A 129,914-nucleotide genomic window follows, 5' to 3' on the forward strand; every position below is an offset into this window, starting at 1 on the left:
CTCTGGGCCTCAGTTACCCCATCTGTAAAATGGGGATTAAGACTGTGAGCCCCCTGTGGGACAACCTGATTCCCCTGTGCCTCCCCCAGCGCTTAGAACAGTGCTCTGCACATAGTAAGCGCTTAACAAATACCAACATTATTATTATTATTAAATGGGGATTAACCGGGAGCCTCCAGTGGGACCCCCTGATGCCCCTGTATCTCCCCTAGCGCTTAGAACAGTCCTGTGCACCTAGTTAGCGCTTAACAAAGACCAACATTATTATTATTATTATTAAATGGGGATTAACCGGGAGCCTCCAGTGGGACCCCCTGATGCCCCTGTATCTCCCCCAGCGCTTAGAACAGTCCTGTGCACCTAGTTAGCGCTTAACAAAGACCAACATTATTATTATTATTATTATTAAATGGGGATTAACCGGGAGCCTCCAGTGGGACCCCCTGATGCCCCTGTATCTCCCCCAGCGCTTAGAACAGTCCTGGGCACCTAGTCAGCGCTTAACAAAGACCAACATTATTATTATTATTATTATTATTAAATGGGGATTAACCGGGAGCCTCCAGTGGGACCCCCTGATGCCCCTGTATCTCCCGCAGCGCTTAACTAAAGACCACCATTATTATCCCCATTCGCCTGAAGGGAGGCCTGAGGGGCCTCGGCTGAGGCGGGGGGGAGGATGGGTGGAGGGGAAGGGGCACGCGCCGGGGGGTGGAGGGGAAGGGTCACGCGCCGGGGGGTGGAGGGGAAGGGGCACGCGCCGGGGGGCGGGGGGGAGGGGCACGCGCCGGGCCTCGCGGCCACCGGAAGCGGAAGTGGGCGGCGGCGGCGGGGCCTCCTCCCTCAGCGGCCATGGCGGAGGAGGCCGAGGGGCGGCGGCGGCTCCTCTCCGCCAGACGTGAGGGCGACGGGCCGGGGGGGGGGGGAAGGGCCCGGGAGGGGGAGGAGGACAGGGAGGGAGGGAAGGGGGGCCGAACTGTCCATTCCAAGCGCTTAGTCCAGTGCTCTGCACATAGTCAGCGCACCTAGGGCAGCCCCGGGGTCAAAGGTCACCCTCCCCGTCTCTCTCTGTCTCCCGCCGGTGCAGACGAGGCGGCCGTGGAGCCCGCCGAGGAGGCCACCGAGCCGGCGGAGCCCGACATCACGGACCTCTGCAGGGACATGTTCGCCAAGATGGCCACCTACCTCAGCGGCGAGCTCGCAGGTGGGGCCGCCGCCCCTCCTCCCGTCCCATTTACTGAGCCCCGACCCTCTCCGCTTCGCATCATGATAATGGCTGTGGGGAGCGCTTGGTGCACAGCACTGTTCTGAGCGCCGGAGGTAATAATAATAATGACGTTGGTATTTGGTAAGCGCTTACTATGTGCAGAGCACTGTTCTAAGCGCTGGCGGAGATACAGCGTCATCAGGGGGTCCCACGTGGGGCTCACAATGTTCATCCCCATTTTCCAGATGCGGTCACTGAGTCCCAGAGAAGGGAAGTGACTTGCCCGAGGTCCCACAGCAGCCAAGTGGCAGAGTCAGGATTCGAACTCATGACCCCCGACCCCCAAGCCGGGCACTTTCCACTCAGCCATGCTGCTTCTGGGCCTCAGTGACCTAATCTGTTCAGTGTGGGTGAAGACTGTGAGCCCCACGTGGGACAACCTGATTTCCCTCTATCTCCCCCAGCACTTAGAACTCTGCTTGGCATAGAGTAAGCACTTAACAAATACCAACATTATTATGATTATTATTATTAAAGCGCAATTCGGCAACGGGTAGAGACAATCCCTGCCCAAGAGGCCAGCTTCATCTCGACTCCACTGGCGTGTTGGGCTGTTGAGCTTCAAGCCTCTTCTGAATCCTGGCCTTGTGGACTCACTCAAAGACCCACAGCGCTTATGTTTATAACTGCAGTTTTCTTTATCTGCATTGCTGTCTGTCTTCCCCACTCTAGGCTGTGAATTTGTTGTGGGCAGGGAATGTCTCTCTTTATTGTTGCATTGTACTTTTCCATGCGCTTAGTACAGAGCTTTGCAGTTCAGCGCTTTAGAACAGTGCTTGGCACATAGTAAGCGCTTAACAAATGCCATTACAAAAAAGTAAGCGTTTAATAAATACAACTGAATCAATGGACTGGTGGAGTTTATTTTGCGTTAAGAACTTACCCTGTGTCCAACACTGTGGAGAGCTGTGGGGTAAATAGAATACAATCAGAACAGACGTAGGTCCTACCCACATGGTGCTTAAGGGGGAGGGAGAACAGGTATTGAATCCCTATTTTACAGATGAGGAAACTGAGGCCCAGGGAAGTTAAGAGACCTGCCCACATTCACACAGCAAGCAAGGGGCAGAGCTGGTTTTGAAACCCAGGTCTCCTGGCTCCCAGCTAGTCAGTCGATTGTATTTATTGAGTGTTTACTAGGTGCAGAGCACTGTGCTGAGCACTTGGGAGAAAACAACAGACCCATTCCCTGCCCATAACGAGCTACAGTTCTGTGCTGTTTCTTCCCAGGGCACTCTGCAAGATTGTCAGCTTGCCTGTAATACCGAATACTAAGGAGGATTATTATTTTTATTACTATTGAACTAAGTGTTGGGGTGGTTACGAACAAATTGGGTTAGGCATAGTCCCTGACCCACATGGGGCTCGCTGTCTTAATCCCCGTTTTACAGATAACGGGCACTGGGAAGAAAGTGATCCCACAGCAGACAAGGGGCGAGTCAGGTCCTGCTGACTCCCAGGCCCGTGCTCTAGCCGCTGGGCCACACTGCTTCCCTCCCCCTCGTCTCCCCTCCCCTCCCCTCCCTGGCAAGCAGCTTGTCCAGATTGGCTGCCATTCAGTCCATCCTCAAATCCCCAAAACCTCTGACCTGCCTCACAAATGTAAAAGCCAAAGAAAAGGAATGATCGCTCTTCGTTTTCCAGCCACCAGTGAAGACTACAAACTTCTGGAGAATATGAACAAACTGACCAGCTTGAAGTATTTGGAAATGAAAGACATTGCCATCAACATCAGTCGAAACCTGAAGGACTTAAACCAGAAATGTAAGCATTTCCAGTAACCTCTTTACAGGTGATCTTTAAGGTCCGACCGGGAGAGGCAGCGGGTCAAGGAACCTAGCGAGACTTGCGAATCCTGATCGTGAAATGGCAGGATCGAGCCCCAGCCGTCATTCGCGGGGGCTGGCTCCACATATCCTTGCTCTACCGGGTGTCTCTGGGCGGTCGATCAGTCAGTCGGTCCATGATAGCCTCTTTCTTAGCTGCTCGAGGCCTCGCTCTCCCTACCTGGAAAATGGGGATAGTTCTGATCCCCCGTTAAGACATAAGAGAAGCAGCATGGCATAGTGGATAGAGCACGGGCCTGGGAGTCAGAAAGTCATGGTTCTAATCCCGGCTCCGCCACTTAAGTGCTGTATAACCTCGGGCAAGTCGCTTAACTTCCCTTTGCGTCAGTCACCTCGTCTGTAAAATGGGCATTAAGACTGTGGGCCCCATGTGGGACAGGGACTGTGTCCAACCTGATTACCTCGTATCTACCCACCCGATGCCTGCTTTATAGGTGAGGTAATTGAGGCACCGCTAAGGATACGGATCTAAAGGGCGTCGGGATGGGAGGGTACCTTCGTGCTTTGGGGTGGGAAAGCAAGCAGTTTTCCTCTGGGCACCTCAGAGATCGCCTGGCTCACGAGGGTCAGGGAACGTGTCGACCCACTCTGTTATATCATACTCTCCCAATCGCTTAGTAAAGCGCTCTGCCGACAGTGAGCGCTCAATGCATATGATCGATTGGCGGGCTCTCCGGAAAGAGGGAAGTCACTCCCCATATTGGACCAGCTCCACGCTGGCACCTTTTCAGACAGTGGATGGTTGGTTTCGGCCGGTCGGCCCGGCGGACTCCTGACGTCAGCCGAGTTGACGGGTCAACCGCTCAGCCCTCGGAGGGATTTTCAGCCCGCCGAGCTGAGCCCCGTGCAGGGCGGGCTGAGCCCCGGGCAGAAGGACTAAGAACCGGATCCCGCGTGCAGCGGGATTGTCCGCATCCCCCCGTGGCCCGGCACGACCGAAACGTGTCCGGATCGGGTCTCGTGCCCTCCCGAGAGACGAGCGAGTCAGCGGAGACGCCCGGTGAAGCCGGGTCGGAGGGGGACGGGGGCGGGCGGGGGGAACGGGGAGGCTCGTGATCGGAGAGGCCGAGCTGGGTGGTCGCGCTTGTCTTTGAAGATGCCGCACTGCAGCCTCACCTGGATCAGATCAACGCCATCGAGGAGCAGGTGGCCTCTCTGGAGCAGGCAGCCTACAAGCTGGATGCGTATTCAAAGAAACTGGGTAACTATTGTCATCTAGTGATCCCCGGTTTCCCAAGGGGCCCGGCCCCGATGGCTATCGGCCTGGATTTCCTCCCCTCGATCGGTCGCTCTGCAGAGCAAGCTTTGGGGGCGGGGGGCGGGGCAGAGGGCGGGCAGAGAGGGGCGACCTGAGGAATTGGAGAACCAGCGAGCCGTTGCGGGCCCTAAGTGAGTCTTTTGGGGAGGCACTGTTTTAAGGAAAATCCAGGTGAGCTAAGCTTTTGGTGCTCTCCTTTTATTCTTAGCTAGTAGCATGAGAAGTAGCGTGGCCTAGTGGAGAGAGCACGGGCCTGAGAGTCAGAAGGACCTGGGTTCCAGTACAAGCTCCGCCACTTGTCTGCTCTGTGACCTTGGGCAAATCATTTCGCTTCTCTGGGCCTCAGTCACCTCTTCTGTAAAACGGGGATTAAGCCTGTGAGCCCCATGTGGGACTTGGGCTGTGTCCAACCTGATTAGCTTCTCTGCCCCAGCACGTATTACAGAACTTGGCCCATAGTATGTGTTTAACAGATACCATAAAAAAAGTGAGACTATTGGTAAGGAGTTTCTGTTTGGTGCAGAAGTGGGTGGGCAACCATCCCTGCCCAACTCACTTCTCCATCCACTGGTTTCTGGCCCAGAAATGGAGGGCCACCATTTCAGAGGAGCGATCTTGGTTGGTAGCTGTAGACAGGGAGCTGGAGAGGGGATCCAGGATTTGGGTTCTAATACGGAGCCCTTACGAGGGCGGGAGCGGGCTCGACCGCGGAGGGTTTGGGCCGATCCTGGCAGGGGGAGAGCGGAGGAATCCGTACGTAGCCGGGCTTGGGGTGGAGGCTCTGCCCCTGGGAGAGACAGGCCCTTCTCTGTTCTCCTGGAGGACAGGTGGCCGGGGCTCTTCCCTCATGGGGAGCACTCCAAGCCCGCTCTGTGAGGTCAAATTCTGGCTCTTGTGTCCGGATGCAGCTAATATAGCCAAGGGAACTGTCGTTTGCCTACCACAGTCCAGAGAAGCAGGGAGGGAAACCCTCCCTCCCTCTTGTTGGAACTCAGCCTGTCCCTGGTATCTCTTGAGCGCTCACTGCGTGCTGAGCGCTGTACTGAGCACCTGGAAGTTTCCAGTGGGGCAAGTGGAGAAAACTCCTGTCCTCAAAGAGCTGACTAGTAGGAGGTCAAGTGGTTTTGGGTGGCCGGCCCCTAGACCCCTTGGGGCCCCATCCGCATTTCCGCCCCTGGTATCTGTTGGATGCTGTTTTGGGGTCGGTGGTCCGGGGGTTCCCAGCGCCACAGGACCTCAGGCCTCGGAAGGGCCTGCGGGCTGAGCTGGAACGTTCGGAAACACTCAGCTCTTCAGAAGTTCAAAAGCTCTAGCGGGCGGGGGTGTAGACAGAGCGGGGCTCTCCCCCGGGAAGTGACGACGACAAACCCAGTTTGACGAAAGAAAAATCCCTAGACTTGTGTCCCTCGTTAGAGATTTCTGACTGAAGTGATCTCCCCCTGCAGAAGCCAAATACAAGAAACTCGAGAAGCGATGAAACACCTTAGGGGACCGCGACTCTCTTTCCCGGTGGGCCAGGATGTTGTGGAAAAACAGAAGCTCGGGACGGATTGATTGGCGCAACCCGGTAAAAGGGCCGAAAGCCACTGCCCTCCGGAGAAGCCCCAGCCCGACGGACGGACTTAGCGGCTCCGGGTCCTCCTCCGAGACTCTGGGGCCTCTGCCCACCCCACCCCCGGGTCTCGTGCTCCTCTCTTTGGTCCTCGGGAAGGACTCAGCCAGAGCTCAACTTGGGTCCCACCGACCCCCGGTACCCGAGGGGGTGGCGTGGGCTGTTTCCCCGACACTCTGGGCATCCAGTCTTCCCACCAACGCAGAGACTCTCTTCTAGTTATTTTGCGTGCAGCTCGGCTTTGGTGTGTCCTAATCTGTCTATGCCCGTAACGGTGCTACCCTGTTGCCGGTGATCCCAGATCAGACGTGTGACTGTGACCGGCTTGGGTCTTCTAATAAAATGTTGCTCTGCTCCTTGGTGACCGGAAGCAATTAGTGGTATTTATTGAGTGCTTACTATGCGCAGAGCTCTGTACTAAGTGCTTGGTAGAGTACGGCGCAACGGAGTTCCCTGCCTACAGCGAGGTTTCGGTCAAATAGCTCGGCATTTTACAAGTGACCGATATTTCTTGGGTCACGAGAGGGGGGGTTATCCATCTTATGGATCAGTCCCAACTGTCTCCATCTACAGATTTCACTGCCCTGGAATATCTTCCCGTCACAGACAGATACTGCTTCTCCCTGCAGTCCAGACCCTCTCTCACGCTTGTATTGGTTTCACATAGTGTTTATCTCACTGTTCCCCTCCCCCTCTCCGTTGCCGCACCATTGGTTGGGGCGGGGGAAAGGGCGACTTCCTTATTTCAGTTTTCTGAAGAAGTAAGATATTCCAGACCTCTCCTTCCGGGCCCGGCAGGGACAGGGCTTAAAGAAAGGGCCACTGTTGGAGTTTATGTGCCCCGAGGAAGTTTAAATTGATGGAGTCGCACCCGCCGCCCTCTCCGGGATCCCTCTCCCGACTGCGGCCTCTTGGTGTTGGGGCCCGTTCTGGAGGGAGGGGAGAAAGGCCTTGTCTCAAGTACCGACAAGCCCCATTGTAGAATTTTGAAAAGTTGGCTGATAGGCATTTCTCAGCCTGTCCCCGACAAGGCCGCCTGCAGGGAGATTTTTTTCTCTCCTAGCAGAGGGTCTCGATGGCCTGGGAATCTTCTCCTCAACTCTTGTAGCCCATGGGACCCTAGGGCTTATAGCAACCAAAACGAGGCCATCTGAGGTGAGATGGAGTGGGAGGACGGGGAAGGGGAGCAGTGAGAGCCGGGGGTCAAGGAGAGACGACAAGCGGCCTGTGGTAAACAGGTACCTTTTTCCACCCTCCCTTCCCTCAGCGGGAAACCTGGGGACAACAGGAAGTCCTCAGGAAAAGTGGGTAGCGGTGGAGCTTAAGGGACTTATTCAGAAGTAGTTGAGTGGGATCAAGCCTGTGAGAAAAACAGTAGGAAAACCTGATTTTTTTTAAAGTCCCAGGGAGCCCAGAAGACAAGCGTTAGAACCCCGGAGGTAGGGCAGAAGAGGGAGTTGGGGAGAGATAGGACCATTTAACCCTAGGTGGAGGGCTTGACCAGGGGGTCGGATTTGGGCAGGAAAATCCCCCAAATTTGGGGATCCGGTCTCCTCTATTTCAGTTTTTTGAGGATTATCACGATTTGAAGACCCAAGTGAAGGCTTTTGACTTATTAAAGGTCAAACGTTGTTGTCTGAAGTGCACACACCATTTTAGCCAATGGGTAGCTATCGATCCTATATTTCTCTAGCCCCTGCTGTGTGCAGAGCATTATATGATGCCAGGGAGGGTACAATAGAGTTAGTAGACTCATTCTCTGTCTTCAGGGGACTGTGGGAGGTGGGCGAGACACACTAAAATAATCTAAATGTAGGAACAAGGGAAATGGATATTTAGGATGGTGCTTAAGTAATAGGGATCGTGCCACGAACCACAACTGATGTGAGTCCACAACTGTGTGGTTGATAATAATCACATGATTTAAGCGCTTACTATGTGCCAAGCACCGTTTTAAGCACTGGGGTAGAGACAAGGTAATGAGGTTGTCCCGCGTGGGGCTCACAGTCTTAATCCTCATTTTACAGATGAGGTATCAGGCACAGATAAGTTGTGACGTGTATCTACCCCAGCACTTGTTACAGTGCCTAGCACACAGTGACCGCTTAAATACCATAAAAAAGGTGCTAGGGTACTAACTGGGATAGTGGAGAAATTAACCGAGAGATTTCGAAGAAAGGCCGTTGAAAATGCTGCATGAGATAAGTGGCCTAGTGGCTATGAAGGAGGAAGCAGTTTTAGCCAAAAGGGAGGGTGACGTGTGTCATCGAGTGTGATGGGAAACTTGACTGTAGGCTCTAGACTCCAAGCTTGCTGTGGGCAGGGAATGTGTCTATCGGAGTGCACTCCCCCAAGCGCTTAGCCCAATGCTCTGCACACAGAAGCGGTCAGTAAACACAGTTGAAGGGAGGTAAATGGAGGAGGGGATTTGGCAGGGAAGAGGAGGAGTTCTGTTTGGCACACATTGAGTCTGGGGGATCAGCGAGGCATTCATGTAGATCTGCCTTGGAGGCAGGAGAAATGCAAGACAATAGAGGGATGAAAGTGGGGGGCCAGCAAGGTAGATGTGGGACTCAGCTGGGAAGGGCTGGTAAATTAAAACCATGGAAACCCCAATGAATCTGCACAAAAACGAAGCACAGCAGTTCCACTTATGTCTTATCACTTATGGGACAGTGATGTCCCATCACCTAATGCTTGGGGTGGCCAAAAATTAGAGACATCGTTGTCGTTGACTGGTAATTTACCACCCTAAAGATGCAGCGTGGCTCGGTGGCAAGAGCCCAGGCTTGGGAGTAGAGGTCATGGGTTCGAATCCCTGCTCTGCCACTTGTCAGCTGTGTGACTGTGGTCAAGTCACTTCACTTCACTGTGCCTCAGTGACCTCATCTGTCAATTGGGGATGAAGACTGCGAGCCTCACGTGGGACAACCTGATTCCCCTGTATCTCCCCCAGCGCTTAGTGCTCTGCACATAGTAAGCGCTTAACAAATACCAACATTAATTAAAATGGGGATTAAAACCGTGAGCCCCACGTGGGACAACCTGATCACCTTGTATCCCCCAGCGCTTAGAACAGTGCCTAGAGCACACTGAGCGCTTAAATACCATAAAAAAGGGTGCTAGGGTACTAGCATTGGGGGGGTGTAACCGGGATAGTGGAGAAATGAATCGAGGGATTTTGAAAGGCCGTTGAAAATGCTGCGAGAGAGAAGTGGCCTAATGGCTATGAAGGAGGAAGCAGTTTTAGCCTAAAGGGAGGGTGACTTAGCACGTAGTCAGCGCTTAACAAATACCACCGTTTATTTTTTATTTAAATTGCACCAGGTGGAGGAAAGCAGCAGCTGCCCCATGGCCACAGGGGGGCGTGCCGAGTTTACAAGTGGACTGTGCCATGTGAGGGTCGGGGGGGGAGCAGACGATGACTTTTTCTCCATCTCTCTGCCCTCCGGCCGCTGGCCACCCTAAAATATTTCTGATTTCATCACTCTGCAGCTAGTTCTCCCTACAGCATCTCCGAACTAAGGGGGCGGGTAGGCGGGACCGGCGCCCCTCCCGTCCCGGCCGAACCCTCCCTTTGGTCCCGCCCCCCGGGGCGCGGCTGAGCGTTCGGGAATGTCCGGGCTTGTTCCTCGGCCCTTTCCGTAGGTCCGTCGGCGCAGGCGCGGAGGCCGTTTCGGTCGCCGGCGCCCGAGCCCTTACCGCGCTTGCGCAAAAGCCTTTGGGTCCCGGAGCTGGCTCGGGAAGGACCGACCCGCTCATGGCTCAGCGACCCCTGCGAGTGTAAGTGACCCGGAAGCGGAAACCAGGGGTCGGGGGGTGGCGGGGACCCCCCCCTCCGGGTTGGCTCGGCCTTCCCCAGCGCTTAGTACAGCGTCCTGCACGCCGAGAGCGCTCAGTAAATAGCCCCGACTGACCCGGGGTCAGGGCTCAGGTTTTAACCCCAAGGGACACGAGTAGTGTAGAGGCCTAAGTGGTTAGTACACTGCTCTGCACGTAGTAAGCGCTCAGTAAATACTATTGAATGAATGGTATCTGTTAGGCGCCCACTACGTAATAATAATAATGACGTTGGTCCCTGTTAAGCGCTTACTACGTGCCAGGCACCCTGCTAAGCGCTGGGGTAGATGCAAGTTAATCAGGTTCGTTCATTCAGTAGTATTTATTGAGCGCTGATTATGTGCAGAGCACTGGACTAAGCGCTTGGAATGGACAATTCGGCAACAAAGGCCATTTCTGCCCCTTGGCGGGCTCACAGTCTAAATGGGGGAGACAGACGGACAAAAACAGGACAATTTAATCACGTTAAATAGAGTCAAGGGGATGGGCACCTCATTAACAAAATAAATAGGGTAATAAAAATATATACAAATGAGTACAGTGCTGAGGGGAGGGGAAGGGAGAGAGGGAGGGAGGAGCAGAGGGAAAGGGGGCTTAGCTGAGGGGAGGTGAAGGGGGAGCAGAGAGGGAGCAGAGGGAGTGGGGCTCAGTCTCCATCCCCATTTTACAGACGAGGTGACTGAGGCACAGAGAAGGGAAGCGGCTTGCTCAAGGTCGCAACAGACAAGTGGTAGAGCTGGGATTAGAACCCGCAACCTCCGACTCCCAAACTCTTGCCGCTAGGCCGTGCTGCTTCTATTGTAGAGGCCTAAATAATCATTTTCATGGTATCCGTTAGGCGGTTACTGTGAGCCAGGCCCCCTACTAGCGTTGGAAGGGATACAAGCCAATCAGGTGAGACACAATCCCTGCCCCGCATGAGGCTCGTAATCTTAATCCCCATTTTGCTGATGAGAGAATTGAGGCCTGGAGTAGGGAAGTGACTTGCCCAGGGCCACACAGCAGACAATAATGTTGTTAAACACTTACTAGGTGCAGAGCACTGTTCTAAGCGCTGGGAGAGATATAGGGTAATCAGGTTGTCTGTCCCATGTGAGGCTCACAGTTAATCCCCATTTTACAGATGAGGTAACTGAGGCACAGGGGAGTGAAGTGACTTGCCCACAGTCACCCAGCCGACAACTGGCAGAGCCAGGATTCGAACCCATGACCTCTGACTCCCAAGCCCAGGCTCTTCCCACTGAGCCACGCTGAGGAGCCAGAGTAGGAAGGCCCGTAGTTATTTTTCCACAATAGGGTGCATGGGTTAAAAAGCAAAATAAGTGGATCTTTACGGTTCCCTAATGATTTTTTAAAATTATATTTTCTCCAACGGCTGTGGGAAACAGCAGCCAGACTTGACTCCAGTGTACACAAGGACTCACCCGCCTGAACAGGCTTCAATCAATGGAATTTATCAAATGCTTATTACAGAATAAGTGGATCCATTTCCTGCCCATATCGAGCTTACCTTCTAGAGACGAGCTTACTTGATTTCCCCTGTCCAATCAGTAAATCTGCTGCGTGAGCTTGAGCAAGTCACTTAACTTCTCTGTGCCTAGTTACCTCATCTGTAAAGTGGGGATTAAGGTTGTTAGCCCTGTGTGAAGGACTGTGTCCAGCCCGATCTGCTTGTATCTTACTGAGTGCGTACCATGGTGCAGAGCACTTTATTAAGCACTCGGGAGAGCACAGTACAACAGAATTAGTAGACATAATCCTTACTTATAATGAGTGTACAGTCTAGAGGAGTGTTAGATGATCCCTGCCTTCAAGGAACTTCGAATCCAGTGGGGAAGAACAGGGCACTAAAATGTATTTTATATGTAGCCAAATTAAAACGTAATGTGTAAAGGCTAGAATAGTCCCATAATCAATGGCCGGTGGGAATTTGTGATGCGGAAACTTGGAACTTGGCAATACGTTTCCTGAAAATCAACTCTAAATTTGACTTTTTTTCAGAAGATAGTCTAGGAAAGACCTAGGGTGGAAATAGACCGTATTTATTTTGGCCTGTAGTATGTGTTCCCTAAACACCTATTCACTTAGCTCCTCGATAGAACCGTTCGGCATCATATCTTGTATTTATAGTGGGCTTTTATTTTCCTGCTGCACTTTCACATCAGATGATCAATTGACCCATTTTCATCCTCACCACATCCCTGTGTGATAGGGAGAAGCAGATTTTCTCCCTGTTTGACAGGCGAGGAAAAGGATAAGAGAAAGGCTAAGCGACTTGTGAAAGGTCACAGCAGGGTGGGGTTAAAACTGGGACTAGAATCCATTCAGTCGTATTTATTGAGAGCTTACTGTGTGCAGAGCACTGTAGTAAGTGCTTGGAATATACAATTCGGGAACAGATAGAGACAATCCTTGCCCAACGACATGCTCACAGTCTAAAAGGGGGAGACAGACAAACAAAACAAAACAAGGTCTCCCAACTCCCAGCCCCAAGGTCTCAGCAGAGGTTCTCTGAAAAGAAATGTCACTTTCTGGCTTGTAAGAAGCTGCTAGAGATGAGAGTAAAAATCAATGAAATGGCATGTTTTCTTTTATACTGAAATTTAAACTAATAGATTTGTAAAAGAAAAATAAAAAAAAAATCCAGTTCTGTGGAAACTTACTTGCTGAATTACTTTTCACTTCATTTTAAAAAATCACTTTCCCTTCCTAGATTGGCCTGTGGAGATGTGGAAGGAAAATTCGATGCGTTGTTCAACAGAGTACGAGCCATTCAGAAGAAAAGTGGAGACTTTGATGTGAGTTTTCATTTGACAGCAAATTTTACTGGTATTGTGAGTCAGTAAACAGTTTTGCCCTGTTAATTAAGGTTGTTGCCGCACTCATTTAGCTTGCTAGTATGTCTGGCACCCTGTTCCTCTTCAGCCGATCAATTTTATGGGATGGAGGAGCTGCGTAGCCTAGCGGAAAGACCGTAGGACTCCATCACTTTCCTGCTGTGTGACCTTGAGCAAGACACCTAACTTCTCTGGGCCTCATTTTTCCCTATCTGCAAAACAGGGATTCAGTACCTGTTCTCCCTCCCGCTAAGACTGTGAGCCCTATGTGTCCAATCTGAATCTACCCCAACAGTAAGCACAGTGCTTGGCATATAGAAAGTACTTAACAAATACCTGATGCTGTTCTCAGTATTTGGGTGCCTGCTACTCTGAGTATGCAAGGCAGATAGGGGTGTATGCAGCCAATGGGCGGGAAATGTGTCTCCTAACCCTGTTGTATTGTACTCTCCTAAGTGCTTAGTACAGTGTTCTGCACATAGGAAGTGCTCGGTGAATACCATCGATTGATTTTTGGCACCTAGGACCTTCTTAGAACCAACCTGCTAATCCTACACCCAAGTGCCGTCATGCAGCAGGCGGTAGCTTTGATACCGCTTACCACAGACATTGTGTCTCAGTTAACATAGGTCCCCGGCCCACAGGGAACTTACGCTCTAAATGGGGGAGGTGAGACACCTAGAAAAATGACTGGAATCAGAACAGCACTTCCCTGAGCCTCAGTCCTCTCATCTGTAAAAGGGAGATTAAGCTTGGGAGCCCTTAGGGGGACATGGACTGTGTGGAACCTGATTAGCTTATATCTATCCCAGCGCTTAGTAGTGAGCTCTTAACAAATACCATAATTTTTTTTTAAAAAACTATTTGGGGGACTCAGAATAAGTGGGATCGCCGATAGGATGGCAGTTCAATCGCTTGCTACTGCTTCCATCTTTTGCCTTTGAGCGGACCGTTCCTATCCTGTCTAACTTTGTCCTCGACCTTGATTCTGACCTGTTTTCTAACCTCATTTTAGCTGCTGTTGTGTGTAGGCAGCTTCTTTGGCTCCAGCTCAGATGCCGAATGGGAGGCCTACAGGAAAGGCGTCAAGAAAGGTATGCGAGCAGTCGCTGTTGTTTCGTGCTTGGATACCAATGGCAGAGTCAGCCGGGCAGAAAAGAGAATCAGACCCTGTCTCTGCTGCACGTGGGTTTATTACCCAACCCATCAGTGGCATCTTTCGAGCGCTTACCGTGTGCCGAGCACTCGACTGAGTGTTTTGGAGAGGACAGTAGAGTTGGGAGGCATGATTCCTGCCCTCAGGGAGCTTACAGACTGGCGGTGGAGATGGATGTTTAAGTAAATTGTAGTTTGGATTTGTTGGGCTGAGGGTTGGGTGAAAATCAAAGTGCTTAAGGGTTATAGGCTTGGAGAGCCTGCCTGATGCAGAAGGGCGGGTGAAATCCAGTGGCTTGAATCCCTTGGTTGGGAGTTTCTTTTTGTTGAGGAGGTAGAAGAGAAACTACTGGAAGTTCTCGGGGAGTGGGGGAACTTAGACTGAGCGGTTTTGTGGAGGAATGGTCCAGGCAGCCGAGTGAAACGTCACCTCCTTTTCCCTCTAGACTGTGAGCTCGTTGTGGACAGCGCGTAGCTCTCCCAACTCAGTTGTATTGTACTCTCCCAAATGTTTAGTACAGGGCTCTGCACACAGTAGGTGCTCAGTAAATACCATTGATTGGTTGACTGGCCTCAGCCCCAGAAAAGATGGCGTATCTGCCAGTTGTAGACAGAACCCAACTGGCCTAAGGTCTCTCTTCTTCAGCGTGCTTTCACATCGTGTCCCTATCCGTAACCCCAAAGGGCCCGAGATCGACTCTTTCAAAGTGATTTTTCCTTCTCCGGGTTCATTTTGGAGGCAGGGAAGTGTTTAAGGGTGTCCATGTGCTCCGATGGGAATGCCAGGTGTGTCTGAACCCAGGGCGGGAGGGAGGGACCGGGAGGAGAGGGAAACCCAGGGGAGACCTGGGGATTTTCTCTCTTGCCGTGGTTATCGTTCTCCTGAAGGAGAAGAGATCTCTTTCTCCCGCGTCCTCTTTGGAATCCAATCCCGGAAGATAGCAGTGTCTTTGGTGTCTGTGTCTCCTCTTCCCCAAAGCTCCCATCCAGACTTATGTGCTTGGTGCCAATAACCAGGAAGCAGCCAAATATTTCCCCGATGTCGATGGATGTGACCTAGCAGAGAACATAACTTACTTGGGTATGTATTCGAGACCGTGGAGATTGGCAGGACCGGAGGGGGGTTGGGGTGGGAAATGAGAAAGAAAAAGCCCTCTGGATGTCAGGTAATTGACATTTTAAGAACTAAATCCTGTCGGTTCCACCTTCACGACATTGTTAAAATCTGCCCTTTCCTCTCCCTCCAAAGTGCTACCACCTTGGTACCATCATTTATCCTATCCGCCTTGATTACTATATCAGCCTCCTGGCTGACCTCCCAACCTCCTGTCTCTTCCCCACTCCAGTCTATACTACACTCTGCCTGCCCTGATCATTTTTCTACAAAAACGTTCAGGACGTGTCTCCCCACTCTTCAAAAAACTCCAGTGGTTGCCCATCCACCTCTGCATCAAACAAAAACTCCTCACCCTTGGCTTCAAAGCACTCGATCACCTTGCCCCCTCCCACCTCACCTCGCTATTCTCCTACTGTAGACTAGCCCACACAATTCAGTCTTCCAACGCTAACCTTCTCACTGTGCCTCGATCTCATTTATCTCGCCGCCAGCGCCTCGCCCACGTCCTGCCTCTGCCCTGGAACGCCCTCCTTCTTCAAATCCGACACAATTTCTCTCCCTCCTTTCAAAGCCTTGTCTAAGGCCCATCTCCTCCAAGAGGCCTTCCCTGACTAAGCCCTCCTTTCCTCTCCCACACCCTTTTGCTTCGCTCCAATTTGCTACTTTTATTCATCCCCCCCAGCCAGCCCCATAAGCACTTGCATACCTATCCATAATATATTGATTTATATTAGTGTCTGTCTTCCCCTCTAAACTGTAAGCTCGTTGTGGGCAGGGAATATGTTGTCGTCTTATATTGTACTCACCCAAGCGCTCAGTACAGTGTTCTGCACAAAGTAAACGCTCAATAAATACGATTGAATGAATGAATAAAGCCAAAGAAGACTGCATATGGTACCAATGCTACCATAAACCACCCAGTCTCTTGAACCTCCCACTCACTCCTTCGGCCCGAGAGGAGAGGGGAACCTGTCCCCCGCCCCCACCTCTTCCCATCAGTTGAGGATCCTGCCTCTGAAGCAACAGAGCCACCGAGCCCCGTTCACCCATTGCTCTGGGGAATGACCGTTCTTGTGGTGTCTCGGGAAACTGTTCTCCCCCGTAGCCTCCCCTTTGATCCTGCCTAACATCTGGCCGGGGGGGGCGGGTTTCCCTCAACGTAGGTCGTAAAGGTGTTTTCACGGGAGCTTCCGGATTGCAGGTTGCCTACCTCAGCGGAACAGAATCCTCGGCTGAGCCCGGCCCGTCTTACAGTTTTAGTGCCAAGGATGTGACGGCCCTGAAAGCGTCTCTCTTGTCGACGTCCCAGTTTAAAGGGGTGGACATCCTGCTGACATCGCCGTGGCCCAAGGATGTGGGGAACTATGGGAATTCTCCTGTGAGTCCATCGTGCACATGCTCTCTCTTTCTCTTTTTTTTTTTCTTTATCCATTTGGAATTTTCAAGGGCAAATTCTGTGGCCAGTTAGGAATGGACTCAGACCTGGGTTTTTCCAAGGTCTATACTGGATGTCTCTCTTTATTCTGGAGAGGGGGAAAAAAATCAGGTTTAGAGGATTCTGTGATCTTTCAAAAACAAATGATCATTTCAGGTTGGAGAAGAGGGTAGACTGTATGAAGTTGGCAAAAGTGGAATGATAGTTTTAGGAACTCTCCCAAGCCAAACCCTTATCCACCTCTTGCCAAAGACTCTTGACTGCTCTGCCTCTTAAATCTCCAAAGTCTATAGAAAGCCAAACGTGATTTCATAGTTTGACGGCTCTTGGGGGATTTCCCAAACAATTATTCAGGGGCACTTGTGGCCCGGCTCACACACTCTTTCCCCCTCCCCCAGTACCCACCGAGTTTATTTATAATCAATCAACGGTACTTTGTGAGCACTTAACGATGTGCAGGGGACTGTTGTAAACCCTTAGGAGAGTCCCAGACAACAGAGCTTGTAGACACGTTTACCTTCCCACGAGGAACTTAGTCACATCCGTTTGTGGTGGTGGGAGCCTTATGGTTCCAGAGGAGAGGGTGGTCCCGCGTCGGAGAGAGCTCAGTAAAGAGCAGAGGACAGCGAGGTTCTTGATGTTAACGGCAAGATGGTTCACTGACTGAGGCCCTGCCCTCTGGGAATTTTCATTCTATCTGATTTAGCGAGCCACTCCGCTTTATTGATACTTAGATACCAGACCCGCTAACGCCATGCTTTATCAGCTGGTGGTACTGGGCCACTGGTGGTATTCCCTCAGGTCGGGTCTACCGCCCCATCACACCAGCTGAGGGAGAAACTGTGGAGATGAGGAAAACCACCGGTTTCTTGGGGCCCTTTGGGGTCAAAAGGGATCAAAACTGGGTTCACGTTACAGGCTTCACCTAGAACACAAGATCTAAATGAGAAGCAGCCTGGTCTAGTGGTTAGGGCCCGGGCCTGGGAGTAAGAGGACCTGCATTCTAATCCCATGTGCATGCTGTGTGATCTTGGGCAAGTCACTTAACTTCCTTGGGTTACCTCATCTGTAAAATGGGGATGAAGTCTGTGAGCGCCATGTGGGACAGGGACTGTGTTCAACCTGATCAGCTTGTATCTCCTCCAGCGCTTAATACAGTGCAGTACATTCTTAACAAATGCCGTGCAAAAAAGCAAAAGAAAAATCCCTTTCACACACTTACTGTCTCTCACTCGGGTATGCAGGATTGCTTTGATTTTAGGGCTCCCAAACTGAAAGATAAGAAGCAGCACCCTTAGCACTTGATTCTAGTCGCTTCTCTTCCCGATTTGCCATCTTCTCCCTTGGCCAATATAAAAGAGGATCCTGAGACATAATTGCACCATCGGTCTGGAAACTTTCAGTACAGATCAATTAATGGTATTTATTGAGTGCTTACTCTGAGTGGAGCGCTGTACTAAGCACTAGAGAGACTATAATATGAAAGAATCGGTAGACATGATCCCTGCCCACAGTGAGCTTCCAGATCCCGTGGCCCAAACTTTGGTGCTCAAGAGGACAAGCAGGATTTTCTCGTCTGTAGGACTCAACGTCCGCCAGGTCACCCTGGAAGTAAAATGTCGGCTTCCGTTTTCCAGGGAGAAGTGGATACCAAAAAATGCGGGTCGGCCTTGGTGTCCAGTCTTGCCACGAGCCTCAAGCCGAGATACCACTTCGCCGCCCTGGAAAAGATCTATTATGAGAGACTTCCTTATCGGTGAGTCGGGACCATAGAGCATTTTGCCAGTTTATTGGTTCTGTAGGGAGTTGAATATGTAGTGTTTCCATATTTTTCGCATGTTGGTCCGATAGCCCCACACCTCATCGTCTCCTAGAAAAGTCAAGATTATTCAGTTTTCAGCATTCAGATAGGCACCCCCTTTTTTTTCTTAAACGTTTTCAGCACTGACTCGGGACTGTGTTCTCTCTGGCTCGGTGCCTACTCTGGGAGGCACTTTTTTATGGTATTTCTGAAGTGTTTACTATGAGCTAGGCACTGTACTAAACACTGGGGTAGATACAAGCTACTCAGGTTGGACTCAGTCCTTGTCTCACGTAGGGCTCACGGCCTTAATCCTCATTTTGCAGATGAGGTAACTGAGGCCCAGAGAAGTTAAGTGATTTGGCCAAGGTCACACAGCAGGCGGGTGGTGGAATTAGAACTCAGGTCCTTCTAACTCCCAGCTTGGTGATCTGTCCACGAGGCCATGCTGGTTTTCTGTGCTCCTGTGCCCAACTCCCTCTCAGCTGGAGTCCCGGGGACCCGAAACCTCAGTGGGACTGCCCCATGATAGCATCACTGTGGGGTGTCGTGCCTGCCGGCAGAAATCCCGTAACACTGGGAAAGGGCATGAGGAAGCGTTAGGAAAATGTGGCCGAGAAGCTGCGTGACCTAGTCAATAGAGTACGTGGGCTTGGGAGTCGGTGCCTCAGTTCCCTTATTTGTAAAATGGGGATTAAGATTGTGAGTCCCATGTGGGGCATAGACCGTGTCCAACCCGATTAGCTCGTATCTACCCCGGCGCTTAGTACAGTAACTCACAGTAAGCGCTTAGCAAATCCCATAAAAACAAAAAAAGCAATGGTTCGTTCAGATCCGGCCCTCAGAAGTGCGCTTGGCATCACGGAACCATCCCGTTTTTGAAAGGAGCCAAGCTAACGGGAGAGAGGGACCCCACCTTTTTGACCGATTCTTTTCCCCCCCGAGTGTGGGACGAGATGCCAGTCGGCGGGGAGCTGACTGGCCACTGGGCCGTTGTCCTGTCTCTCTCATAGCAACCATGTAGTCCTACAAGAAAACGCCCAGCACGTCACCCGCTTCATCGCTCTGGCGAGCGTCGGAAACCCAGACAAGAAAAAGGTAGGAATCCGCTCCCTTCTCTCTCCGTCACGTCGGCTCCACGTGGGGCGGGGATTGCGTCCGACCGGATTAGCTCCTATTTTTCCCCCGGTGCTTGGCACAGAGTGAGTGCTTGACAGGCACTGCGGTCGTCTTTTGACCCCTGAAACTCTGTATCCCAACTGACAGCTCTGGGATGCTCGAGGTTCTCCTCTGAGCCACTGTGAGTTCGAAGACCTCCCAGTACCAATCAGCTCAACCCTCCCGTTGCCTGTCCTCGCGAATTCAGCAGATCAATTCTAATTTAGTTGACCGTGGCCGCTTCTGTTGGTGATTATAATTGTTCTCTCTGATCTACACTGAGGTCCCATGAACTAGATATGACGGAATTCTACTTTCTGTGTCTTCAAAGTATCTTTATGCCTTCAATCTTCTTCCAATGAGCCTAATGGATGGGGCCGAACTGGTGAAACAGCCACAGGATGTCACGGAAAACCCGTACAGGAAATCCGGGAAGGAGACGGCCCGAGGAAAGCAGACCCCGCTCTCTCAGGTAAGGTGACCTCACGCGACCTCGCTCCTGGGAAGCACGCCTAGCTTGGGTGTCCTATTTTTATAATATATTTTTATGCAGTGGGGTATGATTATAAAAATAATACTTAAACCGTGAGCCCCGTGCTGGAAAGGGACAACGTCTGCCCTGAGTAACATGTATCTACCCCAGGGCTTAGAACAGTGCTTGCCACTTAGCAAGTGCTTCACAAATACAATAATGATAGTACTTATTAAGCACCTACTGTGTGCCAGGTATGTTCAGTACTAAACGCTGGGGTAGAGACAAGATGATCAGATGGAACACGGTCCCTGTCCCAGACGGGGCTCACGGTCTAAATAGGAGGGAGTAGAATTTTACAGATGAGGAAACTGAGACCTAGAGAGGTAGAATGACTAGCCCAAGCTCACTCAACAGACAAACGGGAGGGCCAGAATTAGAAACCACGTCCTCTGACTCCCAGGCCCGAGCCCGAGAAGTGTCTCTTCATGATGAGAGAGGGGAGTTGAGCTAGGAGAAAATCCATGTGGCCAGAAGAAATGGGTGTTTGACCTTCTGGGTGCTGGCAAGATCACTTTTCTGTGCACGTTTGTGTCTTTGCAGGAAGAACCGGCTTGCCAGTTCTTTTTCGACTTAAGCAAACAGCAGGGAAAGAAGCGCCCGTCCTCGGGAGAGGGGAACCACTCTCGTCCCAAGCAACTCCGCCCACCCCGTAAGTTCTGGGGCACCCTGGGACCTTGTGGATCGTCGCCCCACCTGGGTTAATTTGACGTTCGGGGAGGGGGAAGATGAGCCCAGATCTGCCCTCGTGGGTCCAGACCCGATCAGGAATCTCCCTGGAGCGAACGGCTCTGGGACCTCGCAGTCACCCCACAGTTGCTCCTTCAGGCCCCCTCACCCTGCCCAGACGAGGCTCTGATGCGAGGAAGGAAAGGCTCTGGAACGAAGAGGGTCCGGGGGTGGTCGGCCTCCCCGGTCTTCATCCGGGAACCTCTGACGGCGGTGTTTCGGGTCTGTCTACTTGTTTTCCCAATGCAGCTCAGCCGCCAGGACCCTGCTGGTTCTGTCTCGCCAGTCCCGACGTAGAGAAGCATTTGGTGGTCAGCATTGGCACCCACGTGAGTCCCTTCTCCCGGGGAGCTCGTGTTCCGGGGGACGTCGGCCCTTGCTCGATCGGTGGTCATTTTTGAGCCCTTACTGTCGCAGAGCACTGTACCAAACGCTTGGAAGAATACAATACAACAGAGTCGGTATACACATACCGTGCCCACAGTGAATTTACCGCTAGAGGACCTTAACCGACTGAGTCCTCCTTTCTCATACTCCCCGTCCCTTCTGTGTCACCTCTGGATCCTTGCCTCCAAACAGTTGATATTCATCCCGCCGTCAGCTCCGCAGCAGCTAAGTATATATCGCCTAGAGGCAAGAGTCCTGGCTTGGGAGTCAGAGGACGTGGGTTCCAATCCTGCCTCCGCCACTCGTCTGCTGCGTGACCCCGCCTTAACTTCTCTTTACCTCAGTTACCTCATCTGTAAAATGGGGAATAAGACTGGGAGCCGACTGTGTCCAGACTGATTACCTCATATGTACCCCAGTGCTCGGCACATAGTAAGGCTTAACAAATACCATAATAATTATCATTATTATTATCCCTAATTTATTTTAATGCCCATATCTAGCTGTGATGTCTAAGCCACTTGTGGGGAGGGAGCGTGTCTACCAACTCTGTTGTTATCGAACTCTCTCAAGTCCCCAGTAAGCGCTCAATAAATAACATCGATCGACCAGCTGCCGGAGATGCCCGAGCACATGGTCGGACGATGAGGGGTGGCTGTGGCCGACCTCTGGTTCGCTCTTCTCGTCTCCCTTTCTCGGCCCGCCCTCTTGCTTCTAGACGTAAGGTCGTCGTGGGCGGGGGATGTGTTCCTTGTTTCGTCGTATTCTTCCGAGTGCTTAGCACGGTGCTCTGTATGCAGTAAGCACTCAGTAAATACGAATGAATGAGTGAACTCTTCCAGGCCGAGCCGGCCCCCTCCCGTCCTGGGGAATGGTAGACACCGACAAGACCCCGGGCGTCCGGGCTCTCGAAACTAGCGCCGTGTTCTCGGCCCTCTGTCCCGTCCCAGTGCTACCTGGCCCTGGCCAAAGGCGGCTTGACCAGCGACCACGTCCTCATCTTGCCCATCGGACACTTCCAGTCGGTGGTGGACCTTTCGGCGGAGGTGGTGGAGGAGCTGGAGAAGTACAAGGCGGCGGTGCGGAAGTTCTTTCAGAGCAGAGGGAAGCGGTGTGTGCTGTTTGAGCGGAATTACAGGAGCCATCACCTCCAGCTGCAGGTGCCGCCCAACCCCGCTCTTTTCCCACCATGGTGGCGGCGCCCCCTTTGTGGCTGATTTGTTAAAGTTTCAAATGGGCCCCGGGGCAACCACACAGAAGGCAGAGGAGCCGGAGAGCCTGGTGGCGGTGAGCTCTCTTCCATCAGGAACTCCTTGGCTTCCACAGGAAGCAGAAGCTGTCTTCTCATGAGTTTAAGTCCTTACGGGCAGGCCGTCCTGTCCGAGATGAGGAAGACTTGTGCTGAGGGGTGTCCTGCTCACCCCCGTGATGGCGTCTGCTACCCCTCGGGGACCCTGCCGACGCTCGCCGGTCTCCCGCCACGGGCCCAAACCCGCTGTTTCTGCTCTCCTCAGATAGTTCCTGTGCCGCTGGACCTCTGTACAACTGAGGACATCAAGGAAGCCTTCATCGTACAAGCTCAGGAGCAGCAGATTGAACTCCTGGAAATCCCAGAACACTCGGACATTAAGCAGGTAAGGCGGGCCGTGTTTCCTCGCTGCAGTACAGGGATTCAGTCCCTGCTCTCCCTCCTTCTTAGACTGTGAGCCCCATATTAGACACCCCCACTCTCCACTCCACCCAGCCTAGCCAGCCCCTCGAGAATTCAGGTTCATATGCCATGCCCCGAATGACGGAAATACCATTGTTTACTTGGGGTCTGAGAGCTTACAGCTTCATCTTACGGCTCAGGGAACGGGTTGGGGAACTGGGGGGCCCAGAGAGGTTCTGGACCAGGACATGTTAGTTCAGGTCTTACGCGACCAGCTCTTAAACTCCCAACGTCCCGAGCCAGAGAGCCTTGAATAATAATAATAATGTTGGTATTTGTTAAGCGTTTACTATGTGCAGAGCACTGTTCTAAGCGCTGGGGTAGATGCAGAGTCATCAGGTTGTCCCACTTGAGGCTCACAGTCTTCATCCCCATTTTACAGATGAGGTCACTGAGGCTCAGAGAAGTGAAGTGACTTGCCCAGCTGACAAGTGACAGAGCCGGGATTCGAACCCATGTCCTCTGACTCCCAAGCCCGGACTCTTTCCACTGAGCCATGCTGCTTCTCTAATAGAACTGAGGGAGAGCAGTGGGGGTCCGGAGCCGGCGGGGGCAGGCAGTTGGGGCGGGAAGGGGCTGCTGGGAGGTGTTTCGTCTCTAGGACTCTTTTGTATTTTAACCTGACAGAGCTTCTCTCCTAGATTGTGCAGCCTGGCGTGCCCTACTTTTATGTGGAACTGGACACAGGAGAGAAGCTTTTCCATAGAATCAAGAAAAATTTCCCTTTACAATTCGGAAGGTTCGTGTCTCTTCTGCATCCTAAGTAACTTGTGGGTATTTATGGAGAGTTGAAGCCTTTTTTTCTTTCCCCTGAACACCCACTCTGGGCAAAATGAAACTGAAAGGGAAGTCTCTCCCCATGTAAACATCTGTGTTCTCTTCAGACAGGTGGACTGTTGAGAAAAAGAGCCGCAACTGTAAAGGCTGTACTGCTCATTTCTCACCTTTAAATTTTAATTGATCAGAGAAATAAAATCCTAAAGGCAGGCATGGCCGCAGGTAGATGAAATCATTTGACTGCACATCGATCGGTCAAGCTGGTATTTAATCGAGCACCGTATTGAGCAGTTGGGAAAGTACAGAACAATAGAGTTGGTAGCCACGGTGCCTGCCTGTAAGGAGTTTACAGCCTAGAAAGGGAGGTGGACGTTGAAGGAAATTATTTTTTTTTATTCCATCAGCTTCTCTTCAGTCACGTAGGGAGGCCTGAAAATCAGGACATGAGCAGTGCCTTAACGGATCAGGCCAGTGGTCTGTTCATCTCCCTATTCCGTCTGCGGCAACGGGCCTCTGACGACTAATGGTATCTGTTAAGTGCTTACTATGTGCCAAGCACTGTACTAAGCTCTGGGGTAGGTACACTTTGGACAAAGGCCTTGGGTGAACTGGGTGATTGTAGCCCTCCTTGGCAGCCAGGCAGAGTTGATACAAAACGCGAAACTGGTACGGCTCCTCCTGTAGAAAGGCAAGAGAGAGAATAACTTCGGGTTCGACTTCTTAGTAGTCCGCATTTTCAAATTGAAACCCAAAACCTCACCATCTCCTGCTCTCGTTTTGGGTGTGACTCCCGTAGGTGGGCCCTGCCCAACCGATCAGTCGTATTTATCGAGCGCTTACTGCACGCAGAGCACTTCTGTCTCCGGTGCCCCCATTGCCGTGGCTAGAACGCCATCAGAGGAGAGCCCGGGAGACGGGTGTTTGGCTGCGTTTCAGCCGACCCGCCGATCTGGGGAACGGGAGGAGCGAGCTAGTGTCCGGGCCCGTTCTGCGACCGAGCCCCGTGATGCCGAACTCCGGCCTCTTGGTGTCCTTCGCAGGGAGGTGTTGGCCAGCGAAGCCATCCTCAACATCCCCGACAAGTCCGACTGGAGGCAGTGCCGGCTCGGCCGTGAAGAGGAGGTGGCACAGTCTCGGCTCTTCAGGGGGGACTTCCAGCCCTTCGACTTCGCCCTGGATGACTGAGGGACTGACTGGGGCTGAAGAGGCTTCTCCCCTCCCCGCATCCCCCCTTTGTAAACCTAGTCAGCCTGGAGACGCCCAGGAAAGGGGTAGTTGGACTTTTAAGGTCACGCCTGTCTCCCAGAAGCGTTCCTGGCACGTTGCCTCAGAGCCGTGGCTGGGATACCCCGGAGTTCTTCGGTACCACGTGCCCCTCCTCTCTCCCTCTCCCTGTGGGAGGAGGCGGTGGCCATTTGCGGGTAGTGGAAGAGCCGGAAGATCTCTCCCCCTGCTTCTGGCCGAGGAGAGTTTGGCAATGAGGCGCGCGGGACTAAAGCGCAAACTTGGAGGCAGAAACCCGTTTTAGCTGACAACCCGCCCTTGTCCCATCTCCGGGTACCAGCAGCTCCACCCTCAACATTTCATAAGTTTTTAACCACAAGAATAAACTCCCATTTATTTTATTATTATTATTATTATTTTTTACACACGGTCACTGCTTGCTTTTTTGCCCGAATAAGTGAAGTTTTGCATTGCTTTGGAAAGTCGGGCATTTCTTTGTGATGATCCCGCGAGTCGTCGTTAGTAGCATGAAGACCTTTGAATATTTGCAGAATGCTTATGTGATTTTTCACTGGACGCCTCGGCCGGCCGCTGCTTGGAGGCCAGTCAAGGATTGAAATGCTTTTCTGTTTCAAGTTCCATCTGGGACTCCCTCCGCCCCTGCCTACCGCGACTGGCCTTGGTTCAGTCTCTTTCAGGAACAGAGGAAATAATAATGATGATGATGATGATGATTGTGGTAATTTGTAAAGCACTTACCATGGGACAGCCACTATAATGAGCACTGCGGTGGATACAAGCAAATTGGGTGGCCGCCTGGCCCATATGGGGCTCACAGTCTTCATCCCCATTTTACAGATGAGGTAACTGAAGCACAGAAAAGTGAAGTGACTTCCCCCAGGTCCCACAGCAGGCAAGTGGCGGAACTGAGATTAGAACCCAGGTCCTTCTGACTCCCGGGCCAGTGCTCTATCCACTAGGCAAGTGAGCTGGCTTCTAGCTCTGCCCTTGTGATGAGGTTTGGGCTCCAATCCAAGTTGAAAGAATGCTTTCATAAATACTGTTGATGGATTCAAATACTGTTGATTGATTCATGGTTGCCCCACCCCCCGTCACAAGAGGGGAAAGGGAGGCAGGTTTATTCAAGCCTAGGGAAGAGGGCCCCTTGAAGACTGCATGGAGCTTGGACTCCTGTCCAAATCCGAGCAGGATAATGGACAACTGGGGCAGGATGAGGATTTAAAGCACAATTTAGATTTGGAGGGGGTAGGCCCGGATGGAAGAGCAGGGTTAGGTCAGTTCCTTCCTCGAGAGTTTCCTCGGACAATCGAGGGAGTCACCGTGTTACCGAGGAAGTGTGTGAATGGAGCGGAGGCAGGTTTGCAAGGTGAAGATGACAAAATTAGGGAGTTCCAACTGGTAGTTTAATGCTCTGGAAATAACCGGGATCTCGTTGACATTTTCCTTGCTGCACATGGCTCTGTGAGGAGATCTCTGTTTCATATCATTTGATATATGTCCTTGGAATGGCCTTCTCCCCGGGCCCCCGTGTCCTGGGCCAGAAACTTGTGGGCCGGGGCCAACTTCCTGCTGCCTCATGGGCCTCTCCGCCCTTCTTTCCCACCCCAGGTGGGTCCAGGGCTATGCAGGGCAGATCAGGAAACAATCCTGCTCATTTGAGCCCGCTTAGGTGGGATGTGGTCCATCAATCGATCGAGTTGAGAGCACAGTGCGTGCAAAGCACTATACTAAGCGATTGGGAGAGTGCAATGGAACAGCTGATAGGCCTGTTCCCTGCCCACAATGAGCTTGCAGTCTAGAGGAGGAGACAGACGTTAATATAAATTATGGCTATGTATGTAAATGCTGCAGGGCTGAAGAAGGGGTGAGTAAAGGGAGCAGATCTAATCAATCAGTCCTAGGGAGAGGAGCTTCAGGCTGAAGCGTGTGACCTATTGGATAGAACACGGGTATGGGACTCTGAGGGACCTCAGTTTCTAGCTCCTGCTCTGTCACATTTGGCTGTATGACCTTGGGTGAGTCACTTTACTTCTCTGGGCCTCAGGTACCTCATCTGTAAAATGGGGATCGAGACTGAGCCCCTTGTGGGTTAGGGAGTTTGTCCACCCTCGTTCGCTTGAATCCACCCTAATGCTTAGTACGTTGCCTGGCACATAGGAAGGGTTTAAGAAATTTTACAGATGAGGACACCGAGGCCCAGGGAAGTAAAGTGACTTGCCCGAGGTCACAACAGCATGACCTTCTGACTCCCAGGCCCGTGCCCTACCCACTATGCCATGCTGTTTCTCTTCAGTTCCTGGCACATAGTAAGCACTTAAATGCCATAATGATGATGATGATAATTGTTGTTCCCTGGCTTAGTGGCAAGAGCCCGGGCTTGGGCATCAGAGGTTGTGGGTTCTAATCCTGCTTCTGCCACTTAGCTGTCTGACTTTGGGCAAAGCACTTCCTTTCTCTGCGCCTCAGTTCCCTCATCTGTAAAAGGGGGATGAAGACCGTGAAGCCCCACATGGGACCACCTGATGACCTTGTATGCCTCCCTCCCCCCCCCAGCGCCCCAGTGCTTAGAAGAGTGCAGCGTGGCTCAGTGGAAAGAGCACGGGCTTTGGAGTCACAGGTCATGGGTTCGAATCCCGGCTCTGCCACTTGTCAGCTGTGTGACTTTGGGCAAGTCACTTAACTTCTCGGTGTCTGTTACCTCATCTGTAAAATGGGGATTAAGACTGTGAGCCCCACGGGGGACGACCTGATTCCCCTGTGTCTACCCCAGCGCTTAGAACAGTGCTCGGCACATAGTAAGCGCTTAACAAATACCAACTTCATCACATAGTAAGCGCTTAACCAATGTCATCGTTATTATTGTTCTGACTCCCAGGCCCATGCTTTACCCACTATACCAAACTGCTTCTGTACCCTTCCTGGCACACAGTAAGCACTTAAATGCCATAACAATAATAATACTAATTGTTCCTTGGCTTGGTGGCAAGAGCCCGGGCTTGGGCGTCAGAGGTAATGGGTTCTAATTCCCCGCTCCGCCCCTTGTCGGCTGAGTTTGGAGAAGCCACTTTTCTTTTCTGCGCCTCAGTCCCCTCCTCTGTAAAAGGGAGATGAAGACCGTGAAGTGAAACCCCACGAGGGACCACCCGAGGACATTGTATCCCCCCTAGGCCAGGGCTGACCAAGGGCCACGATTCCCAGCGTGGGGAGCCTCGGGCCCGAGGCGGCGGGGCCGAGGGGCGGGGCCCCGGAAGTGACGTCAGGCGCGGCGGGAGTCTCGCGGGAGCGGCGCCCGGAACCGGCCGCGGAGGCCCAGCCCGACCAGGAGACGCTGAGCAGCCTGAGGAGGAGGAGGAGGAGACGCTGAGGAGGCCGAGGAGACACTGAAGAGGTTGAGGAGACACTGAGGCGGCTGAGGAGAGGCTGAGGAGGCACAGGAGAGGCTGAGGCGGCTGAGGAGACACTGAGGAGGTCGAGGGGAGGCTGAGGAGACACTGAGGAGGCCGAGAGGAGGCTGAGGAGGCACAGGAGAGGCTGAGGCGGCTGAGGAGACACTGAGGAGGTCGAGAGGAGGCTGAGGCGGCTGAGGAGACACTGAGGAGGCCGAGAGGAGGCTGAGGAGAGGCTGAGGCGACTGAGGAGGCTGAGGAGACACTAAGGAGGCCGAGGAGAGGCTGAGGAGGCCGAGAGGAGGCTGAGGAGAGGCTGAGGCGACTGAGGAGGCCGAGAGGAGGCTGAGGAGACACTAAGGAGGCCGAGGAGAGGCTGAGGCGGCTGAGGAGACACTGAGGCGGCTGAGGCGGCTGAAGGGAGACTGAGGCGGCTGAGGAGACACTGAGGAGGTTGAGGAGACACTGAGGAGGCCGAGGAGAGGCTGAGGCGGTTGAGGAGAGACTGAAGAGTCTGAGGAGGTTGAGGAGGCCGAGGCGGCTGAGGAGACACTGAAGAGGTTGAGGCGGCCGAGGAGAGCCTGAGGAGGCTGAGGCGGTTGAGGAGAGGCTGAGGCGGTTGAGGAGAGGCTGAGGCGGCTGAGGAGACGTTGAGGAGGCTGAGGAGACACTGAGGCGGCTGAGGGGAGTCTGAGGCGGCTGAAGAGAGACTGAGGAGGCCGAGGCGGCGGCTGAGGAGACACTGAAGAGGTTGAGGAGGCCGAGGCGGCTGAGGAGACACTGAAGAGGTTGAGGAGGCCGAGGCGGCTGAGGAAAGACTGAGGAGACACTGAGGAGGTTGAGGAGACACTGAGGCGGCCGAGGAGACACTGAGGCGGTTGAGGAGACACTGAGGCGGCTGAGGAGACACTGAGGAGGCCGAGGAGAGGCTGAGGCGGTTGAGGAGAGACTGAAGAGTCTGAGGAGGTTGAGGAGGCCGAGGCGGCTGAGGAGACACTGAAGAGGTTGAGGCGGCCGAGGAGAGCCTGAGGAGGCTGAGGCGGTTGAGGAGAGGCTGAGGCGGTTGAGGAGAGGCTGAGGCGGCTGAGGAGACACTGAGGCGGCTGAGGGGAGACTGAGGCGGCTGAAGAGAGACTGAGGAGGCCGAGGCGGCGGCTGAGGAGACACTGAAGAGGTTGAGGAGGCCGAGGCGGCTGAGGAAAGACTGAGGAGACACTGAGGAGGCCGAGGCGGCTGAGGAGACACTGAGGCGACTGTGGAGACACTGGGGAGGTTGAGGGGAGGTTGAGGAGAGATTGAGGCGGCTGAGGAGACACTGAGGCGGCTGAGGAGAGATTGAGGCCACTGAGGAGGCCGAGGAGAGACCGAGGCGGCTGAAGAGGCCGGGGAGGCTGAAGAGACCGAGGAGGCCGAGGAGAGACTGAGGCGACTGAGTCTGAGGAGGCCGAGGCGGCCTCTGTCCCCATGGAGCGGCCCCCGGGGCTGCGGCCGCCCGTCAGCGGCCCGTGGGAGATGCGGGAACGGCTGGGCACCGGCGGCTTCGGAAACGTCAGCCTCTACCAGCACCGGGTGAGCCGGCGGGACCGGACCCGGCGGGGGGGGGGCCGGGGCGGCGGGGACCGGGGCCGACCTGCCCCTCCATCCTGTGGGCCTGTGGGCCGAGCCCCCCCGGGGTGCGGGATGCCGGCCCCAGCTCCAGGACGGGACAGGCCCGTCCCCAAAGGGGCGGAGGGCGGGCCTGCGGGGCTCCCTTCCGCCGCACCACCAAGATCCTCCGGGACCGGGACGGTGACGGGGCCTCCTTCAGCGCTTACTAGGGGCCGAGCGCTGCGCTAAGCGCTGGGGGGATACAGGGTCATCGGGCCGCCCCACCTGGGCCTCACGGGCTTCATCCCCATTTTGCGGAGGAGGGCACGGAGGCCCAGAGAATAATCATAATGTTGGGATTTAATAATCATGTTGGGATTTGTTAAGCGCTTACTATGTGCAGAGCACCGTTCTAAGCGCTGGGGTAGACAGGGGAATCAGGTTGTCCCACGTGGGGCTCACAGTCTTCATCCCCATTTTACAGATGAGGGAACAGAGGCACAGAGAGGTTAAGTGACCTGCCCCCAGGCACACAGCTGACAATTGGCAGAGCGGGGATTCGTACCCATGACCTCTGACTCCAAAGCCCGTGCTCTTTCCACTGAGCCACGCTGATTTGTTAAGCGCCTACTAGGTGCCGAGCACTGTTCCAAGCGCTGGGGTAGATACAGGGTCATCAGGTTGTCCCACGTTAGGCTCACGGTCTTCATCCCCATTTTACAGAGGAGGGAACGGAGGCACAGAGAATAATAATAATGTTGGTATTTGTTAAGTGTTTACTACGTGCATAGCACTGTTTAAAGCACCGGGGTTGATACAGGGCTATCAGGTTGTCCTACGTGAGGCTCATGGTCTTCATCCCCATTTTACGGAGGAGGGAACGGAGGCACAGAGAATAGTAATGTTGGTATTTGTTAAGCACTTACTACATGCATAGCACTGTTTAAAGCACCGGGGTTGATACAGGGTTATCAGGTTGTCCCACGTGAGGCTCATGGTCTTCATCCCCATTTTACAGAGGAGGGAACGGAGGCAGCTAAAGCCTCATTTTCCCCTTTTCCCTCTGCTCCTCCACCTCTCCCTTCCCATCCCCACAGCACTGTACCCGTCCGCTCAACTGTATATATTTTCGTTACCCTATTTATTTTGTTAATGAATTGTACATCGCCTTGATTCTATTTAGTTGCCATTGTTTTTACGAGATGTTCTTCCCCTTGACGCTGTTTAGTGCCATTGTTCTTGTCCGTCCGTCTCCCCCGATTAGACTGTAAGCCCGTCAAACGGCAGGGACTGTCTCTATCTGTTGCCGACTTGTTCATCCCAAGCGCTTAGTACAGTGCTCTGCACCTAGTAAGCGCTCAATAAATACTATTGAATAATAATAATGTTGGTATATGTTAAGCGCTTACTAGGTGCAGAGCACTGTTCCAAGCACTGGGGGAGATACAGGGTCATCAGGTTGTCCCATGTGAGGCTCATGGTCTTCATCTCCATTTTTCAGATGAGGGAACGGAGGCACAGAGAATAATAGTAATGTTGGCATCTTTTAAGTGCTTACTAGGTGCAGAGCACTGTTCCAAACGCTGAGAAGAGATACCGTGTAACCAAGTTGTCCCTCATGAGGCTAACAGTCTTAATCCCCATTTGCCAGATGAAGTCACTGAGGCCCAGAGAAGTGAAGTGACTTGCTGACAAGTGGCAGAGCCAGGACTCGAACCCATGACCTCTGACTCCCCAGCGCGGGCTCTTTCCACTGAGCCACGCTGCTTCTCTTAACAGATGAGGGAATGGAGGCACAGAGAATAATAATGTTGTTATTTTCTTAGCACGTGCCGAGCACTATTCTAAGAGCTGGAGTAGATACAGGTTCATCAGTTTGTCCCACTTGGGGCTCACAGCCTGCATCCTCACTGTACAGGTGAGGTAACTGAGGCACAGAGAAGTGAAGTGACTTGCCCAAGGTCACACAGCCAGGCAAGTGGTGGAGCCGGGATTAGAACCCGCCTCCTTTGACTCCCAAACCCGGACTCTTTCCACTAAATCACGCTGCTTCCAGCCAGCAGTCGTGGTTGACCTTAGGCCGGGGGGTTGGACCAGTTCATCCCCCCAGAGTCTTCTCGGTTCTAGGACTGTTAGTAATAATAATGGTATTTAAGTGCTTACTTTGTGCCAGGCACTGTTCTAAGCGCTGGGATAGATACAAGGAAAATGGGTTGGACATCGTCCCTATCCGACACGGGACTCAAAATCTTAATCCCCATTTTGCAGATGAAGGAACTGAGGCACAGAGAAGTTGAGTGACTTCACCAAAGTCTCACAGCAGACAAGTGGCGGAGCTGGGATTCGAATCCATGACTTTCCGACGCCCAGGCTCTAGCCACTACGCCATGGTGCTTCTCACTGCTTCGTTCAATGCCTCAAGGAATCAGTGCTTGACTTTTTCTGGTGTCTCCCCCAGGCGTCTGGTGGCTTGAGTCTGTAACTCCTCGACGAGAGGGATCGTGTCTGCCCACTCTACTTTTATTGAGTCGTATTTATTGAGTGCCTGTGTGCAGAGCACTGTACTGAGTGCTAGGGAGAGTAGAGTATGAAGGAGTTGGTAGACATGTTCCCTGCCCCCAGCGAACTAACAGTCTTAGAGAAGCAGCATGGCTTAGTGGAAAGAGCATGGGCTTTGGAGTCCGAGGTCATGGGTTCGAATCCCAGATCTGCCACTTGTCAGCTGTGTGACTGTGAGCAAGTCACTTAACTTCTCTGTGCCTCAGTTACCTCATCTGTAAAATGGGGATTAAGACTGTGAGCCTCACGTGGGACACCCTCATTACCCTGTATTTCCCCAGCGCTTAGAACGGTGCTCTGCACATAGTAAGCGCTTAACAAATACCAACATTATTATTATTAGAGTTTCCTTCTCCCCTGGAGTGTAGAAAAGCGATCTGTAGGCAAGTGGGGGTTCAATAAATACCATCTTCTGGTGGCCTAGCGCAACCACCGGTGGTCTGGAAGGATTGTCAGTCTGTCATTTCCCCACGTACAGGTTCACGGGACTCCCGGTTTTCCAGTGGAGCGGAAAGACCCCAGAACCGTTTGCTGGTCCCGGACTCCTAGTCTCAGGGATGAGGAGAAAACCAGAGTTTGGTGAATTAAAACCAGGCTGGACTCCCAGGGAAAGCTTAGCGGTAGAGCTTTGGAGGGCCGACCTCAGCTCCTTTTTCACGCCCCCGTCAAGTATGGATAAGTGCGGCCGAGCTGAAGTGGGTCTAGGCAGTAAAAATATCTTTGCCGGTCTGGATCAAGCAGCTGAAGTTGGGCCGAACCCAGTCAGAGTTCAAAGTTCACAGTTCAGTTGATCAATCAATGGCTTATAGTGAGCACCTGTTGTTGATGGAGTATGAAACGATGTACTAAGCGCTTGGGGAAAATACCAGTCCAGATGCAAGTTCCCTGTCCTCAAGGAGTTTAGAATCTGAGAGACAGGCAGGCAGAAATTTTTCACAAATACTACAAGAGGGAGGGCGATTAAAAATAGTTTAGGAAGTAGTGCAGATAGATCAGGGTGAAATCGCTGAATAAATAACTGCATCTACAAATAAAAATACACATATGTACGCAAGGGCTGAGGCTGGAAATAAAACAGTACGGTCGCCACATTGTGTGAGATCTGGGCCTTTTGATGATTTATCTTGTCATGTCATTGAATTGGGGAGGGGTGGAATCTTTGTGAGAAAGTAAGGAGCACTTCACTCCATCAGTGGTATTTATTCAGTCCTTACGGTGTGCAGTGCACTTTACTAAGTGCTTAGGAGAATACACTACAGCAAAGTTGTTAAGACATGTTCCCTGCTCACAGGTGGTTTTCAGTCTAGAGGGGGAGAGAGACATCAAATTAAATTACAGATAGGGGAAACGTCAGGGTTTAAGGATGTGTACATAAGTGCTGGAGGGCTGAGGGTGAGGTAAATATCAAGTGCTTAAAGGGTACAGATCCCAGCGTGTAGGCATTGCAGAAGGGAAGGTGAGTTAGGGAAATGAGGACTTCATCGGGGAAGGCTTTTTGGAAGAGACGTGATTTTAATAAGGCTTCGAAGGTAGGGGAGAGTGGAGGTCTGTCAGCTGTGAAGGGGAAGGGGGGAGTATCAGGCTAGAGGGAGGATGTGGGCAACGGGTCAGCAGTGAGGTAGATGAGATGGAGACAGAGTGAGTAGGTTGGTATTAAAGGAGCAAAATGTATGGGCTGCACTGTAGAAGATCAGCAAGATAAGATTGGATGGGGAGAACCTATTACCTTAAAGCTGGTAAGGAATTTCTGTTCGAGCAGGTGGATGGGCAACCACTGGAGGTCCTTGAGGAGTGGGGAGACGAAGACTGAATTTTTTTTCCTAGGGAAATGATCCCGGGAGCCGAGTGAAGTGTGGACTAGAGTGAGGAGACTGATGCAGTGGGCCAGGTGGGATGTGACAATCAGTAGCATTTATTGAGCGCTTACTTTGGGCAGAGCAGCCGTGTGCTAAGCACTAGGGAGAGTACAATGCAGCACAGTTGGTAGACACGTTCTTTGCCCACAAGGACCTTCCGGTCTATGGGGGGAGACAGATATTAATATAAATAAATTACAGATATATGTTTAGGTGCTGTGGGGCTGAGAGTGCAGTGACTGTCAAGTGCTGAAGGGGTACAAGTCCAAGTACAGAGGCGAAGCCGAAAGGAGAGGGAATTGGGGAGAAAGGAGAGCTTAATCGGGACAAGTTCTGGGCTCAGTGTGGTAGTTTGGATGGAGAGAAAAGGGCAGATTCCGGAGCTGTGAGGGTAGAATTGACAGGATTTGGTGAGGAACCTGGTTCACCGAAGTTCACATAGCTCAGAGTGCGACCATGTGCGGAACTGTTGTTATCGTGCCGTGATCATACATGATGGTGTTTCATGCAGTTGAAGTTCGTTTGTCCGTAACCGCTTTTCCAACGTTCTCCCAACTTGCTCTTCTATGGTCCAAGCATAATCCGCACATGAGAGAGGCAAGATGACCAGCCTGTCGTTACCAGAGTCTACCCTCTAGACTGTAAGCTCATTACAGGCAAGGAACATGTCTGCTAATTCTGTTGTATTGCACTCTCCCAAGGGCTTTCTGAATGACCTAGGTAATAATTATTATTATTATTGGTGTGGTATTTGTTAACCACTTACTACGTGCCAGGCACTATTCTAAGTGCTTCTGTAGGTACAAGCTAATCAGGTTGGACCCAGTCCCTGTCCCACATGGGGCTCGCAGTCTCAGTGCCCATTTTCCAGATGAAGTAACTGAGGCCCAGAGAAGTGAAGTGACTTGCCCAAGGCCACACAACAGGCAGACAAGTGGCGAAGTCAGGATTAAAACCCATGACCTTCGGGCTCCCAAGCCCATGCCCTCTCCACTACACCGTGCTGCTTCTCAGTGTAGATGGACAGACCGTTCCTCTTAGCATTTTGTTGTCAGCGTCTGACACAGAATCCCCCGGGCTCTAAGGCCAGCGATGGCTCTTCTTGGGCTCTTATATAGCGTCGTCCTTCCTAATTGAAGAAGGGGCCACTGATGGTGAAGTTCACCAATGAGTGGCTGAAAAGGCCGGTGAGGACCCCACAGTCCTGGTCTCATTGTGTACCTCAAAAGTAATCCCTTAGTGGGTCGTCGTGACAGATGCCTTCAGCCCCTGGTGCTATTTTTGCTTTTGTCTTTTGGTCTTATGTTCTTAATGGTACTACATTTGAAAGAAAGAGGATGATGATGATGATGATGGTATTTGTTAAGCGCTTACTATAAGCCAAGCACTGTTCTAAGCGCTGGGGGAGATACCAGGTAATGAGGTTGTCCCACGTGGGGCTCACAGTCTTAATCCCCATTTTGCAGATGAGGTAAGTGAGGCGCAGAGAAGTGAAGCGACTTGCCCAGAGTCACACAGCTGATAAGTGGCGGAGCCGGGATTAGAACCCCCAACCTCAGACTCCTAAGCACGGGCTCCTTCCACTAAGACACGCTGCTTTTCTGCCCAGATCTAATGGCGTAGTGAATAGAGCACGGGCCTGGGAGTCAGAAGGTCATGGGTTCTAATCCCAGTTCCGCCACTTGTCTGCTATGTGACCTTGGGCAAATCACTTTACTTCCCTGGGCCTCAGTTACCTCATCTCAGTAACATGGGAACTGAGGCGGTGAAGCCCCCTGTGGGACAGGGACCACGTCCAACCCAATTGGCTCGTGTCCACCCCAGTGCCAAGTACAGTGCCTGGCACATAGTAAGCGCTTAACAAATGCCACAGTTATTATTAAATCAGTCGGTCACTCTCCGAGGCATGGTTCGGTGTAGTTGAAGGCCAGTTGGGAGCCACGGGTTTGCGATCCATACGAGTTACTCGTCGTAAGAGCCGTGGGAGCTGTGGGACGAGAAGTGGTTTAGGCTGAAGCCTAATGACAGAAAATCCCCGTTGACTGTAAGCACGCTTGGGAATGGATGTTAGCGGAGGGCGCAGTCGGACAAATACTTAACCCTCTTTCCGTCTTCCCCTCCCCTGCCCCCGTTTTCTGCAGGACCTCGGCGATAAGATAGCGATTAAAGCTTGCCGCCAGGAGCTAAGTGCGAAGAACAAAGACCGGTGGTGCCATGAAATCCAGATCATGAAGAAGTGAGTCGTGGGGGACTTCCATTCCCACAGTCAATGGGTAGCCACAGATTAATCAACCAGTGGTATTTATTGAGCACCAACTATGTGCAGTGCATTATACTGAGCACTTGAGAAAGTACAACAGAGTTGGTAGACACGTTTCCCACCTTTTTGGAGCTTACAGTCGAGAGGATCTGCCGTCTCTGGGGAAATGTTGGCAATAGAGTCAGGGGGAGATTATGATTCCTCGTCCCCCTGCAGTCCTCCCCCTCGCCGAATTCATATGAGGGAAAAACGGTCAATTTCTGTGGACTGTGCTTGTCATATTCTAGCCACGGTCAGAGCGAGTTGAGGTTTTATGAAAAAAACATCGGACAAGTCAGCGAAAACACTAGTATGTGACCAACAAGCAATTCCACACTGGGTGCGTGGAAGCATAACCTTCTGGTGGGCCAATGCCTCGTTATTGTCTTGCTCTTCCTGAATTTTCCCTTTAAGGAGAGAGCCACCCCTACCCGGTCTGTCCGTTGCTGTTTGACACGATGTTGCGTTGGGTTTGGGAACGCTCCGATCAGTCAGTCGTATGTCTCGAGAGCTTGGGAGAATCCACTACAACAGAGTCGAATGATGCGTTCCCTGCCGAGAACGCTTGTCCTCTCCCTATTCAGGAAGGTTCAGTGACGGTGAGCTAGTTTCTGGGGCGGCCATCCATTTTCCTAGGTCGTTCTGTGTGCTCTCTGGCCATAGGAGGCGGGGTGGTATTGCAGCTTGATAGATGTTTCGTTCGACGTGAAGCTTTATTGGACACTGTCACACCACACTGTCAGTTTGCCAAAATCCAGCAGTCAGTGGGGTATGTATACGTTACGGGCAGGAAATGGGTCTGCTAATTCTATTGAATTATACTTTCCCGAGCGCTTAGAACAGGGCTCTGTACACAGTAAGTGCTCAATAAATATCATTGGTTGATTGATGTATTGAGTACTTACTGTACGGTGGGAGTGGGGGAATCACTGTACTGGGCACTTGGAAGAGTGCAGTACAATAGAGTTGGCAGATGAGATCCATGCCCACAAGGAACATTTTTAGTCTAGAGGGAAAGATAGGCAGTAAAACAAATTTCAGATAGGAGCAATGGGAGAGTATAAGGCAGTGGACAGCTGGGGCCAGGTGTGGGATGACTGTCAAGGGATGAGGTAACTGCAGCAGGGTGACGCAGAAGGGAGTGGGAGAAGAGGAAAGGAGGGCTCAGTCAGGGAAGGTCTCGTGGAGGAGATGTGCCTTCAATAAGACTTTGAAGTGGGGGGAGAGTAATTGTCGGATATGAGGAGGGAGGGTGTTCTAAGCCGGAGGCAGGACGTGGGCGAGAGGTCGACGGCGAGATAGACGAGATCGAGGTACAGCAAGAAGGTTAGCATTAGAAGAGCTAAGTGTGCAGGCTGGGTTGTACTAGGAGAGTAAATTGTGGTAATCTGTCATATATAAAGGGGGAGGGAGTTCAGGATGGAGGGAGGATGTGGGCAAGGAGACGGCGGCGAGATAAGTGAGATCAGGTTACAGTGAGCAAGTTGGCGTTAGACGAGTGAAGTGTGCGAGCAGCAGGTTGTAATAGGACTATCGGTGAGGTTAGGTAGGAAACGGGGGAGCCGATCCAGAGCCCTCAAATTGTTGGTATGGAGTTTCGGACGCAGCGATGGATGGGTAACCACAGGAGGTTCTTGAGAAATGGGAGTCGAGGACTAAACGTTTTTTCAGAAAAAGGATCCAGGCAGCGGAGTGAAGTATGGATTGGAGTGGGGAGAGACAGGAGGAAGGGTGGTGAGCAGGGAGGCTGTTGCAGCAGTCTGGGCAGGAAATAAGTGCTTAGATCAGGCTGGCGCATTGGATTCCATTTTCCACATCTTTGTCTATCCCTGCATCGTTGGACATTGTACTTCTTAGGTAGCAGAATTTGTTGAGTACACTCAGTTCTGAATTGTGATTGCAGAAAAGTGGCATTGCCGAGATTAGAACCCGGATCCTTCCGACTCCCAGACCTGTGCTCTATCCATTAGGTCACCCGTTTTCTGTGTTATCAGTGAAACTCGTCAGCCTCATCTCTTCAAAGCTCAAATCCCGTTTCAGCCATAACTCAGTCACTGTTAGATCTTTTTTAAGAAATTTTTAATGGTGTTTGTTAAGCGCTTACTGTATGCCAGATGCTCTACTGAGTGCTGAGGTAGATATAAAGCTAGTCAGGTTGGACTCAGTCCATGTCCCACATGGGGCTCACAATCTTAATCCCCATTTTACAGATGAAGTAAGTGAGGTGCAGAGAAGTTAAGCGACTTGCCCAGAGTCACAGAGCAGACACGTGGTGGAGCTGGGATTAGAATCCAGGTCCTTCTGACTTCTAGGCCCATGATCTAGCCAGTGGGCCACGCTGCTTCTCTATACAATTTTGGTTTAAGTGATTCAGATAGGCATTTGTTTCCAACCCCCAAATGGTTGAGGGGTTTGTAAATTTGCCACTGGATTATATGGTGAGTTACCGAGAGTTAGAGGTGTAGGCTGTCCTTGGTTTGCGTGACTAATTTATACAGGTTGCAGTCTGACTCCTTGGTAAAAGTAAATCCCTCAAAACTGCAGCCTGAGAATCCCTGAACCGTCGAGGGTAATCGCTCCACTTCTCCTTCCCCGGTTTCTCAATCACAACATTAGCGTTTTCTCACAGCTACTTTAATGATCTATGATTCCTTCTTGGCGTGTATAAGGACATCGAATATATCAGAGGAACAGTTAAGACGGATAATGCGGATGAATTAATGCCTTGATCTTAGTGTCTGCTATGGTCCTAGACCTACTGGGTGGTTGGTTGCATGTAAGTGATGCAAGAAGTGTAGCTTTATACTCTCGCAAGTGCTTAGTACAGTGCTCTGCATGTAGCACTCAGTAAATTCCTTGGATTGATTTGTGGGCCCTACGTGGGGCTAACTGAGCGTGCTCCACTCCCTCCCCCTAGAAGTCAGATCAGACCCAGTGAAAGCAAAGACAGGGGTAGAGTTTGGCAAGTCTTGGCCCATACGGGGCCAAGAAGCAGCGTGAAGCTGCCGAGAAGCAGTGTGGCTCAGTGGAAAGAGCCCGGGCTTGAGTATCAGGGGGCATGGGTTTGAATCCCGCCTCTGTCACTTGTCTGCTGTGTGACTTTGGGTGAGTCACTTCCCTTCTCTGTGCCTCAGTTACCTCATCTGGAAAATGGGGACTAAGACCGTGAGGCCTACGTGGGACAAACTGATAACCTTGTAGCTACCCCAGTGCTTAGAACAGTGCTTGGCACATAGTAAGTGCTTAACAAATGCTGTCATATATAAACAGGGCTGTAGAGAGAGAGTGTGTGTATAAAAGTTTTCACCTCATACCCCTAGTTTTCTATTGTTCTTTTAAGCACCCGCAGTTATCTAGACACGGTTCCTATTTTCCCAAAGCCAACAGACACGAGCCAGGCCAGGTGCAGGTCATCATGAGAGCTGGGCACGCAAGTTCCCCAGGGCCAGTGCAAAGTCTTGCTGGGCCCCGGACAGGGGAGGTGGGGTCCAGCTGGCGAGGGGAGGGGAGGAAAGGTCGTGAGGGTGGTGAGCCCCGGGCTGCGGCCCCGTAAGTCCTGGTTAAGAGGGCTGCGCCCTCCCCCTCGCTGTCCTACACTTTCCCTGGGGGCGGGCTGCTCGCCACTCCAGAATCTTCCACCTCAGGTCATCGACACGAGTTCCTGGGACGTTCGAGCTAGTAGGTCTCCCACCCACCTTCCCGTGACACGACATTGGTCAAACCCTCATTTGAGTTTGGGGTCCAGCTTCGATCTCCAGATCTAAACACCTGTTCCCCCAAACTTTAAGACTGGGGGGTATACCTGGAGTTGGTACCCTAGGAGGAGTTTTCCCCAAAACTAGTAACAATGATTATTAGTATTTGTTAAAAGCTTGCTATTAAGCAAGCACCCTACCAAACACTGGTGTGGATACACGATAATCTTGTCAGGCACAGTCCCTGCCCCTCACAGGGCTCATAGTCTAAGAGAGAGGGAGAGCAGGTTTTTAATCTACATTTTACAAAGGAGGAAACTAAGGCACAAAGAAGTGAAATGATTTGCCCAAGGTCATGTAGCAGGCAAGGGGCAGAAACCGGGCTTAGAATCCAGGTCCTCTGATTCCCAGTTCCGTAGTCTCACCACCAAGCCATGCTGTCTATTTAAAGGGGGAATCGGTCCTGCTTGTACAGTTGTGAGGAAGGGTGATTGTTTAGCCTGGAGAAGAGAAAGCTGAGAGCTGTCCTCCGATTCATGTTTCCCTTCCATAGAGGGGAGTTTCTCACTGGAATTGTTTCTTCATCTTCAGACTGAACCACCCTAACGTTGTAACGGCCTGTGACGTTCCTGAGGAGATGAACTTTCTAGTTAACGATGTCCCCCTCCTTGCGATGGAGTACTGCTCAGGAGGGGACCTGAGAAAGGTAATGTTGGGGCCCGGCCAGGCCCCAAATGCGAATCCTTGGTTGGCCCTGTTCCCCTGACCCTGGAGGCCCAAGGAGCCAGGTGGACCTGAGCAACCACACAACGAGGCAGAGCTGTTCCATCCTGCAAGGCCTGTGGTCTGGTGGGGAGGGTGGGGAAGGGAGTCAGGGAGAGGGGTGGTGGCCTCCAGACCTCACCTGGGCCATCCTGGGTCAGAGCAGGAGTCCCAGGCGTTGCCATGGTTGCCTGCTTGGGGCCTTATACCGGCCCGAGCACACTGAAGGATTGGCTGCCGCTTCACTTTGGAAGGCAGATTGAGACGTGGATGAGGCAGTTTGCCCAATTCCCTTTCCCGGTGGCCGTGCAGAGACCACACAGCTCAGGAAATGCTGGTGGCGTGGGAAGGGGTGAACACTGGGAAAGGGATGCGAGTTGCCCGGAAATGGAACGGACAGGTAAGATCGCTGTGGGCAGGGAATGTGTTTGACAACTCTGTTGTTTGTACTCTCCCAAGGGCTTAGGGTTCTGCATATAGTAAGCGGTCAGTAAATCCCGTGGATTAATTGAGAGGTTAATAGTATCCACTTTCCCCTCCCCCCTATTGCTGACTACTAGTAGTAGCAGCCATAGTATTTATTGAGCACTGACTGTGTGCAAGAGCACTGTCCTAAGCGCTAGGAGAGAATTCACAGGTGAGAGTTGGCCCCATCCCCTGCTCACCCAGGAACTCACAATCTAAAAACAGGGTGGAGGCTCCACAGTAGCTGTGAGGTTCGAAGAGTTTCCGAAGTGAAAATCTCTTTTTCTCGCAGTACATGGATTTACTTATTTTTAGCAGCTGTTTTGAAATGTAACGTATTAAGACGTCCCTTCCCTCCTCCCCCGCCCCCTTAGAAGCTCAGCATCTCTATTCTGGTCAGATTCACTCTCGCTGTTAAAAGTTTCCTTTTGGAAAGGGGCTCGTTGATGGTCCGGGGGGGGGAAATTCTGCCCAAGGGTTGGGCAGAAAAACAGACCTAATGTTTTTCTTTCAGCTCCTTAACAAGACAGAAAATTGCTGTGGACTTAAAGAGAGCCAAATACTTTCTCTACTCAGCGATATAGGTAAGTAATCTGAGGCCTTTAAAATTTACTTGATCAAATAATTGTTGTTTTCATGTGGCATATTACCTAATGATTACAGAGGATGTAGTATGCCGCTTTGGTGCTCAGGGTATACCGATGTAAAGCACGAGTACCAGTTTCTCACAGCTTAAAAGATATAATAATGTTGGTATTTGTTAAGCGCTTACTATGTGCAGAGCACTGTTCTAAGCCCTGGGGTAGATGCAGGGTAATCAGGTTGTCCCACGTGAGGCTCACGGTTAATCCCCATTTTACAGATGAGGGACCTGAGGCACAGAGAAGTCAAGTGACTTGCCCACAGTCACACAGCTGACAAATGGCAGAGCCGGGATTCGAATCCAGGTCCTCTGACTCCCAAGACTGACTGACAGTCAAACAGCGAAGCCAAGTTCAATTCAGTTGTTTCTTCCCAGAAGGGTCCAGCAGATGGAAAAAAGTTCAAACGATTGCCTCTGTTGACACAAAATAAGTTCTATTCAGAATGGCTGTATTTTAGCACTTAAGAAATATTCAATCGTATTTATTGAGCATTTACTCTGTGCAAAGCACCGTACTGAGTGCTTGGGAGAGTATGGACACATTTCTTGCCCTCTGGCCCTGTTCTCCCGGCGCTTAAATTTGCTCCCTGCTACAAGTGAGTCATTTTGGGAGGAGCACTGCTCTTTTAGACAACTGAGGAGTTGTTCAGCAGAGTCAGGGTTTAGGCGTCAATGCGCTGAACTGGTGGGATGAAAGAATCAGTTGGCCATATTTATTGAGCACTTACTCTGTGCAGAGCGCTCTACTAAGCCCTTAGGAGAGTACAATGCAACAGAATTAGCAGACACGTTCCCTGCCCATAGCGAGCTTAAGGTCTAGAGGGGGAGACAGACATTAATATGAAAGAATTAAAGGTCCTCCCAAAGTGTTTAATTAATGTACTTTGAGGGGCAGTGTTTTAGGCCCTGGGGAATTGGGCTCATTGATATTATTTAGCTGGCTTTCTGAAGGAATTTCAGCTTCTCTTCCACAACTACTCTGGCTTAGGAGTTTGTAGCTCTTGATTATGAGATCTCACAGACAGGTGAGGCAGACTCACTTCTATCCCTTGGCTTTAAACAATCAATCAGCCGTCTTCCCCCCCCCCCCCCCAGCATTCTTGCTCCTCTTCTACCACACCCCAGCTCTCATGCCTCGCCCCCTCAAACCAGCATATTCATTGTGCCTCGTTCTTGTCTGTCTCTCTGCCGACCTCTTGTTCACACCTCCCTTCTGTCCAGAAATCCCTTTCCCTGCCTGCAAACCACAGCTCACCACCTTCAGAGCCTTTCTGAAACGACGTCTCCTCAAAGAAACCTTCCCTGACTGATCTCTCCTCTCCCCCACCCAATTTTTCTCGCCTGCTAGCGCTTCCGTGACCCTAAAGCGCTTGGGTACTCAACCCCCCCCCCCCCACACCACACCAGAGTCCAGATACCTGTCTTTAAACCATGTTGCTTTCCCCTCCATGTAATATTTGAGTATCTCTCTCCCTTGCTAGATTGTAAGGTCCTTAAGGGCAGGGATTAGGTCCATTAACTTGATTGTGCCCTCCCAAGCACTTAAGCACAGTGTTCTGCATAAGGGAAGTGCTCTGTGAATACTCTGGATTGATAGATTGAGCAGCCGTCAGACTTGCTGGGGTTTGAGTGATAAATTTTTACAGGCTGTAAATTCAACCGTTTTCTCTAGGGTCTGGGATTCAGTATTTGCATGAAAACAGAATTATCCACCGAGATCTAAAGCCTGAAAACATCGTCCTCCAGAACGTTGATGGGAAGGTAGGTGAAATTTTAAAGTAGCATTACCTTCCTGTTGTCCACAGTGCAGGAGGAAGTAGCGACGAGCTTCCAGGTCTAGTAAGTGGCTTTATAGTCACGCCCCTTGCTTTCTTCTTGGCTGAGTGAGACTGAATTGGCATATTTTTCCAGGCCACCTTGAGAGAGAGAGAGAGTGTGTGTGTTTGTGAGTGTGCATGAGTGTACACACGCCCCCTTTCACGTACTCTCTTCCTCTCAGCTTCCGGTGCGGACCTAGGTCCTTGGGACTTCATCCTCTTACTTGCCTTCCTGTTAACATTTTAAATTCTGATCCTGAGTTTTCAGACACAGAGATTTTTTAAGGACATAAAATCCACTTCCAATAAATTGTTCAGTGTTCTTCAACACAGGTGTTGGTTGAGCTGCTGTTTTTCACTCTCCATTTCAAGGAAAGGGGCCTCTGTAGGAATGGAAATCTTTCGACGGTTCTGGGGGTATTGTACCTTTCTAGTGTGTTCTTTTTCCAGTCCCAAAGATCAGGTAAAGGACCCTTATCGGCATCATCGACCAGAGTGCTTATTGCACTAGGTACTGTACCCGTGAAAGACCTAAGGAAGAGTATTCAGAGTTAACAATTGTGATATTTGTTTATTGCTTACTATGTGTCAGGCACTGTACTAAGCGCTGGAGTTGGTACAAACAAATCAGGTTAGACACAGTCCCTGTCCCACATGGGGCTCACAGTCTTAACCCCCATTTTACAGATGAGGTAACAGAGGCCCAGAGAAGTGAAGTAACTAGCCCAGGGTCACACAGCAGATAAGTGGCAGAGCGAGAATTAGAACCCAGGTCCTTCTGACTCCCAGGTCTGTGTTCTATCCACTAGGCCACGCTGCTTCTCTAAGGTAACTGGGGATCCTGGTGCCTTCAGATAAGACTAAGTACCTTGAATTGGATGCAGTGCAAGGTTGGTTGGCAGGCAGTGGAGAGACAGAAGAGACAAGGCTTGAGTGCTTCCAATCAATCAGTGGTATTTATCGAGCACTCACTTTATGCAGAACACTGTACGAAGTGCATAGGAGAGTACAATACAAGAGATTGGTTTCACATCCCTTTCCCACCAGCTACTGCCTCTGTTTTTTCCCCACATCTACAGCCTACGCGCTTTTCAACCAAGTAGAATCCTAGTTTAGGGTTCATTTAGTTGACCAGGCTTAAAATGCTTTGTGATCATTTGAAGATTTATCCTTGTTTTGGGTTAAACACCCCCCGCCCCCAACACACAATACGATCCATTTAGTTTTATTGAAGAAAATTGTTTAAGTTTTCAAGTTGTCCAAAATGAATGTGTATGTTTCTTTCAGGTAATTCACAAAATAATCGACTTGGGATATGCCAAAGACCTTGATCAAGGAAGTCTGTGTACATCTTTTGTGGGGACTCTGCAATATCTGGTGAGGCTTTTTAAGTTCCTTTAAGTTTGGGATTTCTTTGAACAATGTCCCTTCTCTAATATTTCCGGAGGGCCCAAGGGTCGAGAAATAATCCTCTCTTTTTCTCGAAGGCCCCTGAACTATTTGAGAATAAGCCTTACACAGCCACCGTGGATTATTGGAGCTTTGGAACAATGGTGTTTGAAGGAATTGTGGGCTACAGACCTTTTCTGCATCACCTGCAGCCATTTATGTGGTAAGAGATTGAAAACTCCAGCCTAAAAGGCGGCTTCTCTGGGCTTGTCGATCATGTGCAGTCAGGCCAGGAATGGAAGGTGAGGCTGGGGTCCCGGGGCAGGAGCTGGCTGTGGTGGGCCTGGGCCACCCCCAGTAACAGATGGAGGAGCTTGATTCTATTTAGTTGCCTCGATTCTATTTAGTTGCCATTGTTTTTATGAGATGTTCTTCCCCTGGACTCTGTTTATTGCCATTGTTCTCGTCTGTCCGTCTCCCCCATTAGACTGTAAGCCCGTCAAACGGCAGGGACTGTCTCTATCTGTTGCCGACTTGTTCATCCCAAGCGCTTAGTAAAGTGCTCTGCACATAGTAAGCACTCAATAAATACTATTGAATGAATATGAAAAGCTTGAGGCAGGGCTGGAATCAGAGAAGGAGGCAGCTCGGGAAAGTGGGTCTACCTAAAATGAACCCATAGTGGTTGGCCTTTGTCTGTGGTGAAGGTTTATGTCATTTTCTCTTCGCTTCAGCTGGGCCGTTGGCTTGTTGTACGATTTGGGGCAACTCGCTAAACTTCTCTTGGCCTCGGTTTCCTCATCTGTAAATTGGGGGCAGGACTCTGGCTCTCTCTTCACCTCTTCAGTTGTGAGCCCCCAGTGGTACAATGGATAAGGAGAATGTTTTGACGGTGGTGGAGCGTTGCTAGTGCATAGTGGCGTGCGAGATTGTAAGTGTTAAGAAGCAGCGTGGCTTAGAGGAAAACACACGGATCTGGGAGTTAGAGGACCTGGGTTCTAATCCTGGCTCTGCTGTGTGACACTGTGCAAGTCACTTAACTTTTCCGTGCCTCAGTTACCTCTTCTGTAAAATGGGGAGTAAAGTTGTGAGCCCCATGTGGGACAGGGACTGTGTCCAACCTGATTATCTTGTATCTACTGCAGGGCTTAGTACAGTGTCTGTCACCTAAAAAGTGCTTAATACGTGCCTTAATAAAGGCTCTGAAATAATGACGTTGATGGTGGTTGGCACTTACTATGTGCTGGGGGAGATATAAGGTAATGAGGTTGTCCCACATGGGCTCAAAGTCTTAATCCCTGTTTTACAGATGAGGTAACCGAGGCTCAGAGAAGTTAAGTGACTTGCCCAAAGTCAAACAGCTGTTAAGTGGTGGAGCTGGGATTAGAACCCAGGTCCTTCTGACTCCCAAGCCCGGGCTTTTTCCACTATGCCACGCTGCTTCCTTGAATCACTTCGTATTCTCGCCACCCTCAGTCCCATAGCACTTGAGTATATTTCGGGAATTTAGTTTCATGGCTTTATTCCCCTAGAGACTGAGCCCCACATGGGCAGGGAAGTCACCTGCAACTCTGTTGCATTATGGGCTTCCAGGCGCTTAGTACAGAGCTCTGCACACAGTAAGTGCTCAGTAAATGCCACCGATTGATTAAATCCGGTCCTTTCGCCAGCGGTGCCTTGCTACGGCCGGCTCATCAAGTGGAAAATCACTTAGACACCGGTGGCTTGATTTAGACTGTGAGGCCCACGCAGGACAGGGACTGGGTCCGACCCGATTATCTTTTATCTATCCCAGCGCTTATAACGGTGCCTGGCACATAGTAAATGCTTAATAATTACAATAATAATTATTATCGTTTTTGCAGGCATGAGAAAATTAAGAAGAAAGATCCCAAGCACATATTTGCCAGTGAAGAGATGTCGGGAGAAGTGCGGTTCAGTAGCCATTTACCTCAGCCCAACAGCCTCTGCCGGTAAGTGTGCCGTCCGTGTCATATAGAACATTTGAACGTCTCCAGTCGAGCTGGAAGGCCAGGACAGCTCCCAGAGCTTCTGGAGCCGAGAAACTGCGGCTTCGCTTAGCCAGTAACATGGAGACTGAGCGGCTACCGCATGTGGCCAGTTCTGAGCGGGGACCCCTTAGATTTCCTGGAAACTCCTTGGCTAAACTTCTGATACATCCATAAGTATTTCAAACGAATGGTTAGCTTCCCAGACAAAGCTTCCAGATTCAGACAAAAACCTGATGCCACAATTCCATTAAAGAAATCATGCCCAGGGATTTTTTTTCTTTCCTTTTTTCAATTTTTGACTACCGATGAACTCTGAACACTTCTTCAGGTGTTTCTAGGCTTGTAACCCATTTTGTGTGAGAGCTTCTTGAAGGTTCTTGTGGCCGGGGATTCTGTCCTTAAACTCCTGTCTTATTTTCTCGAGTGTTTACTGTAGTGCTCTGCAGCCAGTAAGTGCTCAATAAATACCATTGATTGGTGGATAAGATGCCCCAAGAGAGTAAGTAACTTGCCCCAGACCCAGAGGCAGGGATGGCCCCGGACAGCAGATTGTCAACTGAGTTTGGGACCCTTTCTGCCAAAGCTTTTCATGTCCTCCAGGAGATCCTCCAACTCGGTGTCTGACGGTGAGGTGTTGAAGACTCTGTCTCTGAGATGAGTTTTCTTCCCAAAGACCAAGCTCTAAGGGCAGGGCTGAACTCGGCAGTGGTCAGGGCTGACACCGGCCCAGGACCTGGTAGATTAAACTCAGCCCCGTGTAGTTGTTTCCCAGAGCATAATGGGAGCCAGGCCAGTTGTCAACGCAGAGATGGGGTGGAGGGGTGTTCAGCAGATGTGGACTTTTGAATTCTGCCAGAGCTGAAGCTGCTAGGTGGCCCTCGAGGGGTGCCGGGGTCACAGTTGGGGGTCGTTCCGCCGGGCCGTCACCAACTCGGGAGCCACTGGCCTCAGCCGAAGAGGTTCTGCTCGGACAGGGGGCTCGGTGGAAAGGATTCCGAAGTCTCTTGTGAAAGGAAACTCAGCCTGACTTCCATGGGCAGTCAGCGACCGACCTCGACCGGTCTGTCTGTCCCCCTTCGTGTTTCACTGTAAAGTTGGAAATTAGAAGACGGGACAGGTTAAGTGAAGAGCCAGAAAATATGCAGGCAGAGTAAGGCACCTGTCGTGACTACTGGGAGAATTTTTCACTCCTAAACTTGACTCTGAATCCTGTGTCTTTTTGTTCGGTACAGTGTGGCTTACCCCTTGTGTGTTTGTTTTGTGTTGTAGCCTAATAGTGGAGCCAATGGAAAACTGGTTACAGTTGATGCTGAACTGGGATCCTCAGCAAAGAGGGGGAGGGATCGATAGCAGCACGAAGCAGCCGAGGTGTTTTCTATTAATGGATCAAATTCTGCACTTGAAGGTCAGTCTGAACAGATACTGCTTTGTATGTGCTAAAATAAGATAAAGTAAATCATTTTTATCTTCCTTAATAGTTATCTGGGAAAGAAATGGATATTCCCAGGACAGTCTTCCTTTTTGGGTCTTCACCTTCTCAGTTCTCCTATGACTGCCTTAAAGCTGCTGGTAATTAAGCAGAAGGGTGGAGCCGATAGCCATTTTACCCTACAGCCTAATTCACCTCACCAGAATTGGGATGAGCATGTGGCTTTTTTTTTTTTGAAGTGGTATTTGAAAGGCACTTATTATGTGCTAGACACTGTACTAAGCTCTGGGGTACCTGCAAGCTAATCGGGTTGGACACAGTCCTCATGGGGCTCACACTCTTAATCCCCATTTTACAGATGAGGTAACTGAAGCCCAGAGAAGTGAAGTGACTTGCCCTGAGTCACACAGTGGACAAGCGGCAGAGCCAGGATTAGAACCCAGGTCCTTATAATTGCAGTAAACTTAGTCATCTGTATGGAAACATCTATCCAACCCACTAAATATTATTATTATTTTATTTAAGTGCTTACTGTGCATCAAGTACTGCTCTTAACTGCTGGAGGCAAAGGCAGTCTTCAGTTAAGATTCTCAGTTGGTTCTGAAAGAACGAAGTGTTAAATTGACTTTTCCCATAGGAATGAAATGCAAATAGGTTTTGTCCATCCAGGCAATGTACCCAGAAAAGTTACTGAAAGCTGTGCCCCACATTCTTCTCTCACTTTCACTGAAACAAACAGCTAAACGACTGCTGAAACAAGCAACATTAGCCAAAAAATTCACGCGACCAACATTCCCGATAAATCTGTTAGATTTAAGGTGCCGAAAGGCTTCTTTTCCAGGACTCTCTGCAGAATTTGAAGCCGTACTTTTTTCTCCAAGAATTGATACAAATGGGTTTCGCCTCAAGCCGTGTTCACGGTCATTTTAAAGAAACAGAAGTGCCCAGTTGGATTTCTAAGGGGTCATTTACAGGGGGCTGCCTGCGGTGGGAAGGACAGACAGTCCAGCGTCTCTTTCTCCCGTCTCTGTCAGCTGATTTGTCCCGCCAGCTCTAGTCTGAGTAGGCTGGGTCAGTTGGATGGAAGAGCTAGAGATTGTGTTATGGGGAAAACGCAAGCTTCTAGATCATGTCGAGGAGCAGTGTGGTTTAGTGGAAAGGGCTTGGGAATCAGAGGACCTGGGTTCTAATCCTGACTCTGCTCCTCGCCTGCTCTGTGACCTTGAGTAACTCCCTTTACTTCTCTAGGCCTCAGTTTCCTCATTTCTAAAATGGAGGTTCCAGCTCTGTCCTCCACCCCCTGCCGACCTTGCACCATGAACCCCCGTGGGACAGGGACTGTATCCAACCTGATTATGTGGTACCTACCCCAGCGCTTAGTACAATGCCTGGCACCATGAAAGCACGTAAGAAATGCCACGAGTATCGTTGAAGCCGAAGCACAGCAGGAAGGGAATGGGGGAGGTACAACTACAATGTGCTGGGTGGATGAGCAGAGCTGGAGCCTACTTGTCACTGTTAGCAGTGAGAGAATTCTAGGTATTTCCTTAGCGTTGCTCCCGTGCACGGCGCCCCACCTCCCCGCTTCTGAAAGTTCGGAGGCACCAGAAGTCTCCAGGAAGAAAGGAATGTTGAGGTCGGTTGGCGGCCGGGGACAGTGGCAACAGACCAGACCCGCTCAGATCGCCCACCACGAGATATTCAGGAGTGCAGGTGAAGTTAAAGAATTTTCAGGAGGCAGGTCTCTCTCCAGAATTGGCTTTCAATCAGTCAATCAATCAATTGTATTTAGGGAGCGCTTACTGTGGGCAGAGCGCTGTACTAAGTACTTGGGAGAGTACAGTATAACAGTAAAGAGACATATTCCCTGCCCACGACGATCTTAAGTGCTGACTCTGTGTCAGACACTATTCTAAGCGCTGGGGTAGATAGAAGTTAATTAGGTTGCACACAGTCCCTGTCCCGCATGGGGCTCGCGGTCTAAATAGGAGGGAGAACCGAGGCACGGGGAAGCCAAGTGACTTGCCCAAGTTCACCCAGCAAGCGTTGGGCAGAGTCGGGTTTAGAATCTAGTTCCTCTGACTCCCAGGCCTGTAGTGGGGAGTCAAAATGCTTTTTATTTCCCCTCTAATTGCATCCTAGTAGAACTTACCTTCTCCATTCAAGGGTCAGGCCAGATCCTTAGACATTTTTAAAGGTCAGTCCAAGATGGAATTTCTCAGGGAAGCTTGATCCAGCAATGTTCAACTCGGGCCAATTGAGAGAAAGGGGGAAGAGGCCAAGGCCGAGTTCAAGAATGCTGTCGTGCTGTAGAATTACCATAATTAATGAGCCCCCGACGGGGCCTGTATTTATCATCTTAAGAGTGATGCTTGTTAAACACTGAGATGGACTATTGAGAAATGGAGGAAACGTCTTCTCTGGTGACCTAGACCGTGAGCTCATTATGGGCAGAGAACACGTTTGCTAATTCTGTTGCATTGTACTCTTGAGAAGGAGCGTGGCTTAGTGGTTAGAGCACGGGCCTGGGAGTCAGAAGGACCTGGGTTCTAATTCTGGCTCTGCCCCAAGTCTGCTGTGTGATATTGGGCAAGTCACTTCCCTTTTCTGGGCCTCAGTTACCTCATCTGTAAAATGGGGATTGAGGGTGTGAGGCCCATGGGGGACGGGGACTGTGTCCAACCTGATTGACTTGAATCTAGCCCAGTGCTTAGAACAGTGCTTGGCACATAGTGAGCACTTAACAAGTACCGTAATGGCCAAGTGCTTACTACAGTGCTCTGTACATAGTAAGTGCTCAAGAAATGCCAGTGACTGACCTTCAAGAACAGGGAGAGGGCCCCCTCCTCCCGCCTCAAGTGGTAGGTCTGGAGGCAGGGGGATGGACTAGATGAACTTTCTGGAGCTCAGAGTGGTAGGGCCCCGTTGTACTTATAGCCTGGAGGTGGGGGACGGAGTTCAGCATATCGGAGACTTTGTTGGGAGAAACTCTTACCAATAGCTAAGAATAGCCCACTTACTATTAAGCACTGTTATTCTCCTCTTTCGGGAAGAGTTTAGAGGAGTAAGTGCTTTCCACATTCTCTCTAACCAGAAACAAAATCTGGGCAGGTGTTGACTTCCAAAATGAAGTGGAACCCAGCCGGACTCTTAAGAGCTGCTCAGTTCTCTCGCCAATACAAGAGAGGCAGAAGTCTCGGGGAAGACTGAGTAATTCCTCTCTCTGAAATAAAGGAAAACCTCATAAGAGTCTCCATTATTTCACTTTTAAAATTAGACCGACAAAAAGGCCTGGAAGCTATATGGCACAGCGACTGTGTCTTTCCAGACTGAGGGACCGAAATCCTTTGTGCATTTAAAAATCATCTTTCCGTAGGGGGCTTTCACCTAGGTGTTCCTGTTAACATTTGGAGAAGGGGTAATATTAAATGTTCAGGGGGTTAATATAGCACCTTTCCTCAAAGGCGTCCGAGCACTTTCAGGGATGTGATCTTTGGTAACTGGATAATAATAATGATGATGATGATATTTGTTAATCGCTTAATACATGTCAAGCACTGTTCTAAGCGCTGGGGGAAACCCAAGCTAATCAGGTTGGACACAGTCCATGTCCCAAATGGGACTCATGGCATTAATCCCCATTTTACAGAAGAGGTAACTGAGACACAGAAGAGTTAAGTGACTTGCCCAAGGTCACGCAGCTGACAAGTGGGGCAGCGGGGATTAGAACTCAGGTCCTTTTGACTCCCAGGCTTGTGTTTTATCCACTAGACCACACTGCTTCTTAAGCCCTGGTCGTTCTTTTGAAGAGAAAAGCGACTGAGCGTTGTCTATTCCCCTCGTCTATTCTCTCTCTCTTTTTTTTTTTTAACAGATTGTACACATCCTAAATATGACTTCTGCAAAGATCATTTCTTTTCTGTTGCTGCCAGACGAAAGCCTCCATTCCTTACAGTCACGCATCGAGCAGGAAACGGGAATAAGTACTGGGACCCAAGAACTACTCTTGGAGATGGGAATTTCCTTGGATCCCAGGAAACCTGCTTCTCAGTGTGTGATAGATGGAGTAGTAAGAGATTGCTGATTTATTTAAAGACTATCGGGGCCTGTGTAGATCCCACTTAAAGAAATCCTGCCATTCTCCTTGTTCCAGCTTCCATTTGTCCATTTTTTTCAGGACTGATCTCTTTCCCAGTGAAAGTAGAAAAGCCACCGATCTGACCTTTGATTTTATTCCCCATGCGTTTATAACGAGGTCTATGAGGAATGACCCCTTCCCTCCCCACTCCACGTGTCCTTCCACTTGACTAGGCTCCCTTGGTGATTAGCTGCTGTAGTGCAAGCCTTCACCCGAGGCCTTCTCGGAGGCGGAGCTTAACTCATTCTTAATCCTTGACCGCCCAGAATATCTGAGTCCTTCCCCATACCTCAACAAGAGCCCTGCTTTGGCACGTCTGCTGCGGTGTACCCAACCGATGAGCTGTGGTGACGACTTTAGAAATAATGTTTGTCTTCTCCCCACCATCACTGCCTATGTCTCTGACTACCGGCCCACGTGCCTAGCCACTTAACAGAGCTCCACCTGCCAGCTAACGTGGCAGCCTAACCCAGGGCCCCAAGAGAGACAGCCCACTTTCCAACCTCTCCGAGTCGAGTCTAACGATCCGGTTTCTTGTTTGGTTTGGTTTTTCCCAGAGGGGCTGGGATAGCTACATGGTTTATTTATTCGATAAAAGCAAGATCGTCTACGAGGGGCCGTTTGCTTCCAGAAGTTTATCCGACTGCGTCAATTACATCGGTACGTATATTTCGCTCACTGCCGAACTAAACTCTGCCCGGGTTGGCGTAGGGGTGGGAATGCCCCCCCGCCACCCCGCTGTCATTCTTTGGGAGGTCAGGTTGTGGGGATCGGGGGGAGTGACCTGCGACCTCTGACGGTCCAGGGTGACTTGAAAATCCCAAATTGGACTTAGCCGGGGATGACCACACATTTGACAGGAGACAGGCCCATCTGCGGGATCGGAGGGGCAATATCTCCATTGTTCAGTGTTGCCCTGTACCGGCCTTAGGTCGGTCACCGATCCTAAAGAGGAAAAATGGGTTCTAATGTGGGCTCTGCCACTTGCCTGTTGTGTGCCCTTGGGTCAGTCACTGAACTTCTCTGGGGTTCAGGTTTCTCACCTGTAAAATGGGGGTTCAGTATCTGTTCTCCCACCCCCTTAGATTCTGAGCCCCATGTGGGTCAGGGACTGCCTGAACTGATGATCTCGTATCTACCTCAGCCTTTAGTACAGTGCTTGGCACATTGTAAGCGCTTACATCCTAATTATCGTCATTATTATTATTAGGGTTGAGCAGGGATTAATAGAGGTGGTGTGGAGCTTGAAGTGCACAGCAGCGGAAAGGTAAATAATGCTCTGAAACTTTCCTGAGGGCTGCTTTTTGGGGAAGCACCCAGAAATTATGGAAAGCAGTCAGGGAGGGAAAACTTGGCTAGCTTTCGCCCAAGAGCAAAAAGGTTGTCGTCCGAAGGTTTTTGAAATGTGAACAGAATCCATTATGAAAGGAAAGTGCACAACTGAGGAGATCAGTAGATTAGAAACTAGGAGCAGGAAAGTGAGCTGCCTGTCTTCAGAGAGACTGAGAAAGTCGTTACCTTGGTTCACTGAGGTGTTGCCTGACAATTCCCTGGTTCACACAACATTTTGTCCAGCCTTGTAAAGTTTGGTTTTCACTAAATGTGAAAAGGCCGTCAGCTGCAAAGAAGATGGAGAATTTTCCCCAGTTGCATTGGGCTTGTTGTTGAGAGAGTATCAGGTAGAGTGGTGATGGGTGTGTGTAGGTTGTCTCTGTGTGTAGAGCAGGGCACAACAAGCCTCACACACAGATGGACTGGGAGCTGGACTACTTCCTGAGGAGAAAGATGAGAGTTACCAAGAGGAAATGAGGAAAAACATTTTTCCAGGATTCCGAGCCAGATAAATCAGGAAGCGGGAGCATTTAACAAGGAAGGGAAATGCGTGTTGATGAGATTCAATAGCAGGGATTTATTTAGGGCCTGCAGAAAGAAGGCAGCAGGCAGGACATTAAGTCCAGGCACTTGAACGGAAACAAATTACCTCCCAGCTTGAGGTATCGAGTTTGGGACCTATAGAATTCAGGAGCCCCAGGCTAACCAGGCTGCACCCACTTTACCTTTCTTTGGGGTGGCGCAGAAAGCAGTGTGTTGGATCATTGAGCACTTGTAGTGTGCAGAGCACTGTACTAAGCCCTTAGGAGAGTATGCTACAATAGAGTTGGTAGACACGATTCCTGCCCACAAGGATTTAAGAAAAGTTGTGCAAAGAACCCAAACTTTAGGACCTTTTCAATTTCAAAGTCAACTTTTTTTTCCTCCAGACAGGGCTTTTTCTAGCTCGTTCCTTCTACTGCCGGTAGCATCTAGCTATACGATCCTACTTAGTCAACTTAAGACCCTGCTCGCAGTCAGCGTGACTGTCAGTCACGAGCGGATGGCCGAAATGATATTCTCACAGGCAGATGATCCCGTCTCCCATGTCCGGTGAACAGTAATCGGCTGGCGGTATTTATTGGGCGCTCGCTGAGGGCAGAGCGCCGGCCTCAAGCTAAATAAATACACCGGTCGCAAATATGCTTTGTAAAAAATCTTGTTTGCCTCTTCCATCCAGTACAGGACAGCAAAATCCAACTGCCGATCACGCAGCTCCGGAAAGTGTGGGCCGAAGCGGTCCATTACGTGTCTGGACTGAAAGAAGATTACAGTAGACTCTTTCAGGGTCAGAGAGCAGCTATGTAAGTTGATTCTGCTCAGAGGTGGCATGTCATCACTCATCAAATGATTTCTAACCAGACCCAAGGTGTCGATGGGCTGGAAGCGTGGCCTAGTGGAGAGAGCCCGGGCTTGGCAGTCGGCGGATCTTGGTTCTAATCCAACCTCTGCCACTTGCCTGCTTTGCGACCTTGATCAAGTCGCTTAAATTCCCTGGACCTCAGTTTCTTCATCTGTTAAGTGGGGATTCAGTTCCCAATCTCCCTCTCCCTTAAAACAGCTCCACATGGGTCAGGGACTCTGACCTACCTATCTCGAATACTCTCTAGTGTTTAGGACACTGCTTGGCACCTAGTAAGCGTTTAACAAATGCCACAGTTATTAAGTCAATACCGCAAGATTCGTCAGTTTTGACTTGGAAAGCTCCGTGCAGAACGGTTTTTCCCTCCCTCCCAGAATCCTCTCTTTCGGTGCCGAGTGTAGAAGGGGAGAGCGTTCTCTTCTTTGAAGCCTGCTGCCGGCAAACTTGTTTGAGATTGTGCAGTGCTTGGTACTTCTGGTCCAGGGAGAATGTTGTAGCCTCAGGGCACTAAAAAGGAATGGTCAAGAGGCCAGGCCCAGTAGCCGGGGTACGGGTTCTACACCGATTGTGGGAACTTGGAGTCTGGGGTCCCATCGGTAACCTACCCGCACACCCTTTTTCTGTTGACCATTCTGACGAGATCTGTTCCTTCGACTAGGTTGAGTCTTCTCCGCTATAACGCTAACTTAACAAAAATGAAGAACACCATGATCTCGGCATCTCAGCAACTGAAAGCTAAACTGCAGTTTTTTCATCAGAGCATTCAACTTGACCTGGATAAATACAGTGATCAGATGGCTTATGGGATATGTAAGTGTCTGGGGAAAGGGGTGGGCGGGGGTGTTGGAGATCCTGAGACCCCATACTTCCTTTACTGCACAGACACTGTTTTGCTTAATATTGGCTTTCCATAGCACGAAAGGAGGGAGCCTCCTCAGACTTCTTGAACGGAATCGATTTGTTTAGGAAAATCGAGGAATTATGGGGAGCTGTCCTTCTAAGGGGGTATACCAGCCTTTCATTTTGAGTGTGGGGGTGAGAAGAGGGCAAGAATTTGAGGTGGGTGGAGGCCAGGAGGGACAGGCTTCAAAGAGCTAGTAGGCCCCCATTTTGGATCTTTTCAGGAGGCATAAATCTTTTCAGAGACCTGGCCTGAGCGGAGCTGGGAGTCCAGCTTGGACAGCCGTGGGCCCGGCTCATTGGCCTGCCTCTTTTCCAATTGAGTTGGGCACCTATAACGTCCCTAACCATCAGGTTGGATGGCAACCCTCTAGAGACAGAGTCCTGGACTGGTCGAACCGAAAGTGTGACCCAAGAGAGCCGTAGCTGTTGCAATTCCTGGGTGGTATCCGTCTCCCCAACGGCAGGTGACACGATGCAGCACCACATGTTTTGTGGCATTGGCCTTGGGGCAGCCTCGGGGGCAGGGGGAGAGCCTGAGATGAAAGCTGGTCATTGAAAAAGCCAGAGGAAGCGAGGGGAGGAAGCCAGAAACAGTTCCCAGAAAATTACTCTGCTGCTTTTCCCTCTCCTGGAATGTAGATTGTCTGTGTTGAAGACTTCCAGGTTTTGTTTCTGAATAGAAAGTTATAGTCACTCGAGTGTTGGGAAAATATCCAGTTACTCCAGGAATCAAGCGGAGGGTGTTTGGGGCTCTTCTCTTTTGTGTACGCGGCTTTGTGTAAAACGATTTTCTTATTCAGCCTCGGAAAAAATGCTGAAAGCCTGGAAGGAAATGGAAGAAAAAGCTATCCACTGTGCACAGGTGAGGCTCCCGAAGGCTGGATCCGAGAGCTGAAAGAGAACGGAGGCGGCATGAGGGCATCTCCTGGGCTCAGTGGGAAAGGGCACACTGTTTTTAAGGTCTTTGGAATGTGGCCAACGCTTAGGCGATCTGGAGAACGGCGGCCTGCTCAGCCTGGCCTGGGAGCAGCCAGAGAAACTGTCTTGCCCTGTTCCTTTTTTCAGTTAAGCAGTGGTGTTGATTGAGCGCTTACTGTGTGCTGAGCGCTTGGATGAGTACGAGACAACAGAGTCGGTAGGCATGTTCCCTGCCCACAAGGAATTTACAGTCTGGCGGGGAGGGGTGGGGAACCTCTGCTCCCATGGCTCCTCCTTCATTCAGTCGTATTTATTAAGCACTTACTGTGTGCAGAGCACTGCTTGGAAAGTACAATTCCTCCTCTCCCTACTGCCCCTTCCGTGGCCCTACTCCATCATCCACTTGGCTAAGGGCAGAGCTGGGGAATTAGCGTCCCAGGGCCCAGCCCAGTCAGGCTAAATCAGTCAGTCAGGTGTACTTTTTGAGTGCTTACTGTGAGCAGAGCACCATACTAAGCCCTTGGGAGAGTGCAGTATAACAATAAACAGACACATTCCCATAAACAATAAACATGCAGTCTAGAGGGGCGGACAGACAGTAGTAGAAATACGAGGAAAAGCAAAACCAGCAGCCATTGGTCCCGCCTTGCCCGAAGCCTCTTTCTTTCTTGCCACCCACTACTAGCTTGGTATCTGTTGGCAAAGGAGCGGTGAAGATAGTGACTGTTGGTGGCTGTCTTCTGATAAGGGAGAGGGGAAAAGGAGGCCTAGGATAAAGGAGAGATGAACGTGGGGGAAAAGTTTCTAGTACGAAAAGATTGGAGAGTCTACAGCGGACTGAAAGGGAAAGGCATGTCCCGCCTGACTCGATTATCCATTTACGATTTTACTTTTACATTGATGGATTAAGATTCCCCGGGTAGGTCTTCCGTCAGTGCCATTTTATGCCCATCTCATGCTGATGGTGATGTCGTTTTGGTATCGGTTAATTCCTTAGGCGTTTTAGGCGTTGGACTGGAATCTGGCTCATTAGGTCAGATGCGGTGCCTGTCTCAGGTGGGGCTCAGTGTTAGGGGAAGAGCAGGCAATGTCTTGAAGCAACCCAGCCTAGTGGGAAGAACACAGGCCTGGGAGTCAGAGGACCCGGGTTCCGAATCCCGGCAGCGCCGCCTTACCGTGTCACCTCGGGCACGTCACGTAACTTCTCGGTGTCTAAGGTTTCTCATCTGTAAAACGGGCCCTCGGTACCTGATCTCCTTCCTGTTGAGGCCCGTGTGGGACAAGGACTGAGTAACTCGTATCTACCCCAGCTTGACCCAGAGTGAGCACTTAACGAATACCACTGTTATTATCTGGTTCTATTTCCAGAGTCCACACGGCTTGGAACCTAATAAACACTTAATAGATACTCTATTATTACTGATGGGAACTACTGTTGGGGTTTCAAACTCTGTAACCAGAATGCTTTCAAATGACCCCCTGTAGATTATTATTTGAGAAATACCTGCTTCGTAAGAACAACCACTCAAGCAATTAGAACAGCAGACCCCTTAAGACTCTTGAGTCCTACCCTTCATTTGAGCTCTTTCCCGGCCCCGGGCCCGCTGTGCGTGTTTAATGATTGTCTTTCTTGTAACCCGTTTTAGGCCGGTGATATTGGCTACTTGGATGAGCAGATCATGACCCTTCACACCGAAATCGTGGAGCTCCAAAGAAGTCCATATGCGAGGCGGCAAGGAGACGTAATGGAGACTCTGTAAGAACACGCCAGCTGATCTGGTGCCTTTTAGGGGTAGCTGGCTGCCTCCTAGTTGGATCAATCGAAGTGGTCGGAGCCCTTCTTGGGCACCCAGTTAGGACGGTGCCCTGTACTGGGGGCTTGGGAAATACAGAATAAAAAAGTGACCAGTTCCCTGCCCTCCAGGAACTCGCGTTGTAATGGGGAAGACCACCGTAAAAGTCTTTACAACCACAGTGGGGAAAAATGAGGAAAGGCAGCAGTGTCTTTTCCTCTTTGGCTCAGGTTGAGGCCTTTAAAGGAGTGACTTGGTTGGGCTGATATACATCTGGACACAGGGTCCGGCCCCTGAGCATCTAGGCTGGACCACGGTTTCTCTTCCACATAGGCCCAGTGCACTTTGGAAACGCATACATCTTCCCAGAATGTTGTGTAGAATGTAAACCCCAGCCGGTGGCTCGGGACGAATCTATGCCTTTTCGGGAAGAACTATTCCTCGTCGACAAAGACCCCCAACTCTAAAGAAGAACCGAATGAGACCCCCAAAGTATTTTTCCAAACTGTGGTTTATTGAAAATCATTCTCTTGTGAGTTAATAATGGAAAGTGGGAATATTTTTTCTTTTGCAGGGAGCAAAAAGCTATTGATTTATACAAGCAACTAAAGCATAGATCTCCAGGTAAGACACCCGTTATCCTCCAATGGAAGCTTTGGAAGCACCTCCAGAAGGTTCCTGCGGTACCCTCCTTTCATTATTCTATTTATTAATGATGTCTATATAGCTATAATTCTATTTATTTACCGTGATGCAATTGATGCCCGTCCACTTGCTTTGTTTTGTTGTCTGTCTCCCCCCTTCTAGACTGTGAGCCCGTTGGGTAGGGATTGTCCGTATTTGTTGCCGAGTTGTACTTTCCGAGCGCTTAGAACAGTGCTCTGCGCAAAGTTAAGTGCTCAATAAATACGATTGAGTGAATGAATGAAACAGGGTGTGATTCTGGGAGTCGTTTTCAGTGGGGGCAGAAAAAGCCCAGGTCACCGGTCTTCTGTTCGGGAGAGTAGAGGAGGCTAGAAAGGGAAAGCAGCTGAAAACCTTTGGAGGATCTTAGACTTAGAGGAGATAGTTCCACCGGGAATGAAAGTCAAAAGTGAGGAAAGGGGATAGGCAAAAGGAAGAGAAATGACAAGGGATGCACTCAAAGAGAGCAAAAGAACCCACCCTCTTAGGCCAGGAAAGTGTCACCCAGCAAAGCGGGTCGCAAGGCAGAGTTAGTTCTGAGGGAGAGTTACAAGCTCCAAATTGTGTCGTTCCCCCATCCCCCCAGCTCCGATTCGGGCCGATGTAACGGTAGTTATTTCTAGCAGTGCTTTGGCAGTACCACTGTGCTACACGCTGGGGTAGAATCAAGATGATGGGGTCGGACCCAGTCCATGTCTCCCCCCCCCCAGGGTGCACAGGCTTGGTACGAGGGAGAGCAGGTACTGAATCCCCATTTTGCAGATGAGGAAATGGAGGCATAGAGAAGTTAAGGAACTAGGTCACACGGCAAGCAATTGGTAGAGCTGGGCTTGGAATCCAGGTCTTCTGACTCCCACTCCCAGGCTTCTTCCACCAGGCCACGCTGCTTCTCTGCCGAGGAATTCCCGTAGAGCTGGGGAGGTGGGCCCCAATGCTGTCAGCCAAGGGGCCATGGGGCCATCAGCTCCCACCACCTCTGCGCGCGCCTGAACTAAAAGTGAATCCTAAGTGCCGTTAGTGCCGTTCACCCTTAGTTCTGTCCATCGACGAGGTACCGTTCTGCTCGTCCTGTCGACCCGGTGGCATTAAAGAGTCCTCGTTCTGAGTCTCTTCAAATCAGATTCCGAATTTAATCAAGCCACGGCCAGGCTTGATTAATTTTGCTGTGCCTCATTTGTAAATTGGGGATTAAGACTGTTTGCCCCACGTGGGACAATCTGATATCCTTGTATCTATCTGTAGTTCTAAGCACACAGTAAACGCTTAACAAGTACCAGCATTAGTATTATGTTCCTTAGCTGGTTCACTTCTCAGGATATGGGGGAAAGCCTTGTGCTTCGGAGTCGAGGTTCTGGCACGGGGCGAGTAGCTTTTCTGACTTTTGTAACCGATGGGCTCGTGTCTTTCAGATCACTCGTACAGCGACAGCACGGAGATGGTGAAGATCATTGTGCAGACTGTGCAGAGCCAGGACCGAGTTCTCAAGGAGCTCTTTGGACACTTGAGGTAGAGAGATTGTTCTCTTCCCACCAAAAATCCCCTAAGAACACGCGTCGAAGGGAAGGTTTTGATTCAGCTAGCGATGCCCCGGTCCCATCCAAAAGTGCAGCTAGTTCTCCGAGAAGCCGGGGGGTCTGTATTTGCAGAACTCCACGATGAGGAGAACTCGTGCTGTAGTAGACAACCGAGTGCCACCCAGCCCGGGGCACCACCAGCCGTCTCCTCCAAAACCACGCCGCTCCAAATCCGAAACCTCTTTGCACCGTTGGAAGAACGTCCCCTGATGCCTAACCAAAAAGCTTGATGGAAAACCCGTGTCAGGGCAGAACCGAATGTCAGTGAGGAATATTTATTAAGGGCTTACTGTGTGCAGATCACTGTACTAAGCGCTTGGAAAAGTACAGTACAGTAGAAATGGTACACGCGATCCCTACCCTCAAGAAGCTTACCTCTGCCGGGGAGGTTTCATTGGTTTCCTCTGGCTGAAAGCATCCGGGACCTTACCGCGCCTAACCATGATTGTCGCATGTCTCTTCTAGCAAACTGTTGGGCTGCAAGCAGAAGATCATCGATCTCCTCCCCAAGGTCGAAGTGGCTCTCAATAACATCAAGGAGGCTGATAACACTGTCATGCTAATGCAGGGCAAACGGCAGAGGGAAATCTGGCATCTGTTGAAGATTGCTTGTGTAAGCGTGACGGTCGGGTTAGGTTTGGAAACCACCTGGCATCCGGGGAGGTTGTTTTTTTTTTTTTTACCCTTTTAGGACGGGCAAGTGCTTTGGGCTGGCTGGCTCGGAACAGCTGGGCTTGGCTCTCTTCGGTGCTGGGGACCAAGCCGCCCGTCTAGGGGGACGGGGGTGGGGCCGAGTCCAAAGGCGAACGAGGAGCAGCCGGAGGCGGGAGCCCCGGAAAAAGAGGAGAATGAGAAAAGTGAGGAGCTGAAGGGGAGTGTGTCGGGGGCGGGGGATTGGGGCTGTGTGACTATGCTTGTGGTTGGTCTTTGACCCTTGCCAGTTTTAGGCAGCGCACCATGGGAAGCTTAATCCAATGCCAAACTGGCATTGAATGGCTCCGTTTGCTGGCATACTGGCCTTCACCCAACAGGAGTAGCCAGCCGCCCCCCGACCCTCCTGGACTCCAAGGGCTCCAGTGTGCTTGAGGGAGAGTCCTCAAAGGGACCCAGACCGAACCCGAGACCCGGGGCCGTCCTCCTCCTCTCTCCCCCCGCCCTCGCTGGGTGGATACTGGGTGGGGGCCCTCTAGCTGGACACCAGCCAACCCCTTCTCCTCCTGTCTCCTCAAGGCTGGTTTTGGGGGATGCTGTGTCCCCCACTTTGATGCCCTGGCAGTACCAGAGTCCAGATTTTTCAACTCCCACTTCGCTTGGCCTCTCCTCTGTTCTGGGTCAGTGCCACCCCTGTCCGCCATCATAGCCTCCACACACTCCTCTGTGTGCTCCAGCCTCATCCCCAAGGAACCCAAGTCTCTGTCTCCAGCACAGGGGCGGCAGGGCCGCAGACCTCAGAGGGACCGGCCCAGGTGCCTCGACTGGAAACGAGCACACGCCCCGGTCATCTCCCGGCTCTCCCGGAAGTGCTGGGACCTTGGGTCAGCTCCCCATTGGGCAAATGGAGGACCTGAGGCCCAGAGAAGTTGTGACAGGCAGAGTCGATTTCCCCCCTCCCCCACCCCCAGCAAATCCCAAGGCCCAGCTCTGCCCGGGACAGTAGCGCCGAATGGGGTCGGTGTCCAGATGGGAAAGGAGAAATCAATGGCCTTTGATTTTGTTTTTTTCAGACTCAGAGTTCTGCTCGCTCCCTTGTAGGATCCAGTCTCGAAGGCGCAGTCCCGCCTCCTACCCCGGCGTGGCTGCCCGCAAGTGCCACGGGAACCGTGCCCCATCCTTTTTCTTCTCTGGTGACTCCTAAAGATGGGTGAGTTCCCTTCCCAGTGGGAATCTTTTCCATCTAAAATCCCCAGAAACTCTCTTGTATAATGTAGTGTGCCTCACACTTCCTTCTTCCTCGGTCCCCTGCACGTGGCGGAGGTCCTTGCGTCTCCTCCCGATTTTTTTTTTTTTTTAAATCGCAGTTAAGTGCTTACTATGTGCCAGGCATTCTACTAAGTGCTGGGGTAGATAGAAAACGATTAGGTTGGACGCAGTCCGTGTCCCACATGGGGCTCACAGTATTGATCCCTGTTTTCCAGATGGGGTAACTGAGACATAGAAAGATAAGGGACTTGCCCAAGGTCACACTGCAGACAGATGGTGGAGCTGGGATTAGACCCCGGGTCCACCTGACTCCCAGGCCCATGCTCTATCTACTAGGCCATGCTGCTTCTCAAATACGATGCTCAGGTTTGCTCCGTTGGCTCCCCATTTTCCTTCCTTTCCCGACTCAATCCCGATTGCCGAGCCGGCACCAAATCCCGTCACTTCTTCCGCCACCAAAACACTCCTCCTCCGTGCTTCTCCCTTACTGCCACCTCTCTGAGGATTGAAATCAGCCTTGCAAAGGAGTGTAAAAATTAGACCCTCTCATTTTTATTTTTTTTTACAAAAAAATTTTTTTCCAGCCCATCGATTTCCTTGCAGGATCAGGATTGGATGAATTCGTATGGGTGTTGTTTATCACGGGTATCCATTTGCCTTCCCTGGGCTAGTAGCTATTTGCAGGACAGCCTTAAATGGCTCTTACAGCTTCTTAGGCCTGTCCTCGTGTTCTCTTTCCTGACAGTAAACACTGGGAAACGTGAAAAACGTTAAACACGGGAACCGGGCAACACCGGAAATCGATTGCTCTCCTCTCCGGCCCCTCCATCGCTCTCCCCCCCGTCCCTCCCTCCTACCTCAGATCCAAATCCAGCTGCTAAAATACTCTTTCCCTCTGGCTGCCACTTCAGCGGTTCCTGATTCAAGACCCTGTCCCGCCCATACACGGTGTGGCTTTAGTTCTTTTCAAGGATGAGCACGTCACCGTTGCTCAGACAAGAATAAGTGATTATTTTCGGACCGATATGTTCGTAGTCATCATCATCAGTGGTATTCATTGAGTGCTTTCTATGTGCAGAGCACTGTATTAAGCTCTTGGGAGAGTAGGTTGACACGATCCCTGCCCACGAGAGGCTCAGCGACCAGAGAGGACATAGGCTCCCCGCTTCGAATTGATTGGGTTTCGTTTACTGTACACCTCGGCCTGACTTCTGTATGTTTCGACCTGGTAGTAGGCAGACAGAATAACAATAGTAATGTTAGTGGCATTCATTAAGCGCTTACTACGTGCCAGGCAATGGTCTAAGCACTGGGGTGGATTAAAGCCAATAGTAATTATGGTACCTGTTCAGCGTCTTCTAAGCCGAGCACTGTTCTAAGCGTTGGGTTAGATACAAGGTCATCAGGTTGTCCCCCGTGGGGCTCACGGTCTCGATCCCCATTCTACTGATGAGGTCACTGAGGCAAAGTGAAGTGGCTTGCCCAAGGTCACACAGCCGGCGAGCGGCGGAGCCGGGATTGGAACCCAAGACTTCCTGACTCCTCAGCCCGTGTGCTCTCCACTACGCCGTGCCGCTTCCGATTGAAGAGGTGCGGGCCGACTCAGAGTCCGCTCAGCCCGACGGAGGAAAACGGCACTAAACTGCCGGCGACGCTCTTCAAGTCCGAGATGGTTCCGAAGGTCCCTGGCCCCTCTCCAGGGCGAGCGCCTGAGCCAAACAGGAGAGTTGGCCCGGAAGCCTTTCGCCTTGTATGGCTCTCCGTTTGGATCCCCGCTGCCTGTTAAATCCTTCCTTCTGCCTCAGCCCAGAAGGAGTTTCTGGGTAGAGAGGAGGAAACAAACACCCTGACCTTCAAGGAAGCAGTTTGGGTTTCTGCCCTAGGTCAGGTCTTCAAATTCCTTAGCGACCCTTTTCAAACCCAAATGGAAAGCAAGTTCAAGCTCAACGGGTGGGCGTTCGGTTTTATAACCCTTAAGAAGAAACTCCCTTCAGCCCCTCATGTTGAGCAGAGGTGTGGGTCCCGGCACCTCTGACTGTTCCCTTTGTCTTCCAGGGAAAACTTTACACAGATGATAGAGGAAAACCTGAATTATCTCGGCTGCTTTAGCACTATCATCCGGGAGGCCAAAGAGGAGCAGGGCAATAGTATGATGGTGAGTCCGGAGGCTTGAAATCTTCCATCCATCGTAGGGCTTTGGTGGCGTGAGGTGCAGGGGGAGGGGAAGGAAGGTTTCTGGGGAGACGCAGCCCCTCAGATCTCAGCCCTCACCTGTGGGCTGGGGAATCGCCCGTTACCCAATCCGGGAATCCGGGCTGTTGAGCGTTAGCACTTTGGGGTGCCCGTACAAAGTCCAGCCACTTCTCCGCTAAGGCGGGGTTTGCGTCCTCAAAGAACCTCACGCCAAGGAAAATGCGTACGAGAGTCCGTGGCCCATGTGGGGATTGACACTGCCGTTTCCTTCTGACGTGGCCTCGTGGTCTGTCCACAGGCGGAAGAACGGTTCCCAGTTCCCCAACCGCAATCTATCCAAGAGATGCGATCCAGCTAGATTTTCGGTTCTTTCCCCTGTAGCGCGCTCACGGGTAAATGGGGAACCGACTCCGTGTCCCTGCCGGCTGGCTCTGGCTCGAGGTCCCACCCTAGAGAGTGAACGGCTCAAGGGGACGCTGGGCCACGTTTCGCCCCCATTTCATTTCCCCGCCGCGCTGCCATTTTTGCCGATCGGCGTTGACACGCTTTAGCGACTTGCGGGCCTCTTATCGAAGACCTCGCGGTTTTACCAGACGGTCGCCTTGAAAACGTACCTTTTTTTTTCTTCTCCTTACGTTTGGTTTTTAGAGTCTTGATTGGAGTTGGCTGAAGTAACGACGGGCACCCGATTGAACCCAGATCCCCGAGGGTCCCAGGAGGTGAAGGTGGACTTTCAGATTAGCCAGTCCCCGGTGCTGTGGGATGGGCAGCCCCCGAGGGCCGCCCCCCGCCGCCAAACGACCCCGGGTCGGAACCCGGATCGTGCGGGAGGGTGGGGGGAAACCGCTTAGCCTTCAAGAACGGCAACCGGGTTTTTCATTTGCTTTAAAAACAATCTTCCCGTGCACGTTTCGTTCAGCTGTGACAGAGGCACGGTGGTAATAGTAATAATTGTGCTATGCATTAGGCACTTACTCTGCACCAGCTGCCGGGCAGTAGGTACAGTCACATCCGCCACAGTCCCTGTTTCTCGTGGGCCTCGTATCCCTGCCTCCAGTGGGCAAGTCCCAACCCATCTTAATCGATGGGCCGGGGCGGGGGGTCCTCTGGAAGTACCGCAGTTATTATTATTTAATAAGAAAAGATTCGAGCGGGGCCGTGTCGAGGTGAAAAATCGCAAGTGGCATCCAAGGCACGTGGTTAGTGAGGAAGGTTCAGCGGACCCCTCTGAGGCTGGCAGTCTGGGGCAGTCGGGCTGGCGTTTGGGTGGAATCGGACCTGCCGGGTTGTGGAGGTTGGGCGGGATGGGGGTGGAATGTCCAGCCAGCGACTCTTAGGTGGGAGCTGGGGATGGGGGTTGGGGGCGGGGAAGGGCGTTGGAGTGGCGGGAGGGGGCTACGTGTCGGTGGGCAAGGCGGAGCGAGAGGAAGCGTCTGTGGAAGGACAGAACCATTACCCCCAATCCCTCCGCCTCGAGGCTAACCAAGCCGGTTCTATAGCAGCGAGTGGTATTTATTGAGCCCTTCTTGGGCACGGAGCAGTTTACCGAGCGCTTCTGTGAAGAACGGCCCACGCCCCTCCTCCTGCTCATCCACCCGGGATCGCCCTCGTTCCCACTGGGGTTCTGCTCTGATTTTCCCCAGGGTTAGGATTCTGCAGCGGTGCCTTGGGCACCGGCAGAGGTGTAAAATAATCCGGAGAATTTGAAATGTAATGTTGCATCCCGTGTGTATATGTATTTAAAATGTATATTCGTGACACCAGTCGACGGGCAGGTTTGTGTTTTCTGCCGGTCATTTTGTACAGGATTGGAAGCTGATCTTTTTCTAGATGTCAGTCGGTCTCTGATAATCACCGTGGGTTCTCACTTGAGAGACTCTTTCCACCTCTTGTGTAAATCTACTACAATTGTGTAAGAATTCAGAACTCTGTCTTATTTGTACAAAAGTGAAGGATGCTTTTACATTCTAGGGCTCGTAGCTCATGTTTCCCAAATGCATCTGTTCAAGGTTTTATGCGTTAAGTGGTTTCTGATCTCTGTATCGCCTGGGAATTTTGTCAAAGAGATCCACTCTGAAAGGCTTCAGCCTTACCTAACAGCAAGGATTCCCGCTTTGATTCTCTCTCTCTGAGCACCCGGTCGACTTCTCCTGAGCGCGAGCAGTCCGCCCGCTGCCCGTGAGCATCTGTAGCCGAATCGACCAGGATCCCGGCGTGTGAATGCCACGTTGCCGTCGGAGCGTTCGAACGCGGTTCCGTGGTAGGCGGCCTCGGCCGTCTCCCGCCATTCGGAAACTCAAGAGTTGTAGCCCCCTTTCTGCCAGGAAACCATCCTCCCTCTGGATTCGGCATTGTTCCCGGCTTCCGTCCGGGACTTCACACGGTGAGGGGGATGTGGAGAAATCATAGAGGTTCCAGGCGAGAGCAACAGAAATCACAAGTCATTAACAAAACCCCATTGAGCGTCCCCCGGGATTTAAAGAATCTGAAGGAAGTTTCAGAGGTCGTTCTGATGGAGAGAAGGCCGATTGAGCCGGGATGGGGAAGGCACACCCATCTCCGAAGCTCGGAAGAGTAGGCTTGAGCTTGAGGGAGGTTTCTGAAAATTCAATCGATGGTTTTTATTGAACGCTCACCGTGTACAGAACACTATACTAAGTGCTTGGGGGCGGGGAGAGTACTTAGAAAAGCATCGTGGCATAGCGGATAGAGCGGGAGTCGGAAGGTCCCGGGTTCTAATGCCGCCTCCGCCACTCGTCTGTTTTGTGATCTCGGGCGGGTCACTTAACTTCCCCGGGCCTCAGTTCTCTCATCTGTCAAATGGGAATTGACTGTGAACCCCATATGGGACAAACCGATTAACTTGTATCTACCCTAGCACTTTGAACAGCGCTTAGCACGTAGTAAGCGCCGAAAGAATACCTTTACTGATATTGAGAGATGCGTTCCCTGCCCACAGCAGTTTAGAGGACCGTTCTCCCTGCCGTGATTTCAGTCTTCCCACTGTATTTACTGCTGTGTTCGCTGATCCCGTTGGCTCTTCTCTGGAGGGACTGGGGAGAAGAGAGTGGGAAAACCATGGCCTCACGGAGGTACCGATGTGGGAGGAAGAAGAGGTAGGGAAAACCCCGGGCAGGGGGAGGCGAGGTCTCGGGACCATATTCTGAGCAGGTGAGATTTGCGCATCTGGAGGGAGGAAGCGAGGGAAAAGGTGAGCAAAACCACCGGCTGCTCAGGGAACTGGGGCGGTGGCTGACTGGGAAAGCTCCGAAAGACGGTTCTAACGATCCCCCTTCCAGGGTCCTTTCTCCCTGGCCCGGATTCCGGGGCACAGCTTCCTGTGACAAGATCAACACCCAGACCGGAGCAAGAAGAAATGGATTTAAAGCACAGCGAGAGAGGCGAAGGTTAGACTTAAAGGAGAATTACTTCAGTAGCGCGTTGGAGGGGGGAGGAGTGGCGGTCTGTTGGAAATGAAGGGAGAAGGGGCTGACTCCAGGCCAGCCATCTGCCGCTGCACATTTCCCTCCGGATCTTCACGGACCAACGTCGACCGGTGCGGAACATTTCGCCGTGCCCCGCCCTGCTTGGAGAAGCAGCGTCGCTTCGTGGCAAGAGCCCGGGCCCGGGAGGCAGAGGTCGTGGGTCCCGGCTCCGCCGCTTGTCTGCCGTTTGACTCTGGGCATGTCACTTCACTTCCCTGGACCTCATCTGTCGAATGGGGATGAAGACTGTGAGCCCCACGTGGGACAACCGGGTGACCTTGTATCCACCCCAGCGCTCAGAACAGAGCTTGACCCACAGTAAGCGCTTAACAAATACCATTGCTATTGTGATCAGCCAGCGCTTAATACTATCGCTACTGCGTCAGATGATGGGGATGCGGGGTTCCCCCGCCCCAGGCAGGGAATACCCTGGGAAGGGTCATTCGTTTAATTGTATTTACTGAGCGCTTACTGTGTGCGGAGCACTGTATTGAGCGCTTGGGAGAGTACACTTGGACCACAAATAGGGCGGATCCCTGCCCAACAACAGGGTTCCCAGTGTAGTCCTCGTTGGCTGTCAGGGGAATCTGGGGGGAAGGAAGGGGCGGACAGACAGAGGGAAGGAAACAGCGTGCACCAGAGAGGCCATGTGTTCTTGACGTGTTCCCAAGGGCTTAGTGGTTAGAGAAGCAGCGTGGCTCCGTGGAAAGAGCCCGGTCCTGGGAGTCAGAGGTCACGGGTTCGAGTCCCGTCTCTGCCGCTTGTCAGTTGTATGACTGTGGGCGAGTCACTTCACTTCTCTGGGCCTCAGTTCCCTCATCTGGAAAAGGGGAGGTGAAGACTGTGAGCCTCACGCGGGGCAATCTGATGACCCTGTATCTACCCAACGCTTAGAAGAGTGCCCTGCACAGAGTAAGCGCTTAACAAATACCAGCATTATTATGATTATTGACTGCGCACGTGCACGAGGTGGGACGGGGCCGCCGATTTGGGCGGGGCAGCGCCAAAGCCTGCTTCGTCCCCGCTCGCTTCCCTTCCCTCCCGGCCTACGGGGCTCAGGGCTCAGTGCGCAGGCGCGGGGAGGGGGCGCCCAGGGCGCAGGCGCGGGGAGGCGGGGAGGGGGCGCCCAGGGCGCAGGCGCGGAGGGGGGCGGGGCTCCCGCAGGAGGAGCGGGAGGAGGAGGAGGAAGGAGGGAGGGCGGGCTGGAGGCGGTGGCACGTGTGGGCGGCGGCGATGCGGCTCTGAGCGGGGGCGGGGACAGGGGACGAGGGGCGGGGAGGGGAACCGAGCCTCTGCCCGCCGAGCCCCGGACCCCGACCGCTGCGGCCTTGCCCAGCCCCGGAGCCGCCGGGACCAGCAGCAGCAGCAGCAGCAGGACCGGCAGGAGCAGCAGGAGCAGCAGGGAGCGGGGTCTGGAGGAGGGGGCTCAGCCGCCCCCGTGCCCTGCCTCCCCTCCCCCCCCCCGTGCCGGCCGAGGCTCGGGGTGCGGTGCTGTGCGTTGCGGGATGAACATGAGCCAGGCCGGGGCGGTGGCGGCGGGCGCGGCGGGGCTGCTCGCCGTGCTGCTCTACGCCTCCATCCACCGCATCGACGAGGGACACCTCGCCGTCTACTACAGGTCAGGCATCGACCCCGACCCCGGGGGGACCCCCCAGCCTCCCCAGTCCCTTCTCGATCCCCGCCCCGGGGAGCAGCGGAGAACCCCAAGAGGCCCGGCCTGGGAGCCGGACCCCCCGGCCGCCCCGGTCTGCTGAGTGACCTTGGGCGGGCCCCCCTCATTTCCCTATCCGAGGGGGGCCCCGTTCCCTCCTCCAGCCCCTCAATCCCCTGGGGGCCGGGGGAGGCCTCCTAATAACCCTTAAGCGCTTACTACGGGCCAGGCACCGTTCGCAGCGCTGGGGTAGGTGGAGGGTCATGAGGTTGCCTCACGTGGGGCTGACCCTTTTAATTCCCCTTTTACAAAGGAGGCCACCGAGGCCCCGAAAAGCGAAGCGACCGAGGTCACACAGCAGACGTGGCGGAGCCGGGATTAGAACCCACGGCCTCCGACTCCCAAGCCCGGACCCTTTCCACCGAGACCCGATGCTCAGTGGCAAGATCCCGGGCCTGGGAGGCGCTGGACCTGGGTTCTAATCCCGGCTCCACCACTTGGCTGCCCTGACCGGTGGCTTCACTTCCCTGGGCCTCAGTTTCCTCATCTGGAAAGTAGGGATTAAGACCGTGAGCCCCGCGTGAGACAACCTGATCACCTCGTATCTACCGCAGCCTTCGGAACAACGCTTGGCACAGAGTAAGCACTTAAGAAATACTATGATTACGATTACGTTGTTGGCACGCTGTTAAAGCCTACCCTCCCGCCGCTCAGCACGATGCCGTGCGGAGAGTAAGCGCTCAGTAAGTACGATCGCTTGGGCTCATCCTCCAGAACTCCTCTCGAGCGAGGAGACGGAGGCACGTGCGCCGGGGGCGACTCGGAGACCGTGGCCACCGGCCAAGGGGGTGGTCGTAGTCCTCCCCCCGGGCCGGAGGGAACCGGCCCCGGCGAGCCGGTTCCGCACGGCCGGCCTGGGCTCGGAGGAGGAAGGGCGGACGACTTGGCCGCGCTCCCTGCACGCGGGCTGCTGGCCTAAAAGAAATTGTAGGCCGAAGTACAACTCCACCACCCAGTTGCGGAGATCACCGACGGCGCTTGAGGTCCAACACCGTGTCACCGAGGGAGGTTCCTCGGGGTGGGTGACGGCCGAAATGGCCGCTGTCCTCCCGCGGTCTCTGCTACTTTGAGGCCACATCTTTTGGGCGGGGGCCGCGTCTCCCGATTCCGTTGTCTTGCACTCTCCTGAGTGCCCGGTACGGTGCTCTGCTCGCAGTTGGCACGCAGATGCCCGGCAGGAACGTGGTTGTCAACCGCCACTCTTCTGTCGTACTCCGGTACGGTGCTCTGCGCACGCTAAGCGCTCTGTAAATGCAACTGATCGATTTGTGGTCGGAGCTGCTCTTCGTAGAGCCTGACGTGGCTTGCTTTCCTTGTTTTTAGTGAGCGCTTACTGTATGCGGAGCACTGTAATAAGCACCCGGGAGAGTACAGTACAGCAGAGTTAGTAGGCACGTTCCCTGCCCACAGTGAGCTTGCAGTCTACCGGGGGAGACAGATATTAATATAGATACATAAATTGCCTGTCTGTCCGTGAGTGCCTGTGGGGATGAGGGAGGTGTGGATAAAGGGTTGACGACAAAAAGCCCGTCTGTCACTCCCGCTCAGTAATCGTAATTGTGGTGTGTGTTAAGCGTTTACTACGTGCCAGGCACTGTACTAAGCGCTGGGTTGCTTACAGGCAGATTGGGTTGGACCCGGTCTCTGTCCCACATGAGGCTCACGGTCTCAATCCTCATTTTACTGGAGGAGTGAAGTCACTTGCGCGAGGCCACACGACGGCCAAGTGGTGGAGCCGGGATTAGAACCCATAACCTCAGATAGAGCCGCCCTACTGTCGAGTGGTGCACGCTGTGCGTCCTCCCTTATCCGTAATTCGTCGTAACGTCTGTCCCTCTGGACCGTACACTCGCTGCGGGTAGGGGACATGTCTGCCGACTCTGGGGTACTCTCCTCTCCCAAGTGCTGCTTGGTACAGTGCTCTGCACCCAGTTAGCGCTCAATAGATATTATTGATCGAGGGATTGACCGGGCAGGTGTGCCTGCTCTTGTCCGGCAGTCTCTCCGGCTGGCCTGTGTATTTTGAATTTGTTAAGGAATCATCCCGGCAGACAAACGGAAAGTCGGCCCCTCCGGCGATCCTAATGCCCGCCATCCCGCTCCAGGGGGTCTCCCCTAAGAAGGGGTGGAGGGTGGGTGGGAGGGGCGTCCAACCTGCCGTCGCCCCTTCCGAGTTGCCGTAGGCCGGCGACGTTCAGTTTTTTAACTTTGGCTTCTTCCTGAATTAGAAATGGCCGACCCTTTTCGGGGAGTTTTGGGTTGTTTGGACGATCTGGAGCTTCTTACGCATTGGATTTGTTCTGTGACTGGTGAGGCCGGTCTGGTGGACCCGCACTGTTCCATCGCTAAGGGGTATTTATTGAGCGCTCACTATGTGTGGAGCACCGGCCTAAGCGCTCGGGAGTGGAGTAGGGGTAGACACGGACCCTGCCTCAAGGAGCTTACGGTCTAAGAGCTGTTTCCAAACTCCGGGTTTGGAGAAAATCGTTCGTCTAACTTCAACCCATTAACCCACTGGAACTTTTGCAGGGGAGGAGCTTTGCTAACTAGCCCCAGTGGACCTGGCTATCATATCATGTTGCCTTTCATTACCACATACAGATCCGTGCAGGTGAGTGATTCCTAGGGGCACCCTGAAACTGGGAACCCCGTGTGGGACAGGGGTCGTGGGCCCCTTCTCCCCCCCCCGGCCCGCCCCAGCCACCGATCATCTTGTACTTACCTCAGTGCTTGGCGCATAGTAAGTCCTCGACGAATCCCGCAGTTGTTATTTGGGGGAAGCTCAACACTGGCGTGAAGGGTGCCCTCACCTCCCTTTGCCCCACAAAGAGTGATTTATTTCCTTACTGGCTTTCTAGGTGGAATCGTTGATTTCAATCCAAGCATTGGCGTTTGAAAGCCACTCGTCAGTTGGGTGACCGTGGGGAAGTCACTTAACTTTCGGGCCTCAGCTCCCTCATCTGTAAAATGGGGATTAAGACTGTGAGGCCCACGTGGGGCATGGATTATGTCCAACCTGATTAGCTCGTATCTATCCCAGTGCTTAGTACCGTGATTGCCCTGTAATAAGCACTTTAATGGATGCCATAAAAAAAGTCCTCCTTGTTTCTCCAGTTCAGGCAGATGCATGCCCCACTCCCATTATTTTTTGTGGAAACCCACGTTCTCTCTAAGCAAGAGTGAACTGTGAAGCTGTCTTCCGCTGCTCACATCGCCTCTTCTCCGTCTGGGTTCTAGAGGAGGACACCCACCGAGAACCCCGTTGGCGGTTCAGGAAGCTATTTCGGAAAGTTTGGTTTTCCTGATTGCTGGGCTGATAGGTTCTCGTAACTCTGAGGGACGGTCAGGCGCGTTTGAATTCCGCCCGGCTCTCCGCCCCGGATACCTTTTCCGGTCTGTTGGGCCGAGGACTGTAGAAGACATCGTAGGTTTGACGGTGTAGCCGAGGATTTCGCGAGAGCAAGGTGACTTTATAGGATTAGAGCGTGACTAGCGTCGTCAGCTTGGTGACTCAGACGAGTTTTGGGTTTAGCTGAAGCTGGGCAGCTTTCTGTTTTCTGATCTCGGGAGAATATAAATCTGTTATTTAATCTAAGGCTCGTAACTTCACCAGGCATCCCGCTAAGTAAGCTTCTGGTTCGGCCTTCTTAAAATATCCAACAGCAAGAGGGCCAAGGACTTGGTGTGGTCGACGCTCAAGGTTCCAACCGGCCTCCTCTTGGGTGTCTGGAACCGGAATACAGGAATTGGAATCCTTTTTACCCAATAGCAGATTGATTTTTTTTTTTTCTTCCTCGACACTGTACCTTTCTGGAAGTGTCTCCTCGGTGGCTCTAGTTGTCGGGACGCTGATTTTTGGGGAGCCGAAGGTGAGGCTTCCACTGAACTGCCGATGCTAATGAGCTGTTAATATATGCGGGCCGTATGTCTCTCCTTACATTTCTCTTTGGCGGTTACTCAGAAATCATTGCATCATTTGGACCGAGGCTAAATGATTTCAAAATAACTTAGCACACTCTTTTTTAAAATAGGTGTTCTTTGTGGTGGGGAGAGTGCCGACACTCGTCTGCTCTGTACCGGGCCTCCCCCATGCTTTTTTTCCCTGGTTTTTCCTTCCTCCCCTTTTTTTTCCTTTAAATGAACAAGTCGACTTAACCAGGCCAAGGTACCCAAAAAAGCTCCAGGAGGGTGGGCGTGGAACCAGGGGATGGCTGTCTGGTGGGTCCTGGAAGCTGTACCCACTCCCCCCCCCAAAAAAACCCAAAACCAAAAAAAATTGAGGGTCTCGGTGCAGGTAAAATGACAAGAGTTCTGCCACTCTTCCACAAATTAATGGGCTATGGAGAGACGAGGCCTAAACTGGACTTCACTAGAGTAGTTATTGCATAAAGAATGGTGGCTGTGTTGGAATCTGGGCAGACCTAGTTAAACAGTTCCAGGGGCACTGGATTGCAGAGGAATAGTTCCCGGGAGGAGATGGGATTTTGTACTGTTTAAATAATAAATGGGAGAGATCTTGGGGAAGTGAAGGCAATACATTGGAGAGGCAGGTTCAGAAGCGGACGAGTACACGGGCCCAGTGAGCGTCTCTGCCTGGGAGGTGTGATGGGGACAGACCGAAGACATGAGGAAGTGGGTCTAAAGAAAGGTTTTTAAATGGAGGGTGAAGAATTTTGGCCCCATTGGGTGGAGCTGTGGCAAGTTACTGTGAAGTTCTAGGTGGGGAGGAAGTGGCAAGATGGAAACCTCAAGTGGCGAAGATCATTTCAACAGCGATTGTAGCGTTTGGCCGAAGGCTCTGAGCCCCAGGTGGGAAAGGGACCGCTTCCGACCCGATCATCCCGTGTCTTCCCCGTCGCTCAGTACGGAGCTCGGCGCAGAGTACGCGCTTCCAGTCGTTATGCTGGAAGTGAGTTGTTTAACGAGGAAGACGCTGCAGCGGACTATGCTAAAGACGACCCAGGCGGCGGGTTTGAGCAGGACCCGTAGCGTGGCCGGGAATCGAGATGGCCTCAAGTGTGCAGAAAACTGAGAAAAGTCCAGTTGCCCTAATCAGCGGAGTAAACAGGGATATGGCCAAGCCTAGAGGTCAAAGTCTCAGTGAGCGAACCTTGGAATCGGCAGGGGTGATTTGCATTGGCCCGCGACACCGTCCCAAAAGGCCAAACCATCTAGGAGAACGGCCCCGAGTGCTGGGAAAAAGAACAGACCTCTCTCTCCCTCTCACCAGACGAGGGACTTTTCTTTTTTGTCCCCTTTAAATTGTGTTTCCTTGCAGGTTCAACGCACAAACTTAGCGCTATTTAGGAAATAAACCAGGGAATTAACTCTTCTAGCAAGTCCCCTTGCATTCTGAAATAGAATCCCCGTAATGATTAGCGGGGGACATAGTCTAAAGAGCATTTCCCCAACCCCGCACCTCTCAGGAGCTGTGAAGGCCGACCCTCTGATAGCGTGGGAAAATTGTGCGAGCAGAATATGCTTTGAGACCTTTTACGCCTTTCCTTACAGACAACACTACAGACCGACGAAGTGAAAAATGTGCCTTGTGGGACCAGGTGAGCTTTTCTGTTGTTTGACCGTGGCCAGCTGCCTGCTTGCCTTCCCTTGAGACAGCCTCAGAGGAGGGGAGTCAGAAACTCATCCGCTAGGAGTCCTTTAGAGGTCTTTCCCTTTTCAGCTCCCAAACGAGAGCCTCGTACGCCATGACTTTAAAGACAGCAAGCGGATCGTGAAGGGGCTGTCAGTCAGCCGTGCTTGCTGTGTGCTGACTGCTCTACTGAGCGCTCGGGATGGTACAGTATAGCAGTATACCAGCCACATTTCATGCCCACAGCGAACTTACGGTCTAGGGGGCTCCCGGAGTCCCCGCCATTCCCAGAGCCATGCTGGGGTTTGGCCTTCTGGAAGGTGGCTTGATACTGGACCCCTGGCTCATGTGAATGGCGGGGAAACTGTCGGTACAGGCGGGGCTGAGGAGTCCATTCTTGGGGTCACCATGTGCCCTTAGGTCTGCTTGGGCCCTTAAACGGGGACTGGTCCCGGCAGTAACTCCTGGGGAACGGTCAGAGGGCTTGAACGGTCAGAGGGCTTAAACGGGAAGCGCTCAATAAATACGGTTGACTGACTGACTTGGGTGGGAGCCTTTGAGTTTTGAAGCAGCATGGCCTAGTGATAGCACACGGGCCTGGGAGTCAGAAGGACCTGGGTTCTACTTCCAGCTCCACCGCTTGTCTGCTGTGTGACCTTGGGCAAGTCACTTCACTTCTCTGGGCTTCAGTTCCCTCATCTGTAAAGTGAGAATTAAGACCGTGAGCCCCATGTGGGTCAGGGAGTGTCCAACCTGATGATTTCGTATCTATCCCAGTGCTTAGAAGAGTGCCTGGCACATAGAAAGGGCTTAACAAATATCATAGTAGTTATTTATTATTGAGGTTCTGCAAAAGACGGTCTTCGTGTCCAAAGGTTGTGTGTTGTGGGGCGGGCGGGGGGGCTGGTGTGTGTGTTTTGGGGCAACGTGAGATTGAAATTCGGTTTTTGTAGCCGGGGATCGAGTCGTGACCCGTGGCATTTGTGTTTGTTTCTAGTGGTGGGGTCATGATCTACATCGACCGGATAGAAGTGGTGAATATGCTGGCTCCTTGTGCAGGTACAGTTCGGCTTCTTCGATCGTGATAAAATGAATTCCCTCTGAGCTTCCCATCTGCACCCTGGGAAGGCTGTTACCCAGCAGCCTTGTTCAGAGCCCAAGTCCCCGGGGGTCCCGGGGTTCCCCTCTTTTCCTCCACGTGGCATCGGGAGTTAGGACATCCCAGAGAACGCGGCCCAAGTCGAACCTCGGGACTCTGTAACCTGGGCCCAGCCCCTTTGGGTTGTGAGGAGCCGAATGATAGTAATTAATAGTGGCGTTTGTTAAGCGCTATGTGCCGAGCACCGTTCTAAGTGCTGAGGTGGATCCAAGGTGATCGGGTTGTCCCATGTGGGGCTCACAGACTCGCTCCCCATTTTACAGATGAGGTAACTGAGGAACAGAGAAGTTAACCTGGCCTTGTGTGGGAGTTGTTTATAAGGAAGAGACCATCTCTCCCCGACCCGTTTCTTCTGCCACTGGATAAGCCAGCCTCCTCTGCCCCCTCCTCTGACGTGCTTTATAGAGGGTGGTGATCGCTCCTCTCTTTCAGTGTTTGACATTGTGAAGAACTACACTGCAGACTACGATAAGACGTTGATCTTCAATAAGATCCACCATGAGCTGAACCAGTTCTGTAGCGCCCACACACTTCAGGAAGTTTATATCGAGTTGTTTGGTAAGTGTGTGCTTTGTTTGGGATATAGAAATGATGAGTTGTTCGTCCGGAATTAAATTACACTCCTTGTGATATCGGGTTAGACTAAAAAATACCTTATCAGGCGTTATGGCATTTTTAGACGGATCCCCCAAATTGATAAAAGGAGCTGCTCATTACTTTAAAACAAATCTTGCTCTGCGCGGGTTCCCTGACTTGTTATGTGACTCTAAAACTCCTTGGGTTTAAGGGAGTATGATAATTGGCTCCTCAAGAATGTGGTGAGGTGGGTTTTTTTTTTTTTTAAATTATTCCCTCAAGCCTTCGATTGAAAACTCAGCAAGACTGGGTGGTTGTTTTTGTTCTTGCAACTGGCTACTTTTTGAGGGTCAGCCCGCTGCTTTTACCACTGTGGAACCTAATGATGAGTTTCGCCCACAAAGCCGCAGGATGCGCCTGCGAAGGTTCAGTGGCATTTATGGTATTGAGCAGAGCACGGTACTGAGCGCCTGGGAGAGTACAATACCACCAAGTAGGTAGACACGTTTGTGAGATCTCTGAAGAGACTCTGACTCAGGAGCTTCTGCTTGGTGAAAATTAGGCCGAAGGAGGGAGGGGCAGACAGCCGAGGTAGAAGGGGGGAAAAAAGGGACCGGGAGGGAGGGTCCCTAACAGCAGGGAGGAGAAGGCAGAGTCATGCAGACCCTTTGATTTCTGTCCTCAAGCTCCAGTCACCCAAAAGGTCGTGGGGAGGTGAGGGCCTGGTCCACTCGTCGGACTCTGGGTGTCCCCATGAAGGCTAGGACTGGGAGAATCCATGGCTCGTCGAGATGCCAGCGGTGATTGTCTCCTGGCTCACGATGTCATGCCACCGTCTGAGCGTCCCAATCCAGGCTCCTCCCCTCCCCCAGACCTCGTTCACCTCGCTCTCGTCCTCAGTTTACCTGCCTCGAAGGTAGAATGGGCAGCGGAGCGTACCTCCACTCCAAGAACAGAGACGAAAAATCATATGGCGTAAAGTCCGGGCTCGAGCCCGGTAGGCTTAACTCTGTCATTGCTAAGGGTCACGGATGTGCTTTTCTTTGCCTCTGAACACAGATCAGATAGATGAGAACCTGAAGCTGGCCTTGCAGAAGGATTTGAACGTCATGGCTCCGGGGCTGACGATTCAGGTAGGCTCATTCTCTCGGTGGGGGTTGAGGGCAGGGGGCTCTGAACCTGAGCCTTTCTGCATTGGAGCCTCGCGAGATTGTGAACTTGGGAGGCCCGAAAGAAACGTGGCCCAGCTGGACGTGAGCAGATTAGCCAACCTTTGTCAGGTTCTCTTGGGCGTTTTGCCCTCTGAGTGCCTTCCAAATCAGAAGGCTCCCGTAGCCTGCTCTGCTAGTACGTTCCTTTTCAGTGCCCTTAGAGGGAACTGACAAGCAAGCTGAGACACATTTAAAAAAAAAATTAGAACTCGCCTAGGCTGCCCCGCCACTTTCATGGAAATGAAGTGTTGGGAGAAACTGGTTTTCCGGAGCGCCTCCCAGAAGCCCCTCTGACCATTCTCTTCTGGCTTCAGCAGTTGTTTCTACCCTCTGTAGTTGGCCAGTGATTTGTGAGGAATTTGTAGAGTTGTCAGCGGAAGTCTCCCGCAGTTTGGCCCAGATTCAGACTCTGATCCTCTAAGGTGTGTGGTGGTTTCCAATGTCTCTGTGGGTAGGTTGTGTAGATAAGGCTAATGGGCAGCCCTTACCGGCAACTGAGAGGAGTGGAGCATTAAGTTCTGCAGCTCCCAGCATCATCTTCTCCTCCCATCCTTCACCCGACCCCATGGGTCCCTCACGGGAATCTTCCTCCGGGTAGGTAGGTGTCCAAATGTTCTGGAGGTCAGCGGGCGATCAGGGTCAGTGCGGTCAGCGGCTGGGGATGGAGACAACTTTGATTCTGTCCCCTAGAGATGGGAACAAGAGGGATACGTATTGTAGAGTTCTCCAACATCAGGGATGTGTCTTATTGTGTCATCCCAAGCAGCATCTGGGGGGGAGCTCTACTTACGGATGCCCGAGGCGACGATGGTGATGTTGGCAGAAAGAGCACTCTGACCGTGACCAGAGCTGAGTTGCTCAGCCTTCCCGGTCCCTTTCCCCAACGAGACCGGCAGTGACCCCAGGGGTATTTCCAGGTGCCGAGAGGGATGCTCCAAGAGTGCCCTGGGGCCTTCCCCGGCTGCAGGATATCAGAACTGATCCCTGGGCTGAGAAGCGTCCAGGAGGGGTTCACTAACGCTGCACTTGAGTTTCCACCACCTTTCCAGTTCTGCTAAAGGGTGAGGGTGAAAAAGTGGGGAAGCAGAGGGGCTCCTGCCCCTCCTCCCACTTCTTCCCAGTCCTTCCCCTGGGGGCTTCAGAACCTCAGCCCCTCTCCTGGGCGCTCGGGTTCCCCGAGCCTCCTTGGGGCTCCTCAGCGAGTGATGGCTGGGAAAGAAATAAGAAGAGGAGCTCGGGGGGGAAAGTAAAATTTGTAAAGGGCAGAATTCATCTCGGTTTCCCAGAACGTGTGAAGTAGAAGGCACTGGGATGGGGGAGGTGCCAAAAAAGGGAGCTCTTGCCCTGGAAAATAAGCTCAGTTGACTTTTTCATTTAACTTTGTAGGTGATTGAGAGCCTGGACTCTGCGTTTACCCCGGGGCGGGGGGGAATTGTTTCCGCGAGAGCTGGCGCCTCCATTCCTCTCCACTTGAAGCAGAAACTCCCGACCATTTTCTTTAAGGGTCTTCATCAGTCTGTGCGTGCCCTTGTCATCTCTCTTTCTCGCTTTATCTCTTTCACTTAACCACCGTCTTTACCCACTACACCCCAGCTTGCGCTCGTGGTTCCCGTCAAATTCACGTCACTGTGCCTCTTGCTCGATTCTCCAGCCCCCAGCCTCATGCCCACGCTCTTCCTCCTGCTAGGAACACCCTCGCCCTTCAAATCTGCCAGACCAAAGCTCTCTCCATCCTCGGTACCTTTCTGAGATCTCATTTCGTCCAAGAGGCTTGCTCCGATTTACGCCCTCCCTTCTTGGATCTTATCTCTTGTATTCTGCCCTTTGCACTTCCATTTAGCATTTAGGCAAATTCTCTATTTGGGACTTATTTATCCTTCTATATGTCTGTCAACACTAGAGTGCTGTTTCTCCACCAGCTGTTTGTGAGTTGCTTCTGCCTGTCAGTCCCCTCAGATTGTAAACTCTTTGGGGGTAGGAACTGTGTCTCTTACTCAAGTGAATGCTTCCAACTGCTTAGTTCAGGGCTGTGTACTCTTCATCTCTGTATCATCAGAACTTCAGGGCTCGGTAAGTGTATGTCACTTTACCCGCTATGATGAGCAGCTTAACACCTTAACAGAGGAGCGTGGCCAAATGGATAGAGCACGGGTCTGGGAATCAGAAGGACCTGGGTTCTAATCCTGTATCGGCCACTTGTCTGCTGGGTGACCTTGGGCAAGTCACTTCCCTTCTCTGGGGCTCAATTACCTCATCTGTAAAATGAGGATTAAGACCGAGCCCTATGTGGGACAGGGACTGTGTCCAACCTGATTATCTCCTATCTACTCCAGCGCTTAGAATAGTGCCTGGCACATAGTAAGTGCTTAACAAATAATTATTATTACCCAGATCTTTCAGAATGCTCCCCCACTATTTATTAAAGTGCTCTTTCCCCATCCAAGGACAGAGTTTTGTGACCATTGGCCTTGTGATTAGCACCTAAAGGTTGACAGGCTTCCTTCAAACTCATGGCCAGGGGCCTTGAAGAGCGACCATTCGGAGACTGAGACTTTGCCGTCTCCTTAGAGGAATCTCTGTTTTGCAGTGCTCCGGTTTCAGGTGCGACATTCCTCTTCTGAAGCTCGATCTACTTTCCTCAGGACTTGGTAGCAGAAATTGATCTCCCTAAAGGTTTTCAACTTTCCCGAGGGGAATCTTCTCTCTTAAGAAACACGGTATCATTGCCAGAGAGACGATGTCTTGGTAGGTGGCCCCTCCCCAGAGATGGAAGGATCTGAGTCACGGTTCCGCGACAGAACCGCTTGCCCCTTAGCCCTCTGTGTACCCACACAGACGGGGTCGGTGCCTTCCAGCTGCAAGTTGGGGAAGGACAAGGTTCATCCGTTGTTAGATTGCTTGGGTAACCAAAAGTCCCCCAGGCTCCTTAGGAGCAATCATCTTTCCCAATCCCAAACTCTTCCCCGGAGGTTTTTGAAAGTGTGCTAGGTAGTCAGGGGAAGAGGACGGGTCAAACCAGAGGTCCACCCAGCTTATGCGGAAACGCCTTATTTCTTCCAAGGGTAGGTGGAGGGGGACGGGATGGAGTGTTGGTGGCAGGCAGGGTGTGACCCTCGGCAGGCAGGGTGTGACCGCCGTCCCAGCCACCCCTTTGGCTGTCCTGTTCTTTAATCGACATGCATTTCAGCGCGTTCCTGAGAGCTCCTTCACGCCTGCAGAGCTGCAAAGTCAAAACTTCTCCCTTAAACCCTCTTTGGCTTTTTGTTTTTTGTAGGCCGTGCGTGTTACAAAACCCAAAATCCCAGAGGCCATAAGAAGAAACTTTGAGCTAATGTGAGTAAAATGCCTAAGCTCACATTATTTTCCACTGCCTGCCCCCAAGGAGCTTATAGTCTAGCGGGAGCGCTCACAGCTTACAACGGGTCATATCAGTACTCCCTAGTTGTTGTATGGGGAATTCTGGCTGTGACTTTAGCGCAGGAGAGAAAAATGTCTAACTTTTCCCTAAATTGTTGTGCTTAACAGGGAGGCTGAGAAGACCAAACTCCTTATTGCAGCACAGAAGCAAAAGGTGGTGGAGAAAGAAGCAGAGACCGAGAGGAAGAAGGCAGTGATAGGTAGAGCGGACGAGAGAGTGTGCGCGCGTCTGCCCCGTCCCACCCCGTGACCCCAAGATTGTTTTTGGATGCCTGAGCTGCTTCTAGCCAAGCCCACGCTTGACCACTTAATGTTCTGCTTGGCCAGGTCTGGGGCAGTAGACCTCACAGGGAGTCTTGCAGACCAGAACTTCTAAAACTACAAATCGGAGCCAAGACTGGCTTCGTTGAGGGACCGCCTCCCCCTGCTGCCGTGTTCAGCCCTGGGGGTGAGGAGGGGAGTGGGCCCGAGGCTGATCTCAGTGGAGAATCCACCGAGGGAGTTTCCTGTATCGATCAGTGGGCTTTATTGAGCACTTACTGTGTGCAGAGCACTGTACTGAGTGCCTGGGGACAGTAGGGTACGGCAGAGTTGGTAGCCGTGTTCTCTGCTGACACAATCCCTGGCCGCAAGGCACTTACAGACGAGAAATAGGATGTGGTAGGAGGGGAGCTGTGGCCTGCTGGAAGGTCCGGAAGAATCTTGGCAGCTGGTTGTAATAGCAGAGGTGGTGGGCTTGATGGGGTTGCTACAGGGTGTGTGGTAACCGCCCTGCTGCCTGGGCAGTTATAACGGGAAGCGGAAAAATGGCCACGTCCTCAGACGCCTGCAGCCCCTCACTCAATTCAGCTGGGGACCGAGGTGTCTCTGGGAAAGGTCAGAGAACCAGAGTGGGAGGGAACCCTCCCGCTGGGTCCCTATTAGCTGCCGCGGCTCGAGCGAGGAGCCTCCTCCCACCTGTGTTTGGCACCCGGCGACCTCCCGCCCACCAGCCGAAGCCAGCCTCCTTCAGCAGCCTCCGCTGACTGCAGCGTAGAGGGAAGCACCTCAGTTGTTCCCGTGACTTGGTCGGGTAGAATCCCACTCTCACCTCCGCTTGCTTCTCTGTTCTAAAACCTCAGGGCTGTGAGGGGCTGAGGACACCCCTGGGGGCCGGTCTTCCTATGCCCAACGGTCAGCTTTAGGGGCGATGGGCCGAAGGGCACTAGTTTGACTGGGTGGATGGGGGAGACCAGGAAGAGAGCAACAAGCCCGAGCAGCCCCGGGGAGAAATTTCAGTTTTGAAACATCCCAACTTTTGTTTTGTTTTTTCCTTCACTGAGAGTGCTGCACTTCTCTCTGGGGACAGGAGCAGGGCTTTGGGGGACCCTGGCTCACTCTCCAGCTACGAGGCTGTGTCTTTTCCTCCCCTCCCGCCCCCAGACTCGGGGTCAGTCAGCCGGGGTGCGTTGTCGGACGGGGCAGCGAGCGCGGCCTCGCCGACCCCCAGCCCACAAAAGCTGCCATTGTTTCCCACTTGGAATCGTAGAAGCCGAGAAGACCGCTCAAGTGGCAAAAATCCGGTTTCAGCAGAAGGTCATGGAGAAGGAAACGGAAAAGCGCATTTCTGAAATCGAAGGTACGGAGTGGGCCTTCTCCCACAGTTTGGGGGATTGGCAGAACGGGCAGGGGTCGGGGCCCCAGCCAGCCAGTGGGAGCTTCCCCCCTTTCAGGGGCTGGAGTCTCATCCCTGGGGCCTGAATTGACAGGGGGAGAGAAGAAAGAGGCGGGGGGGGCTCGTCTTACTCCTCTGTAAAATGGGGCCCCTCTCCAGCCAGCCAGTCGGTGGGAGGATCTGCCGCGTGTAGCACCCGGCAGCCGATCCGCCTGCCCGTCAGGGAACGTGCAGCCAACGCCCGTTTAGAGACATTACTTTTCTATTCAAGCCTCCCAAGCATTTAATACAGGCAGCTGTATTAAGAGCTGCCTGAGATCATCCTGAGATGGCAGAAACCGTGAACCCCCAGGCGACCCAGAAAAACCGAGTCCCGCTTCCGATCTGGATTCTTGGGTTCCTGTGTATTCCTCAGCCAGTTGTTCCCAACTGCTTAACCCCACCCCTTAGGTCCCTCTTCACCCTCCATGGCCCTGGACTGGCTCCACACCTCAGGGAGCGGGGACAGCTGGGCAGGGGCGGAGGAGCTCCACCCCAACCCTGGGCCTGACTGGTCTCCCTGGGGCCCAGATTGAGGGAACGCAGAAGAGGGGGGCGTTCCGGGGCTGGGGCGGGCACAGAAGAGGCTGCCCTCCCTAGGATGTCTTACCTGTTCTTTGCTTTGTCCGCTAGATTCCGCCTTCCTGGCCCGGGAGAAGGCAAAAGCGGATGCCGAGTTCTACACCGCCTACAAGCACGCCACCTCGAACAAGGTGACTTTGAGCTTGCCCCTCTTTCACGGTTGGAGCCCGGGAGGTGGGAGGTTGCCCTGTTGTCCCTCTTCTGGTCCCAGGGTGGGTCTTGGATGCAGAGGAAGGGGGGGACTAATGGATGATTTTTGAGTGATCACTACTACTAATAATAATGGCATTTGTTAAGCGCTTACTATGTGCAAAGCACTGTTCTAACCGCTGGGGAGGATACAAGGCTTTCCCACGGGCTGAGTCTTAATGCCCATTTTACAGATGAGGTAACTGAGGCACAGAGAAGTTAAGTGACTCGCCCAAAGTCACACCGCTGACAAGCGGTGGAGCCGGGATTTGATCCCATGGCCTCTGCCTCCCCAGCCCGCCCTCTTTCCACTGAGCCGCGCTGCTTCTCTAATACTATGTGCCGTGCACCCTTTTGAGTGCTTGGGAGGGTCGAATACAGCAGTGAGGCCCCTGCCAGCCTCTTGCCCGGCCGGGCCCTCCTTGCCTGGGGGTGGGCACCGTTGGACCAGGCCTGCCCAGCAGGGCTGGTGGAAGGAGAACAGACGAGCGAGCAGAGTCGCCCCAGCCTCTGTGTACAACACCCCCTCTCCTCCCCTTCCCGCTGCAGCTGAAACTGACCCCCGAGTACCTCGAGCTGAAGAAGTACCAGGCCATCGCCGCGAACAGTAAGATCTACTTTGGCCGTAACATCCCCGGTATGTTCGTGGACTCCTGTCCCCTCAAAGCGGCGGGTGGCAACGCCAGGACAGTGCGAGAACTCTCTCTGCTCTCCAAGGAGGCCCCCGCTCCCACGGGGAGAAGCCCGGTCCAGAGCCCCCAGAGCACAGGTTGATGCAACAGGTGGAAATGTTCACACTTGGCAAGCAGCCCCGGGGACCCAGGTGCGGGGGGTGAGGCTGGCCGCCTCCAGCCTCACAGAGTGCTGGATCCCTCCCCTCCTGCCCCTGCTCTCTGGGGCGGACTCGGTCTCTCCACAGACTCACGGGGACGCCGCCCCGCTTTTTGGATTGGCTCTTCCAGCCACGGTTTGTTTCAGGCTCCTTTGTAAACCGGTGCTTGTGAACGAGGGAGAAACTCTCCATCCTGAGCTACTGCCTGCACTGGAATGTTCAAATAGATTTCCGCCCGGCCCGCCGCTGCGGCTCCACGTCGCCTCATCCCGTCTGCATCGGTCTCTGCGGGGCCCGGGATGGGGATGAACCCCACGTTGACCGACCCGATTGCATCTCGGCCGAGGGGGGCGCTCTCACGGATGGCCGTTCGCGTCTGACCCGGCGGTTTACTAGTTTTACGCTGTCGGCCTCGCCCGTCCCCCACCCGAGCCCCGACTGTGGGAAGGCTTCCTGGGGCAGCCAGGTTTGCGGGCCTCATGACAGTCTTCGCTCACCTCAAGCGCGGTGTCGCCGGCGGGCATCATCACCCTCCTTCCTTGGCACCGGCCCATCTCGAGGAATCGGAAAGCCGAGCCAACCGCGGTTGTCATCCCGACCCCGGGCAGGCAGCCAAGTAAGAGGGTAGAGCAGGGGGCAGTCAATGCCTGTTCGCTCGACTGCACTGTTGCCCAAAAAAATTCCAGCAACAAGCAAAGTGCTGACCCCAGCCTTGGCTCCCAGCACGGGCTCAGAGCCGGGGGCGGCCGTGATGGCTCGCGGCTGGGCTGGAAGGAGGCGGCCACGCTCCACCGCTCCTCCCCGATTCGAAGCGGTAAGGTCCGATCCCCTGTCCTTGGGCCCCTGACCCCGTGGGAATGCTGCTTTTGAAGGCTGGGGGCAGGAAAGCAAAGATACCCCTCCCTCCCTTCAGCCCCGCAAGTGCCAAATCCAGTCAAGGTGGCGGCGCCTCTGGGCCAGTACTCCAGATGGAGGACAGATCCACGTTTGATGTGCAACAGGGCCCCAGATCCTGCTGCTAGGGGGCGGGGGTCATTTTTTTTCTTCAAGACAGTTGCCTTCCACATTTTGCTCCCTCTGAAATGGTACCAAGCCCAAATATTTTTCTTGAACTCACAAATCTGGGCTACTGTCCTTCTTGTGCTTCCTTAGTGACTTCTGATTTTAATGAATTAGACCGAAAATTAGGCCCTGAGATGACGACCCCACTTGTACAGTGCAGACATGCCCCGTTATGGAGGGGGCTGTGTTAGAGCCTGGTTAAACCCACTTCCCTCCCTGAATGAGCCCCGACCTCCCCTTCCCTCAGGGCCGTTCCTCCGGCGAAACGATGCTGTAATCTTGGAAGTTGAAATTTATATGTTGCATTTTTTGATAAAATAAAATTATTTTACTACCATTGTTGTGTGGTGGCAGGTGTACGAGCGAAGGTTGGGGGGAGAAGGTTGCTTACCTTGTGTGCCTGAGCCGTCCCAAGTGATGCTCCGGAGACAAGCTGGACCCCGGCCTGAGGCGGCAGCATCCTGAAATAATTTTCAAAGCTCTCTCACCCTGTGCAGGCTGCCTGACCCGAAGGAAACAGATGTTCTGACCACTACCCAGACCCGGGGAAGGTGGAAGGAGCCCAGGACTGGGCTTTTGGGTCGCCTGCAGCAAAGGGCCCGAGGACCCCTCGCTGAGACCCGGCAGGACCCAGCCCCGTGAGGCAGAGGGTAAGGTGAAACCCGGCCCCATCTCGAGGAGTCTGCGGGAGTCAGCGCAGCTCTCTCTGTGCTCTCAGCCACCAACGTGGCAGATTTAATGAAGGCACGGGAGGAAAGTTGAGGCTGGGGTTCTGTGTGTTTTTTTTTTTTTAAAATAGCCCCTTCCTCCTCCTCCTCCTTCTCCACACACCCACCCAGAGAAACACTCACCTAGGAGAGCTGTTGGTCCCTGTCAATGGACTACGCAGGCGGCAGACTTTTGGCTTCTCTCTTTGCGAGACCAGTCCAGTGATTTGGTAGTTTTTTGTGCTTTTTTTTTTTTTTTCCCCCCAGAGAACCAGGGTCCACCCTTTTCGGTGGTCACACAGTTCCCTCCTCGTCCCTTTGACCTAAGGGACGGTGACCAGCTGCTACGGGAAGGTTTGGATTTGCTAGAACAAAGAAGGTTGGGGTAACGAGGGGAAAAAGAATAAGGCCAGTTTGGGTGGCATGTTGATATAGATTACTGCACTGTTCTTCCTCAGCTCTGCTGCCCCTCTCCCACACAAAACCTTTTAGAAACACACTGTAGACAACTCCCCAAAACCCAAGTCCCCCCTCCCAAGCCTTGCAGGGGTAGGGGGAAGATGGTAGGTTGATATCCTACAGTACCTCTAGTCCATGCTTTGCCAACACCCTGTCCTGGGGCAAGGCAGAAATTCACACACTAGCAGCCAGTCAGCAGGCTCTAGGAAAGCCCCTGCCACACGAGCCAGCCTTTTCCCTCACCTCAGTGGCCAAACCAAGAGAGGCTGGAGTCCAGAAACCGGGTCCGGGTGGGAGCGTTCCACCCCAGCTGGAATCTGAGCCGCGGCCCACAGTCACAGCAAGGATTCACTGTAGGCGAGCTTCCCCGCTGACCAGCGGGGTCAGCTGTTTCTTCAAAGCCCACCTAGAGCGACAGGCTCGGGGAACTAAATCATTTCTGTGGCCATCGCTTTTCCAGGCAATCCTCCAACCCTGCCTGCCGACAAAGACCCACGGCAGCACCGACCGCCCTCTTTTTAAAAAGGACAACCCCAAACCCCCCGTCTTAATACTTAAATCCATGGGGGATTACAACCGCCTTGCCTGCAGCCCTATCCAGTTAGGAAACGGTCATCTTTGGATAGTATTAAAAAGGCAAAATAAGACAAATAGCTTAAGTATTTTAATGGTTGCAACTCAGCTTAACACTATATAATGAAATTGTACAAAGAATAACATTGCAGTTTTTGGTTAGATTTAAGTCGGAGACATTCATCAATAGGCAGCTGCAAACGTGACTAGTTGCAAAGTTTTCTTTATGCCATCTGATCGCGAACAGTCACTTCCCACTTAACGCCCCGCCCAGAGAGGCGACGGCATTCGTTCTAACTGAACTCGATACTTTTCAGGACAAGTCCTAATTTAAAATACTATCCTATGCTTAAACTAAAAACAATTTGAATATAACTTTCCTTGTGGGGAACAATAATGAAACAAAAGGCATTGTTGTAGAATATGGTCCTTGACAAAGTCACAGTAAAAAAAAAAAAAACAAAAAAAACCACAAGTCATGTACACTGAACTTCCACCTCCTCAAAACAGAGGTTACTTTCTGTCCCTCAGCCTTAGAAATTCAAAGGAGAAGAACAGCATGTTATCAACTTAGGACAGGGCATTGCAGAAGAAGAAAGTTCAAGCGGCCAAGCATTTAACCATCTTGGAAGAATGTGAAAGAAAGAAAGTGACAAACAGCGGGAACACGGGATCTACAGTCCTATCCTTGCCGACTCAGGGGTGGGGTTGTCGTCACTCGGGGGAACGTCGCCCCGTCCCCCTCCGCCGACGGTGCACAGACAAGCAAAAGTCCACGGCTCTCGGGGAAGGTTTTTCCTTTGCGGGGGGTCGGAAACGTCGCTTGGAAATCACTACCGTTTAGGTGAGAGAAGAAGCTAGGGGCACAGTGAGCTGTGGACTCCGGTGAATATTTTTAAGGCTTGGAGTCCCAGTATGCTTAAAACACGGTTAAGTGGAGCCCGTAGGTTCAACGACTCTTCCGATTTGTACTAATTCCATGCCGCATGTGGGATCTAAGACCCTAAAAATCTCTCTCGGTCCTCAGTTCGCATCTATGGCCAATCTAAGTTACAATGAACGGTCTGTGCCTCAAAGGAATCCCTGTATTGAACAATACCTACACAAACAACAATCCACTGTTACGAGTCATAGGGTCACTAGGACAACTCTTAATATCCTTTCTGAACCAAAGAGCACTCCTCACCACCACTGTAGTGCATCAAATTCACAGCCAGAATCCCCAAGATCAAAAAGTTTGCACAACACAAATAATAACTTAAAAAAAAAAAAAACAACAAAACCAAAAACAACAACACATACTGCTTACAGAACCCGGGGAACGTGTCCGCTCTTCGGGCCACTAGAGGCGTAATTTGTTAGGGTGCTGCTCCATATATGTTTCTGTTGTCGTTTAGGGGGTACAGAGCACGGTAGGGAGCAAGTATAGTTTATTATATGGTCAGAAAAGAAAGTTGTGGCAACTGAAACGTTTCAAGGTCTTTCAAGTTAGATAAAAATGGACCGGCAGAGACGTTAAAGTGTTCTCAGAATGGAAAAAGTTGGAGCTGAAATGTGATAACAAACCAGTTGCAAAAAGTGTACAGCAGCCATCTCTTGAGGTCAAGCCAGGTACCCAGATGTCCAAGAAACCTTCAGGACACATCTGCAGGAAGGGAAAAAAAATAGCGGTGAATACTCCGGCAGAGTCACCCTTCCTTAACTGCTAGCCTGCGCCGCAACAAGCGTTTCAGAACATCGCTTGCCCACAGCGTCTTGGGCTCCTTCCGTTTCGGTTTCAGTTAGGGAACGTGGTGATCGGCCAGAGGTTTAGGACCGAGCAAGAACAGAATCACCATCCACCTCCAAAAGCAGCCTGGGACCCCACTCTCACAACCATGAGGAGTTAACCAGGGGTGGGAGGTGTTTATCACCATTCACTTTCTTCATCGCCAAAGGAAAAAAAACAAATAGCACAGAAGGACAACCGCCTGGTTAGGATTGGGTATTTAACCCAAACCTAGTCACTATCTTGCTCTTCAGAGATAACCCCCGCTTTGGGTCGAGAACATGCCCGGCCCCCCAGGGGTCAAGTTTCTCTACGGGCGGGGAACACGATGGGAAATCCCATTTTGGGTATTGACCCACCCCTAAGAGTCCTGGCAGAGTGGAGGATACTTACAGCTTGTTGGGCGGGCCCCGTATCGTCGCATGATCTGATCGTGTGTGAATTTCACAAAAGATTCGTATTGTTCTGTGAGGGGAAGAGGCAGAGCACCTTACCTGACCGGGGAGGCCTCTCCTTCTCCGTTCCCTCCCTCCCCGCCTCTCTTCAGCCTCCTCTCTCCCACTGTCCTCCCCGGCATTTCCCAAAGCCGCTCCTCTCTCCAAACCCGCCGCCAGTGCCCCCGATCCAGCCGGAGAAGGCGAGGTTTACGGTTTCATGATCTCGGCTCGCTTCCCAGTGAAAAACCACACACGTGCTTCTGTGCCCAGAGATGCAATAGAGGCCCTGGCACTCACCCGCCACACACAATCCTCCACTGGGAGCCCCAAATGGGACAGGAATTGTGTCATCTCTTACACTGAGCTCAACCTTTGAACTTGGCATCTAGGCAGTGCTGAACGAATCCCCCACAGGTAAATTCCACGTCTCAGCTAAGTTGAGGGTCTGTCCTCCTCCCACCTCCCCCACGCTCTGACATACAGAACCTCTAGACCCAACTGGGAAGCAGCAGAAACAAGGCTGCTGGCCAGGAACTTTGGGAATACAATAGTTTAGATATCTGCATCACGGTTCCTCCCCCATTAGCATCTTTCGAGAGATCGAAAGGGGACATCTGGTTCTGCCAAAATGCGTATCATGGCTGGGATGTCGTTAGGGAACATTCATCTGACAACGTGAGCCTGTCAGAGCACGGTGCTCCGACTGCAGCATCGGCAGAAAAGGCTTAAGTGCCCGCACGTGGCAGAGCAGGGAAGGGCTACAGCGCAGGTTTTCCCAATGTGGGGTTTTGCAAGAACCTGTCTCTTACTTTGCAGGAGAACGGGGTGTGGTCTACTTTCCATCCCCTACAGAAGGCAACACCTACCCCTGAAATACTTAATCATTCCTTTTTTTCCCTTTCCTTTACTGGGATAGGTTCCGAAAGGAGCTGGAACCACAGACGCTATTTTACTTACAAAACTGTATGACATACATAACCAGACTAAGTTAAAATGGCATCTCAACTATTCTGTACTCCTACTTTGCATCACAAAGTTCTCTTTCCAAGAGCGAGAGAAAACAATAGCTAAATGAATCTGCCTTATCAAGTGAAGGCCCGCTTGGCCACTTACCAGTGACTAAAAACGCATGCTCTCTTGGGCTCTCTTTAACTTTAGCTGCTGTTCATCATTCTTCAGAGAAGGCCTGATTTGAAAACTCTGACCCAGCCACTGCCTCTACTTACCTGCTAGCTTGGTATTAAGGATCTGCTCGTATTCCTCTCGGATCCTGTCTTCATAGTCTTTCAGCAGACGCTCGCACAAAATTCCAACCTGCCGTAAGGTGAACGTTGGCTGGTCTTTCTTCACCCACGGTGAACCTGGCCAAAGAACAAACCTGAGTTGAAGAACTGGGGATGGAAATGCCTAAGGAGATGGGGGAGGCAAAAAAAAACCCAAACAAAAAACAAACCACCCCCCCCTCCCAAAATGGATTTGGGTGCATTGGGAGCCATTTCTGGGAAACGGCATGAACTAATGGGGAAAGCCCCGCTTTGGGAGTGAGGGGGCCTGGTTATAATAGTTTAGCCTTTGCCGCTGGCCTATTGCATAACCTTAAGCAAGTCACAACCTCTCAGCCTCAGTTTCCTTGTCTGTAAAATGGGAATAATAACCCCTGCCTCTCCCTGCCTCCCAGGGATGTTGGGTGATTCTTGATGTGCTTTTAAGCACTTTAAAGGGCTAGACAAACTTACAGTTAATTTATGATGCCCCCACCCCCCAAAATCTTTTCTATCCAAACTAGTTTTATGTTCAGACAAGTCTAGCAAGGTTAACACAAGAGATCAAACCACCAATCTTTGAAGCCCCGATTCCAGTAATGGCAAATACCTGAAATTTACCCCTTTGCAAGGATCCAAATAAATGTGACTGTCTTTTCAGCAAGTGGGCCCACCCTCCTGGGAAATCAGCACATACGTGATTTATAGTTCTTAGTATTGGTATCGCTCAGGAAATGATTACATTGAGGGGGGAAAAAAAATTAAAGCAGTAGGCTGGGAGTGAGCCAATTTCAAACTCTGGAACCACTCTGCAAATTTCCTAATCTACCTGCACCTCTGTTTGGCCACCTCCAAATTGATACCTGCCCCAATGGTCAAACTTTGGGAGGAGACTTTTTGGGAAAATATAATAGATTGGTAAACGTTCTGAGATACTTGGATGATAGCTCCGACTGTACCCAAATATGAAGATCATTAAGAATTTCTACATCCTCTGCCTTATGAAATACTGTGGTGCATTTCTTTTTTGCCTGGGGTCTCCCAAGGAAGATCCAGGTGCCACAGCCTAGCTGCAAGCTCATACCTGCAACTGGACAATTCCCATGTGAAATAAGGAGAGGACGATGTGACAAGAGATTGGAAGGAAAAGGAATACAGTCCATGTGGGATAGTGTTAGGGGGAGGAGAGCGAGAAGGCTTTTACCATTATCTGCTAAGGTGGGAAGAGAAAGAGCCATATTATGAGGATAAGTACTGGCTTTGGGGCACAAGAAGAAGCCTATATTGAAAACTACGCTATTGAGACTACTGGTTTCTACATTAAAGTATAGGATTTTTTAGGTGCTGAGAGTTCAATTGTTTGCATTCTTATGCCTTGTTTTAAAAATCTGAATTTTCACCACCATGCTTTCATCAAATTCTCTGCCCTTGCAAACAGATTCGAGGTTTTTTCATTTTTTTTTCCAGATTAATCCAGAGCCCATGGGAGGTCTGCTGATGAACAGATCACATATTAAAGGTGACCTAGTCTCAGGTGGGTTGCAAGGAGGACAGTCCACATTATAAGACTTCCATGGGGAAATTTTCCCAAACAGAAATGTTATTTCTTGGTGACAAGTGCTTCCATGCACCAGCAATACAACAGTGTTAGAAAAGGGACAGGCAGGGAGAGGAGAGTTAATCTCCAGTCACTAAGTTTAGTTTTTCGTAGGTCAGGCTTGGTAAAGTGACTGCATTCTGTTTCACGAATCCAGTTGGGCAGTCCCAAAATGAAGGGCAGGTGTGATGAAGAGAGTGTCCAGGCAGACTGAACGTTGTGAGCTCCGGCACCGAGACCCATCAGAGCGACTCTGATGCCACAGCCAACTCGGCCCACCCTTGGTGTTCCCTCATGGACAAAATGCTACACAAATAGCATACAAACCCCCCTTCAATCCAAAGTGACCACATCCGTAACCAAGTAATGACCACCACAGTCACTTAACGCCTCTTCCCTAATTAGATGGTGGTCTCAACCAGGTCCCCAGTGTCCGATATCCCCCATCACAACCATCCTGGAACCCAAACACAGGACGTGGAGACTGGACACCGTCTCAACCTTGAAGATTCCCTCTGGGTCCGGGTTGAAAACAGTGTGGGCAAATCTCATACGGCCATTCCGTGCAAGTTCTGCAGATAAGTCTTTAATCTCCACAGATGCCAAACTAGTATTAAATCACATCAAAAAAACAAGAATTACAAGGGAAAGAGGTGGCGGCCTAAATTGGTGAATGGACATCGTAAATAAGTTTCCAATAAAATTCACTGTAAAGTAATGCCCAGGTGGCACTCATATCTAACCTCACTTTCATAAAGTTACAGTCTAAATATTAAAATATCTCCACCTACTTCAGATGGCTCCTCCATGGTTTCCCTATTGTCTCGTGCCACTTTCCAAACTTTCAATACTTTATAAAAGCATCTAGGGAGACATTACTAATATTGTCAACTAGAATAAACAGACATAACCTCCTAAGACAAGCGTTAAACTGCTGAAAGTTTGTGGCAATTCTTGTAGGGGATTTTGATTTTGTAAAAGAAAAAAACAAAACAAAACTCCCACCACGTTAATTTAGCAAAGGAGAGTTTAAAAATTTAGCATGATGTCCTTACCTGGTGAACTAGGTGCTGTAAGTATTGAAGAGTGAGAATGACTCTCAGGAGCACAAGCGTCACTCTGATTAGCACCCTCCAGTTGTCTTCGTCTCTGATAACGACTATACTCTTGTTTTATGTTCCAAAATATTTGCTCTAATAAAACAGAAACACATTAAGACACCCACCATGTTTATTTCCCAATTCTTTCTGCCAAGGACTTGGATCTAAAGCCCCTTTTTAAATCCCAATATGGGCTTTGGAGTCAGGGCTCATGAGTTCGAATCCCAGCTCTGCCACTTGTCGGCTGTGTGACTGTGGGCAAGTCACTTAACTTCTCTTTGCCTCAGTTCCCTCATCTGTAAAATGGGGATTAAGACTGTGAGCCCCACGTGGGACAACCTGATTCCCCTATGTCTACCCCAGCACTTAGAACAGTGCTTGGCACATAGTAAGCGCTTAACAAATACCAACATTATTATTATTATTATTATTACTTTGAAACGGACATACTAAACTTGCCTCTTAGCCACTATCACTTGACCTTTCTGACATTTCCCAAGTCATTCTAGCTTTTTGCTCCCATTTTCCTCATTAGAACTACTATGCCCTCATCGTTATAAGCTATTATTTACTGGGCGCCCACCAGTCAAGTCGCCAGATGGACAATTCAAGTGAACACGCTGACATCTACGAACTGAGGCCCAATTCTCAGCTTCGCTTTGACGTGGGACTAATCCAAAGAGTGAGCCGGGTCGGTGCTGCATGGAGTAATGGGCAAAAGCCACGATTCCTGCTTCTCCGAGGAAGCGGTGTTTCCGGGGAGTGCCAGAAGACTGTTTAAGAGAACTTTCTAATGCCATCCACTCTTTTTTTTTTTTAAGCCACTTGACTGAACAACAGAGGATGCGGCCATCACAGATCACTAGGATTTTCCAAAGCCAGTGCAAAATTGTGAGGTCGGCCCCTGAAATGACCTCCGGGCATTTTCACGAGACCTACCTGTCATCTATAAATTATGTATTATAAATTACTTATTTTTTCCCCTCTGGACTCTGAGCTCCTTGTGGGCAGGGAATGTGTCTGTTTATTGTTGCACTGTACTCTCCCAAGCGCTTAGTACAGTGCTCTGCACACAGTAAGTCCTCAAAAGACGACTGAATGAATAGTAGTTATACTCTCCCAAGAGCTCTTCACAAAGTAAGTGCTCAAATATGATTGACTCATTGGTTGTCCAGGAGGATCCAGGCACCCACACAGTTCCCGAACCCCTGACGTGATTCTTTCCCACACATCTCTATCTTCCTCCTGTAGATCCACCTTTCGTCCTGTCAATCCGAGCCCTCCACCTCTGTGATCCTATATTACAACTCTTCCCCATCTTCCTCGATGAATGGAACTCCAGCCGCGGACGGTGCTCGCTCCCTCCGTTTCTTTTCCCACTGCTGACAATGCTCCACTCGGAAAAGTCTCTGGGATCAAACCGGCAAGCTGGCTTCCTCCCATCCTCCCCGTCTAGACTGGCAAGTATGGAATTTGCAATTATTTATATTAATGTCTGTCTCCCCTCTCTAGACTATAAGCTGGATGTGGGCAAGGAATGTGTCTGTTTATTGTTATTTTGCACTCTACCAAGCGCTTAGTACAGTGCTCTGCACAAAGTAGGGGTCAATAAATAAGACTGAATGAATGAAGTGCTATGTGGGCACGGAGCATGGCTACCAACCCTCTTATATTGTGGTAAGAATAGTATTCATTCAGCACTTTTCCTGGGTGCAAAGTTCGGCCCCTCGGAGGGCTTACAGTCGAACAACAACTGTACTCTCCCATGTCTTTAGAACAGTTTCCTGCACGCAATGAGTGCTCGGTAAAGACCACTGATTAATTGATACAACTTCAGGCTTCAAAGTGGCTTATCCAGACCCACCGTAATAGACTCAAAAGCAGATTCGCTGGCTCCATTATCACCCATCTCTTCCTGGCAAACCACCCAACTTCCCCCCTTGTTTTCTGTATATATTATTTACCTTTACTCTACCTTTACCAGAGAAGCTACAAAATTATACTCAGTGATAGGTAAATAGGTTATTATTGTGGGGTATAAAGTTGGGTACTAGAATTAAAGCCCAAAGGTGCAATTGTGGCCATACAATAGCTCTCTCCTCACCACTTCCTCCCTCATCTCCCAAATCTTCTGTTACAGAAATTACTGTAGTGCTGTGCAATCTTGAAATTGCTGAAGCTTTCTACTGACCCTAACTTCAAGAAACACTCAGATTTAGCAAAATCTGAAAGGAAATAATAATAATTTTAAAAAGATAGAAAAAGTGCAAGTGTGCAGAGAGCATTGCTCCTGGGAGCAAAAGTCCTTCAATAAACCAATCAATTGGGAAGATAAACCTTTGGGCTGAAAGGAGGACTGACCCAGAAGATTGGACATTGTTTGCACATGATTTTTAAAGGGAATCAATCCAGGGGATTATCAAATGCCCTTGGATATCCTTTGGTCCGGCATTCTCCATGAAAGATAGTGTTGGGGAAAAAAAAATAACCTCCCTGTAGCAACGATTGGGGAATCATATTTTTAACATTCACTTTTGTGGGGTTGGCCTCATTCAGACAATACATACATACCTCATTTTGCCTTCTAAAAGTAGCAGCATGGTCTAGTGGAAAGAACATGGGCCTGGGAGTCAGAGGACCTGGGGTCTATTTCCAGCTCCACCACCTGCCTGCTGCGTGACTTTGGGCAAGTCACTTAATTTATCTGTGCCTAAGTTTCCCCATCTGTAAAATGGGGATCCAATATCCATTCTCCCTCCTAATTAGACTGTGGTGAGCCTTGTGTGGGACAGAGATTGTGTCCAATGTGGTTATCTGTACCTACCCCAGGGTTTAGAAAATGCTTGGCACACAGTAAGCACTTAATTAATTCAACCATAATTATTAAAGAGATTCAGGAGATGATTTTCAGAGTTATTCTGAATGAGAAGTCATTAATCAAGCCAGGTAAATCAGGAAACAAAAGTATCACGCATTCGCGAGTATGACTGAATTATGCCCCAGTTTACAACTCTAGGAAAAGTACCATTACAAACCACAACTACTCGATACAATCTATCTTCGGGCATTTGGTTCAATCAACGGTACTTTGTAACCTACTATGTGCAGAGCACTGTACTAAGCGCTTGGGAGAGTATGACAGAACTGGCAGACACGTTCCCTGCCCATAACGAGTTTAAAGGCTAGAGGAGTTCACTTTAAGATATCAAGAGAACTTCCCTATACCTAACCACTTGTTAGATTGATATAAGCCAGGCTTCGACCTTTTAAGAAGCGACTAGCTATGAAAGACCATTTGGGGGAATATGGGCTTAAGGGGATCTCTTTAAACCTATCCCTCTTTAGACCTCACTTGGTTCACATCTGGATGATCTCTGGCTTTTCCATCTTCTCCTGGAAGCTACACCTCCAACAGTCTTGCCCTTCTCCCCGCCCTCTGCCCCACCGGTCTCTTCTGACTCCAAATAGGCACAGAGTAGATGGGATCCAGCCGCCTCCCTGAGTAGATGGGATCCGCAGCAGGCTCAGACGCCACTTGGGTCTCCTTCCCAAATAGCCAGGCTCCATCTTTTAGTCGCCCTAAGGTGATCAACCAGTGGCCACTGAATATGGGCCCTAGTGAGACAAAACCAGGGATCTAAAACGACCATTCTCCTGTTCTCTGGGCCGGGCTGCCTCGATTCTCTGGAAAAACGGCCCCCAGATGCCTCCCCTCTGCCCCCCAGTTTTGTTACCACCCTCCCACTCGAGCAGGACTTGATGACCTGCCTCAGCTCGGCCCAACGTTTTGCTGAATTCCTTCAGACGCTGCCCTAAAACAGCAGCATGGCTTAGTGGCAAGGCTTGGGAATTGGAGACCCTGGGTTCTAATCCTGGCTCTGCCACTTGTCTGCCATGTGACCCTGGGCAAGCCACTTCACTTCTCTGGGCCTCAGTCACCTCATCTGGAAAACGGGGATGAAGACTGGGAGCCCCATGTGAGACAATCCGATTGCCTTGTATCTACCCCCGCGCTTAGAACAGTGCTTGGCACGTAGTGAGCGCTTAACGAATATCATCATTATTATTAAATGGCGAAGCCAGTCAGCCGGACGCATTGGGTCCTACCCCAGCCCTTAGAACAGTGCTTGTCACTGAGTAAGCACTTAAGAAATATCATCATTGTTATAATTATTAAATGGGGCAGTCAGCCAGCTGGGCATATTGGGTTCTACCCCAGCCCTTATAACAATGCTTGTCACATAGTAAGCGCTTAAGAAATACCATTATGATTATTACAAAATGGGGAATCAGTGCTTGTCACCTAGGAAGCACTTAAGAAATACCATTATTATAACTATTATAAAATGGGGAATCCAGCCAGCTGGGGGCATTGGGTCCCACCCCAGCCCTTAGAACAATGCTTGTCACCTAGTAAGTGCTTAACAAATGCCATTATGATGATGATTATAAAATGGGGAATCCAGCCTCCAGCCCTTAGACCAGTGCTTGTCACCTAGTAAGCGCTTAACAAATACTATTATGATGATTACTGTAAGGCGGGGAATCCAGCCAGCTGGGAACACTGGGTCCTACCCCAGCCCTTAGACCAGTGCTTGTCACCTAGGAAGTCCTTAACAAATACCATTATGATTATTATAAAAACGGGGAATCAGTGCTTATCACTTAGTAAGCACTTAAGAAATACCATGATAATTCTTACAAAATGGGGAATCCTGCCAGCAGGGCCCCTGGGTCCTACCCCAGCCCTTAGAACAGTGCTTGTCACAGAGTAATCACTTAATTACTATTATGATTATTATAAAAGGGGGAATCCAGCCAGCCGGGCCCATTGGGTCCCACCCCAGCCCTTAAGACTAGTGCTTGGCCCCTAGTTAGCGCTTAAGAATTACCATTATAATTATTATAAAATGGGGAATCAGTGCTTGTCAACTACTGAGTGCTTAGGAAACTCCACGATGATGATTATTATAAAACAGAGAATCCTGCCAGCTGGGTGCATTGGGTCCTACCCCAGCCCTTAGAACAGTGCTGGTCACAGAGTAAGCACTTAAATACCATTATGATGATTATTATAAAATGGGGAGTCCAGCCAGCTGGGCGCACTGAGTCCCACCCTAGCCCATAGACCAGTGCTTGTCAAAGTAAGCACTTGAATACCATGATTATAAAACGGGGAGTCCAGCCAACTGAGAGCACTGGGTCCCACCCCAGCCCTTCGACCAGGGCTTGTCACCTAGTAGGCGCTTAAGAAATACCATTATGATTACTGTAAAATGGGGAATCAGTGCTTGTCAACTACTAAGCGCTTAAGAAATACCATTATTATGATTATTATAAAACGGGGAGTCGAGCCAGCCGGGGGCATTGGGTCCCACCCCAGCCCTTAGACAAGTGCTTGTCACAGAGTAAGCACTTAAATACCATTATTATATTATAAAATGGGGAGTGCAGCCAGCCGGGGGCATTGGGTCCCACCCCAGCCCTTAGACCAACGCTTGTCACCTAGTAGGTGCTTAAGAAACACCATTATGATTATTATAAAACGGGGAATCGGTGCTTGTCACCTAGTAAGCCCTTAAGAAATACCATTATTATGATGATTATAAATAAGAAACACCATGATGATGATGATGATTATAAAATGGGGAGTCCAGCCAGCCGGGGGCATTGGGTCCCACCCCAGCCCTTCGACCAGTGCTTGTCACCTAGTAAGGCCTTAAATACTATTGTGATGATTATAAATAAGAAACACCATGATGATGATGATAAAATGGGGAGTGCAGCCAGCCGGGCGCATTGGGTCCCACCCCAGCCCTTCGACTGGCTTGTCACCTAGTAGGCGCTTAAGAAACACCATCATGATTACTATAAAACGGGGAATCAGTGCTTGTCACCTAGTAAGGCCTTAGGAAATACTATTACGATGATTATATATAAGAAATACCACGATGATGATTATAAAATGGGGAGTGCAGCCGGGCACATTGGGTCCCACCCCAGCCCTTCGACCAGTGCTTGTCACCTAGTAGGCGCTTAAGAAACACCATCATGATTATTATAAAACGGGGAAATCGGTGCTTGTCACCTAGTAAGGCCTTAAAAAATACTATGATGATGATTATATATACGAAACACCACGATGATGATTATAAAACGGGGAGTGCGGCCAGCCGGGCGCACTGGGTCCCACCCCGGCCCTTCGATCAGGGCTTGTCACCTAGTTAGGGTTTAAGAGATCCCATCACCCTTGTTGTTATGGTGATTAGAATTACTGGGAGGAGAGATCGGACTGTGCGTGTGTGTGTGTGTGTGTGTGAGGGAGGGAGGCCGGCGGGGTCATCGGGCGCCTTCCCCCCGCGTCGGAGGCCTCGGCGCTCCCCAAAGTTTCCGCTTTCCCCGGGGAGAGATTAAAAGCCTCCCGACGTCAGCGATTGAGAAGAAGCGACTCAACTCCTCCTCTTCCCTCCCCCCCCCGGGCCCCCTCCCCCGTCCTCCTCCCCTCCCCCGCTCGCCTCAGGACCGGCCGCCTCCCAACCCCCCCAGGACCGGCCGCCTCCCTCCCTCCCTCCCCGCTCCGCCTCAGGCCCGGCCCGGGGCCCCCGTTACCGGGCGTCGGGAGGCGTCTGTCGGCGCCGGTCATGGGCTGTGGGGGCGGCGGGGGCGGCGGCTGCTGAGGCGGTGGCGGGTGCGGGAGGCGGAGGCCCGCGGCGGGGCCGGGTAGGGGCAAGGGGCGGGGGAGGGGCAGGGGGGCGCAGCGCCGCCGCTTCGGGGAGCCCGGGCTCAGCAGCGCCGCCTCGAACTCCATGGGCCGCTTGAGGGTGGCCCCGCACGCCATGGCGGCCCCGGCGGAGGCTCCCGCGGCGGAGGCTCCCGCGGCGGGGCGCGGCGCGGCGCGGCGCGGCCCGAGCGAAACGCCGAGGGGAGCGCCCAGCGGAGCCGGCTCCAATGGCGCCTCCCGCACCCGGCAGCGCCGCCCGGCGGGGCCCGCCCGCCTCCCCCTGTGACGTCAGCGGGACGGCCCCATCCCGCCGCCGGGGGGGGCCCCCGCGGGGCCGACGCGCGCCCGCCGGGGGGCCGACGCCCGCTCGGCCCCCCTTCCCCACCGGCCGAATGGAACCGTCCCGATGGGAGCCGGGGAGAGGGGGGCACGAGGACGGTCGCCAAGCAACGACCTCCCCGTCCCCCCCCGGGGCCTGCAGCGCCCCCTCCTGGACGAGCCGGGCGCACCGGGGCCCCTCCGTCCATTTCATTCATTCAAGAGTCTTTATTGAGCGCTGACTATGTGCAGAGCACTGGACTAAGCGCTTGGAAGGGACGATTCAGCAACAGAGAGAGACAATCCCTGCCCACTGACGGGCTTACAGTCTAATCTAAATACCAACATTATTATTAATCATTTCAACCCGACGCCCCCGTGGAGGAGGAGGAGGAGGAGGAGGAGGCGGCGGAGGAGGCGGCCTGTCCCCATCCCCTGCTCCTTCTCCCTTCCATTCATCGGATCGTATTTATTGAGCGCTTCCGGGGTGCGCCGCACTGTCCTAAGAGCTCGGCAACTACAATTCATCTGTTAAAAAAAAAGGGGGATTAAAAAATGTGAGGCTCACGTGGGACAATCATATTACCCTGAATCTATCCCAGCGCTTAGAACAGTGCTCTGCACATAGTAAGCGCTTAATACCATTATTATTATTATGAATTCGGCCCCAAATAGAGCCGATCCCTGCCCAACAACGCCTTCACCCTCCATCCTCCTGGGCTCTACCTTTCTTTGGTCACCCTGCTTTTTTGTGGCTCCTCCTTTTTGGACCTTTGATTCATTCGTTCATTCAATCGTATTTATTGAGCGCTTACTAGGTGCAGAGCACTGGACTAAGCGCTCGGAATGGACAACTGGGCAACAGAGACAATCCCTACTCAACAACGGGCTCACAGTCCAAAAGGTATTTGATATTCGCCCCCAGCCCCAACTCCACGGCATGTACATAGATATCTTTCTTTATTGGGATCAATTCTTATCTCCCCTTCTAGACGGTAAGCTCATCATGGGCAGGGCACGTTTCTACTAAGTCTTTTAGACTGTGAGCCGGTTGTTGGGCGGGGATTGTCTCTATCTGTGGCCGAATTGCCCATTCCAAGCGCTTAGTACAGTGCTCTGCACACAGTGAGTGCTCTATAAATACGATTGAATGAAGGAGTAAGCACTCAATTAATATGATGGATTGGACACTTCTGTTGCAGGGTACTGTCCCAAGAGCTTAGAATGGTGCTCTGCACATCATAGCGCTCAATAAATATCACTGATCGATTGATCGGTCCTTTTCAAGGCCCTTGCACTGATGCCAAAATGGAACATGTTTTGAAAAGTGGGGCCTGGCCCACCCTGACTCCAATCAATCAGTGATAAGTAAGGGGTGCAGAGCACCGTACTAAGCACTTGGGAAAAGTACAATGCAAAAGAGCACTCATTTGTTGAGCACCTACTGTCTGCAGAACACTCTACTAAGCATGTGGGAAAATACAATGCAATTGATCAATCAGTTGTATTTATTGAGCACTGACTAGCTGCAAAATATGCTGTATTAAGTGCCAGGGAGAGTACAGTACAGCAGAATCAGTATGGCTTAGCAGATAGAGCACAGGCTTGGGAGTTGGCAGGACTTGAGTTCTAATCCCTATTTTGCTTCTCTGGGCTTCACTTCCCTCATCTGAAAAATGGGGGTTGAGACTGAGCCCCGTGAGGGACGGGGACAGTGTCCAACCTGATTATCTCATGGGTTCAAATCCCTGCTCGGCCGTTTGTCAGCTGTGTGGCTTTGGGCAAGTCACTTAACTTCTCTGTGCCTCAGTTACCTCATCTGTAAAATGGGGATTAAGACTGTGAGCCCCACATGGGACAACCTGATTCCCTTGTGTCTACCCCAGCGCTTAGAACAGTGCTCGGCACATAGTAAGCGCTTAAATACCGACATTATTATTATTATTATCTGTATCCACCCCAGTGCTTACAACAGTGCTTGGCACACAGTAAGTGCTTAACAGATACCATTCTTATTATTTTCTGCCCACAATGAGTTGACAGTCTAGGCAGGGAGACAGAAAGACATTAAAATAAATTGAAGACAGGAGAAAAAGGCAGAGTGTAAGGAGAGGTCTACAAGAGCTAGGGGGTGAGTATCCAAAGGAAGGAATCCAACCCAGCTCTTAACTCACCCTATTGTTGGGGGGCAGGGAGTCTCTTTCTCTCTCTGAGAGCCCCATGCCCCCATTGTGGAGCGATGGTCCACAGGCCAGCGGCAAAAACCTAAAGCCACAGGAGGGCCAGGTCTGCCAAGGTTGGGTGGATCAGCCCTGGGATCAAATCCATGGTGTACAACTACTCACACATCCAGAAATAATACACGCAGTTCAGCAACACAACTAAGGGATTTTCACTGTCAGAGACAGTCACAAATATCAATAATTATTGTACTTAAGCTCTCTGGTACTGAGACGGAGACAGCACAACCAGCACTGACTCAGTTTCTGTTCCATAAGGGGTTCACACTCTAACTGATCTCAGATAAAAATAACTGGCCCAACAGAACAGCTGCTTGGGGGCTGCTGAGCTCAGCTGGGAGAGGGTTTCCCAACAAGCCGAGGAAACCCAAAAAGATGAAAAGAAGCAGCTGCAAACAATGAGTTCTTCATTAGTCAACTGACCCTGAACTGAGCTAATGGATATACAGTGAACACCCCAGCCACCTTTCATCAAGCAGGTGTTAAGCCTGAGTTGACACTAGAGATAAGCAGAAATAACACTTTACTTGAGAAAGAGGTGATAAATTTAATTTTCTTGGGGTTTCAGACTCTCTAGGCTTTGGGCTATATATGTATATTTATACTGAACATAAAATTGTAAAATCATTGATTTTAAAATATTGTGAGGCCACAGCTGTTATGACTCTTAGGCTCAAGACTACCTTGCCTTGAGCTGTTAGGAGACTGAAAGAGGCTCTTGGAATCACAGTGTTCTTGAGCTCTCACTGAGTTTGTCCATGTCCTAGTCTTCTTGCATTGCTTTGTCTCCTTTCTTCAAGCTCCAAACTCCCAGCTCTCACCCCTCACCCGAGGGCCAGGGCCGTGTCTTACTTAACCTAACTGTATTCTTGCAGTGGCCTTAATACAGTGCTTGGGTCACCGGAGGCTCTCAATAAATACCACTGATGAATGACTGGAGTTGCCAGGAGGGGTTAATAATGTTGGTATTTGTTAAGTGCTTACTAGGTGCAGAGCACTGTTCTAAGCGCTAGGGTAGATACAGGGTCATCAGGTTGTCCCACGTGAGGCTCACAGTCTTCATCCCCATTTGACAGATGAGATCACTGAGGCACACAGAAGTGAAGTGACTTGCCCACAGTCACACAGCTGACAAGGGGCAGAGCCGGAATTCGAACCCATTACCTCTGACTCCCAAGCCCGGGCTCTTTCCACTGAGCCACACTGCTTCTCCAAGATTACCGGATGTCAGAGGTGGGATACGAACCCACGCTTCCAGGGGAGACTGCGAGTTGTGTGTGTGTGTGGCAAGACCCTGGCTGGGGGAACCCAGACTACCTAAATTCCTTCACTTGCAGAGCTTCCTCACCAATCTCCCCAAGAATATAATAACAACAACAATAATAATAATATTTGTTAAGTGCTTACTAGGTGCCAGGCACTGTCCTAGTGTTGGGGTGGATACAGGCAAATTGGATTGGACAATTTAGATTATGCCAATCCTTGACCATGAGGTTTATATAGAAAGTACTGATGCAGGAATTCATGATTCTTCTGGCAGCTGAATTGTTTCTCCTCACAGTCCCCTCCTCCTCCTCCTCCTCCATTTTTGAATGGGGTGGAACTTGTGGCTGTTTGTTCCCCCAGCCTGAAGGATGGCCTCGGTCCTGCACAAGTAGGGTAGTGAAATTTGAGATAGGCAGGTAGGAGAGAAAGAGAAGGGGAGGGGAGAGGGAATAAGAGGTGGGAAGGACAGCTGGGGGGTGGGGGAGAAGAGGAACGTGGCCTAGTGAAAAGATCACGGGCCTAGGAGTCCGAGGATGTAAGTTCTAATTTCAGCTCTGCCACATGTCTGCTGTGTGACCTTGGGCAAGAGCTTAACCTCTCTGTGCCTTACATGCATCTGTAAAATGGGGATTAGGAGTGTGAGCACCACGTGGGAGAGGGTCCCAAAGATCTTGTGTCTTACAACAGCGGTTGGCACAGAGAAAATGCTTAACAAATACCGCTATTATTATTACTGTTAGGAGGGGTGGGGAGGAAGGAGGAGGGTAAAAGGAGAGAGGAGGGGAAGAAAGGAGGAGGGAGGAAGGAAAGGGGGGAAGGGAGAGAGATCCAGCTAGAGATAGAAAAACAGAGATGGAGTCAAAGAGAGAAAGGGGACTACAGCTGTGTCTGGATTTGAGGTTTAGGACCAGAAACCCGCCCAGTTCAAATCCTGCCTTGTTGTAGGGCGGACCTCCTTTTTCTTCCTCTCCTCCTTCCTCCTGCGGGTCTTCCCTCCGGGCTTCCCTCCCTCTGGGCTGGACGAGGGCAGGAACCTGCCTTGATTCTTTCAGGCTTGAAATTTCAGGTTGGCGTGTCTCAGCCCCGAGAAGGGGAGGGACAGACACGGAAGAGAAGCGGCTACAGAGAGGCAAGGACAAGAAAGCTGCTTCTCCTCCTCTCTCCCCCCACCCCACCGTCCCTCTCCCATTCCTTCCAGGGTGTTTGCAGTCCAGCCCTCTGGGACTCAGAGGCCAAAACAGAGTGACCCTTGTTCTGCAACAGTGACCCTCCTCCTGGCCATCGGGGTAAGAGCCCAGCTGGAGGGCCCTGGGGCGGGGGAGAGGGAAAGAAGGGGAGTCCTTTTTTGCAGAGGATGGGGGCTTGGCTGCATCCAGAGGAGAGCCCACGTTTCGGGGGGCCTTTAAAACAGGGGGGAGAGGGAGAGAAAATAAACAGGGGCTGGGGGAGGCCTGAAAAAAAAGAAAGGAAAAAGGCCAAAGGGAAACGGTCGTCGACTGTTCATTTATAGCTACTTGCTGCATGTTTGAAAGTGGCAGGAAACATCCCTGCACGTTTCTAAGTTTGTTTTTAAGGAAGTTCTGCCTCCCGATCACTTTTCATCCCGCAGAGACTTGTTCCGTTTCTGATCTTGCCCGATCCTTTTCAGGGTTGGATTAAACAGGCCCCTAAACGGTGATGGAGAGCCAGAAGGTGGGCCTTCTGGAGGTGGTCCTGGCTGCAGAACCGGTGTTAGGGCTTCCCGTGGGTTTCCCAATCCTGTTCAGAAATGTAACTGGGCATCATTGAATCCCGGGACCCCCCAACCCTGGCTTGTTCCTGGAGGGGGACAGAAAGCGGGCTCAGCGTGGCTCGTTCAATTACTAACCCCCCTACCTCCCTGCTGACGATTGGCGAGAGCCTCCGGAATCAGAGTGGCTGTTTCTTCCTCCTTGTTAGCTTTCCCGGGGTTGTTTGTCACCCCTTCATTTGTTTCCTTCTTCCTGGTTTACCCGTCAGAGGGAAAATTTTGGTTTTTGTCATTTATATTTCAAGGGAGCCTATTCACCTTCCCTCCCTCTGCTCCCCTCCTTCCTCCTCTCTCTCCTAGCTTCCTAGCTGGAAAAATAGGTTGGGAAATATGCAGAAAGGGAGGAGGGGTCAGCCTTGTGGGGATGAGGACCTCCTCTTTGACCATCATTTAACCTGGGATCCCCCGGGGCAGATTTGGAGTACAAAGGATAGTACTGGGACTATTTCCCCAACCTATGCTTTGTCTTTATAGCCACTAAGCCCAAGAAAAGGCAGAGGCTGAGGACCACCAACCTTTGGGTATTTCTTTGGGGACAGAGTGGGATAAAGGGGAGATAACAGATTTCATGGTTTCTGGGAGCAGGGAGGTTGGGGCCGGGAAGCTGCCTCTGAGAGATGATGCATACTTAGTGGTTGTGATATGACAATATCTAGACTGGTTGGATTACATCCCTGGGCAGACATCCAGAAACTTTGGGATAAAGGGCCCGTGTTATATAGCTGTAGAAGAGCTCTTAGGGAGGAGAGGACACTGTTTGGGACATACCCACTTGGAAACTGTCCTGGAACCTGTCCAGCACTCAGTACGGTGCCTGGCACATAGTAAGTGCTTAACAAATACCTTTAAAAAACGCTTCCACTCCGGTATGTCTTTCCCTGACCCTCCACACTATTTCCCTTCCCAGGCCCAGTGGTCCCCCTGATTTTTTTTTTTTTAACTGTCTTTGTTAAGCGCTTACTACATGCTAGGCTCTGTACTAAACAGTAGGGTAGATATGAGTTACCCAGGTCGGACATAGACCATTTCCCACATGGGACTCATAGTCTTAATCTCCATTTTCTAGATGAGGTAACAGAGCACAGAGAAGCTAGGCGACTTGCCGAAAGTCACACAGCGGACAAGTGGCAGAGTCAGGATTAGAACCCACCTCCTTCTCACTTCCAGGCCCGGGCTCCATCGACTTAGACCACGCTACTTCTGTCCTTTGTCCCAGTATTTATAGGGAGGAGTCGATCTTATCGTGGTAGTCATTCTTGGTGTATGCCAGTGTGTGTAACCTCTTTTCGTCTTTGGTAAAAATCCAAAGAAGTTCATGCTGATTATTTGGAATGGAGTAGAGATTGCTCTCGACTTTCTGGATGGATTGGTTTCTCCCTCCTCCCCCATCTCGTCCCCCCCCCCCATTGTTCTAATTATGGCGAATATATGCTGTGTAAAGTAGGCTAAATCGTATCTGAGCCTATGTAGATTCTCGCAGAGCAAGTCACACTTGTTACACATATGGCAATCCCCTGTTCTCCTTTCCAGGACACGGGCATGCCTGGGATTGCACAGTTCTTTCTTGGGCCCTGTTTTTTGCCAGGGAAGTGGCCCCTTTTTGAGCCAGACATGTGCCTTAATTTAAGTGTCCAAGTCCAATGCCCAGTTCCAATACGTAGACTTCATGATGGCCTCAATTGCAACAGCTTCTTTTTTTTAAAAGATATTTGTAAAACACCCGCTACCTTCCAGGCACTGTACTATGCACTGGGGTAGATAGAAGTTTATGAGATTGGACACAGTCCTCCCCCAGCATGGGGCTCACAGTCTTAATCACCATTTTACAGATGGGGTAACTGAGGCCCAGAGAAGTGAAGTGATTTGCCGAACGTCACATAACAGACACGTGGCAGAGCTGGGATTCGAACCCAGGTCCTTCTACCAGGCCTGTGTTTTATCCACTAGGCCGTGCGGCTTCTGTGTTCCACATACTAGTGTTAAAAAAAAAAAAACAGATGTCAGGAGCCAGCCGGGACTGAGCTCCTCAGAGCAATCTGGTGGAAAGATCCTATTATATGCTGATTTTCAATTTTTGTGTGTGTGTGTGTGTGTGTGTGTGTGTGTATCTGTCAATGTGCCTAAGCAGCCCCCATTCAAGTGCAACATAAGCCAGGAAAGCTTTATTGAGTAACTGGCTGCTTCACCCCAAGTCCCAGGACAAAGATCATATCTCCCCCAGATAAACCTTTAGCCCATAACAAACACACATCCACACATATGAGTCCTCACTGTTCCGTCTTTCCACTCTGCATTTATCTTTTTGGGATCCTTTCCTCGGCAGTATCATCACTGCCTGGGCTGCTGAGTCCCCACTTTTTAGAGGTCAGATGGAAATCCTGTTTTGCTCAATTTTTTACGCTCTGATCTCTGACCTGTGCGTAACCACCTCCTCTTGCTCCTGATTGGCTTCTACTTACCTATCAATCAATCAGTGGTATCTATTGAATGCTTACAGCATGCAGAGTACTGGGAGTATACAACAAAGTAATAGTGATTGTGGTATTTGAGCACTTACTATGTGCCAAGCACTGTACTGAGTACTGGGGTATCTACAAGATAATCAGGCCCCCCACGGGGCTCAAAATCTAAGTAGGAGGGAGAACGGGTACTGAATCTCCATTTTGCAGATGAGGGAACTGAGGCCCAGAGAAACAGAAGTGACTTGCCCGAGGTCCCACAGCAGACAAGTGGCAGAGCCGGGATCAGAACCCAGGTCCTCGGACTCCCAGGCCCTTGCTCATTCCAGGAGGCAGTGCTGTTTATTAGTACGTAGACATGATCCCTGCCCTTGAGGATCTCACAATCTGGCAGGGGAGACCGACATTAATATAAATAAATGTCGCACAGGGGAAGCGACCGAGTAGAAGGCTCTGTACATAAGTGCTGTGCGGGAGTGGGAGTGGTGATGATGATGATGGTATTCGTTAAGGCCTTACTATGTGCCAAGCACTCTTCTAAGCACTGGCGTAGATACAAGGTAATTAGGTTGTCCCACATGGGGCTCACAGTCTTAATCCTCATTTTACAGATGAAGTAACTGTGGCACAGAGAAGTTAAGTGGTTTGCCCAAGGTCACACAGCAGACAACTGGCAGAGCCGGGATTAGAACCCTCGACCTCTGATTCCCAAGCCTGTGCTCTTTCCACTAAGCCAGTGGTGAGAGCACCTAAGTTTTTTGGGCATACAGACTCAAGTGCATGGGCAGGGAATGTGTCTATTGTTATAATGTCTGTATTGTTATACTGTACTCTCCCTAGCGCTTAGGACAGTGCTCTGCACACAGTAAGCGCTCAATAAATACGATTGAGTGAATGAATGACTGAAAGTGCAGAGGTGATGCTCAATAATAATAATGTTGGTATTTGTTAAGCACTACTGTGTGCAGAGCACTGTTCTAAGCGCTGGGGTAGATACAGGGAAATCAGGTTGTCCCATGTGAGGCTCACAGTCTTCATCCCCATTTTGCAGATGAGGGAACTGAGGACCAGAGAAGTTAAATGACTTGCCCACAGTCACACAGCTGACAAGTGGCAGAGCCGGGATTTGAACCCACGACCTCTGACTCGCAAGCCTGTGCTCTTTCCACTGAGCCATGCTGCTTCACAATAATAATGTTGGTATTTGTTAAGCGCTTACTATGTGCAGAGCACTGTTCTAAGCCCTGGGGGAGATATAGGGTAATCAGGTCGTCCCACGTGAGGCTCACAGTTAATCCCCATTTTACAGATGAGGTAACTGAGGCACAGAGAAGTTGAGTGACTTGCCCACAGTCACACAGCTGACAAGTGGCAGAGCCGGGAGTCAAACCCATGACTCTGACTCCGAAGCCCAGGCTCTTTCCACTGAGCCACGCTGCTTCCCCAGGCAGGGAGTGCATCTTCCAACCCTGTGGTATTGTGTTCTCCCAAGTGCTTAGTACAATATTCCACATACAGTAAGGACTCAATAAGTATGACTGATTGATTGATAATAAGATGGGGAGATGAGAGATTAGTCAGGGAAGATTCCATGGAAGAGATGTGATTTTAGTTGGACTTTGAAGAGGGAGCAGTCATTCTGAACTCTCTTGGAAGTCCGGCCCAAGCCACCGGTCAGAGAGAGAGATATGGAGGCACCCTTGTCCAAAGACGACAGTGTCTTGACCTGCAGTGGCTCCTTCCTTGCCTTTAATAACCCCGATGTGAGGCCCTTGTACCTTGATTTCCTCCTCTCCCGAGCCGTGGCTCTAAACTCTTCATATCTCCATGCCAAGTAAATGAGAAACTGAATGGGATCCTGACCAGTCTGATCTCCGACGTCAAAGGGGTTTGGGTCCCAGGTGGAGTTGAACAGTCCAAGGCGCTGGGCCATATAGGAACCAGGAGGGACTCCGTCGATCACTTCAGGGCTGGGGTCTTCCCGAGAGGGCGCATTAAACTCTCCGAGAGACTCCAAAGAGAGATCCCAGGGAGGAGTGGATTCCTCCCGCTGCAGATCTAATTCACACTGTATTCTTTTTCTGGGAGGGAGGGGGGAACGAAATCTTAAGAACTTTTGCCGGATGAATTTGCCTAAGTCCTTACTGTTGATAAAACAGTGTATGCTGTTTCCCGAACAGTGAATTCCTTCAGAGTTGCAGGCGGTGGATGAACAGAAAAATATCAGTTTAAAAAGACTGGTTTGTAATTTGTAGCTAAAAAAGGCATCCATTCTAACTGTAACCACACAGATTGCGGCACAACCCTGGAACTGGGATGTAATAACAGTTCAGAGCTTAGCAAATAACTCACTCTTAATCTGTTTGGACCGGGAGTCCAATCTGTAACCTCTACAATTACTTTCATTGCTTAGCAACACCCCGCACTAGTCTCAGGGCAAGAGGGAGTTGGGCAGCGGCTAAAATCCACCCAGCGTTGCCCGGCACAAAATTGCCTGGATTAGCAACCCACATCGAGATAAATTCAGCCCGGCCAAAGCCTGATTGGTTTAGATTAAAGGGTGGGGTAGGAGGAGAAGGCCTTGGGTCCACTCTCACTTTCAGAAGGAGCCTCTCCAGTCACTGGCAACTCAGATCCTCCCCGCCGGCCTACGTGGGTGTATCCTGGGAAATAGAGCGAAATTGAAATCAAAAGCAGCCCTTCCCGCCACGTCTGATCCATCCAGTGGGGTTCTCCAATGGTGCCAGCGTCCGATCTGCCCACCCCCCAGGGGCGGAGAAGCAGTGTGGTCTAGTGGAGAGAGCACAGCCTTGGGAGCCTAATACTACCTGTGTCACTTGCCCACAGTCCACCTTTAGACAGTAAACTCGTTGTGGGCAGGGAATGCGTCCGTTCTATTCTTCTTTTGTACTCTCCCGAGCGCTTAGTACAGTGCTTTGCACCTGGTAAGCGCTCAATGAATATGATTGAGTGAAAGTAAGCGCTCAATAAATACGACTGACTGACATGGGGCAACTAAACTCTGTGCCTCAGCTTCCTCATCTGTAAAAATGGGGGTTAGGTATCTGTTCTCCCTTCTTCATAGACTGTGAGCTGGGGACTATGTCCATACTAATGTTTGTGGATCTACCCCAGTGTTTAGTACAGTGCTTGACACCTAGGGAGGGCTATTAATTTTTGATTTTAATTTATTTAATTTTTTTAATATTAATCTGTCTCCTCCTCTGGACTGTAAGTTTATTGTGGGCAGGGAACCTGTCTCCCAACAGTTATATTGTACTCTCCCAAGCGTGTAGTACAGAGTCCTGCACACAGTAAGCGCTCAAGAAATATGATTGAATGACTGAACCAATGCCATTATTATTATTATTTCTGTAGGGCAGGCTGATGGCCACTGCACTGAACATGGAGTTGGAGAGAAGGGGTCTGAATGATGTCGTGGAGGAGGAGGACGAGGAGAGAGGGAAAGAAGGGGAACAGAAAGCTTCCACCTGTTGTGACAGAGTCCACAAGTTCATCTCCAAATGGATGCTTCCTGAAGATGCCCGAGGAACTTACCTTGAGAGAGCCACTTGCATCCCACCCCCTGTGTTCATCATCATCATCAGCTTCACTGAGGTAGGTAAACTCGCGTGGGGGCTCGGAGTGGCATCAAATGGCCTAGAGGATAGGGCCCGGGCCTGGGAGTCAGAAGGACCTGGGTTCTAATCTCGGCTCTGCCACTTGTCTGCATTATGACCTTAGGCAAGGCACTTCTCTTCTCTGGGCCTCAGTTCCCTCATCTGTAAAATGGGGATTAAGACTGTGTCCCACCTGATTTGCTTGTATTCACCCCAGTGCTTAGTACAGTGCCTGGCACGTAGTAAGTGATTAACAAATTACCGCAATTATGATGATGATGATGTCATCAGGAACCCGAATGTCAAGTTGACTGGGGTCGCCATGAGACTGGAGTAGAGAGCAAGAAGTGGAAAGAGCCTAGTGGAAAGAGCCTAGTGGAAAGAGCGTGGGCCTGGGAGTCAGAGGACCTGGGTTCTAATTCCTGCTCTTCCACATGCATGCTGTGTGACCTTGGGCAAGTCATTTAACTTCTGTGCCTCGGCTTCCTTCTCTGTAAATCCTCCTTAAACTGATAGCCCCATGTGGGACAGAAACCTTGTCTGACCTGATTAACTGAGTACACTCTTCGGCACACAAGAACCAGTAACAAATACCGTGATAGAAGTAGAAAGGAACACTCTGTCACTTCAGCTACTGCGTTGACCCCGGCTTATCACCTGCTGTATGTTGCTTCCTTCCACCCTCCCAATCCCCACCCTCTGGTCTTCCTTGTCTTGCTACCTTCTTCCTTGAGAATTATCGTGCTTGAAACAATGTATGCATCCCCACAGTTCTTTGGTTGGTTCAGAATCCCCCGCACAACTCTCATCTAAAGGAATTAGTTGGTTAGTTGGGGTATTTCTCCCACCACCTGTCCTAGTGATACAGTGTCAGGCACTGTTCTAAGTGCTGGGGTAGATAATAATTATAATATTCATTCAATAATATTTATTGAGTGCTTACTATGTGCAGAGCACTGTACTAAGCACTTGGAATGTACAATTCAGCAACAGATAGAGACAATCCCTGCCCATTGATGGGCTTACAGGAGGAGACAGATGGACAAAAACAAGACAACTTAATCACGATAAATAGAATCAAGGGGATGTACACCTCATTAACAAAATAAATAGGGTAATAAAAATATATACAAATAAGCACAGTGCTGAGGAGCGGGGAAGGGAGAGGGGGAGGAGCAGAGAGAGCGGGGAAAGGGGACTTAGCTGAGGGGAGGCGAAGGGGGAGCAGAGAGGGAGCAGAGGGAAAAGGGGAAGATAAGATAATAATAGCAACAATAATAGTACTTGTTAAGTGCTTACTATGTGCCAGGCACTGTACTAAGCACTGGGTGGAAATACAAGCAAACTGGGTTGAACACAGTCCCTGTCCCACATGGGGCTGACTGTCTTAATCCCCCTTTTACAGATGAGGTAACTGAGGCACAGAGAAGTGAAGTGGACTTGCCCAAGATCGCACGGCGGACAAGTGACGGAGCCAGGAATAGAACCCAAGTCCTTTTGGCTCCCAGGCCCATGCTCTATCCACTAGGCCATGCTTGGTGAGAGGAGATTGCTAATATTATTATTATTGTTCTTGTCTGTCCGTCTCCCCCGATTAGACTGTAAGCCCATCAATGGGCAGGGACTGTCTCTATCTGTTACCGATTTGTACATTCCAAGTGCTTAGTACAGTGCTCTGCACATAGTAAGCACTCAATAAATACTGTTGAATGAATGAATGAGATCTTGCTGACCCGAGATCTGCCCCTGCCTTTCCAGCTGGCCGTATTCATTTATTACGCTGTCTGGAAGCCCCAGAAGCAGTGGATCACCCTGGACACCGGCATCTGGAACAGCCCTTTCATTTACCGGCCAGACAAGAGAGAAGAAGCTTGGAGATTTGTCTCTTATATGCTAGTGCATGCCGGGTAAGTCAAGCAGGCCGCATTACTCATAATCCCTTTTCTTTGTGGTTCCCTAGTGAGACTGAAGCAGGAATGGCTAGAGCCCGGATCTGGGAGTCAGAAGGACTTGGCTTCTAGTCCTGGCTCTGTCCCTTGTCTGCTGTGTGACCTTGGGCAAGTCACATTACTTCTCTTGTGCCTCGGTTACCTCATCTGTAAAATGGGGATTAAGACGGTGAGCCCCAGGTAGGACACGGACTGTGTCCAACTGGATTACCTTGTATCTACCCCAGCGCTTAGGACAGTGCCTGGTACGTAGTAAGGGCTTACTAAATGCCGTAAAAAAAAAAGCCAAGAGCTACTCAATCTCGTTCCTAGGAACCAGTCTCAGAGATTCTGTTTGTTTGGATAACCTGTAAGAAAAAGTCCCTAATCTGAAACCGTATAAATCGTCTTGTATTTCCACTCTAGAAAAGAGCTGTATCTGCCGATTCAGCGATGACGTGATTTGGGTTTTGCATATATTTCCTCACGGATTCAACAGTTTTGTGTTTGCATTTGCAGTGTTGAGCACATTGTGGGAAATCTCTTCATGCAGCTCCTTCTGGGGATTCCCTTGGAAATGGTTCACAAAGGCCACCGAGTGGGACTAGTTTACTTGGCTGGAGTGATCGGAGGTCAGTATTCTGGGCTTCCAGTTAGTGGCCTATGGCTACCAATGAGAACAGCCTGGCCTGTCCGTATTGGCTTGCCTTCCTATTGCCTAATGTTCAACAGTTCTGCTCTGTGTTCAGCAATTGAGAGACCTTCCTTCTCTGACCTATATATAGGGTGAACCCCGTCATAAGGGAGATCTGGCTCATTTAATTCACAGAGAAGCTGCAGGACCTAGTGGAAAGAGCAGGGGCCTGAGAGTCAGAGCACCTGGGTTCTAACCGCAGCTCCGCCGTTTGTCTGCTGTGCGACCTCAGGAAAGTCACTTCCCTGGGCTTCAATTTTTTCATCTCTAAAATGGGGATTTAATCCTACTTCCTCTTAGTTGGACTCTGAGTCCCATGTGGGACAGGGAGTCCGTCCACCCTGGTTATCTTGTATCTACCCCCAAGCTAAATATAGTGCTTGGCACAAAGTAAATACTTACTAAGAGAAGTAGAAGCGGCATAACCTAGTGGAGAGAGTATGGGCCTGGGAGTCAGAAGGACCTGGGTTCTAGTCTCAGCTCTGCCACTTGTCTGCTGTGTGATCCTGGGCAAGTCCCTTCACTTCTTTGTGCCTCACAGTGAATATGATTGACTGGAACAAGTTACTACTGTTATATTCTGTTATACTGTTGTATTGTCCTCTCCCAAGAGCTTAGTACAGTTCTTTGTGGACAGTAAGTGCTCAATAAACACGATTGACAGACCCCGTAATTCTCATCTGGAAGCCTTCCCTGTCTAAGCCCTCCTCTCCTCTTCTACTCCCTTCTGCGCTGCTCTTACTTGCTCCTTCATTCCTTCTCCCTCCCATCCCCACAGCACATATGATTATATTTGTATATGTCTGTAATTTGTTTATATTAATGTCCGTCTCCCCCTCTAAACTCTGAGCTCACTGTGGACAGGAACGGGTCTGTTGTTATACTGCACTCTCCCGAGAGCTTAGTACAGTGTTTTCCACACCATAAGCGCTCAATAAATACGATTGAATGAACGAATGTATGAGTAAATGAAACTTTCCTTGTCTTTCCAGGTTCCCTTGCCAGCTCAATCTGTGACCCGCTTCAAGCTCTGGTGGGAGCTTCAGGAGGCATCTATGCCCTGATAGGCGGATACTTTATGAATATTCTAGTGGTAAAAATTCCTTGCAGCATGGTTTCCTCTTGGGTTTGTTGTATAGAAGACTCAGAGAAAGTCCTCACATTCAGCTAGGGAAGAATAGGATGGGGCAGCTGTATTGGAGTCTGGCTAGTCGGAAGACCTTGGGACTGGGGGGTCAGGAGACATGGATTCCAGCTCTGTCACTGGTTTGCTGAGCAAGTCACTTTAATCTCTCATTGCCTCAGTTTCTTCATCTGTAAAATGGGATTAGGTCACTTGCTCTTCCTCCCTCTTAGGTTATAAGCCATATGTGGGACAGAATCACTGTTCAATATTTCAGGATTTAATACAGTGCCTGCCATAGAGTAAGCACATGATAATGATGATAATAACAATTTTGACTGAGCATCCGTCCTGGAGTCCTATGGACCTATGAAACTTTTTTAAAAAAACAGGTTCTGATCCCAAGCAGGCCCCTATCCTTCCTTTGAGCGGTATCCACTTTGACCACCTTAATGTTATTGAGCATTTAGGTTTAAAATAGAAGGAAAGTATGATGCGGTTATAAAGATTCTTCAAAATATAAATCATGACAAATCCAGGTCCTCTTCCTCCAAATGGGAAATTTTCTTTTGAGAAGAGAGCTCCTGTTGGCTTGAAAGGGTTGGGGGCAGTGACTTGAGGGGGTAATAATAATAATTGTGATATGTAAGTGCTTACTATATGCCAAGGACTCTACTAAGCACTGGGGAGGATACAAGATAATCAGGTCCCACATGGGACTAGCAGGTTAAGTAGTAGGGGGAACAGGTATTGAAGCCCCATTTTGCAGATGAGGGAACGGAAGCACAGAGAAGTTGAGTGACTTGCCCAAGGTCACACATTAGGCAGTGACAGAGCAGGGTTAGAACCCAGGTCCTCCAACATCCAGGCTTGTGCTCTTTCCACTAGACCACGTGCTTCTTGACGGCGGGAACATCAACCAGTGGTATTTATCGAGCTCTTACCGGGTGCAGAGCCCTGTACTAAGCACCCGGGTGAGTATAGTGCAACAGAGTTTGTAGACAAGTTCCCTGTCCACAACTAACTTACAGTCTAGTTCTTCTCCTTACCCAGTCACTCTCATGCAGTCAAACATGTTTCTGGGGATGGTAGGGAGGGGAAAGGACAAAAGGAAAGGGAAACTTACAGAGGTTCTGCTCTTGAAGGTCTTGACCTTTGCCTTTTCTCTCTCCAAGAACTTTAGGGAAATGATTCCTCTGTTTGGAATCACCAGACTGTTGATCATCATCTTCATTGGTAAGTGTGACACATTCTGTGCGGTGTCCAGAAATACAGTTCAGCATGTCAGCCTGAAGATCGATGAAGCCCAAAATTACTCCTTGGCAAAATTTTCCAATCCAGTAGGAAGTCAATTATTCAAACTAATCAGGCGGGAAGATAGTTCAGATAACTGAAGGCTTGGTAGAGGTCAAACCTCATCTTGGATGGACACTTTCCGTTTCTTTCTTTGGTTAACCGAAGACCCGAATGCTAATCCCAGCTCTGTCGCTGACCTGCTGAGTGACTTTGGGCAAGTCACTTAAACTCTCTGAACCTAAATTTCCTTTTCTGGAAAGTGGGGATAAGATACCATCTCTCCCCTCTTCTTAGTTTGGGATCCCCGAGTGGGATGGGGACTATTTCCTGTAATAATAATAATAATAATAATAATAATAATAATGATGGTATTTGGTAAGCGCTGACTATGTGCCAGGCACTGTTCTAAGCGCTGGGATAGCTACAAGGTTAATCCGATCTAATTAGCAGCATGTCCTGTTGGATAGGGCATGGGCCTGGGAGTCAGAGGGACCTGGATTCTGATCCTGGCTCCCCCCTTGTCTGCTGTGAGACTTTGGTTAAGTCACTTCCCTTCTCTGTGCCTCAGTTACCTCGTCTGTAAAACGGAGATTAAGTCTGTGAGCCCCATGTGGGACAGAGACTGTGTCCAGCTTGATTAGTTTATATCTAACCCAGTGCTTAATACAGTGCCTGGCACATAGTAAGCGCTTAACAAATACCATAATAAAACACCCCCATCGATTTCTAAATCATAATCGGTGTATTTGTGAGGCGGTTCCAGCTGTGTCTGTGGTGACATGACCTCTGCCCAGCAGTTGGCAAAAAATCCGTAGTCTTGCCTACTCCAGGAGACTTTCCTCCATTCCACATTTTTCTCCCCACATCCCAACCTCCCATCTCATTGTTTTTCCTCCAAATCCCGATGTACTTCTGTACCTATTATTTTATATACTCCAGAATTAGAGCACCCCTCTGCCTACTGATAAATGATGGGATTTGTATTTCTTAAGCACTTATTCTGTGTCAAGCAGTGTTCTAAATGCTGGGGTAGATCCAAGCTCGTCAGGTTGGATACAGTCCCTGTCCCACATGGGGCTCACAGTCTGCATCCCCTTTTTACAGATGAGGTAACCGAGGCACAGAGAAGTGAAGTGACTTGCCCGAGGTCGCACAGGAGACAGGTGGCAGAGCGGGGTTTAGAACTTTGGTCCTTCTGTCTCCCAGGCTCGGGCTGTATCCACTAGGCTACTTTGCTTCCCTGCCGGACAGTAAGCTCCTTGTGGGCAGAAAGCTTGTCTTCTTCTTTAGTCATATTTATTGAGCGCTTAGTGTGTGCAGAGCACTCTACTAAGTGCTTGGAAAGTACAGTTCGGCAGAGCATTCTACTAAGGAGAGTGTCATGCAAAATGCTTAGTCCATTTGCCCCTACCCACTAGGTGCTCACTAAATACCCTTTCTTGATGACACACTCTAGAGTAGGATAGGGACAAATGACCAACGATTTATCTGACTGTTTTTTTTCCTAGTTGTGTTCGATATGGGCTTTGCACTGTACCGAAGGTTTATTGCTCCTGTGACCGGTCCCTCGGTGAGTTCTGCATGTTATCAGTGGCCGATGTGTTTTGGGGACCACAGGGCGACCGAAAAATACAGGAAGGCCGTTTTGGCACCGTACCATGCATTTGAAAACCACAAGTCCCATTGGATTGGAGCACCCTGGCTTCTGGATCACGTCTCCTCCTCTGCAAAACAGGGAGAAACTTGCCAGCCAACTCCCACCTTCTTGCCTTTTCTGCTGCTCTCCACTTACTCCTCTTCTGCGTAGAATCGTAATAATAATAATAATACCTTCTACCCTGAGCTGCAGCTGCCGAGGTGGGGCGGAAGTGGGGTTGAACTTGCTCTAAAAGACTAAAACCTCACTCTCCACTGATGGTTCACTGAGGAGCAGCAGGGCCTAGTAGAAAGAGCCCAGGCCTGGTCAGTCACTAGTCAGAGGATCTGGGTTCTAATCCTAGCTCTGCCACTTGTCTGCTGTGTGAGTCACTTCACTTCTCTGTGCTTCGGTTACATCATTTGTAAATGTGGATATTTCCTGTTCTCTCTGCCTCTTAAACTATGAACCTCATGTGGGAAGGGAATTGCATCTGACCTGATTATCTCGTGCCTAACCCAGGGCTTAGTCCAGTGTTATGCACTTAATAAACCCTTAACAAATACGACAGTTATTATGATAACTCGACCAGCTGTAGATCTGCAAACAAACAATGTCTGCCTTTCCTGCTGTCTGAAGCACCGCCCTCTTTCTCAGGATCCATCCCACTCTCAGGGCTCTCTCCAGTTCCATTTTGAAATGTTCCGTTCCCACCTAAGATCGCCAAATACTCAACTTTGTCCTGCCCTTGTCTCCCAAGGCTGTTGCAAAATGAGTGAGTTGATACCTGTTGAACTGTGCTGTCCCAAGTGCTTAGTACAGTGCTATGTACATAGTAAGCGCTCAATAAACACCACTGTTTGATCAATACCCATGATGAGCTCCTGGGCTCTCTGGAGGCAGACACTTTGGTTACAGTGGGATCGGTACATGGATGAATGCATATGTTCAAACCATATTTCAGTCCCCATTTTACACGCATGACCATGTGTAGACATTCCAGTCGGGTCCCCTCAAATCCTCCCGGTGACCAAGAAATGCAATAGGTGGTTTACGCGGGATCCTGTTGTGAGTTAACTTGGGCACTCTCTGCAGGAACCCGACTTCTATTCCTTTGGTCGGCATTATTAAAACCACCATCAGTGAGGCTGACGATAAAGAAGTGAGCCCGAGAAAGCAGCCGCTCTTGGGAGGACCACCTGGACTCTGGGTGAAAAATGCGTTCTTTGGCTCTGTGTGTTTTTTTGGAGTGTTTTCTCGTCTCTGTGTACCCAGTGGTGTATGTTTAAGGTGTCGGTCCACATGATTCCCCATGTATCACTACGATGCCTGTCTGCTCCAGGGTGCCCATATGTTGGACTTGATAGGCTACGGCGATATGTAATGTAATGCCACTAATTCCTTTTTTCTTTTGGGGGGTTTGCTTTCTTCCTAAGGTATCCTTTGTGGCTCACATTGCAGGAGGACTGGCTGGGATGTCCATAGGCTACACTGTGTTCAGCTGTTTTGATCAAGCTCTGCTCAGAGATCCGAGGTTTTGGATGGCCATCGCTGCTTACTTGCTTTGTTTTGTATTCGCTGTGGTTTTCAACATCTTTTTATCGCCGGCAAACTGACGAGGAAACCATCTGGGAGAACACGGAGAAGCCTTTGAAGGATCCCAGAGAGATTCCATCAGTTGTTAACTGGGGACTCGATTCTGAGCCAGAGAAGACTGGGGAAGAGTAATGAGGTGGGGGCGGGTGGGGATTGTAAATTGGGGGTGGGGCTGGGGTTCCAGGCTGGAGTCCTCTGGTTTCTGGGTCACCTCCTCCTTGCAGGGGACGAGCTGGATGGAGAGGGTTCCACGTGGTGCTTTCTGAATCCCTGCTGTGTTTTAATCTCTCTGGTTCAAGCTCTGGCCGGTTGGTCGGGATTCGATGTTAATAATAATGTTGGCATTTGTTAAGTGCTTACTATGTGCCGAGCACTGTTCTAAGCACTGGGGTAGACACAGGGGAATCAGGTTGTCCCACGTGGGGCTCACAGTCTTAATCCCCATTTTACAGATGAGGTAACTGAGGCACAGAGAAGTTAAGTGACTTGCCCACAGTCACACAGCTGACAAGTGGCCGAGCCGGGATTCGAACCCATGACCTCTGACTCCAAAGCCCGTGCTCTTTCCACTGAGCCACGCTGCTTCTCAATGATGTTCTAACTCATGCCCTTGCTGATGCCTGGAGTCTATTGCTTCTATCCTGCCTCCATAGCCAGGCTTCCCACTGGCTCTGACCCAAGTTCAGGCAAAATAAGAAACCTGACAGGCAGGATATATTTCACCACCCCCCAGCAGGACTCCAGGGTCCCATATGCTGACTGCTCCATTTTTTTTTTTTGCCCCTAAAATGATATCCTCAAAAAAAGGAAAAGTCAAGGACCCAATTAATGTGCACAAGAGTGTTCATTAAGGCTCCGCATGCTGATACTGCCAGGGTTTAGGCCTGGGAAGAATCAAATTCCATCAGATGTTGAGACAGAGCACGGGCCTGGGAGTCACAAGGTCATGGGTTCTAATCCTGGCTCTGCCACTTGTCTGCTGTGTGACTTTGGGCATGTTACCTAACTTCTCACTTCCTTTATCTGTAAAATGGGGATTGAGACTGTGAGCCCCACGTGGGACAGGGATTGGATCCAGCCCAATTCGGTTGTCTCCACCCTAGCTTAGTAAAATGCCTGGCACATAGTAAGCGCTTAACAATTACCACAATTATTATTATGTTGTCCCATTCGTCCCGAGGGCCTTGTTGGTTTAGATCGTCTTCAACATCAGTTTTTGGAGGGGGGTGGAAAGAATTCTGAAGTTTGTCCTATAAGTTTTTCTACCCTGGGAAGTGAAAGTTCCAGCAACCGAACTTTCCATACTGAAAGTTCCACTCGGCTCCAACTGGGTGAGAAATGTGAAAACAAAACCTTCCCCAGAGAGGTTACTGGTTTTCACTGGAGACCCTTAGGTTGTTTCTGTCCTTTTCATTTTCCCTCTTCAACCCAATCACTGATACCTCACAGTTGTCTAAAAGTGCTCTGAAAATGGACATTGGAATAGGGTTCATCTAACTATGAAATTGGACACGACCGATTGATTGACCAAGCCAGAACAGAGAGTCATCGATTGGTCCCCTATAATTTTCAGTTCTAGAAGAGCAGTTCACGACTCCACATCTCACCACAGAGAAAAGACTGTTATTTATTTCTGAGGCCTGGTTTGCTCCCCTGATTGCAACAAAATGGCAAAAAAAAAAAAATTAAAAAAAATCCCCCAACCAAATACCATTTCCTGACTTCTGCCACTTTGCTTTCATAGTGCTGGGCTCTGGAAAAAAATCACCCACTCAATTTAATCTGGGACCCATGACTACATTTTGCTAGGAGCCATAGTTAAGTGGCAGGGGAAATTGATTTTCTGGGTGACTATAAGTTCACTGCCCAAAGCGTGTACTCTGTAAAATCCTCTAACAAGCCCTGCGCTTCCAAATAAGCGAATTCAGACAATAAGTGGCGGATATTTAAGGATGTAATCTTTACGGGTGTTCATGCTTATGAAAAGGAAGGTAGGTGTTTCCTCCTGTATTCTATCCAACCAAAGAAATATGTATATTTCCTTCCTCATATTTTCTCTATCTCAAGTTCCTCTGTATTAAGAGCAAAACTGATTTGTCTCTCTTGAAAATCCCCTCAAAAGTTCCTCCTTATTAACAGTTGAGCTAAATTAATCCTTGCATTGTTTCATAAAAAAGGCCATGCATTTATATTTTGATATAATAAAGAAAATGAAAATACCTCTTCTCAAATAACTGTATTTCAAGTTCAAGATTTTGGGTGTCTGTGCTTGCTCACCTGTTTTAATGGCACAAGCTTACTGAAAGGCAGAGCTGAGAAAGCCCTATATATATGTTTAGCTAAAGGGGCTATTTTGTTCCGCTGATGACTATTTTCCTTAGAAACTTATGTAATCGTTCAATTTTAATCTCATAGTTCCATGATTTTAAAGGAGAAAATGGGTGACAAGAGGAAAGATAAGGTTTTTTGAGAGAGAAAATTAGCGAGGTTTAGATGGTTCATCCCCAAATATTGGAGTGGATGTTTAGGAGGGCAGCTATGTCTCGGTTCCTCTGGAGAGCCAGACCAAAATGTTGTCACCAGTTTGAAACAAATATCATGTCTAGTGTATTCTATTTGGTCCCAAGAAGAGCCCTGCTAGAGTTTTTTTTACTAACCTCCCAGTTCCGGGCTATGTCGAAATAGTAAAAATAGCAAACTTTTTGTCTCTGGCAAGAGTGCTTAAGTGGTGTAAAAAAAACCAAAAAAATATTTTTAAGAATGAAAGATTTTTGCAGGAGGAAGGATTTTTTTTTTGTGGAACTGCAATTATTAATTCCAAATTAGCCTTCAGTTACCTACCATCAAGTTATCATTTGTAGTAGGGGTGGATATTTTTGATGCTAGTAATAATAAATACTTTTGTGATGGAATTCTAGTAAAGTTCCCGCCCTGCCAAATGAAAAGGAAGGATGTAACACGCTTTATTTCTGAAAGTGGCAAGAATAGATGGATAGAAATCTCTACAGTGAGTTTTGGTTTGCTCACTTTAGGCTCATGAAAAGCTGCCATTTTTACTCTAATTCAATAACTGTGCCCCCTTGGAAAAATACAGCAAAATATCAGATTGGTCTTTTTCCCACTTGGCCTATGATATGAAAATTTTTTCCCTGTTTTTAATGGAAAGGAAAAGGTCTTAACGAAACCAAAACTTACTACTCTGCCTTAAAACAATTGCAAAAATCTATTTACAAAGAGAAGGAAGCCTCTTTGTTAAAATCTTTTATTTCTTGCTTAAGCAAATAGACCACAGACAATAAACAACATTGAGAACAGGAAAAGGGGTTTAAATTCCCTCTCTCTTTAGGTGGATTAAACTGCAAGGTGCCTCTCACTCAGTAAATTTGGTCAATTTAAATGAATTGAGCTGTCAAGTGCTGTCTTTTTTGAGGGGACTGACTGGGTTTCACAACTTTGGAAAGTATTTTACAAAAATGTTGAACTTGTAGGCAAGGAATGTCTCTTATTATATTGTTCTCTCTCCCAGATGCTTAGTCCAGTGCAGTGCACACAGTCAGCACTCTTGGTAAATTTGGTGAATTTAAAGGAAACTAAGAGTTGCCAAGTACTGTCCTAGTTGAGGGGATTGGATTGCACAACTCTGGAAGGAGTTTTACAAAAAGGTTGAACTTGTGGGCAGGGACTATGTCTTATATTGTTATGTTGTACTTAGTACAGTGGACTGCACACAGTAAACACTCTAATGGGAGTGTCTAATTGGAAGGAGAACAGGCATTGAATCCCCATCCAGTGCTTAGAACAGTGCTTGGCACATAATAAGCACTTAACAAATGCCATCATCATCATCATCATTTCACAGATGAGGAAACAGGCCCAGAGAAGTGAAGTGACTTGCCCGCAGTCACAGAGCAGGCAAGTGGCAGAACCGGGATTAGAGCCCCAGCTCTTCCTTGAAGGACTAAGCATTTCCCTAGGGGCTGTGCCACCTATTTTAACTCCAAGGGCCGTGTTCTTTCCTCTAGGTCACAGTGGGGCAGGGTGTGGGAGGGATGGGGGAACAGTGCTAGAAATACAAGTCTCGGGATTGGGGTAGGCCTAGGCCACCTAAAGTCTCACCACTCAATCAATCAATGATATTTATTGAGTACCTACTGTGTGCTGAGCATTGTGGTTAGCACTTAGAGTGCAATACAAAAAGGGCAGGTATCGACAAGCCTCACAAAGAACTTACAGACTCTGGGCCTCTGTTTCCTCATCGGTGAAATGGGGACAGGGACTGTGACTTGCTGATCTTGTATCTACCCCAGTGCTTCTTGATGAAGAGAAGTCAGATCTAAAATTTGTTTACTGTGTAAATACGTACAGGATTGGGAACTGATAGAACGTTCTCCCTCCGTCAAGGTATGGAACTCAAGAATGTAAGTAAGTGTTTTATGGCCAGCATGTATTTAAAATCTGGTATTTAAAAATCTCGCTTCAACTAAAAGCACATTTTAAATTTTGCTAAAGAGGCTGTCGCTAAATACAAGGGAACGCTTAAGAGTGGAAAACCTCAGAGTTACTGAATAGCCAAACCAAAGTACTGATCAAGGATGGGAAGATAGTTTTGTTTTTTTTATTGCAGGGAACTGCTGCGATGTTTTAGTTTTGCAGCCCAGTGGTCCCTTCGACCCGGAAAGTTCCAGGGGCGAAGCATAGTGAATGAAATGTTCTATTTTGGTCGGGCGGATTTCGGCATGGCCGGCTAAATATGGGGGACTGGAATTTCCTGGGAGGCATTCTGGAGGAGGTCCACATCCACTCCACCATCATCGGAAAGATCTGGCTCACCATCCTCTTCATCTTCCGGATGCTCGTCCTTGGAGTGGCAGCTGAAGACGTCTGGAACGACGAGCAGTCCGGGTTCGTCTGCAACACCGAGCAACCGGGCTGTAGAAATGTCTGCTACGATCGGGCCTTTCCCATCTCCCTCATCAGATACTGGGTCCTGCAAGTCATATTTGTGTCTTCCCCATCTCTGGTGTACATGGGCCATGCTTTGTACAGACTGAGGGCCCTGGAGAAGGACAGGCAAAGGAAGAAAGCTCAACTCAAAGGGGAACTGGAGGCCACTGAGTTTGAAATGGTCGAGGATCGGAGAAAGCTGGAGCGAGAACTCCGTCAGCTCGAGCAAAGGAAACTCAATAAAGCACCACTGAGAGGGGCCTTGCTTTGTACCTACGTGATACACATTTTAACTCGGTCTGCAGTTGAAATTGGATTCATGATTGGCCAGTATCTTCTCTATGGATTTCGGCTCGATCCTCTCTTTAAGTGTCATAGAGATCCATGTCCAAATACAGTCGACTGCTTTGTATCGAGGCCGACAGAGAAGACGGTCTTCCTGTTATTTATGCAATCCATAGCGGCTGCCTCTCTTCTTTTAAATGTTCTAGAAATTGTCCATCTCGGTTTAAAAAGAATCAAAAAGGGATTTGAGAGACCCAAATATAAATATAAAATGAATGATGAATGTGAGGACTCTGATTTGAGCGAGGCAAAAAGAATTTCTGCAGCACAACCACCTTGTCTGGGCACGGCTACCAATCCACCCAAGACGCTCCCTTCTGCGCCTATTGGCTACACCGTGTTAGGGGAAAAACAAATGAATCCCACAGTGTACCCCGGCTTCAGTTCACCTTCAGTACTGCAGGCCCTTCAGGAAACTGGCAAGAAAAGTCCGGCTAGTGACGAGAGAAATAAACCGTCTGACGAGACGTGCCTGAGTAGCATCGTGGAGGGTTATCCTGCGAACGCCAACTTGAGTCACAGCGAAGGGATAATCAGCGTGGTGAGGGCAGAGATCGGTGGCACTCACAAGCAAGAGAACACCACCACCGGCCACCAGGCTAATTTCGAAGCTGCCGTCCATCTGGGCTATCGGCCGGAGATGCCATTGGGGGCTGCCCTATACCCTTCACTGCAACCCGAAATGACTTTCTCCCCGCCAACCGATTGCACCCGCACAGCACGGAGCCTAAGCGACCCCTGGAACGGTTCGACGGGGGGTCTTCAGAGCAGAGGGTCACCTCCCAGAGGTAACCTCAGGAGACAGAGCCGAGGGAGCACCGGCAGACCCCGAGCCCTCTCCCGGGCGGACTCCCGACCACCCAGTAGGTCAAACAGCTCAGACTCTCCGGGGGAGATGAGCTCGGGATCCAAACCCAGCAAAAGCTGTGACAGTCCTAGGGTTTTCCCACTTTCTCGGCGAATCTCTCTGGCGACTTGCAGCGTTAGCAGCAGGCGGGCCCCGACCGACCTTCAGATCTGAACGTCTGCTACTTTTTCTGCACGCTACCGAACACTGTTCCAGAAGGCGCCTTGTGTGTGGGTGTCCATCACTAAATGAAGGACTTTTGAAACAGTGAAGGCAACTAACTGTAGTTTAGACAAGCTTGGATTATAGCTTCTTAGAAGGACTTAGCCGTATTTTCCTCTTGAGCCTGTGGTGATTTTTCAATCCAAGGGGAATGATGTTTCCAAAATCAAAGACTCCCAGGAAGCTCATCCTTTTTATTTGATATGGATCAAAACATCCCACTCGGAAACTGAAATGGACTAGAGCTTCCTACAGCCATTCTTTGGAGAGACTGTGGATTTGTCAGAATGTACTGATCTAAAGTATAATTTCCCTCCTGAGTTCTATTTTTGACCAATTTGATTATTCTAGCAGAGCTTTTCTAAAAAACCCTCTAACATATAGAGGATTTCTAGGTTCTCAAACCCCACCTACATGCTCTTGCTCATCTTTTATATTCCCACCTCCTCCTTTCCTTTGTTGCACTCTGAAACATCAGCTGCTGGGCCTTCTTCCCTGTCCTGTGCCTCTGAATAACCCACCCCCTTCTCATCTGCAAAGCTCTCTCTCTCTTTTCAATCAGTAACTTCCTCAAAGCCCACCTCTTCAATGACGCCTTCGTAAATTAGCTGGGTTTGTAATTTCACCAGTCAAACATCTGCCAAGCAACTGTCTTTATGTCAATGCTGGCAAATAATCCCCCCCCCAAAACCCTCTGAAATGAAAAAGCAGACACAAGGGTGGATATTAAAATTTGGTCCACAGACTATTCCACACCTGTCATCATCATGAAATGGGTGTGGGGAGGGTTAAATCAGGTGTCTCCCCCCACACCTCTTCCCATCAGTCATGGACTAGTCATATTCCAACCAAAACGTTGAGCACTGAGGAGCATCCTCTAGACTGTAAGCCTCTTGTGGGCAGGGAATGTGCCTACCAACTCTGTTGTATTGTCCTTTCCCAACCAAGCATTTAGTACAGTGCTTTGCACACAGTAAGCACTCTAAATACGATGGATTGGTCCTACCCATAGTTAAACACTGCCCATTTGGCCACAGGCAGAACCGAGACACTCTGTCAGGGCACACCGTTCTTTTTAATGTGACCGCTTTTGTGGCTTAGTGAATACAGTACAGGCCTGGGAGTCAGAAGGTCATGGGTTCTAATCCCAGATATGCCATATGTTTCCTGTGTGATCTTGGGCAAGTCACTTAACTTCTCTGGGTCTCAGTTACCTCATCTGTAAAACAGGGGTTAAGAAGGTGAGCCCTATGTGGGACAGAGACCGTGTCTAACCTGATTAACTTTTACCTATGCCAGCGCTTAGAAGAGTGCTTGGCACAAAGTAAGGGCTTAATGAGTACCATTATTTTTGTTAATAATCATAACTCTCCAAGCCTCTACAGTCCCAGAATCCCACCGCCACCAACTCATCTTATTCTTCCACCTCGGCATGGTGACCTCGGCGCTCTGGCTCCCTGTCAATCAATCAATGGTATTTACTGAGTGCTTACTAGGTGCAGGGCACTGTACTAGAGAAGCAGCGTAGCTCAGTGGAAAGACCCCGGGCTTGGGAGTCAGAGGTCATGGGTTCTAATCCTAGCTCCGCCACTTGTCAGCTATGTGACTATGGGCAAGTCACTTCACTTCTCTGTGCCTCAGTTCCCTCATCTGTCAAATACCCTAATTAGGGACTGCCAGCGTGGCTTAGTGGAAAGAGCACAGGCTTGGGAGTTGGAGGATGTGGGTTCTAATCTCTGCCCCACCGCTTGTCTGCTGTGTGACTTTGGGCAAGTCGCTTGACTTCTCTTTGCCCTCTGATACCTCATCTGGAAAAAGGGGATTAAGACTTTGAGCCCCATGTGGGACAATCTGATTACCTTGTATCCCCCCTAGTTCTTAGAACAGTGCTTGGCACACAGTAAGCGCTTAACAAATGCCAGTAATAATAATAATGATGGTATTTGCCATTATTATTAGAGAAGCAGCATGGCTCAGTGGAATGAGCCAGGGCAGA

The 129,914-nt window shown here is 50.6% G+C and overlaps 7 protein-coding genes and 1 non-coding gene across 14 annotated transcripts; 7 read left to right on the forward strand and 1 right to left on the reverse strand.

Annotated features, from left to right (window-relative positions):
• The first annotated feature begins 829 nt into the window (after nucleotides 1-829).
• BLOC1S2 (biogenesis of lysosomal organelles complex 1 subunit 2) lies at nucleotides 830-6,358 on the forward strand. Its single transcript, XM_029081486.2, has 5 exons — nucleotides 830-898; nucleotides 1,088-1,204; nucleotides 2,912-3,031; nucleotides 4,211-4,315; nucleotides 5,818-6,358. The coding sequence occupies exons 1-5, from the start codon at nucleotides 853-855 to the stop codon at nucleotides 5,847-5,849; spliced, it is 420 nt and encodes a 139-aa protein (XP_028937319.1). The 5' UTR covers nucleotides 830-852; the 3' UTR covers nucleotides 5,850-6,358.
• Nucleotides 6,359-9,658: 3,300 nt separating this feature from the next.
• On the forward strand, nucleotides 9,659-25,094 carry CWF19L1 (CWF19 like cell cycle control factor 1). The gene is made up of 14 exons (XM_001513021.6): nucleotides 9,659-9,767; nucleotides 12,538-12,622; nucleotides 13,677-13,755; nucleotides 14,796-14,897; nucleotides 16,097-16,311; nucleotides 18,006-18,124; nucleotides 19,183-19,267; nucleotides 19,659-19,799; nucleotides 20,403-20,511; nucleotides 20,838-20,917; nucleotides 21,926-22,135; nucleotides 22,490-22,609; nucleotides 23,328-23,425; nucleotides 24,504-25,094. The coding sequence occupies exons 1-14, from the start codon at nucleotides 9,745-9,747 to the stop codon at nucleotides 24,646-24,648; spliced, it is 1,611 nt and encodes a 536-aa protein (XP_001513071.2). The 5' UTR covers nucleotides 9,659-9,744; the 3' UTR covers nucleotides 24,649-25,094.
• On the forward strand, nucleotides 22,164-22,303 carry LOC114817579. The gene has a single exon (XR_003765441.1). It is a non-coding gene; the product is annotated as a small nucleolar RNA SNORA12 (small nucleolar RNA).
• A 3,384-nt stretch (nucleotides 25,095-28,478) lies between the features above and the next one.
• CHUK (component of inhibitor of nuclear factor kappa B kinase complex) lies at nucleotides 28,479-67,487 on the forward strand. Of its 6 annotated transcripts, none has more exons than XM_029081054.2 (23): nucleotides 28,479-28,547; nucleotides 28,932-29,098; nucleotides 29,269-29,663; nucleotides 36,238-36,332; nucleotides 40,682-40,796; nucleotides 41,832-41,901; nucleotides 43,633-43,721; nucleotides 45,065-45,154; nucleotides 45,265-45,389; nucleotides 47,032-47,139; nucleotides 48,448-48,583; nucleotides 52,482-52,676; nucleotides 53,303-53,405; nucleotides 55,297-55,420; nucleotides 56,138-56,289; nucleotides 57,183-57,244; nucleotides 58,947-59,056; nucleotides 59,668-59,717; nucleotides 61,187-61,283; nucleotides 61,817-61,964; nucleotides 63,076-63,212; nucleotides 65,327-65,426; nucleotides 66,113-67,487. In XM_029081054.2, the coding sequence occupies exons 3-23, from the start codon at nucleotides 29,559-29,561 to the stop codon at nucleotides 66,137-66,139; spliced, it is 2,238 nt and encodes a 745-aa protein (XP_028936887.1). In that variant the 5' UTR covers nucleotides 28,479-28,547; nucleotides 28,932-29,098; nucleotides 29,269-29,558; the 3' UTR covers nucleotides 66,140-67,487. The 6 variants fall into 6 exon arrangements, with proteins under 6 accessions (XP_028936887.1, XP_028936886.1, XP_028936882.1 ...); XM_029081053.2 differs by lacking the exon at nucleotides 28,479-28,547 and adding an exon at nucleotides 28,582-28,616 and having other exon boundaries at nucleotides 28,845-29,098; XM_029081049.2 differs by lacking the exon at nucleotides 28,479-28,547 and having other exon boundaries at nucleotides 28,738-29,098.
• A 2,727-nt stretch (nucleotides 67,488-70,214) lies between these two features.
• Nucleotides 70,215-87,308, forward strand: ERLIN1 (ER lipid raft associated 1). The gene is made up of 11 exons (XM_029081150.1): nucleotides 70,215-70,567; nucleotides 73,190-73,271; nucleotides 76,172-76,218; nucleotides 77,248-77,309; nucleotides 77,842-77,967; nucleotides 79,045-79,118; nucleotides 82,471-82,529; nucleotides 82,722-82,813; nucleotides 84,142-84,231; nucleotides 84,940-85,019; nucleotides 85,627-87,308. The coding sequence occupies exons 1-11, from the start codon at nucleotides 70,455-70,457 to the stop codon at nucleotides 85,849-85,851; spliced, it is 1,050 nt and encodes a 349-aa protein (XP_028936983.1). The 5' UTR covers nucleotides 70,215-70,454; the 3' UTR covers nucleotides 85,852-87,308.
• Nucleotides 87,309-88,783: 1,475 nt separating this feature from the next.
• On the reverse strand, nucleotides 88,784-101,744 carry AKIRIN1 (akirin 1). Its single transcript, XM_029080900.2, has 5 exons — nucleotides 101,484-101,744; nucleotides 94,830-94,967; nucleotides 92,142-92,276; nucleotides 90,872-90,943; nucleotides 88,784-90,355 (listed from the first exon to the last, which is right to left on the reverse strand). Exons 1-5 carry the CDS (start codon nucleotides 101,710-101,712, stop codon nucleotides 90,345-90,347), a joined length of 585 nt encoding a protein of 194 aa, XP_028936733.1. The 5' UTR covers nucleotides 101,713-101,744; the 3' UTR covers nucleotides 88,784-90,344.
• Nucleotides 101,745-105,757: 4,013 nt separating this feature from the next.
• Nucleotides 105,758-121,691, forward strand: RHBDL2 (rhomboid like 2). 2 transcript variants are annotated; one of them, XM_029081136.2, is made up of 9 exons: nucleotides 105,758-105,835; nucleotides 106,618-106,705; nucleotides 113,046-113,285; nucleotides 115,046-115,194; nucleotides 115,735-115,847; nucleotides 116,902-117,002; nucleotides 118,208-118,268; nucleotides 119,837-119,898; nucleotides 121,401-121,691. In XM_029081136.2, the coding sequence occupies exons 3-9, from the start codon at nucleotides 113,055-113,057 to the stop codon at nucleotides 121,578-121,580; spliced, it is 897 nt and encodes a 298-aa protein (XP_028936969.1). In that variant the 5' UTR covers nucleotides 105,758-105,835; nucleotides 106,618-106,705; nucleotides 113,046-113,054; the 3' UTR covers nucleotides 121,581-121,691. The 2 variants fall into 2 exon arrangements, with proteins under 2 accessions (XP_028936969.1, XP_028936968.1); XM_029081135.2 differs by lacking the exons at nucleotides 105,758-105,835; nucleotides 121,401-121,691 and having other exon boundaries at nucleotides 106,441-106,705; nucleotides 119,837-120,257.
• A 4,619-nt stretch (nucleotides 121,692-126,310) lies between these two features.
• GJA9 (gap junction protein alpha 9) lies at nucleotides 126,311-127,870 on the forward strand. The gene has a single exon (XM_001512804.3). It carries the CDS (start codon nucleotides 126,311-126,313, stop codon nucleotides 127,868-127,870), a length of 1,560 nt encoding a protein of 519 aa, XP_001512854.3.
• Nucleotides 127,871-129,914: the final 2,044 nt, after the last annotated feature.

This window comes from Ornithorhynchus anatinus, chromosome 16, assembly GCF_004115215.2.
Source record: "Ornithorhynchus anatinus isolate Pmale09 chromosome 16, mOrnAna1.pri.v4, whole genome shotgun sequence".
NCBI classification, from domain to species: Eukaryota; Metazoa; Chordata; class Mammalia; order Monotremata; family Ornithorhynchidae; genus Ornithorhynchus; species Ornithorhynchus anatinus.

Excerpts from the sequence above, each read along its gene's own strand:
- BLOC1S2 (XM_029081486.2), top strand. The coding sequence starts at position 853 with ATGGCGGAGGAGGCCGAGGGGCGGCGGCGGCTCCTCTCCGCCAGAC. Across the intron at positions 1,205-2,911 it reads CCTCAGCGGCGAGCTCGCAG|CCACCAGTGAAGACTACAAA; the intron begins GTGGGGCCGCCG and ends TTCGTTTTCCAG. Across the intron at positions 3,032-4,210 it reads GAAGGACTTAAACCAGAAAT|ATGCCGCACTGCAGCCTCAC; the intron begins GTAAGCATTTCC and ends TTGTCTTTGAAG.
- CWF19L1 (XM_001513021.6), top strand. The coding sequence starts at position 9,745 with ATGGCTCAGCGACCCCTGCGAGT. Across the intron at positions 18,125-19,182 it reads TATGAGAGACTTCCTTATCG|CAACCATGTAGTCCTACAAG; the intron begins GTGAGTCGGGAC and ends TCTCTCTCATAG. Across the intron at positions 20,918-21,925 it reads TGGTCAGCATTGGCACCCAC|TGCTACCTGGCCCTGGCCAA; the intron begins GTGAGTCCCTTC and ends GTCCCGTCCCAG.
- CHUK (XM_029081054.2), top strand. The coding sequence starts at position 29,559 with ATGGAGCGGCCCCCGGGGCTGCGGCCGCCCGTCAGCGGCCCGTGGGAG. Across the intron at positions 59,057-59,667 it reads GGAGACGTAATGGAGACTCT|GGAGCAAAAAGCTATTGATT; the intron begins GTAAGAACACGC and ends TTTCTTTTGCAG. Across the intron at positions 63,213-65,326 it reads CTGGTGACTCCTAAAGATGG|GGAAAACTTTACACAGATGA; the intron begins GTGAGTTCCCTT and ends TTTGTCTTCCAG.
- ERLIN1 (XM_029081150.1), top strand. The coding sequence starts at position 70,455 with ATGAACATGAGCCAGGCCGGGGCGGTGGCGGCGGGCGCGGCGGGGCTG. Across the intron at positions 77,310-77,841 it reads TATGCTGGCTCCTTGTGCAG|TGTTTGACATTGTGAAGAAC; the intron begins GTACAGTTCGGC and ends CCTCTCTTTCAG. Across the intron at positions 82,530-82,721 it reads AGAAGAAACTTTGAGCTAAT|GGAGGCTGAGAAGACCAAAC; the intron begins GTGAGTAAAATG and ends TGTGCTTAACAG.
- AKIRIN1 (XM_029080900.2), bottom strand. The coding sequence starts at position 101,712 with ATGGCGTGCGGGGCCACCCTCAAGCGGCCCATGGAGTTCGAGGCGGCG. Across the intron at positions 94,968-101,483 it reads CAGACGCCTCCCGACGCCCG|AGCAAATATTTTGGAACATA; the intron begins GTAACGGGGGCC and ends CTGTTTTATTAG. Across the intron at positions 92,277-94,829 it reads TACAGCACCTAGTTCACCAG|GTTCACCGTGGGTGAAGAAA; the intron begins GTAAGGACATCA and ends TTCTTTGGCCAG.
- RHBDL2 (XM_029081135.2), top strand. The coding sequence starts at position 113,055 with ATGGCCACTGCACTGAACATGGAGTTGGAGAGAAGGGGTCTGAATGAT. Across the intron at positions 115,195-115,734 it reads TATATGCTAGTGCATGCCGG|TGTTGAGCACATTGTGGGAA; the intron begins GTAAGTCAAGCA and ends TTGCATTTGCAG. Across the intron at positions 115,848-116,901 it reads CTTGGCTGGAGTGATCGGAG|GTTCCCTTGCCAGCTCAATC; the intron begins GTCAGTATTCTG and ends TTGTCTTTCCAG.
- GJA9 (XM_001512804.3), top strand. The coding sequence starts at position 126,311 with ATGGGGGACTGGAATTTCCTGGGAGGCATTCTGGAGGAGGTCCACATC.